This window comes from Callithrix jacchus, chromosome 3 (assembly GCF_049354715.1).
Source record: "Callithrix jacchus isolate 240 chromosome 3, calJac240_pri, whole genome shotgun sequence".
NCBI classification, from domain to species: domain Eukaryota; kingdom Metazoa; phylum Chordata; class Mammalia; order Primates; family Cebidae; genus Callithrix; species Callithrix jacchus.
In genome coordinates, this window is record NC_133504.1 from 65273497 (window position 1) to 65417675 (window position 144179).

At 33.3% G+C, this 144179-nt stretch overlaps 1 long non-coding RNA gene across 1 annotated transcript; it reads right to left on the bottom strand.

The window, feature by feature from the left end:
- Nucleotides 1-33415: 33415 nt before the first annotated feature.
- LOC108590912 (uncharacterized) lies at nucleotides 33416-117239 on the bottom strand. Its single transcript, XR_001910637.4, has 3 exons — nucleotides 117113-117239; nucleotides 101431-101578; nucleotides 33416-33721 (listed from the first exon to the last, which is right to left on the bottom strand). It is a non-coding gene; the product is annotated as an uncharacterized LOC108590912 (long non-coding RNA).
- Nucleotides 117240-144179: the final 26940 nt, after the last annotated feature.

Genomic DNA, 144179 nt, shown 5'->3' on the forward strand with positions numbered 1-144179 from the left:
TCTCTTTTCATCCATTCTTTTTTTTCCTCTTTCCAATCAACTTTATTTTTGATATTTTATTATTTCATTCTTTAGAGATGGGATCTCACAGCGTTGCCTAGGCTGGTCCTGAACTGGACTCAAACAATCCCCCTGCCTCAGCCTGCTGAGGAGTTGGGATTATAGGCTCAAGCCAACATGCCCAACCAACTTTGATTTTTTGGGGAGTTTCATTTGTTTTCTGAGAAGGAGTTTTGTTCTTCTTGCCCAGGCTGCAGTGCAATGGTGCCATCTCGGTTCACTGAAACCTCCGTCTTCCAGTTGCAAGTGATTCTCCTGCCTCAGCCTCCCAAGTAGCTGGGATTACAGGCATGTGCCACCACACCTGGCTAATTTTGTGTATTTTTTAGTAGAAGCGGGGTTTCACTATGTTGGCCAGGCTGGTCTTGAACTTCTGACCTCATGATCTGCCCACTCCAGCCTCGCAAAGTGCTGAGATTACATCATTGTTTTTGTAAAAGACCCTTTATAGCCATTATTTTTTATTTAAAGTATTGTCTCTCCTAGGATGTAAGTTTCTATAGACCAAAATTTTGTTACTTAATTGTAATTAGCCTTATTTTAAGGCTGCTTTACAGATTTTTTTGTCTTTGTCTTTGTTTTCCTGGTGAAGTTAAAGGTTAGTTATGTATGAATGTTTAACTTTATCCTCTATATCTGGTAATTTTTCTTCAGCATTTTATTTTATTTATTCTTACTGCACTTGGTTAATTTTTTAGTAGTTCTCTGTTACTTCTAGCAGGTAATTTCTAAATCTACCATTGTCATATTTGTATTTTCCTGTGTGCATCTTTGAGCGTGTATTTCATTCTTTAACTTCTGTCGGATAATTCTATTATTTAAATTAATTTGCTTGTCTACTGATTTGTTTCTGGATATTTTGTTATCCTTAGCAATACCCTTCTCTGTGGATGTATGTCTCCCTCTCCGTCTCTCTCTAAACACATGCTTACAAACTCTCTCTCTCTCATGCACACTATATTGCATCCAAATGATTTACCAAAATAATTGACTTTATTTTTAATGCATACCTACAAATTACTTTTATATTCACTTAGTCTCACTTATGTTTGAGAAAAGTGAGGCTCACAGGTAATAATTGACTTGGCCAAGTTTATACACCCAATTAGTGTAAGTATGGTTTAAGAATACCTTGTTTTCTACTATGGAGATATGTTCTTCCAGAAGCTCTGTTTTTGCAAGCATTACTTATACTGGATCATCTTAAATCAAGGTGCAAATATGAGTATATGAACAACTAAGATTTGGTCCCAGTCCTCAAGTATGCCCAAGGTGTGGTTCTTGTTTTCTCCTTCATTAGAGTATGTTAACCTTATGATGCTGGCTTAGAATAGCAGAATTTTCTGGCCAGACTCTATATTTTGTTAGCCATCGGCTTTGATTTCTGTCTTTTTCATCTCAGCATTTTATCTGAACAAAAGAATTGCAATCAACTTGGCTTGCAAGTTAAAAAAAAAATTAACTTGTAAGGAAAAGTTCCCCAAATTCAGTGATATTTTTACTCCTTAAGCTCCAATCTTCTTTAACTCTGACCATGTTTTTCCGGTAATGCTGTTCTGCTTCTTCTTTTGGCTTCCACTGAATTGGGTAATTCCAATTTTTCCACTTCCCAATATACATAAATCACTTAAAATATATCAATATCACTATATTCTCTATAATGCACAAATAATTTATACTATTTAAATACAAATACCTTGTCCTATTTTATAGGTTTTTGAATGTCATTTAAGAAAATACAACTAAGACATGTTACATTTAACTAAGTTTATTTGACCTAGAAAAAGGTTTGAGAACTATACACTATCCTAGAACAGAGATTGGTCAGAGTGACTCCACTTTCAGAGTGAAGAGATGTATTGTTAACCAGAACATAGAAAATTATATTCAGAGTTTCCCCGATCGGTGCAGTTCAGTATTTGCCTTATTTGGGCATAGTTTGGCACCATCAGCCTGGAATTGACTAAGGGTTTGGCTGCTGTGATTGATTGAGGCTCAGTTGTTTGGATACAAGGCTATACATCTATGTTAGCTTACAACTTGTTTATACATCAAGCTAAGGTACAGCCACTAAGTATGGATGCCACTTTGGGTGAAACAATTATGCAAGTACAAAGGACACTTTGAGCCAAACTTAACTCAACTTAACAATGTTTTTCTAACATGTTTTATTTTATTGTATTTGTTTGCTTCAATATAGCAAATGCTTCTTTAGACTTACCCACGTTTGTATATATATTACTGATTTGCCTCCATTGGTCATGACTTCTACTTCCTAATTTGTGCCAGAATCGACTAGTAGACCTTATACAAAAATCATGGTTTTTGGCTTATTTCAAACACTCAGGTATGTCTGTACTCTTAGTTCATCTATTTATCATTGCTTCTACAGTCTTCTCATGCTTTAAAAAATGTGAGATTTTATGATTGATCCAGTTTTTTCTTGTCATTTTAATGGGAGTATTTGTCGTATACAACTACTCCATTTATCCCAGAAGTGGAAGCAAACCATTATAATTCCATTATCTTTGTTTCCACTCTTCTCTCTTTTTAGAATTTTTTTTTTAGATATTCCTTGAATAGTTTTATTTGATCCTCCATGTCTTTCAGCTTATCTTATGTTCTATCTTTTTGTTCATATTCCACATTCTGGGTAATTCTTCATCGTCACTTTGTAATTTTTTGATATCCCTTTTGGTGACTATATGCAGCTCTTTAAAATGGTCCACAAGGCCTAAGGTTTTTATTATCTAGCCCTTAGCAGAAAAAAAAAAATTAGCTCTTGCTCTGGAATGATTCTGCATCTCTTCTGCCAAACTTCAAGTGTATCAATGGCCAGAAAAATAATCTATATGTTAATTTGTTAATTTGATGGTTCATGGTTCAAGGCTGTGCAATTTGTAAGTTTGAAGCCAAACAACACATGATGGATAGCCCTGATGTCACAGATTCTGAGGAGAATATATATTTGTTTGTTCTAACAATTGTTCTAGTATTTACAGGCAAACTTGTTATTTATACTGTGTTGGTTAATAAGTATTTTTCTTTACACTTTCATTCTAGGTTCCACTATGTATCATCTTTTCAACGATGAGTTTTAATAAAATTCAAATTTATAAATTGCTGGGTCCATCTTTCTTCCCATCCAGAAAAGTCAGAGCAAGTGGTCTTGCTGATTTTAAGTGTTGTCTGTGTTTCTGGCATTGGTAATTTTCTTTGTTTTTCTGTAGTTTTTAGCTATAAACATATAATGAAATCTCCAAAATTCTTAACTGTTAGCCTGTATTATTAAAATTTTTCCGGTAACTCACTTACCAGATTTATGATCTAAATCTGATCCTAAAATCTAAGTTTTGCTTTCTCAAATATAAAAGCTATTTGCTAATAAGCATTAGAAAAATACTTCAAAGAACATTTTGATAAATATGATTATACAGTACTCACTGCAGTAAATCATTGTTGAATAATCAAAGGAGTTTCATTTGTATATATACCATAAGCTGAAAGCCAATAATGCTGACTTTTGATAAAATAGATTGGAAATAGTATCTTGTGCAAATAATCAGATTCAAGAATAATTACCCCTGCAATTAGTAAAATTTAATGAGAAGGTAGGTTTTTCATTTACATGTGATCAAATAACTTTTTTTTGCAATATTTTTGCCTTTTGAATTCTTTAATAAAATACATCAGAAATAGTGTCTTGTACAAACAATCTGATGCAACAGTAAGTACCCCTCTAGGAAAACTCAGTGAGAGGGTAGGATTGTCATTTACATGTGGTCAGATAACCTTTTTTATTACAATACTTTTTGCCTTTTTAATTCTTTATTGTTTTCATTTAAGAAGTGTGGGAAATATGAAACAAACCATATTCTCAATCATGTTAAAAAAATTTGTAATATGTATTTTTTTCAAAGTCCAGTGGGTAAGAACTTAATTTTATTGGCTTTTGAAATAATGATTTCCTAACATGTTTTCTTAGTATGTTTCCTCTAGACAAGAGAAAACTCTGTAATTATAAGATTCTTAATTTACCCTGGTAATTTCATAAGAAAAATTACTTAGAGCAATCATTTATACAGATAATCATAGCTCTTTATTTAAACCACAAAAAAACCAAAAGAAAGCAGAGAAGTTTATGCATAAAACATAAAGAAAAATTCAGTCATTTAGTGAAAATAAAATCAGTGTTAAAATACTTCTTTTGACACAGTCAATTAAAATCTTTCTATTTTTGCTAAATAACCATTAATTATATTTTAAGTTTGACTCTTGACACAGCAATGGAATTTGAAGTGAACACACTATTTTAAAAAATAAATGATATATTTAGAGTGTTAACATTTAGAAAATGCTAGTTTTATGAAATTCACAATGTGTTTTAGAATTATAAATGCTAAACTAAATGAATGTAAGATTATATTTAATAGAATAAAAACAGAAAAATATTTTAAGTCTTGAAGACCCAAGGCAGGGTTTTGTTATAAGCATTCCTCTTTTTTTTTTTTTTTTTTTTGAGATGGAGTTTCACTCTTGTTGCCAAGGCTGTAGTGCAATGGCGCAATCTCGGCTCACCGCAACATCTGCCTCCTGGGTTCAGGCAATTCTCCTGCCTCAGCCTCCTGAGTAGCTGGGATTACAGGCACGTGCCACCATGCCCAGCTAATTTTTTTTATTTTTAGTAGAGATGGGGTTTCACCATGTTGACCAGGATGGTCTCGATCTCTTGACCTCATGATCCACCTGCCTTGGCCTCCCAAAGTGATGGGATTACAGGCGTGAGCCACCGCACCCAGCTAGCATTCCTCTTTCAATCAACATTACAGCTATTGTAACTTAAAACCACTTCAACTAATTTGGTCTAATCCATGGCTCTGAACCATGGCTTCCTAGTAGAATCACATGACAATTTTTTAAGTAGTACACATTTCTTTTTTTTTTTTTTTTAAAAAGGTGAAATAAAGATGTTTTCAATGTATATGAAAGCTGAAAGAATTCATTACCAAATGGGTGGGCATTCAGGTATCCTATTTGATATTTGTTTGGGCCTAGATGATTTAGTTATAGATGGATGGACCTTAGTGAACCAATGAGAATCTCTGAGGAATATGGAATTTGGACCAAGAGAGTCATATTAATATGTGACATCTGGGCCTGCATAGGCCATGGGTATTGAACAGTGGAGGTGGTTGTGAGCAGAGAAAGCAGAATGAATTGAGACAAAAAGGTGAGAAATAGACACTCAAACCAATTGCCTTTGGTTTCTGTGGTCTTCCATTTGCCAGTTTTAGTTTTTCCTGAGACTAACTTGCAGCCCTGCATTTGGGCTTTGCGAGAAATCATTTCATCTTTATAATATTTTTTAATTTTAATTTCATTTATTTATTTATTTTTATTCTTCACAATATGAATGGAAGCACTGGTTTGTATATATTTACTTCTTTTTTTTTTTTTTTGAAAGAAGAAAACAGAAAGAGAAAGGGGGAGAGAGAACAGGAGTCTTGCTCTATTGCCCAGGCTGGAATGCAATCTAAAAATAGTTATTAAAAACCTCTTTTATTCTGATAATTGTGCTTAACAGCGGAGACAGGAAGGAATAAGGGAAGAAAATAACAAACAGCCAACCAATATTTCATTTAAATATGTGAAATGCTATGCAAATGCTGAAGAGTGATTCACTTCCACTTATGTGGTCACTTTCAAAATAGGTGTAATGTGATACTGAGAAAAATGTATGTTCTGTGGACCTGGGGTGAAGAATTCTATAAATATTCACTGAGTTTACTCATTTACTCACTGAGGGGTACTCATTTCTTAGCTCCACTAAAGTCCAAGTAAAACAGAACTTCAGTTTTTAGAAAGAGGTGTGGGTAGTTTGAAATGTTCCATATTATTCTAAGATGTGGGTGAGACTAAGAACCAGTAAGCACGCCAGTCAGAATGGCTATTATTAAAAAGTCAAAGAATAACAGCTGCTGGAAAGGTTACAGAAGAAAAGGAACACTATACGCTGTTAATGAGAATGTAAATTAATTCAACCATTGTGGAAAAGAGTGTTGTGATTCCTCAAATACCTAAAAACAGAACTGCCATTTGACTCGGCAATCCCATTAGTGCGTATATACCCAAAGGAATATAAATCATTCTATTACAAAGACACATACACACCTATGTTCATTGCAGCACTATTCACAATAGGAAAGACACGGGATAGACCTAAATGGCCATCAATAATAAAGACTGGATAAATAAAATGTGGAACATATACACCAGCAAATACTATGCAGCCATAAAAAGGAACAAGATCATGTATTTTGAAGGAACATGGATGGAACTGAAGGCCATTATACTTAGCAAACTAATGCAAGAACAGAAAACCGAATGCCACATGCTCTTACTTGTAAGTGGAAGCTGAATGACGACAACACAGGGACACAAAGAAGGGAACAACAGACACTGAGGCTTACAAGAGGGTAGAAGGTGGGAGGAGGAAGAGGATTTGGAAAAATAACAAATGATTACTAGGCTTAATGCCGGAGTAATGATGTAATCTGTAAAACAAACCCCCATGATCCAACTTTGTCTATAGAACAAACCTGCACATGTATCCCTGAAATTAAAGTTTTTTTTAAAAAAAGAGCCAATGAGCCTTGCTAGGATACATTTAGTAAGCACCAACTGCACATATTTAACCTATACAAAATGCCTAAAACATAAAGAGTAAAAGATATGCACAATAGTGACATAAAACAAGAATTCTGACATAGCAGTTGTTTTTATTTGTTTAGAAATAAATACAAAATTTGGAATTATTATACACTCTTATAAGAGAAAACACTATCAGATTAATTTTATGTAAAATACATTGTTGTGATAATTTACACAGTTACACTTGATTTCTAATAATAAATACAACTCTGTTAAGTTGTTTAAAAACAGTCTGTACACTGCTTACAGAGAGTTCAGTATCAATTGTGTGTTTAAATTTTCTATTTACATGATAAAATGCTCTTTTTCCTTAACTTGGAGTAAATAATTTTATGGTGTGATGCAACTGATCTGACATTTTGAAAAAGGGCATGATTTTTAAATGAAATATAGAGGAGTTGTAATTTTAGTTATTCACTGTTGCACAAACCTACTTTTTGGCTTCATTTGCAAAAGATTGTTGGATAACCTTTATCTTTTACCAGTAACTTCTTACTCTGAATCAAATATTTGGCTTTTAAAATTCTTATTTCATTGTCTTCATATTTAAAATATCTTCCATGATACTTCACTTCTAATTTTGTAGTATTTTTACATAAAAAGAGACTAATACTAATATCCCTGATTTTTAAGAGAGGATTTTTATCGTCCTATTAATTTTGGGGGGAAAACAACAATATGGTTTAAAATCCTAAAGTAGAGCTCTAGTAATTCATCTGAAAATAGCTTTATGAATAAACTAGACTGTGGCAACTCTTGAACATAATAAAGGAGGACATCAACAGACCAGAAAATTGATAAATTTTGGAATATATGAAGCATGTTGTATCGAACTGCCAGAGAAAGTCATCATTTTCTGTTACAGAACTTAGGTCACAAAGCCTAATGCCTGCTAATCGGCAAGTAGACCTGTGTCTCTAAGAATGGCTATAAACTTCACAATATCAAAGGAGAAATCACTGCCAGCAAAAGCATTTCTGGGTAGTAGGAAAGACTAAAAGTGAATAATATTAGTCCAGATGTTTTAATAATATTCCTTGCTGGTTGAAATTCATGTTTAACATGATGTAAATTACTTGATAAGCAAATTAAAAACGATGCAACTACAGACTCTAAATAAGATGGCAAGAAAAATGCAAAATAGTGTATTAAAATAAAAATTTTAAGAAACAGCTGCACAGAAGGTAAATTATTTTTCCAGGAGTTTCAACTCTAGTTGCTTTTGATTGTTTGCTTTGCTGTTTTGTTCTTAATAAATGTTTTAGTGATCTCGGGCTGCTATATAAAAATAAGATAGGCCGCTGGCTTAAACAATAGGTATTTATTTCTTTTAGTTCTTGAACCTGGAAAGTTCGAGGAGGGTCATCTTCCGGGCTTTCAAAGGGCTGCCTTTTTCTTGCCTTTACATAGCGAATAGAAAGCATTGGCTTTCTGGTCTCTTCCTGTAAGAGCACTAATCTCATCACAAAGACACCATCCTCCTGAACTCATCTAAACCTAATTACTTGCAAAGGTACCACCTCCAAATACCAATACATTGAGAGTTAAGGCTTCAATATATGAATTTTAGGGAAACAAGATGCAGTCCATAAGAACTACACACACACACACACACACACACACACACACACACACACACATATATATATACACATAATAGTTTGTAATATAACTATATACACTCTATAAATGCAGTGGAATATAGACATACTTCCAACCATTGTGCTTTACTTTACTTGGCTTCACAGATAACATGTTTTTCACAAATTGAAGGTTTGTGACAACCCTGCATCAAGCGACTTTGTCGGCACCACTTTTTCAATAGCATGTGTTCATTTGTATCTCTGTGCTATATCTGGGTAAACCTCACAATATTTCAAACTTTTAAATTATAATTATATTTGCTATGATAGTCTGTGATCAGTGACTTCTGATGTTACTATTATAATTGTTCTGGGCACCATGAACCACATCCATATAAAACAGTGAATTTAATCAATAAACGTGTGTGTTCTGACTGCTCCACCAACTTAGACAATTAGTTTGAGATCTTTTATTTAGACAACGAGATAATTCAAACTATAAATAGGCCAGTCCTGGTGGCTCACGCCCAGAATCCCAGCATTTTGGGAGGCTGAGGTTCAAGACTCACTGGAGACCAGGAGTTCAAGACCAGTCTGGGCAACATAGGGAGACCTTATCTCTACAATTGAAAAAAAAAATAGCTGGGTGTGGGCATGGTAGCACCTGTCTGTATTTCCAGCCACTTGGGAGGCTGAGGCAGGAGGTTTTCTTAAGCCCATTAGTTCAAGGTTATAGTGAGCTATAAAATGAACTATGATGGCACCACTACACTCTAGCCTGGGCCACCGAGTAAGTCCCTATCTCTAACTGGAAGTCCAAAGAGGGATCTACTTCCAAGATAATTAATTTAATGTCTCAATGAATTAATCAAGAATACAATTTTTTTCTCATCTTTCTTTGTAGTCACATTTTATATGGACTTTTTGTTTAAGCAATCTCTTCCTACTGACAGATAATGATTTCAGAAATATCACAAATTATATTCAATGAGAAAAGAAGAGGACTTTTTTTAGAAAACATAACTCTTTTCAGTAGCTCTTGGCAGACATACTTTCAAATTTTCTTGACTAAAGATAGTCATAAAAAAGTCAATCAAAAACAGGTGAATTTAAATTGTCGTGGTTTACCTACACATAACAAGCTTTATCCTAGAGGTAAAAATAGGGTTACTTTCCTGAATTTTAGATATGTGGAAACATTTGGAGTTCTGTCAATAAATGAAAAAGTATGATGGATATAGTGCTTGCCATGGAAAATACCAACGACACATATTCTGAAAACTCTAAGTTCAGTAATATGCCAGGGGTTCCCAAGGCCACTTGAGACCCGATAACTTACTGGAAGAATCTAAGGGAATCAGAAGCTGTTGTACTCAGTGTTACAGTTTATTACAGTGAAAAAGGTACAGATAGAAGTCAGCTAAGAGAAAAGACAAAATGAAGTTCAGGAGAAACCAAGTCCAAGCTCTCAAGTGTCCCCTCCCAGAGCAGTTACATGGGGACATTTTAAATTATTCCAGCAGCATTGTATGAAGTGCAAAGTGTTGCCAACCAGGAACACTCACTGGAGATTAGTTGTCCAAGGTGTCCACTGGGATCAGTCACATACTCATTAGTGCCCATATGACTGACCTCAGTTCCGTGACATTTCAGCACAGCTTTCTTCCTGAACCCAGAGTAAAAACAGGTGTTCCTACAAGTCACATTGATAACATAACCTTGTCTGGTCAAACTGGGACACTATGGCCCAAGATTTCAGGAATACAAGAACACTTTTATCTGGCAGAATACTCCAAGGGCTTAGAGATGAACTCCTGGACGAAGATCCAGTCCTGCAGACTCTCGTTGGAATGTACAGTATTTGAGCAACTCAGGCCAGTCAAGTTAACCCTTTTCAGCCATTCCTAAATACTATTTAAGAAATGTAAATAACAATGAGATAGTTTAGTAAACTGTTGTATTGAAATATACAAATAGTATATAGCTAAATTAATTTTAACAAAGTGATTATACATATTTCACAGTCAGATTACCTTAAATTACTATCTGCTCCATCTGCAAGTAACTATTATTCTGATAGCTGATAACACAGATTTTTTTTTTACCTGTTTTTCAACTTTTATAATAGAATTAAACAACATATATTCTGTTCTGGATGGCTTCTCTTACTCAAAAATGTGTTTGGGAGAGTCATCCAAGATCTCTTAAGAATACCATTTATTCTTCTTGTTGGATAATACTCCATATATATTTGGAATATACATATATATCCATATATATGTATTACCTCACTGAGGATATATATTTACATTTCAAGAGTGAATGAGACTCAGTAGGTACATCACAGAAGTTACAAAGCTGGAGACTCCAGTATTATCTTTCCCTGTGAGAGATTTATTTTTATCCAGATGGCTAGAGTAAGAGCTGAGTATATATATACATATATGCTATGATGTGTTTATCTATTTTACTCTTGGTGGATAACTGCAAAATTTCCAATTTGAAGCCATTATGAACAATTCTTTAATAAACAATTTTGTACATTTGCTGAATATGTTTATGTGTTCCTGTGGGATTACAGTAGCAGAATTATCAGGTCATAGGGTATGCATATACTTAATTTTAACAGACAAGGTCAAATACTTTTCAAATTCATTTTAACAATTATAGTCAACCAGCATTGTTTTAGAGCCCTGACTGCCGGGTCATTTGGGATTAGTTTGTCTTTCTCTTATTGATTTTAATGGGTAATGTTGGGCTGTGAATAAAGTTATTTAGGTACAGTAAGAAATTCCTGAACAAGTTTTATTCAAATTTTGGCTCTGTGCTAAGAACTAGCTCTGGAAATGAATTCACAGAAAGAACATAGTTGGAACCATCCTGAGGGATTTAGCTCACTAGGGATATATATTTACATTTCAAGACAGAATGAGACTCAGGAGGTACATCTCAGAAGTTACAAAGCTAGAGACTCTAGTGTTATCTTTCCCTTGGAGAGATTTGTTTTTAACCAAATTATTAGAGTAAGAACTCAGAATTTTTTCCATTTTGTGACTATGGAGACACACTCAGAAGGAGGTCAGAGCAACTGGGTCACTATTACACAAAAATGACCAGGTTCTTTTTTCCAGAGTTCTTTGCCTATAGCAGATCCCCTTACATGTAGGACATCTGGTTCTCACCACATCATCATCGCGGTAAGAATTAGTGGAAAGGAGAGTTAGGTTAAGGGTAGCTATTTCTTTCCCTTTTCCACAGCCTCTGCTACCAAGTACTGCAAGATATGTGTCTCACAACATTCTCTGCCTCTGCACCTTTGTGCTATGACACTGGAAGAATCTATGGTGTGAGTGGTAGAAATACTCTGAACTGCTAGAAACAACTTCATTTCACATGGAAGTGGCTTTAAATCAAACACATTAACCTCAATGAACAGAAATTAATATGTCTTTATTCAACTTCCCCCTAGCTGAATACTAAAAGTCCTGTAGGCTGAACCTACATTACCTGATAGGGAGATAAACTACTAAAGACAAACGGGAGTCAAAATAGGTGTGGCCCTTATTATTTTTAATTAAAACATCTTGCATAGCAAATTTTGCAAAAATCATATGACCTCGAGAAAGACCCATACAAATGAAAGTTCTTAAAGATTTAGCTTTCTTAGCTTTAAAATAAACTTGCTACTGGATTTTCCCATTACACTGATTTCATTAAAAAATGAAATAATCATATATTTCATTATATAATTATAGTAAATTGATCTCAACATTTTTCTTAGCAATATATACCAACATTGTTTCCAATATTGTTTGCGATTACAAATGATGTCATAGTTGAAATCCTTATATCTGTACTCGCACGTGTGTGTGTGTGTGTGTGTGTGTACTTTGTGTATAACACTGATTTTATTTATTTGTATGGGTGTGGAAGAGGACATGCTGAGGCATAAAATAGAAGCACAACAAATTATGCAAGACATCGACAAATAGCAGCGTTTGCAAGTTTATGTTCCCTTAAAATCTTTGCCATTTGTCAGTTTATCAAAATCCTGTGTTCCTTAACATTTAGCAATTTAATGGTTATTCTAAATCTCAATGATTTTACCTGATACCTGGATTTTAAAAATTTGTTTATACAGATTCTTGCTTACCCTAAGTGACTTTGAAGAAATAACAGTATGCAAAAGATATGTTTGCTCTTTTTCATTGAAACTACCTTAAACTGTTTTCCAGAAGAAAAAATAACAAAGTAGAAACCAGTAAAGGTCTTTTGCTTGGTGATTACATATATTGAATACCTGCGTAGGTTAAATAAATTGAGAGAAGGAAACATCCAAAATTGTACCTAGATTATATCATGACATTATGTATATATGTAAAGAAGTTAATTTTTACAATCTCAACATAGAGAAAAATGTTATTTTAAATGAATAAAAAGTAAAATAATATAAAACAATTTTGGTTCATATTAAATTTAGAAGTAAATATCTTAGACATCCCTGAAAATCTTTGGTGAAATGTCCAGATTATGATAACTTGGCTTTCATAAACTAGAAAGAAATGGATAATACCACACAAATTTTTAGCATTGTAGGGATAATTTCATGGGCTGTAGGGTCAACACAGTTGCTTTAAATAATGGCTCTGAAAATTTAATTAATTCATTTTTGTTAGGAAAATAAATTTATTTCTAGACACAGGATATTTTACAATTGAATCACGTTTCAAAAAAAAGAATCTGTTTTCAATCAGCAAATATCATATTAAGAAAATGTTTCAAAAAGTACTTTAAAAACTTTAATTTGAAATATGTGCAACTGATCCACAAAGTAGCTAATTTTTATTTTTATCAAGCTCATGAGTAGGTTAGTCAGCCCTGACACAGTTTTGCAGAAAAATCAGTGTTTTAGTTTCTTCCTCTGTAAAATATCTATGTGGTAAATGATTGAGCAAATATATAAGTTTAAGCAGTTTGATCCTAGGGCTTGTTATCTTTAATAATATGAAATACTGAGGAGTACTTTATCAAGAATCTATCACATATTATGATCTTATTTAAGATTAACTATGGTTGTAATCATAATAGAGTATTTTGAAAATTCTTTTGAAAACTCTAAATGTTCTAACAAATTATAAATTGAACATTGAGAAAAGATGGAGTTATCTCTGATCTTTAAGACAGCAAAATTAGGTCTTGAAATTGAAATGAGCATAATACTCATATATTGATTTTATGTTGATGTTTTATAATCACATTTGATTAGGAAAAGGAAATTGATGTAAAGATTCTCCACATCTTCTCAGTTATCCTACTTCATTTTCTAAGGGAGTTACATGACATACTTTTATTTTATTTTTTGTTATATAGCAGTAGCCTTTCCTTGATTTCTTGGATTATTTCTGCTCTCTTCTGCTATCCCTACCCATCAGTTCTCAGAGCTCAGATAAACAGTTTTTAACAATCTAATGTGTGTATTTGGCAATTTCCTCACATACTTATGACTTTATATTCATAGCCACATGTAAGGGGATCAAATAGTTTGTACTTTGTAGTATCTCAGTGTATACACATTTTCTTTACATCACTTTATCATTCATCAATAACTCAATGAAAATTCCTTTAAGAGAATATGAATAGCGTTAGTTGGTTTTTTAATGTCTGCCTAACATTTCATGTTGACAAATTATCATCATTATAAGTAGAAGAATTTTACTAACAATATGTCATTAACATTCTAAAATATTTTTGTATAATCAGACTTTGGTGGAAACAAACTATGGGACAAACTGGTTCCAAGGTTTCTTGGTGGGGGGTAGTGAAAAAGAAATGAGGAAATTTATGTTTTTTTGAATTTATCTCCTTATTGAGAAGGGATAAGTAGAGAAATTGGCTAACTTGCTAAACAAGAGAGTGTATCTTCATTTCAAATAGTACTTGAAAATTATGCATCTAATCATGAGGGCAAAAAATTGAACATATATCTTAATAAAGAAAAAAAGGATAGATCTTCCAAAATAACAAGGATGTAGTCAAATGAATAAAAAAAGTATCAAGTCAGCAGCAATAAAGTAACAATATTACAAAAGTAATGCTAAATAGTTGTCAGATGAAAGGATATATTTAACAACATATTCTGTTAAATAGATGACATACATAATATTTATTCATTACATAGATGACTTTTTTAAAATTATACTTCAAGTTCTGGGACACATGGGCAGAATTTGCAGGTTTGTTATATATGCCATGGTAGTTTGCTGCACCCATCAACCCATCATCCACATTAGGTATTTCTCCTAATGCTATCCCTCCCCTAGACCCCTGCCTCCTCACAGGTTACAATGTGTGATGTTCCCCTCCCTGTATCCACGTGTTCTCATTGTTCAACTCCCACTTATGTGTGAGAACATTTGGTGTTTGGTGTCCTGTTCTTGTGTTAGTTTGCTGAGAATGATGGTTTTCTGTTTCATCCATGTCCCCGAAAAAGACATGAACTCATTTTTTTTATGGCTGCATAGTATTCCATGCTGTATATGTGACACATTTTCTTTATCCAGTCTATCACTGATGGGCATTTCGGTTGGTTCTAAGTCCTTGCTATTGTAAACAGTGCCACAATAAACATATGGGTGCATGTATCTTTATAGTAGAATTATTTATAATCCTCTGGGTATATACACAGTAATGAGATTGCTGGGTCAAATGATATTTCTAGTTCTAGATCCTTGAGGAATCACTACACTGTCTTCCACAATGGTAGAACTGATTTACATTACCACCAACAGTGTAAAAGTGTTCATATTTTCCATATCCTCTCTAGCATCTGTTGTTTCCTGACTTTTTAATGATTACCATTCTAACTGGTGTGAAATGGTATCTCAATGTGGTTTTGATTTGCATTTCTCTAATGACCAGTGATGATGAGCTTTTCTTCAGATGTTTGTTGTCTGCATAAATGTCTTCTTTTGAGACGAAGTCTCGCCCTGTCCCCCAGTCTGGAAAGCAATGGCATGATCTCCGCTCACTGCAGCCTCCACCTCCTGGTTTCAAACAATTCTCCTGTCGCAGCCTTCCAAGTAGCTGGTACTACAGGCACCCACCACCATACCCAACTAAATTTTGTATTTGTAGCAGAGACAGGATTTCACCATTTTGGCCAGGCTGTTCTTGAACTCCTGACTTTGTGATCCACCCACCTTGGCCTCCCAAAGTACTGTGATTACAGGCATGAGCCACCACACCTGGCCACATTGATGCCTTAACATTCACCTGATAAAGTTAGGAGCTTCAAGAAAAATTAGCAGAGGAAAATAACAGGTAGTTACGATTTAGGGTAAACTAAACTGTTCTAAGGAATACGGAATAAAAATTCCATGTCTTAAAAAACAATTTTCCCCTCTCCTTCTTTCTCAATTAATATCTCATAAGAGTATTCAGGTCAGAGAAATAATTACTCTTTACCCATTCAGAGGCTTATAGCAGTTCTACTAACTTCAGCATTTGGCAACCAAAATTACTCTAAGAATCATCAACCAAATTAGACAGGTAAGAGAACAAGAAAAAAGTGCTTGCGTAAGGATTTAAGACTAAGGCTCAAGGACAATAAATACACTATTTGCTAAAATTAAGCCACATGGACACACCAAGCAAGGGAGCAAGGGAGCAAGGGAAGTGGATAGGCACAGGCAGTCCACAGAAGGATAAATCAAAGTGATGAACTTGCATTAAAAAAAAAATCTGTTAAGATTCATGGGTGGTAAAGAAAATACAAATTAAAATAACACAGGAGTGTCACCAGAAAAACCATCAAATAGGCAACATTTAAAGATAATTATAGGACTTATTGTTTCTAGTGTTCGCTCATATATTTCTGGTGAAGAATAATTTATTATAGCCATTTAAAACAATCTGATGATTTATATTGCAATTAATTGTACTTATGCCATGTGACCAAACAATGTAATTCCTAAGCTTTTTGCCTGTATGACTAAAATCCTGTGCACAACAGTGGTTATTACATTCTTTAGCCCAGTCACTTGTTCCCTTAGAACCTAAATGTTCACAGGGAGAAGAGTTCTTATTGACTTGTAGAATCTCAGTACTATTTATCTTGAAATTGCAGTAAGATTTAGGTAAGAGTTTATTTGAGATTATCGCACTATGATAGTCTTTAGCTTTTCAATTGGAATCAAATTTTAGTTTAGAACAGCAAAGTTTGCTCCTGATTTCGTAAAGTAAAAATACTAATTGTGATTCTATATCTAAATATTTGCACATCTACAATTGTCTTTCACCTATAATCAGAATACATGATAACTCTTTCTTTAAAAAAAAAAAGAGGAAAAATCTATTTAGAAAATGAAAAATCTAGGCTAAAATGGTGATTTGAGTAATTCAAATGGATATAGATTTATAAAATGTAAATTCTCAATTTTGAGAAAAAAAATCAAGTGAATCAAATATACCATCTTTTTCTTTTGTCAACAGATGTATGCTGACTTAATTGATGCTTAATTTATTTTTTAATACATAATTTTTAATATTGTATAATTATAACAAGAAACACAAAATGAAATTTCTGTATATTCATGAAAAATACTAAAATTATAAAATAATTTAAATCTATAGATTTAGCTTCTCATTCATGTGATTTAAAATTTTATGTCATTTTATTTCATTTCTTAATTGTGCTATAATTAACTGTGAGTAAAATAAAGTGTTTTAACATTTTGATATAGTTTTGCAATATGTGATTAGAACACAAGGAAAAATGCAAACATATAAAGAATGCAAAAATAATATTTGAAAAATACAATTGTTTTTAAGTTATTGAACTTTCAAAAGTTATTGATGAAATATTCAGATGCATTTTAGATTATTGTAAAATATTATTTAAATTACATTTAATTAAAAATGATATACATTACTGTCTTTAAAAAAAAGATAATGCCAGTATCAAGAAAAGCAAAACTGAAAAGTTGAAAATCTTTTAATATTCAAGAAGCAATCCTGTCCTTTCTACTGATTAAGGGCCCTCACTGCAATAAAGTTAAATATGCTCACATAATAAAGGTGTATCTTAACAATTTAAGTGAAGAAATAAGATCTGTAATCAATTTCATTTTCATTTGGGAAACAGTAAGTTTTTTCAAATGCAGACTATAAGCATAGAAGCAAATTTATTAACTTGGCAGTATTATATAAGAAAGCAAAATTTTTTAAAATAGTGAAAGTTTGTAAAATGGTAAAATAGATTTTCTAGTCCTATAATTAATTTATTATCAGAATAGCTTCAAGCTCTATACAGATTCACTCTATAAATAGTATTGGTTAAAAATCAGGTGGTTTTCTGTATTTTGTTTGTTAAATGTTTTAAACTATCACTGTTAAATGTACATAAGCAAAGTAGTTAAAGAAAAGCCTTTGAAGTAATTAAGTAAATTCAATTATATATATATATATATATATATACACACACAAACACAGACACACACACACAACACACACAAGTATACGTCCCAAACAACCACTAGAGGAATAAGAAATTTATAACCAGGCCAGGCACAGTGGCTCACGCCTGTAATCCCAGCACTCTAGGAGGCTGAGGTGGTAGGATCACTTGAGGTCAGGAGTGAGACCAACTTGGCCAACAATGGTGAAACTCCATCTCTACTAAAAATACAAAAATTAATTGCCTCAGCTACTTGGGAGGCTGAGGCAGGAGAATTGCTTGAACCCAGGAGGTGGAGGTTGCAGTGAGTGGAGATAGGGCCACTACACTATAGAGTGGGTAGCACAGCAAGACTCCGCCCCCTCAAAAAAAGTTATAACCAAAAACCCCACTAATTCTGTATGTCAGCATTTATTAAAATAAGAATAAGACAAAACTACAGATATCTTAAAATAAACACATGAGTATTGAATGTGTACTAAATCTTCTTTTTGTTTATCTATTTCTCTTTACAGAAATGCCCATGAATCGCATTTGCAGGCTGGACCACCAAGGGCTTCTCTAAAATGGCAAAGAAAATAATGTTTGATTTCAAATTGGCAATACTAGTAGCTATATCAAAAAGTCACCTTTGAGAGAATTTTCAGCAAATAATATACTTTATCAAACTTGTTTTTAAGAAATAGATATTTCAGAAAATATGGTACTGCCTATGATCGCTGCCAAATCACTCCATATACATAATGGGTGTTCAGCACTTTCTATTTTATAAAGTACTTTCAAATATATCAATTCAGTTAGCTAGTATCCAAATCCTTGATGTAATCACTGTCATACAGTGTACAAGCAAATTGTGTGTAATGAATGACACTGGAGTTGGAGTGGAAGACAGGCGTCAGGAAAATGGTGGGGGTATCATTTCGAATATAGGCCATTGTGGGAGAGGCTCCTTCAGGCAGACCCCTCTCCCTAAGTATTTCTGTGAGGAATAGAGTGAAATGGTTTTGTGGAGTAGATTCCAGGGCTTGCGCATTTTTAAATCAAGTAACAGCACTTGAATTAAAGCTTTATGCTAACTACAAACCTATAAATTTTTCTCATGACATATTTGAATATATTCTTTTTTAAAAAAGAAAAACAAATGTAGTCATATAAATGTTCAGGTCCTGAAGCAAATATATTTCACTTATAGGTAGTCTCTTCCCTATTGTATGTGAGTGCCAAAACATTTTACAAAATGTAAAGAAGTAAACATATATACAACATAGCTTTTTAAAATGAGGTAGAATGTTCTGAAATATAATTAGATGACAAATTATTTCTGGTACCCATTTCCTAGCACTTATGTTTTTCACCCACTCATAAAACAAGTAGGTTATACTGAGTCACCAAATTAAACATTCAAATTATTCTACATCTCCAGAAGTAGCCCATAATTAAAAGGAATTTCATATTGAAATAACTGGAACTAATTTGCTTATTCATTAAATTGTGTCCAAGTGTAGTCTCTGAATTATATCAATTAGAGAATGAGAAGGCATACTTAAAAAGAGCTGAATTAACAGTGCAAATAAAGTAACCACTGTGGATAGTTTTGAAAATTCTAATGTTAATTTTCTGTTTGTCAATGCAGTGGAAATACATCAGTAGCATAGTAATAAAAAATACAATTATTTCTTTTTATAGCATCTTTGATAAGTATAAAATTAACAGTTTTATTATTTAAAAAAACTGAAAAATTCCTACCTCAATAGAATCACAAGTAACTTCACCAATTACAACAATGATTGTGGTCTTGATGTATTTTCTTATCATTTGATTACAATATCTTAGGTGAGTATTAAAATTTAGCCTGACATTTCTTTATAATTTATAATTTATTTAAAATATATTATATGATTAAATATCTATTTAAAATTAAGCTTCTTAAAAATAAAACAATTGATCTTTTCTATCCTCTAATCCCAAATTTGCTTCTAACTTTTGCCTCTTATATATGGGGGTTCAAATATATCTTGTTTTCATAGAACATTTTTGATGTATAATTTATATAGTTTATAGTTTAGAACAGCTTCAGGAATAGTTTATATAATAGTTTTCTCACTAATCAGCCTGTTTTCTCTTTTGCTATGCTATAGGCTATTTTCACAAATCAGTCAAAAGTGTTACTGCTAAATCTTTAAAGAGGCTATAGCTCTTCTGTTTAAAACCCTTCATTGCCTGCCAATTAAATAAAAAAAAATTCTTATCATTTTCTAAGAAGCTTTATGTGACCATCTCCCCACGGGGTCTGATCTCATCTCCTCTGCTCTATCATACTGGCACTCTTAGTGGAACATCGTGGTGTATTCACACCCCAAGGCCACATTTGCTATTTCTGCTCCCTGAAAATGTGTTCTCTCAATTATGCTCTTGGCTCATTCTCTCATAACCATTCATTGTATTCAAATGATACCACCCAGTGAGGCTTTCAGCAACCATCTTGTTCAGTATCCAACAGCTCTTGTGCTCAGAACTCTCTATTCCCCTTCTTTGCCACATTTTTTCTAATAGAACTTAAACCATCTGGCAAACAACACATTATACTTTGTGGTATTAATAATTGTTTTTCTCCCAATACTGGAACAACAGCTCTATGAAATCAAGACATTCTGAATATTATTTTCACTGCTTTTTCCCCAGTTCCTAGAAATGGGCCTAGAACATACATAGTAGATGCCCAATAATTTGTTGTGGAACAAATGGAAATTGATCCCCAATAATATTTTATAATGAATAAGCTTATGTTTTATGAATGAGCCATTACTTATTTAGCCATCTCCATAAATGTGCATACTTTTGTAAACAATAATATTATTTTTGTCAAAACAATTATTTGTGAACATACATATATATATGTATTTTATGGCAATGATATACATAGATACATATATGACCTTCTGTAATATTTATAGGTGCTTTTGTTTTGTTTGCATTATGTAACATATATGATTTTATAGCTAGTATTCTGGATGTCCATGAAACATCAATCAAAAAGGAACTAATATTAATAAATAGCTGGCCTCTTTAAGTGGTAGTCAAAATATTCTTTCCTCATTATATACTCTAGAGATTTCTGATGGGCCTTTATGAAATGTAATAGTGGTTGCAGTCCTAATGATTTTTACTACATCATTTTACAATTTATAATGTTTGAAATTCAAGGCTAATGTTTGTATGTTGAATAATTATGGCCTTCATATGTAAGCTATGTTTGAAACTAAAACTTACAGAACTTCAAAGTGCTTATATTTATGTGTTGGTATGATAAACAATGCATATGAATAAAAAGATATCATTATTTTTACTATTCATTAAAAATATGAATAGAACTGGTTTTGATCTGTATTTTTTGCTATGATAAACCTTAGCCATGACAATAACCTGATACTGAGTCGTGTGTGTTATCCTTTGTATGACTCACCTGAAACAGGAAAATGAGTCTAGAACCGTCTAAACAGTTGGCATCACAAGTGAGATACTAGCTTGGATGCATTTTATTATAAAAGTATTATAATTACATTCAAGAATTTGTTAACCTTTTATCTCACTAAACAAATTTCAATACTCCCTATAAATAAAAAATTCAGGCATTTAAAATATTATTTGTAAATTAGTAATTTTTTGTTGTTTTAATTACACATGTCAACCCCATTATGGAATGATATCAGCATCCCCTTTGCAAGAAGATATTTTTAAATTTTACACATACATTTTAAGAGTTTGATAAAACCCTACACATCTGTGATTTTTCTCTTTTTTGTAATTAGTAATTTTCTAATTATAGGAAAATTACTTTCTAGACTGTGAGTCTGTCACTTATAAAAGTACGTATTATAACCTGATAAATATGTGTATTATAACCTGATAAAAGTGTGCATTATTATTATATTTGGATGATAAATTAAAGTTCTGAAATATTTAGAAGCATTGTTATGAACTCATTAAAATTACCAGAATCACTTTATAAAAATAAGATTTAATATTTTCGTATACATAAAAAATGAGTAACATCAATTGTTTTATACTTTTGATTTTAAAAACTTTCTATGTGTTTTTTGCATTTGTGTAACCTTAGTAAGATTGCTAAACCCATTTCCTCATGAATTAATAGAATAGAATGAGACAATCTCTAAGGATCCTTTTAACTCTAAGATTATATGATTCTAATTAATGGCACAGTAGATATTCTACAGGGAAATTAAGTTGGACCCATACCTGAAGTTACTTTTCAATTGAATTAATACTTAGGGAGTTGAGAAACTAGAAACAAGGAAGGCAAAACAGTATTTTATAACAGATCATAATAAATTTGCTAATGTTACAAAGAGGTCATTGGAAAGAGCTTGTTCTTCTTCTTATTGTTATTTTAATAGGACTTTCCCACTTTTACTTACTAACAGTTTTGAACACATTTATCCATTTCCTTTTTCGAACATTACTTAAATTAAAGGTCTCTAATTTTCTCCAGATGGAGTTTCAACACTCATAAGCACTTACATTGGAAGACAATATGGTATCTATTATCAAGCTTAAGTTGAAAAAGAATGAAACTGTGAAAAAAATTACCAAATAACTGAAGAGTTATTTATCTTTGGTAGGCTTCAATAAGTTTAACTTTGAAAAGAATTCAGTGAGAGAAATTTTAAAAATCCATGAAATTGACATCAATCAAGGATAATTTTTCTCCAATATATTATTTTCTACCAGGGAAATATAATGCAATAATCACATGTTAAATATACATCTTTTTAAATGATTCTGTGGTGATACATATTACTTTTATTTTTATTTTTACTGTTATCGAATGCCTGTATACACCTTTCCAATTTACAGTAACAAACTTTTTTTTAATATTGGGAGTTGGAAATGATCTGGTAATTTCCTTGTGCTAGAGACCACTAATTGTCCATAGAATGCTTTCTTTCATTTTTTTTTTTTAGTAATAGAATCCTAAGTACATGTGTCCACAAACAGGAGATTACATTTTATAACCTCAAATCAGTGATTAATTTTGATCAAGTATAATATGAATTACATTATGAACACAAATTTAAGTTAATCTCCATAACGACAAAGTTGACTGTTTTACATCTCTTGTCACACATTTTCCTTGGCTGAAACGCAGAAGTATTGCTGAACTACCCTCAGCCATGAGAATGAAACACTAATACAGGATTATGAAGAGAAACGATGCAAATCACCCGGGACCCAGGGTGAACTCATGAAAAAGACCATCCTTACCAACTCTCTTGATTGTTGGAGAGGAATACAAATAGAAATACAAGAAGATTATCACTAGTTTATCAACCTTTGTATTCTTCAAAAGATAAAGAGATATCACATAACCAAATTCCAAGTATGATTAATCGTGATTTTTCTAAAATTTTCCACCTTTTCAGTTTTTTCTACTAATTTGTAATAAATGATCAAAATACATTTTTAACATGATAATTCTTCAAACTTGCCTCTTATGCCAAGCAGTATGGATGATTGGGGCGTTTACAAAAGCAATAAAATTGTTTTGAAGAACAAAAATGGAGTGAAAAATGTTCCCAGCTTCTCTTATACAATATTGTTTTTATATCAAAAATGGCTAAATAACCTTAGAAAAAATTGCATATACATTATTTTTCTAAAAGTTATAGTAATCTGGGAAGAAGCTTAAAGTAATCTATCCTTTCATATAATTGTCATTAACTAGGATATTAATTATTCTTAAAAAGATGCATAAAATTTTTCCAAGGTATGTGCATCTGCAGACAATTTCAAGGGACTATTGTCAAGAACTGTGGAGGATCTGAGCCTACATGTTAGCCTGCTTCAGTTTTATGGATGCTGGCAGAAGACACAAAACTCTTTGGTTAGAGACTGAAAGACTTGAGTTGCACGAGCTTCATGTTTACCTTGGTTTCTATTTTTCCTCAAGTTTACTGGAGATGATGCCAAGGAGTTAAAGTTGATGCTACACACAGTTTGTGTCACAAATGAAGAACTCCAAGTGCAGGCAAATTAAATATTTAATAAATGATTAAATATTTAATACATCAGACACCTGTCTGATGTTTTCTGTGGAGGGAAACATTATCTTCGTTTTACTTGAAAGTGAGGAAATCTGTTCTCTCATCCATAAACACTATCTTGATTTCCCAAGGCTATCCACTAAATAGAGATCTTTAAAAAGAAAACTTGTAGGAAATGGGAAGCTGGTGCCTCTCTATTTGTAAGATCAACAGAAATACATGAGACCAAGTAAAAATTGTCTTCTCAATAAATGTGCTTCCATATTTTTAGCTTGGTCTTTCCTAAACATGAAATCTCAGGAAGTACCTGTCCCCAAGATTCATGCCATTTCTTTTTTCCAAATTGCTTTATCACAATCACCTTATTTTTCACATTACCAAACAAAACACTTCTCTAAACTATCAAAATTTTTAGTGGTATTACAGTTTCTAAGGTACTAAAAAGAAACTCACAGGTGAAACATATTTATAAATTGTTGACAAAATAATATTGAATACATATTTTCTCCTTTTCCCTGTCAGTAGTAACTTTTTCTGTGCTTGATTAATTTATATCATGTATTTAGTAGCCAAATTTATTCTGAACATACAGTATGGCAGTCTGTGTTCTGAGCATTGATATGTACAGATTATTCACTCCTCATAAGAACACTGAAAGGTAATTGCCACTTATTAACTCCTTCTTAAGATGAGTTAGCTAGGGACAGATATCCATGATTTGCTCAAGACTTCAAAGCTTGTCTGAGGCAGAGCAGAGATGAGAATTAAATTAGCTAGCCACCATTTCTTGGAATTTAAACACATCGTTATGCCACGTGTTAGTATATGTAATTAACGGCACGCAGATCACATAATTATGTTATTTAAATTATATTGGACAGAAATAAAAATCTTTATTATGGTTGACCCTTGAGCAACATGAGCTTGAGTTGTGTGCATCCCCTTATATATATTTTTTTAGTTAAAAAAATCAGCGTCTGCAATGAAATGTGGATCAAAATACAGTATTCATGGGGTGAAAATCCCACAGATATGGAGGCCTGACTTTTTGTATACTGGGGTTCCACAGCGTTACTTGAGTATGTGCTGATTTTGGTATCCTCTGGGTCCTGGGACCAATGGGACCACTGTATTTTTCTTTAAAATGGCAAAAGTAGAGAATATATGCAGATATATTCTGAGAAACATCTTTTAGGTATACGCTTTTCTATTTTAATTCCTCTTTTTAAACACACACACACACACACACACACACACACACACACACACACACCTTAGAACTTACAATATATTGATACAAAAATGTGGCCACTGTTTATGTAGGAAAAGTTTATACACTCTTCCGGAGGGTAGGAAATGAGACTATAGTGCACATGGGATAAGATAATTCCTCTCAGAGATAAGAATAAGGTCTTAATCAGAGGATTTCTGTCACTCAGTGTAGGATGTTTCATCATGTCTTTCTGAAATGATTTGCAAATAGGAACAAATGACTGTGGTGATAGAGAAATATTTATTGCTGCCACCTTGTTCCCATTTCACCATTGCATATTTATACACAGGATGCATATTTAGTCTTTTAAGTTTAGATTTTACTAAGCAGTGAAGACATAATCTGGACTTCATTGGGAGAATTATGAGTGGCCAGAGATACTAAATTTTGAGTTGGATGCCAGACCTTGAAAGAACTCTACATTTTTCATTTGAGAAGAGAAGTCAGTGTGTTTTATAATAGGAAGAAGATTAAGGCAGATACTTTGGCATCAGAAGGACTGGCCTTGACAGAGATTGGTGAGATGATGACATTATTTCCTTTTTGGACCATACAGAAATGCTGTATTTTTCAGCCTCAAATGCAGTTAGGATGAAACTATTTAACTGGTAAATGATATGTAGGCAGAAGTTATATTTGCCACTTTTGGACTGAGCTATATGATACCTCAGGCAATGTTTCTCATACTCCTCTTTACACTAAATGCAGAGGATTCAGTGAAAACCTTTACGGAATTTCAGAAAGTTAATCTTCATTGAACTATGATATGAATGAGAAAGAAAAAAATAATTGTGTTGTCACTGATATTTGCAGTTTGATTCAGAAACTAATATTAATTATCCTGATATAGTGAGATCCTAGGATGATTCTGCAGTGACTACTTTTACAGTGAAAGCAACCATAATAATATGTATGGATACATATAAGGTGATAACCATTAGGATTGCTTACATTTTTTTTTTGGCTTCGTCATACACATGGTAGGATATAGCTCACTGCCCTGTTGAACTCAATTATAGAATGTGATTTCCTTTGGCTTATTGAAATGTTAGTAGACTAAAGTGTCTATTTCTTTCTAGAGGTGAAAATTCAGAGTGTGCCTAAAAACATTCTCTTTTCCTTGACTACAGTAACTTTCAACGTTCAGGAGTGGCTGCTTTGCCCCTAGATCACAGTATAAAGGTGACAAGGACCCAGGAGTAGACTCATAAGCAACACCATGGACAGGTGAAATGAGGAATTTGTATGAATGAATTGATTTTAGACTACTGACCTTTAGAGATTGTTTTTTTTTGCTCACCTTGGTTTTCTGATGTAGTTCAGTTACTACAAGGAAATAGTATCTGCTGTGAGGTGTTAATGTCTATTACTGGCCAATGATTGACAAGGCCAAAAGTTCTAGGCATGGCAGTTGTCTGAGAGTTGAGAACCAATATATTTTCTTGGCAGCTCTCCTGCTAATGGTGAACTTGAAGCTACGTTGATTCTGCCATAGGACCAGCTTAAGCCAATCTCATTTCTTCCACGAGCGCACTCTTTATGTATTCAGTTACAGACCTCAGGTGTGTCTGACATGAAACAAACACATGCAGGCATCATGAGGGTAATCAACTGATTGTTTCAATGTGACTGTTTTTTGTATGTCTTGAGAGTATCAGTCTGGAAAAATAGGCTTTTAACTTCGTTAATAATTTCAGCAAGTTAATTTAAAGGGAATTTCCACATAAAAGTCTGGATCAGGCCGGGCGCGGTGGCTCAAGCCTGTAATCCCAGCACTTTGGGAGGCCGAGGCGGGTGGATCACGAGGTAAACAGATCGAGACCATTCTGGTCAACATGGTGAAAGCCCGTCTCTACTAAAAATTACAAAAAATTAGCTGGGCATGGTGGCGCGTGCCTGTAATCCCAGCTACTCAGGAGGCTGAGGCAGGAGAATTGCCTGAACCCAGGGGGCGGAGGTTGCGGTGAGCCGAGATCGCGCCATTGCACTCCAGCCTGGGTAACAAGAGCGAAACTCCGTCTCAAAAAAAAAAAAAAAAAAAAGTCTGGATCAAATTTTTCTATGAAAAGTAATTGCCAATTAGAAAAGTTTCCTAAACAATTAAAGCTAGAAAAAATATTGTGTAAAGATCCTATTCACTTATTACACAACATAGAGTATATTTTATGGGTGTTACCTTCTATTTTGACCATTAGATAAAAGTTCTCTTCACTCTTCTTTGGCAGTGTTTCATCTAAAAATTTTGGCTTAGATATGACCCACCATTCCCTTTTGGAAACAAAAAATGACAAAAGTAATACAATCCAAACCTGCTTTATATTCCATGTGCAGTTATGTTATATTTTTCTGTAATTATTTGTCATCTGTGCCTCAAATCCCTTTAACTAAAATGCTTTGCACTTCACCATAAACAAACTTGTGCAAACAAACAGGACACAGAAGGTATATAAAACTCCCATAATCGAGTTACTAAGTTTAGTAACAAATAAACCTCAATGTGCCATTAAATAGGTAATAATGCTGAAAATTCTACATTTTAGGTTCTTTATGATTTAGAGTTCTTTACCTGTATTTGCTAAACCATTGCAAGTGCAATATTTTTTGCTAATAAGACCAAATAACAATGTTCAGGGTAAATGCTTACAGTGTAAATGATGCTTTCACCCATTTCATTCAGAATTATAAGATTAATTATATAACAGATATTTTTATAAGAATGTTCATAGTAAAAACTATTTTTATTTGCTTTAATGAAAACATAATTTATTAAATGAATACATGGATTTATCTTCTCCATCACCATTTCTGGGCACATTTTCATGACTACTACTTTCTTCACCATGATCTTTCCTAACCATCCATTATATCTAAAATAAATCATCAGTAAATGTAAATAATGTGCTATACCAGAGCTATCTCACATGAGCTAGATGATGTGAAGCATAATTAACAATAAACAGACTCTATCTTTAAATTATATAAAGCCACAGCATTTAAATTATAACTACACTAGAGAGCAGTAACCTATTTTCCTATTAATTATATCCCATAAAAGCAATATACCTTCACTAATTAATTATACTTGAAGTAATAACTATGGCTTAATTAAATGACTATTCCTAATAATGAAACCTTAAATAATTTGAATCTTCTGTCTAGAGGCAGTAACAATTATTGTCATTGGAAAGGAATTAAAACATGGCCGCACCAAGCAAATCTGATTCATGACTGACTTTGAACCTGAGATTCCTTAGGGCAGTAGCTCTCAAACCTTTCTGTGAAGGGCCAACTATTAAGTATTTTAGAAGGTATGAGCCGGGTGATCTCTGTCACAAGTACTCATATGTGCCATTGTAGTACTTAAGTAGCCATAGACAATAGATAAAAGGATGTCACTTTATTCTAATAAAACTTTGTTTACTAAAGTCAATCAGTGGCCTGATTAGCTCTGTGGTTTGTAGTTTGATGGCCTCTTACATAGAACCAAATTATTGAACTCATCTCTACGATGTTTCTGGATTTTCTAGTACTATATTCTAGGTTTCTATCTTTCTCTTCCATCCACCTTAATGGTTAAGTTTTACATACCCTTATCATATATAATATAATGTTACGTTAATCTGTATTTAACAAAAATCTTTGTCTATTTTGTAATTTAGCATTTTTGAGCCATTAAGCCTTAAATTACAGTAGAGCTATAGACATTATGTAAAGGTATATTACTTTGTTGTATATGTTCATAAAAGATAATAGTGACCACATTGAAACTACACAATACAATCCACCCAAAAGCAATTAAAGCAGAGATTGTATACATATGTAACCAAGTACAAGTTGTGTCCTTTAAGTGAGCCCCTATGTCATTATTTTTCCTTTGTGGTGGAAATTCTAGAAATAGATAGTACATAAATTTTATAGCTTCTTATCGGATATATGGAGACCTTTTTATCAAGTATCATATGCCTCTTTCATTTGTGATTTACTAACTATAATATTCCATTTATGTAATTGAGAATTCCTTGTTCTGTCTTTTCTATTTCATTTGCTTCAGTCTCAGTCAATCATTTTCAGTCAAATTAATATTTATTAATGGGAAAGAAGTACAAATCAATGTAGAAAGCATTGTGAAAAAAATGGTGTGAAAGTATGCATCAAAAAGTCATATTGCAACTTTTATTCAGTATCCCATCCAAGCTTTTCTCCTGCAGGACTTCCACGGTTGCCATTGTCAAATTTTCTTCCTTCTGCCTCACTTTCATTTATCTTCTCGATCATTGCTATTGTAATATAAATGTGCTTTTATATATCACATTAAAAAATAAAAATTCTCTTCAGTCTACATGTCTCACAAATATAGAACTACTTATTTTTCTTCTTCAGACCAAACTTTCTCAAAAAATATTCAGAAAATTACAATGTGTAAAAGATACCTCTAGAGATATCAGGTATTAACCCTAGTACCTGTAAATATTACCTTTTATGGCAAAGAGAATTGCAGATGTGATTAAATAAAGAATTTTGTGAGAGAAGATAATCATGGATTATCCTGGTGAGCTCTAACTGCAATCATAAGTGTCCTTATAAGAGTATTGGAGAGGGAGATTTGACACAGAATCTAAGTTATGTGATCATGGAAGTGGAGAAAGAATTGAGAATGATATATTGCTATCTTTGAAGATAGAGGAATGGGCCATAAGCCAAGAAATGTATTTCTAGAAGCTGCATTTGTGGAATAATTTCTAGAATTATTCTCCCCTGAGTTCTCTGAAAAACTCTGGGTGCTGTTCACACCTTGGTTTTGGCCCACTGATACTGATTATGAATTTCTGGTCTTCAGAACTATAAGAGAAAATGTTTGTGTTGCTTTAAGCTACCCAGTTTATGGCAATTATTACAGCAACATAGGAAATAACAGAGAATTTTTTTCTTGTTCCCAGGTTTAAGAGCAGGTCTTTTAACATACCCACATTATTATGTCATAAGATATTGTTTATTGGATTTCAAAAGATATATATTATATCAAGTTAATGAAGTGCCTTTAAATTCTAGTTTAATAAGAGCATATATATAAAATAAATTGCTGATGAATTTTATCAATTCATTCTTTGTACCAATATCTGTTAGGATACAGATCTTATGTATCTGCATCTACTGAAATGATGTGATTTTTTTCTCATTGACTCTGTGAATGTGATGAAATAATATACTTTTTAATTGAATCTCAATGATAACTGAATTAATCATTATTTTGATTAATGAATGACATACTTTCATCTTATGCCTATTCATGGTCATCTTTTATATGTAAGTAATAAATAACTTACAGTGTTGGAAGCAACCTGCATAGAACACCCTGAATAAAACCTAAAATCTGAACAATGTCCATATTTAATGTAGTTTCTCACTCCCATCTCACCCTCTATAATTACCTGTTTGAACCACAACCTCTTTCTTCTCTAAATCACTAGCTGAAATTTAAACTCAACACTCCAACCTCCCATTTATTGTTTTCTGCTAGGCTTCTTGAAGTCTCACCTTTTGTATGTGTATTTTGATACTGGCCACACTTAAAGGACATTTGTATGGAGATATTTAGGCTCTCTCTTTGTGGTTACCTCCTTCTTGGAAATTTGTCTCATGAGCCCCATACGGGCTCAATACTCCAAATTCTAATCTCTGTCACCTCAACACTAAAACTTCACTTTCTGTTCATGCTTTCTTTCTTCACGTCATCTGAGTGAATATAATTTATAGTGTATAATTATTTATTTTTAATAATTTCTCTCAAGCTCTGTATAGATTGGTTGTTCTCCAGTACCTTCCAATAGTTGTCAAACATATTTTGCATAGTTTTTATAGTCAACTTCACGTGTGAGTTTGTTCACTCTATGGCATTTTATTGTGGCCTGAACCTGAAATCCTCTAATATATATTGATATGAATGGTTATTATAGTTCATGTTGCATTTCTTGTATTTCAAATTAGTTTTTAGATGTTCTATTTCTCCCCAATTCTGGAATGAAGAATCCATTTGTTTCTTTCTAACCTAGTTTCTTATCCATAATGCTAATGGGAGTATTGTTTTGATGATCATCAAGTTGATAACTTCTTCAAAACAGTATTCATTATAGATTTCTTTTAAAATATACCAACCCTTTTTTTTCTTGCCACCTCAGCTATTTATTCTCAACTCAATTTCAACAATATACACATATTTTTGAATATGTATATTATAATATGGCCAGTATCAAAGATACACATACAAAAGATGAGACTTCAAGAAGCCTAGACATCATCATCATTATCTCTCTTCTATATCTGGATAATAGTCTCTGACTTTGTCTCCTTGAATTTATTCTTTTCCCCTAAATTGATTATTCAAAGAGTAATGTCATAGAGAACCAGAGCCAGAGGGTAATTAAAACAGCAAAGAAAGATTTTATTCAGAAATTATTGCAACACAGAAAAAGAGACTTTAGTATAGAAATGAGCTCAATTCCAATACAAGCACAAAAGGAAATGTATAGCAAAAGAGTTGTGTAAGGGGGTCAGTGGATTAAATATAATACTAAGAGGAAACATCAAAAGTAGGGGAAATCTTACTAAACCAAATTAACAGGATTCTTGCTGAAGGCAGGTCAAGGGTGATCAGATATCAAGAGTGGGAGATTCTATGTAGACTTAGCAGGATTCCTGTTAAAAGTGAGCTATGGAGACTAGGCAAGGACATACAGGGGCCTACGTGGAGATCTAGTTGAGAGGAGAGCTCAAAAATCTGACTGCAGTTTGATCAATGAACAAGTCTTTGTCAGAATATGTGGAGATTTTTATAAATTTCTGAAAGTGAGGCTTATTTACACTCTTCAAGGACTTGCAAATTAATAAGCTATGTTAAAATCTCCAGGTTTAATGTCTGCCTTCTTTCAATTTATTTCTGCTTTATGAAAATTATAACTTGGTCCATGTTATTAACATCTATTTTATTTATAATGTAGAATGAAGCATGAAGCCTTCTGTAGAATAAATTTTCCTTCCTTATCCTGTTATATTTATTTTGTTCTAAATTTTATGTTGTCTCATAGCAGAATTCTGACAACTATTTCAGGATCTTGCTATCATACAAGATCTATCTTTGATCTTTTTTTACATTAAATCATTCTGAATTGCTTCATTTAGTATGTTTCTTGCATAGAGAATAGATTGGATTCTGCTCCATTAGCCGATTTAAAAATTTAATGGTGAATTAAGTCCATTTGTGTTTTTGATATACCGATTATTCTAGTGTTAAGTGCTGTTATATAATTTTTTGCTATTTAAATGATTTATATAAAATCTTGCCCTGTAGTTACACTTTTATTTGAAAGGGATGATATAATCATTTGGTATAACATATAAATGTTTCTGTATTTATTCTTATTATTATCTTACAATAATATTATAATAAAATACACTAGTCTTTTAGTGTATTTTAATATTGTCTTTTGTTTTCTTCAATTAGTAATAATCTCTAGTAAACTCTTTCTTCTCTCTTTTGACTTAGCATTTGCTTTTATTTGATTTTTTTAATGAAAGTTAGATATTTCTGAGATATTCATTAAGATTCTTCTACTTTCTTTATCTTCTCCTTTTTTCTGTTTGTTGTTGAGTTGCATTATCATGTTTAACATATCTAACAGCATCATATTTTGTCACTTTAATCCCCATTACTTGTTCTTAATTATAAAATTAAACATATTTAACGCTTATCCAGAAGCTTCACCTGATGTTTGTCTTATTGTCAGTAAATAGGACATTTCTAAAAAAAAGATCATAAGAACAATGTTTTCAAAAATAATAAATGTTTATGATGTTCTTCATTCCTTAGATGTGATGCATAGTACAGATAAATAGAATCTCATCTGGCTACTGTGTTTGCTCTTTCATAATCATTAAAACGTTTCTTTATTATCATCCTCTATAAAATGTTGCTGTCAAGAAATCTATTATCAACATGAACTTCTTATCCTTTTATTTACATACTCAAATAATTTATATTATTTTTAATTATTGTTCTCAGAAATAACAATTACATGAGTATTACAATTTCTTGCCTAAGTTATGCATTTAGAAAATTTTTAGATATTTTTAATCTCTCAATTTCTGTTTTCTACTCTTATTTTTAAACTCTGTATCTCTTACTATATTTTGTACTATTCCTATTTGATTTTATGTACCTTCAAATTAATTTTTTTTCTGAAGCTTATTTACTAAAAATTATCTTTATTGTCTCTGATTATCTGATTATCTAGTTAATTTTTATTTTGTTCTGATTATTTTTCTTCAGGTTAATGTCTTTTTCTTTTGGAGGTAAGTATTATTGATGATTTCTTGTTGTAGTTTAGTGATAGTAAGATTTTCCAATACTTCCTTTAATCTCAATTTTATCTTTGCCATTAACCCCACAAGGTACTGGTCCCATGCTGGCAAGGATTAGGACAATTACTCTTGTATTCTTGGTTTTACGCTGATTATTTGTCACCTGGTTTAGTTGATGATGTCGCCCGTGGGTTTTTTCCATTACTTCTTCTACCTCCTCTGCCTGGTGTTTGGTGGAGATCCAGACATAAATGAAAGAAAACAAGTTATATATATAGATAGACAGACAGACAGATAAGATAGATAAATAGATACGTATTTGCATATATACTTAACCATAGTTTGCTGCTGACAGTCTCTCCAATTTATCTTATTTAATTTTCTCATAGTCAGCAAGCTATACTGTGTAATGATAAAATAATCCAACTGTCAGGCACTACTAAGCAAAATATAGTATAACTAATATCTCAATATACTTGGCCCTATATATTACATGAAAATAAATGAGTAAAACACTTTGGGTTGGTCCCTGTTTTGGTAATACGTTATTTATTAAATAATGTGATAAAAATTAAGTAAAGTAGGTTTTTTTTCTCAGAGAAGATATTTATTTCTAATGAAGTAGCAAAATAAATGTGTATAGATTGAATTAATTTATCTCCCTTTAGGTTTAAATAAGAAATAGACACTTTTTTTTTGGCTTATTCCTATTTCTCCTGGCTTATTTATATTCTAATTCCTCTGGTTTATACAATTATTCACTTTGATTGTTTCATATATCTTATCTTTTCTGGTAGCCTAAAAGCAAAACTATTTTCATGATCTAATCAGCATTTGTGGTACTTTCTTATTATCGTACTTGCTTAGCACAAACTTGATGCTGATTCTACTCTTCATTCTTCAGGACAAAACAAGTGGACAAAAATATCTGGGAATTGGCTCTAAGACATGGTTAAATGACACCAAAATGGGCCTTGTGCTCTTAATCTATAAAATGGGAATGATAGAAATAGCAAGTCTGTAATCACTGCTATATGAAAATCATGAGTTTTATGAGTGCTTCTTGGAATACCTAGTGTAGAAAACATATTGGTGTGTTTATCTTTGAATACTTAAAACAATTTTGACAATAAGAGGTATATATTTATTAGTTATCATAGTATGTATAACTGTAAATAGTTTATGTGTATTAGTTATTACAATATACATATTATACATATACACGTATTATAACAAATTCATATAAATAGTAGTTTATATGTATTAGTAATTATAAGAAGCCTAGTATAATAAGAATAGAAACATAAAGAAACTAAGAGTTCTATAATACACATAGTAATTAATAAATGTGAAAATACTATTTTTAGTATTTTATACTATTTGTATATGTATTCATTGCTATATAATTCTTAGTTTATATAAATACCTTTATTCTGTATATTTTAAATTACATATTTAGTAGCCTAATATGTTTCTGGTTTGCGGAAAACAAGGAAAATTATCTTCCTTCAATGATTATAAGTGTGCATTTCTTCATCCAGAGAGGCTGAAAGGCAAGATCTTAACACGATATTTTATGGAAAATTATTTCTTCAAAATATTCCTACAACAGAATAATTTTTCTCTCTCATTATATATTTAATATAAAATTGTTTGAACAACAGTATTAAATTATCAGTTCAAGTTCTCAGGTGTAACAAGATACACATTTCTTTCTTAGACAATAAAATACAAATATACAGTAAAACATTTATTAAAATGAAAGTTTTGTGATATTTAGACATTGATATCTCAGCTTTTCACTAGCATATTATTTAAAGAAAAGCATTCACTTTTTCACAAGTTATTTCCTTGTTCCTGAAAATGACAAAATTCTGTTTCTCACTATTTCCGTCTAAAAATTTGAACAGGTTACTTTTTTCTGCAAAATGCTACAAAACACAATACACAATAATGTTGTTATAGTTACTATATGTTAGTATAAAAATTTGATTAATTTTCTTAATAATTGTGTGCTTATTTTTCATACCTATTTATGCTATAATTCTAAAGTTAAGAGCTGACTACTCTCTTGATAATGGAGAAAACTTTCAACACACAAAAACAAAATTTTTATTGTCCTTTAAATAGGTTCTCAGAAGAGGATTAGAAAAAGGCAACACATCAAAAAGTTAAGAGACAGAAACAGCTTTTTTGTTGCCGGTAAATTTTATGAGACCTTAAGTTATTCAACTGGCAAGTCTCATGCCTTTGAGCATCTCAGTGAAGACTGTCAGAAATCATCAAAATTCAGCACAACAGAGTAAAAGCTAATAGCCTTTTTGTTATACCAAAACTAAAAGGATTGGTAAGACTCAAAATGAATGCTATTACTGAAAATCTTCTTTTATCTAATTCTTTGTGCAGTGAGTGAAAATTGAACAAATACATACCCTTTTCATGGTGTTAAAATGAATTCCGACACTATTAAACAAATATTCTGTGGTCTTAAGACCTCCTCAATACTTTCATCACAAGTAGTATTATTAGAATATCCTATGTGACTCAATCCATAATATTCTGGCTATCATAATTTGATTATTTTCTGTGAAACAAAAATAAGCCACTCTATTTTTAAAAAACCACTGTACTATGATGAAGAAGGAATTTTTGAGTGGTTACTATATTAGAGAATTTTGTAGTGCAATCATCCTTTGACAATTTCTAACATAATTAGTATTTATCTTTTTCTAGAAGTTCTTAAGCAACAAAAGCAATAAATAGAAAATACAGGGCATCAAAGATATAAAATATATTCATATATCTCAAGAAATGCAAGCAATAAAAGGGCTGTGGTATAATCTATATTTTTTGTTTGTTGACAACTAATGCAAAATTCCAAACAATAATGAAGCAACTACAGATTTGAGGGAAATAGTACATTAGAAAGTGTAGCCAAGTGAGCCTTATTAGAAAAAAGTTTTCTCCTTTGGAATTATGTTACATTTTAAGTAATCATTATGATATTCAACCATAAATTTATACATTTGTTTATTTATTTAACATATATTTTTTGATTACTAAATATAGCACAGGCACTATTACAGGTGCTTGTGCTAATTAACAACCAGTTTGCTAGAATGTGAGAAGTTCCATAGAAAATACTTCTTGGGCTCTATACTCACTACCTGGGTGATGGATTCAGTCATACTCCAAACCCGAGCATTATGCAATATGCCCCCATAACAAACCCTCACATATACCCTCATATCTACAATAAAAGTGGAAATTTAAAAAAAACAAATAAAAAGCAAACACTTAATCATACTGAATATATCACCTAAAACAAAACTAAGTGATTTTATTTTAGAAAAATAATTTAGAAATAAGGGAAGAGTGGAGATTAGAATAAAACTTATGGTGTTCAGTCAGAATCAAAAGCACCAGTATGCACTTAAGTTTACTTTTTTCCTGTTAGATAGAAAAGGAAAAGAATATGTAGTTATATGAAGAAACATAGATGCACATGTTTATGTATGAATGTGTGTATATTTGTTTTAACCACTGAGACCTAGAAGCAATGACATTTTAATAGCAATCAGCACATCTGGCATTCAAACCTTCGATTCACTCTTTTCTTCTTTAAAAGGAAACAGATCTTTGGATCAAGGCCTGATTTTAGGTACATGGGGCAGAAAGAACAAGATGAGTCTGAGACATCTGTTGCGGTTAAGAAATAAAGGAGGCTTCAACTAATGATGAACACATGCCAAAAAACATAGGCGCTAACTAGAAGTGGCTCTCAGTGACCCAAACTGAGATAAATTGATCAAGAACATAAATAATGATGGCAATAGATTATTAAGATCACAAATACAAGTGCATAATTGGATAAGTAAGAAAGGGGGGACAAAGGAAAGCTTTTCCACACAGTAGACTTCTAATCAATAAATAGAGAAAGAATAGTGGAAATAGAATCTCATTACTTGGCAAGTACCATATAATTGTCTCGGACAAGTCTGCTAAAATTAGAATATACAATTATGAGAAACAAGATATTTACATAATCTCCAAATATCTCCCCCAAAATACTGATTTTAAAAAGAGTAAAGTTAAAGTGGAGAAATCTGGCAGACAATATCTCATTCCAGTGATCAGAGCTAACGTCAACAATATTAGGACATGATCTTATTATGTGCCTCCTGATATGATGCACTGAGAAGGGCAACCTCTGTATTGTGATATTCTTGTCAAAATATATTGTATGCATTTAACCATGAGGAAATAGTAGAAAAATAAATACTTCAGAATAATATACAAAAAAAAAAAAGTATCAAGGGCGTGAAAGACAAAAGAAAAACTGAATTTTCTTAGAATAGAGAAAACTAGAGAAATGTAGGAACTAAATGCAATACGTGATCCTAATTTAAAGGTCATTAGTGTAACCATGAATAAAATATGTAAATAAGGTCTGTAGGTTAGTAACTAATTCCATATCAATTTCCTAATGTTAGTCACTGTACTCTTAGGTACAGTGTTAAGAAGCTGGATAAAGAATATATAGGAATTCTTGGAATTTTTTTCTATAAGCTTGAAGGTAGCTCAGAATGAAACTTTTAAAATAAAATGAATAAAAAAGAAAAACAATAGTATTAATCTTCCGAAATATGAAATTCCTGGTCCTTCCCTGAGGACTTTTATATTAGTACTTATGAGGAAATGTGTTCTCTTTCTGGGTCCACAAGGGGTATAGTTTTAAGGGCAAGAACTTCCCAGTACCATGCCCCCCTCCCATCTCTCTCTATCCAGGAGATGTAACAGTCTGTGTTTTAATTTTCGCAGGCTTGGGAAGAATAAAATAGTCAATCACTCCAGCGGAAGTTCAAAGGAACTCTTTTCATTGGCCAGAGAACTTGGAGAAGGTAGGAGTTCCTTCCAGGTTGAATGTCCTTTTCTTCCACACCCCTTCAGACTCCATGGTTTGGATTCCCTTTCACACAGTCTCTCTCTCTCTCTCTCTCTCTCTCTCTCTCTCTCTCTCTCTCTCTCTCTCTCTCTCTCTCTCTCTCTCTCTGTCTCATGTGGAAGTTCTCTCTCTTCTTCTCCTTTATTTCTCTTTCTCTACCTAAATAAATTCACTTTCTGCACAAACTCTGTTTGGGGTTCAGTATTTACTGTGGGAGCACACCTGGTCCCCTCTCCCATTCTTGAGAGAGCAGGAAACTAAGAACCTTGGAGAAACGTCCTCTCACGGGAGCCGAGGGCACCCCTGAACCTCTGAACCCTAACATTTAGATATAAAATAAATGTAAACAATTAAGCAAAGAAAAATAGTTATGAAAGTTATCGCTATTTCTGGATAAATTATGTTCTACAATAGCACATAACTGGTGGTAGCTTGGAGTCATAGAAGACCTCTGTTAGAAAATGAAATGTAAAGTGATAACTTAAATATGGAGAGGAATCAAGGAATCATTTGATTGACAAGCCAAACCATGAAGCTTACAAGACAAGATGTTACCTTATGCAAAACCCTGACATGGGGAAAACTGTTTCAAGAATGGAAAGCACCCTGCCTCATTAAGAGTGAGGGGCTTGAATAGTGCCTCTGGATGTAGACAGCAGAGCAGAGCTTTAGTATCCTGGAGATTTGTAGCTGTACTCCACAAGTAACTCAAAGATTTAAGACAGAGGAGGGAAAGAACTTTAGTTACATTACAAAACAGAAAATTAAGAAAGAAAAAACGGATAGAAAAGTAAAAGTAACATATTATTATTATTATATTGGTTTACTATTGGTTTATATCTAATTCGTTTTCCTGTGATTTCTTATACATATATATCTCTGCCTCTTAAACCAAGAATAATTTTCATAGGAACAAGAATAAACGCAAGGAAGCCAATGAGAAAACGATTAAAGTGAAGGGACAAGAAGGTAGAAATTTTGTTCAAAATAATAAAAGATATATTAAGATATATGCAAGTTTGAAGAAAAGAGCTACGGATAGATAGGGTTTGGGCATTTTAGAAGATAAAAATCAGTGGGAACACCAGGTGAAGTAAACAAACAAACATACACAATCTGGGAAGCAGAGAAAATAACAAAATTCTACTCAAAACTGTATGGATTTCAGTTGTGTATAAAACAATCCACATTAGATATTAAGTAAGTGGATGACTATGCAAAGCCATTACTGAGAGAAGATACCAGAATTGGAAATATTCTGAGGAGACGTTACCATGCAAATGGCCTTTAAACCCACGAAAATGCTTGAGAACTCTCGGGGAAAGCGTGAGTAAGTAGAGATAAAAGAAAATACTCAGCTAAGGTGGGTTGAAGACAGTGATTGGAAATATTGAGGGAGACTTTCTATTATTGTTCGTTTGATTTCTTTCAAAGAAAGAATACAAAGTAAGGTAATAACTGAAGGGCAATGGTAGGTCGATGTAAACTTTTAACAAAAAGGGATTTATTCATTAATAATGAGAATGATAAAACTAGATTGAGAGGGAGAGCTACGGGACAGAATTTTGATAGAAGAAAGTTCTGATATGGAATGGAGGGAAAAAATAGTATTTCATGTAGACAAGCTGTAAAACTTCTATTGATGCTCTTCTTTTCTGATTAATTCTATTTACTTAATATTGGGAGATCCCATCAATTTAGCATAAGACGTGGTAATTTGTAGATGGTTATTGTTATGAATCTGGTGGGAGTGATTGCATTGGGAAACTAAAATAGAATGATTGGCACTGTTGAGTATAGTTCTAAGATTTGTAATTAATTGAAATCATCCTGTTAGTTACAACATGGATGAGCCTGGAGGACATTATGTTAAATGAAATAAGACAGGCACAGAGAGTGAAAAAGCACATGTTCTAACTTATATTTGGAAGCTAAAAAAAAGGGGGGGGTTATAAAAGCAAGTAGAATTGTGGTTATCAGAGGCTAGAAAGGGTGGGGATAAGAAGAGGATAAAAAGAGTTTGGTAAACAAAGTTAACTTTGTTAGAAAGTTAGAGCTAGATGTGTGGAATAGCTCTAGTGTTCTGTAGCACTGTAGGGTGAATTAGGTTAACAATAATTTGGTGAATATTTTAGAAAACCTACCAGACAGAATTTTAAATATCCACAACACAAGGAAATGACAAATGTACAAGGTGATGAATATGCTAATTGCCCTGATTTGGTTATTTCACATTGTATACATGTATCAAAATATCACTCTGTATCCCATAAGTATGTATAATTATGTTAACTAAAAAAAAGAAAAATAGGATTCAAAATATAATCAATGTTCAACAAATTCTTGTTTAATAAAGACAAAGCAGCTATTGAAAATGACTTGTAGGTCTGAATTTAAATTAAAATAATGTAGCTTAATTATGTCATTTTTTCCCCAAACTTGTTAAGCTTTTTGGATGCTAGCCCATAAAAAACAAAAAATTGGAATCATATTGTTTACTCCAATAACCTAGTCTAAATCACGCTTCTAGAGAGAAGTGGTAAAGACCTATATTGTTATTATTTTAGATACTTATCCCCTGAAGGAAATATTAGGGAAAAAGAAACCTGGGCCACAATGAAAATGAGAGTAGTTTAAATAGGAAAAGGAAGAATCAAAGAGGTTATTGAAAATGCCATGTACTAAGCATAATTTAAACAGAAGAAAACATATATATTTTCACCTAGGATTAGTAATTCAAGACAATTGTATTGCAATTTTATTGGATCCTGGGTTCTATAAAATGCTAAGTAAAAAAAGAAGAAAAAGACTTGATATATTACTTGACAAAAATTTTAATAAAAACGTATCTAGTAAGTACCTAGAAATATATAAATAATAACAGCTTTATCCAATAAGTATTGAGTGACTATTGTATATCTTATCTCATTTATCTTCACATTATTTTTGTTGGATACATATTACTAATTTGATGTGTAACTTACAATAAGGTAATGTCACTAAAAGAAATTAGATAGCCTGATTAAGATTTTACATTCATTCTTTAAGTGACAAATATGTAGTGAGAACACAATTTCTCTTGTTATATCAAACTACCTACTAAACAACAATAGAAGTTTGGTTGTTTAATTGCATATACTTTATCTTAATTCCCAAAATATATTGACATGGAGGGGTAATTTTTGTTGGTATTTGATGTGGTTAGAATTAAGAATTTAAAACTTATTGGTATAAACGTATACCTAATTTAAATCATTTAAGCTATCTGTTAGGCTAGCTAATACGCGCTTGAATGTATTACTTTTGAGAAATTATGTGTCTCCCCACATCCTCCTCATTCCACTTCACAAATTATGTTTCTTTTTAATTTATGAAGATAAATGTAATGCTCCATTATAATACTGTTTTTCTGGTACAAAGTTGACATAGACAATGCTAAAATACATGTGATGCCATTTACAGTAGCAATTCAAATTAAAAGAGAAAAGTGTCTTCAAGTAAACCATCTTCAAGTAAGCATTTGCCATTTATTTCTTCTAGCAAATATTTCTATGTATCCTAAAAATTAAAGGGGATACACATTGAGTAAGACTTTAGAATACTCAGAATATTGTAATAGAATAATATATCTTTCATATGTTTTCCTGCCATTTCAGTATCTAGGAATTGTCCTAATCCTTAAAAGAGATCATTAGCTAGCCACTAAAGCCATTTTCTCAGAAGAAAAGCTGTTAAAACTGACAGCTACATTTTTTAACACTACACATACGGACAACTCCGAGTTTTAGTACATTGGATTTGTAATCTCTCTGTTATTTAGAAGAGGTGCTGTACAGGTGAAGGTCTCATTATGTTAACCTTTCTTAGTATATCAGCTAATTTATTCTTGTATCATTTCTAGAGAAAGGAAAACAGCAAGACATCATCAGAGAATAAAAAAAGGAATGATAAAAATGAGTTAAATCATTTAAAATAGCAGTTTATTTTTCAGAAAAGAATTTTAAGCCTTTAAATATTTATAAAGAACAATGGAAACTTTTGAACAACAGTCATGAAAATATAAAATACAGATCTGATAAAAATTCCTCTGCCCATTTTATCAAATATGTTTAGATTGGAAATAAATGGGGAGTTTGTTTCATAGCTCTCCTGGGCTGGAGGTAAAAAAAGTTTCTATTCCTTAGGAAATGGAATAAAATAAATTGGTTACAATGAAGCATTGAAATTCATTCATCCATAGCATTCTAAAACAGGAATTAGCTTAGAAAGGTTATCAAAAGACCAAAATTATCTGAGTTTGGTGGAGATAAAAAAGCAAGACAAAATATATTTTTTCAAGTAGTGTTCAAATGGGTAAAGTACAGAAAGAGAAAAATGGTTGCATTTCTATGCATTGAAAATTCTTATTTGATTTTCTTTTTAGCTCGTTGTTTCAAATGGCCCACTTAAATTTACTGACTCTATACCAGATAAATTAATCTCACTCTTCACACTGCTATTCCTCCAGTTTCTTGCCTCAATTTATTCCAGAATGACATTCTACCTTTATTCAATAAGTACTCAAAGGGATGTGTTATGTGCATGGCATTCAGCTAACCATTAATTGGACAAGACAAACTAATTAAAGGATATCTTTCCTGCTTTCTTAAAGTTTGCAGTTTAATTATCTTGATATTTCAAGCCTCCATTCTCTTACATTTTCACCAATTTTTCATATTTTTTGAGTCTCTGAAAAGTTTTGATACTAAATTCCATTATTTTTATATTAGCTAACCTCTCATCAGCTTTCTAACTCAATTTATCTCATGGATATTGACTTGCAACCATGTTTTCCACTCTGAAAACAACTAAGAAGTATACAACCATTCTTACATTTGAATAAATAAAATTTTAGTCTAAATGATAAAAGGAGTCTATATAGGTAAATTCATTATAAGTTAGGAAGAACTAGTGGAATGAAAAGTTTGAAAAATGGCATAGTACATGACTATGAAAGAACACAGAGTTAAAACTTATCCAGAAGATTCAGTAAATATATATGGCTTCCTTAATATCCAAATAATTTTAGAAATTCCCCTCCAATTTCCATATTTCCATGGCATTCTATTATCATCTTTATTTTATTTTCTTTTATATTTTGTTTTACTTTCCCTTCTTGTTGAAGTATTTCCTAGAAACAGAAATCTTCATAATGTTTATGACTGATTTAACATCAAAGTTATCATATAATATGAGCTAGACTATGTTATCTAGCAATTTATCAATTGCAGAAATTTCAACCAATTATAATTTAGAAAAAGTAAGTTGGAGGAATAACAAAACTAATATTCAGATACATGCAGCTTAATACATGTTTGTGTAACTATTTTAACTTATTCAAAAATTATAGTTGCATATATCAATGATCGTAGTCACTGTAATCATCACTATAATTCACAGGGGTAAGCAAATTATTTCTATAAAGGCCAAGATAGCAAATATTTTAGGAGCGTGTGTGTGTGTAAACTTTTGAAAGTTGTTTTGAATAAGTAGTAAAATTATTATGACTCACAATGTCAGTAAATTATTTATTTCTATAAATGGCAAGACAGTAAATACTTTGGCTTTGGGAACCTTATAGAAGTCTCTGTCACAACTACTAAACCCTGTTGTAACAGGAAAGTACACAATATGCAAACGAATGGACGTGGTAACAATATTATACTTTATTCTTGGACACAAATGTTAAATTTTGCTAACTTTATCTTATGAACTATTATTCTTCTGTTGATATTTTTCTATTGTTCAAAAAATTTAAAAACATTCTTAGCTTGAAAGTTGTACAAAAACAGGCAATAGGACAGATTCAGTCTATGGGCCACAGTGTGCTAACCCCTGTGATTCAACTATAAATATTTCAGTATATATCTGCTAATAGCAAGAGCAATGTCCTACATATACACAAGAAAATTATCACAAGTGGCAGTTAACAACATTTTAATCATGCATATAGTACAGAAATGTAATACCTTCAAAAAAATTCAAATGATTTCCAGTAAATCTATTGTGTATTGGTTCATCCCCAGAAGACCATTTCATTCAGTGTGGTTTACATATTTTCAGACATTTTCCAAAGCAATCATGTAAGTTTATTTTTAAAATGTATTTTTACATATATTACTGATAAATCATTTAAAAGTAAATGTGTAAATGATAGTTCTGCAATTCATTCACTCTCCTTAATAAGAAACATGATGGGGACAAAGAAGGCAGATTTTTTGGTAAACATACAACTGTCTAACCTCTTGGCAAACAAACTAATACGTTTACAGGAAGAAATATCTTACCTACAGAATGCTTTTAGCAGAATGTATGTGTTGTGGTTTTTTTTTCTAGGATTGTTTATAATAAAACTTAAATCTCTTTGACTCATGGGGCATAGTGTCCTGGATCATCTAAAGACAAAATGAGATATCTCATGATCTAAATATCTACTCCGTGTAAGTGAGATGACTACACATCTTATTCAGAATCATCACTTATTATTCTTGGTCAAAGTACATCGGATGTGGGAGGAAAGAACCAAAGGATTCTCACAGTGCTATTTGACCTTACCTTGACCACCTGTACCTCACAATAACTTTATCCTTAAAATTATTAGTTAGGTTTGCATAAGATCTCTGATGCATGTGAATATGATTTGATAATTGAATAATCTGTGTAGTGTTATCCACAATAAGGTATTTTTATTTTTCAATTTAATATTCATTGGAAATAGTGATTCAGCACACATTAATCTTTATTATTCCTTTAACTCTTAGATATGTCATATTTAGCCATTTTCTATTGGTGGATATTCAATCTACTTAATGAGATTTTTGACTATTTTTATAAAGCTATAATAGACATCCCATGGCATTTTATATGTAGATGTGTTAGTATTTGTCTAAGACAGATCATGAGTTAAGGAAATGTGCTTATAAGTTATTCACATTGAAAAATTTAATAGATATCATAAATTTTCATCTAAAGTGGTATTAAATTATAGATGTCAATTTGATATTATTAAACTTTTAATTCTTTTGCTAAAATAATGGATTGAAAGTATAATTTTATGAAATTTTATGTACCACAGAAAGAAGTATAAACTGATACGACTGATTTGAAAAAAAAAAAAGTTAGTCTGTAATTAAATAAGTGTCCACATATCTTTGTTCCTAAAATTAACTGGATAGTTATATGCTATACATAAATTTAAGCATATATTCTTGAGAGCCTATGTTGAAGAATATTCATATTGACTTTGCTCCTAAGGACCCAAATGCTAAAATAACACAAATGTATATAAAGAATAAAATAGAAAATTCTCATCTATATAAAATAATCCAATACTATAGAGCAGAGAAAATAAATAAAGTACAACTGCTTGCAACAACAGTACTGTCATTTATAAACATATGTCAAACAAAAAGAGTATGGAACAAAATAATACAAAAAAGAGTATTTTATATTAATTATCAAAGCAGGCCAAAAAGCTAAGGTATGTTGTTCAGAGATGCATACATGGTATACTTTTTGAAGCACAGCAAAAAATTATACATAAAACTTAGGGTGAGATGGGCTTCTTTTAGGAAGGGACACTTGGGAGAGGCTGGGGCACTGAAATACTCTAATTCCTAGCCTAGTTTAGTTTACTTGGGTTAGCTTTAAACCTTGAATATATTTTTAAACCTTGAATATATTTGGGCTTCACAAATGTGTTTCATTCATGCTTTTGCATCTCAAAATTAAAGTTTCTATTAAGTTTAATTTGTTTTACTTGATTATTGAAAAATTTTAATTTAAAATTTTTAATTAAATTAGTTTAAATAAATAAGTACGGTCTTTAGTACTACTCTTTTAATTCTTCCAGTAAGTACTTATTCATACATTTTTCTCAGTTTCCTATTGAGATATTTTACTCTTCTAAATTATTTATAGATTTTCATTACATAGTTTACATATTGTCTCCTAGTTAGTAAGAAAAAAATGTAGTAAAACTAGTTTGCTTGGAGAGAAGACTTTAAATTTAAGGTAGCCAAATTAATCTTTTTTTTTCCCCAAGGGTATTGATTTTTGTGTCTTGCTTATAAAGGCAAAAAGGAGTCATACATTAGGTAAATATATTGAGAACGGGAACTTGAAATCAGAAAGGGCAGTGATCAGTTGGAAATATGTGAATACATATCGCCTAATGGCCATGTCCTCTCTCTGACCAAAATAATGCTCTGTTTGCAAATGTGGCAAATTTTGGGCCATAGCAGCATGAAGTTTCTTCTCCACTAAAGGACTGCTCAGTAATAACAGTCTAGCAGAAACTCACCTTGAAAAAAAATATAGAAAAAGTGAAAAAAGAAGGAAAGGAAGAAAATCAACAATCATTCAGAAAAGCATCATCATTGTTAAGCAAAAAAGGTAAGATTTAAAGTAAGATAAAACAAATGGAAGATCTGTAAAATATCAGACAAAAGACAGTAGAAAGCAATAAGAAGAGGTCTTCCAAATAAGTGGAATTAATATTTTCAGGGCAATAGCAGAATTTACTGCATCCACTAAAAATAAAACAGGAAAACTAAAGATGAGATCATTTAAATTATGATGTATATATCATCTCTCAATAAATAATGACAAATTGCATATATAGTAACAAAAAGGCTGACATATTTTTAAGCATATACTTGCTTGCTAAAACAAATGAAGTCAAACAAACAATAAAAATACACTTTTTGAAGACTGACTTATACTTGAATCTCCAGCTCTATTTCTCTCTTTTCCACTATACTTTCTGATCTTCTTAGTAAGAATTTCAACAAGAGGCTTCCTTTTCCTCTGACTGCTGAGTGAATTCAATGAGTTAACGTGAGTGATTTGTATTCTCAGGAAAGCAGAGAGCTATTTCAGGGTATTTTTAACACTGGCTTCAAACCAGTGACTGGCTACGTCCTTTAAGCTTAGGTTGTTGCTCTTCTCATGATGAGTCTACTTTATCCTAAAGTTAGTAAACTTGTTCTGCCACTGGCCATTTCACACAAGGGGTAATAAAAATCACTCTAAGGAAAGGTTACTGCAGTCTTCTGTGTTCTTTCTCATCCTTCAACAGCTTGCAAAGAGTCTCCAAACTCACCCTGCATTATCCTTATTAAACTGCTCTATCAGTTTATTTATATGACCAAAACAAATACATGAATCTCCTAGTTAGGGAAATTGATAGACTAAGAGTATTTTTCTTTACATGTTCAAAGCTAGAAGTTAGGTAATTTCTAATAATGTGAAGCAGCTGAACTGACAGTATGGGTTAGAGCTGTGCTGTGGAACTGCAGCTATTTGAAAGTACAGTTTGATTTTTATGACAGTTTGTTCTCTGCTGTCTGGAAGATTTACATTTTCCTTTCTTCTATAGAAGATCGGAGTATGATTGATTCAACAATAAAAATAACTTTAGATTGTTTAAAGTGAGGATGCTCTAAATGATAATATTTGTGAAGGCCTCTATTTTGATATTTTCACTTAAGATCAGTGATTTAGAAATCAGGTGAAAATCTTGTTACCATCTGAATGCACACATTGATATTAATAAAATGATAAGTATTTTAGATGATCATCCAAGTTAGATTTTCACAGAATGCCTAGGATCTTGGAGTAACTAGATTTTGTCAATTCCTGACTCCCTTTATCATATTCAAATTTGTAAAGAAAGTAGAGAAGAGTAAATGTGTGTAGTTGTCTTCCTCCTGGAAGTAGGCACAAACTGCATGGAAAATCAACCAAAAAATGACAACAAAAATATGGTAATAATTTATGTAAAAATTAAATTCTTAGACTTTGGCAAAACTAGAAAACTATCTAGAATTGTGAATGAAGTAACAACCCCAAATAAAGATGTGTTTCTAATTCTCATATTTCTGGCCCATGGGGAAAACTGAGTATGTTAGATGGAAGAAAGAGTGTTCAACATATAGCATCCTCTTCCACATCTAAGTTTGAATCTATTAAAATTAAAACAAGGAAAATAGCAGAGTAGCGAGAAACGAACACATTTAATCTGACATAGGGAATACAGATGAGTTTGATTTATATTCTCGGCAATTGAGTTTCCTAATACTGAATTCCAGAATAAGTGCAGAAGTGAAGAATGTGTGCTTTCTGTGAGTGATTCCTAAATAGAAAGAACAGAGGCATTTGCTTTTAACAGGGACTTTAGTTGGGATTCATAAAATTAATTTTTGTATTCTACTCTCCCCATCAACAAATTGTTAGGGGCAGCATGTCCATGCTTTAAATGTTTATTCAAATTGCATTGTATTTGAAACTCAACAACATTGATATAGATTTAATCCTCTCAGTTATGTATATCAACTTTGCAAAATTTAATTTTATTTTTTATTGGCATAAGTTTATTTCCATAGTCTTAAAAAAAAACCCTCCTGTATTCTTTATTCATCTGACTTTTTAAATGTTTAAAAGATGACTGTGTCTTACCTTCATGTGATTGGGGCACCTTATGTTAAACTTTTGAGTTATTCTTTCTGCAGACTTTAGGTAGACAGAGTTTCACTAGATGAGGTTAATTGTTTAAAACTGTGAAATGCACAGATATAAAGTATACAATTCAATAACTTTGGACAAATATAAACACCCATATAATCAATATTGATTCAAGCTACAGGCATTTTCCTTACCTCAAAAGTTTCTTCTTGCCTTTTCCACTTAAATTTCATTCACACATCAAATATTTAATCCATTCTTATTTCTATAACCATGGATGAGTTTTGACTCTTCTGGAATGTCATATAAATGGAACTTGATGCAATTTTTTTCATTTTGTTCAACATAGTAAGAATATCTAGATATTCAACTTTTAAATTTTATTCAATATAATATTTTATAGAGGCTCAAACATTTTGTTACACATTGTCCATAGCTGATTTGTTGTTGTCACTGTTAATTCTGAGTACTGTAGTTTTCATCGTATGAACATATATAATTTGTGTATCCATTTCTTTGTTAAAGGATGTTAGGGTTGTTTCAAGATTTAGATTTTTAGAAATAAAACTGTTCTAATCAGTTTTGAGTAAATCTTTATTAGGGCATAGGTTGTTACTTCTTTTATATACGTAACTGAGAAAAAATTTACTAGATCAAAGAAAAACATATTTTAAACTTTATGAGAAAATAATTAAATATTTTCTGGAGTGTTTCTCCCATTTTACACTCTTGGGAAACAAAACATTTCTAGTTGCTACATACCTATAATTTTGATATTGTTAATATTTTAACATTTCTTTAAAAAATTTCTAGTGAATGTGCAATGGCTGTCATTGTCATTTACACTTGCATATTCCTAATGAATAATGATGGTCAGTGCCTATTCATGGGACATTGTGTATCTTCCTTTGTAATATATTCAAGACTCATGTTTATCTGGAGACAGGCTGTTAGACTTTTATTACTGAGTAATATTACTTATTAAGATCTTCTAAGTACATATCGTATGTATGTGTTAAAAATAATTCCTCTGATTCTGTGGCCTGACTTTTAACTTTTTTCAATGCTTTCTCTCAATAAGTAGAAAATCTTATTTTGAGAATCCCTCTTCATATAATTTTTTCTTTATGGCTACATTTTCTGTTTGTTTTGTTTAAAGTATTTTTGCCTCCCTAAAGATCAAAAATTGTTCTCTTATAAGTGTTATAGTATTAGTTTTCATATTTATTTTACAAGCATCTCAAATTGGATTCATTACAAATTTGTAAGTGATATAGGATAAAAATTGAAGTTAGGCTAAGCATGATGACTCACACTTGTAACCATAGTGCATTAAGAAGCCAAGGAAGGAAGATTCCTTGAGCCCCGGAGTTCAAGGCTGCAGTGAGCTATGATTGCACCACTGCACTCCAGCCTAGGCAACAGAGAAAGAACCTGGCTCAAAAAAGTTAGAAATTAAAAAATTTATTTGATTTTCCTAAATTTATCTAGTTGTTTCAGATTTGTTGTAAAAATATTTATTTTCTGATTATCTTTTGTCTTTATGGAAAATCAATTTATTATCTATATTAAATGTAACCATATTTATGAATGGTCCATTATTTTTTGAACTTGCAGCTTTAAAAATGTTGAAATAATATAATGTTACTTCTTTGATTATATTCTTTTTCAAGAGTTTTACGTTACCTATATTTCTTTGTATTTTTGCATATTTATATGCATCTTAATAGCACATTGTGTTTTATTTTGCAATAAAATCTGCTGTGATTTTCATTGGAGTTGAAATACATTTGTAGATTAATATAAGGTAGATGGATATCTTGATATAAATAGCATAGCAATAAGAACATGTATAGATCTACTTGTTCTATTCTTTCTTAAAATTTCTCAATAGTACTTTTTAGTTTCTAGATAGAACTACATATATTTTCTTGCCTTTATTCCTAAAAATTATGTTTGTGATTATTCTATTGTGGATATAATTTATGATTATGTTTTAATGATTCATTATTAGTATGCAACAACATATTCTACAGGTTAAGAACCCACTTACCTGAAATGCTTGTTGAGTTAATGCAAAAACAGCAAATCAAATACCACATTTTCACATATAAGTGGGAGCTATACATTGGATACACAAAAACACAAAGATGGAAACCATAAACACTGGAGATTCCAAAAGGGACGAGAGAGGGAGGCAGCCAAGTGTTGAAACACTACCTATTGGGTCTTATGTTCACTACATGGGCAATGAGATCATTAGAAGTCCAATACACAGCATCACACAATCGACCCAGGTGACAAATGTGCAGATGCACCCTCAGTCTTTTCCCTGTTGCTATCGTTATTACTGCTTAAAATCTGTTCTTACTACTTTAGTGTCCTCCTTCATTTATTTTTCATAGGAGAGACCCTTCTGTCTTGCTTACTTACATATTTCCAATGTTTGCACAGTTTTTGTGCATAGTGTCTGCTTAATAGGTATTTGTTAAAAAAACTAAATGAACACATACAGTGAGATAAGAAATGCTTGGGACCAGAGGTGTTTCTGATTTCAAATTAATTTCAGATTTTGGCATATTTACATTATACTTACAAATTCAGCATTGCTAATCCAAAAATCCAAAATCTGCAAGGCTTCAGTGAACATTTCCTTTGAGCATCATGTCAGCTTTTAGAACACTTCGGATTTCAAATTTCTGGATGAGGACCACTCATCATGAACTTTTATATATTAAGCCTTGTTTGCCATAAGTTTATTATATATATTATTAAGTTCTAGTAGTTTTTGAAATGTATTCCTTAGTTTTTTTCTTTTTTATAAACAACCGTCTTATTTTCAAATAAAGACAATTTAGTTTTTCCTATTCAATCATTATGTCCTTTATTTATTTTTCTACTTTTTATAATGGTTAGTGCTTACAGTAATGTGTGGAAGAGTAGTAGTGAGATGAACATTATTTTTTTCCGGATTTTGCGTGGAATTTTTCAATATTGCACCTTTAAATGGTATCCTGGCTAAAGATTTTTGTAGGTTATAAAAATAATACCTAATAATAATGGAGAGAAGTTATATTTATTCAGATATATACTTTTTATAGCAAGGGAGTCAGTTATTATCACATGTGTTTTTCAGAGACTCAAAGTAAGGCAGAAGAATAGGAAGACTATATACTTGGAAAACGAAAGCTTTCGGATATGCTCTGCTTGAAGGATAGATGAGGAAGCTGAAGGTGAACTAAATAAATATGGGGAAGTGGAACATCTGATGTGATTGGTTATAAAGCATATTTAAGTTTCTCTGATGGGTCCTGAGTTGGCAGCGGGGGCAAAAATAGGGAACCTAACAATCGTTAACTAAGTCATGTTCATTTGAGGCTGGTTGATGCAGAGAGTGTGGTTTGGCTTCCCAGGCTCATTGCTACAAAGATGTGGATCAAAGTTCTATTCTTATATGTGGTCTGGCTGCCCCTCCCCCATTTTGTCATTAACTAGTTTGTGAGGCATTGACCAAGGCAATTCAGGGAAGTTGAGAGATTCAAATCTTCAGTACTTGGAGACCGTTCAGTTGCCTCTATTTTCAATTACATTATAAGATGTTCTTGACCTTTTTGCAGTTTTATAGCAATGGTAATCTTCTGGTGAGAGGGCAGCTATAAAAAGGAAGTTAAGTCTGAGTTGGATGCAATGGACCAGCATCATAACTGCTATGACAAAAACATGAACAATGAATAATTCCTGTAAAATACTTCAGAAGAAAAACCGCAATTGTCCAACTCAAGTCAAGAGAATAAATCTTACAGGTCCTGACCATAAGCTATAGAGAACCAAGTAATTTATTCTATAAGGCACTACATAGCTTATTCTATGTTGCTGTATTTATCGTGGTTATTGCTTTGGTTTTGCTTTGATGTCTTGGGACCTTAGGGATTTCAAGATAGAGTGTCCTCCCAGAGTTAGCTAATTCTAGAAGTACTAAATAACTTGCCCATAAGAATGTTATTTATATGCAAATCAACAAATCCAGAATCCAGAATCCACAGTCTCACTTGACTCTTTTTATACTGCTCCAGTGGTATGGGACATTATCCCTCTGCTTTCATCACCTCAGAGTCAGGTGCTGAAACACTAGGGACTAAATAACACCAAAATGACTCACACTACCCTGTTTTAAATCTGCTCAGTTGCTTACCATGTCTCACACAATCCTTTTAAGGAAAACCATATTAAGGGCTCTGACTCATGCTTTAGTCTCGCTCCTTCTGCCTTCACTGACTCTGGTACTTCCCCATATGGTCCCCATGTATGACATGCTGTGTTTCCTGTTTCTAGGGCTTTATGTATATAAGAATATCTTTTTTCATGACAGTCATTTATGTATCTGCACATCTCCCCATAATTAAATGGAGACAAAATGAAATCTAGAGCAATGAAACTGTGTAGTTGGTTTGTTTTTTAAATTACTTTCAACTTTTATTATAGGTTAATGCAAGACTAACATGAGTAAATTGTGTGATGCTGAAGCTTGGAGTCCCAGTGATCCTACCACCCAGGCAGTAAACACAGTACCCAGCAGGTACCTTCCTCCCCAGTCTAGTGGTCCCCAATGTCTACTGTTCCCATCTTTACATGTGTATTCAAGGTTTAGCTCCCACCTATAAGTGAGAAGATGTGGTATCTGGCTATCTCTACCTGTGGTAAGTCACTTAGGATAATGGCCTCCAGCTCCATTCATGTTGCTACAAAAAACATGATTTTTTAAATAACTGCATTGTATTCCATGATGTATATGTATCATGGATTTTTTTACCCAATTTACTATTGATGGACACCTAGGCTAATTCCATTTCTTTGCTATTGTGAATAGTGTTGCAATAAACATAGGGGTGCATGAGTCCTTTAGATGAAATAAATTATTTTCCCTTGGGTATATATACCCAATAGTGGGATTGCTGGGTCAAATGATACTTCTATTTTAAGATTTTGAAGAATCTCCACACTGCTCTCTACAGTGCTGTAGATTAGCATTCCCATCTACAACGTATAAGCATTCCCATTTCTCCAAAGACTTGCCAATATTTGTTGTTTCTTTGTAATTTTTAATAACTACCATTCTGACTTGTGTAAGATGGTATTTCATTGTGGTTTTTTTTGCATTTGCATTTATCTGAGCATTATGTTTAGCAATTTTTAATTTTTTTTTGTCTGCTTGTATGTCACCTTTTGAGAAGTGTCTGTTCATGTCCTTTGCCCATTTCCTTAGTTGGATTTTCTGGGTCTTTTGCCTGTAGATTTGTTTAAGATCCTTATAGATGCTGAATATTAGACCTCTATCAGAAGCATAGCTTGCAAATATTTTCTCCCATTTTGTAGGTTGTCTGTTTACTCTGTTGATAGTTTCTTTTGGTATACAGAATCTTTTTAGTTTAATTAAGACCCGCCTGTCAATTTTTGTTTTTGTTACAAGTGTTTTTGGGGACTCAGCCATCCATTGGCCAAAGCCTATGTCAAAAAGGGTACTTCCTAGATTTTCTTCTAATATTATTATAGTTTTAGGTATTAGATGTAATTCTTAAATCTATCTTGAGTTAATTTTTATATATGTTGAGAGGTAGGGGTCCAATTTTCATCTTTCTTATATGGCTAGCCAGTTACCCTAGAACCATTTGTTGAATAGGGAATTCTTTTTACATTGCTTGTTTTTGTCAGCTTTTTCAAAGTCACATAGTTGTAGGTGTGCAAGTTTAGCTCTGAGTCCTCTATTCTCTTCCACTGGTCTGTTTTTGTACCAGTACCATGCTGTTTTGATTGCTATAGCCTTACAGTACAGTTTGAAGTCTGGCAATGTGATACCTCTGGCTTTTCTTTTTGCTTAGGATTGCTTTGGCTTTCAGTCTCTTTTGTGGTTCCAAATGAATTTTAAAATAGGTTCTTTTTTCTAATTATTTAAAAAATGACATTGGTATTTTGATAGAAATAGCATTGAATCTTTAAATTTCTTTACGTAGTATGGCCATTTTAACAATACTGATTCTTCCAACCCATGAGCATGGATATTTATTTTCTCATTTATGTGTCATCTCTTATTTCTTCCAACAGTGTTTTGTCCTTCTCCTTATAGAGATCTTTGACTTCCATGATTGGATGAACTCCTAGGTATTTCATTTCCTTTGTGGCTATGGTAAATTGTATTGTGTTCTTGATTTGGTTATCAGCTACAATAATTTTGGTGCATAAAAATGCTACTTATTTTTGTACAATGCTTTTGCATCTTGAAACTTTACTGAATTCACTTATCAGTTCAAGGAAACTTCTGATGAAGACTTTAGCACTTTCTATGTGTAGAATCATAGCATTGGCACAGAGAGAGTAATTTATTTTCTGATTTGGATGCCTTTTCTTTGTTTCTCCTGCCTGTTTCTTCTCACTAGCACTTTCAGTGCTTTGGTGAATAGAAGTGATAAAAGTTGCCATTCTTGTCTTGTCTTAGTCCTGAAGGGATGTGGTTCCATCTTTTGCTTGTTTAGTATGATGGTGACTGTGTGTTTGTCATAGATGGCTCTTATTATTTTGAGGTATGTTTCTTTAATGCCTAATCTGCTGAGGCTTTTTATCATGAAAAAATGTTGGATTTTATTGAAGGCTTGTTCTGTATGTATTGAGATGATCATATGTTTTTTTGTTTTTGTTTTTGATTCTGTTTATGTGGTGAATCACATTTACCAATTTGCATAAGTTAAATCAATTTTATACTCCAGAAATAAACCCTACTTAATTATAGTGAATAAACTTTTTAATGTGCTGCTATATTTGGTTTAACAACTTTTGCATCTACTTTCATCAGAGATATTGACCTAAAGTTTTCTTTTCTCTTTTTCCATGGTCTATGTCAGATTTGGTAACAGGGTAATGCTGGCTTTGTTGTATGATTTAGAGAAAAGTTGCTCCTTCTTGATTTTTTGGAGAAGTTTCAGTAGGATTGGTATCAGCTTTCCTTTGTACATCTGATATAACTCAGCTGTAAATGCACCTGTTCCAGGACTTTTCTGGAGGGGTTAGTAGGTTTTTATTACTGATTCAATTTTCAAACATTGCATTAGTCTGTGCAAGTTTTCACTTTCTTCCTGATTCAATCTTTGGAGACTGTGTATTTCCAGGAATTTATTCATTTCCTCTAGATTTGTAAGCAGAGAGGTGCTCATAATAGTCTCTGCAGATCCTTTGTATTTTCATGGGATCAATTGTAATGTAATCTTTGTTTTTTGATTATACTTCTTTGGATTTCCCTTTTTTCTTTTTTTTAATCTAGCTAATGATCTATCAATCTTGTTTATTGAAACAACTCTTGGCTTCATCGATCTTTTGTATGGACTTTTATATATCAATTTATTTCAATTCTTCTCTGATTTCAGTTATTTCTTTTCTTGTACTAGTTTGGGGTTGGATCTTTTTTGTTTGTTTGTTTGTTTTTTCTAATTCCTGTAGTTGCTGTGTTAGGTCATTAATTTGAGAACTTTTTGTCCCCTGATGAATGCATTTAGCATGATAAATTGTCCAACACTGCTTTAGCTGTATCACAAAACAGTGTATTATTTGAGTCATCATAGCTATAACAGTTAAGTCCAATAGACTAAAGTCATGAAAGAGTAATTATTTCTGAGGTACTTCTTCCATGTTCCATATATGTTTTTTCCGTTTGAAGTGACCCATTCATATAATGTTCATGGCCTGCTTTTCCCATCCACTTACTTTGCCCTAGCAAAAGTGGAATGAGGCACCCCTTCAGAGAAGTTAAATAAAAATTTGTGGAGGCATAACCCAAAATCATTATTACCTCTGCCTCTCTGAGGCTCAGAGAAAGCTTACACTCTACTCTCCTGGAAACATGTGCATTGCTTCTGAAAGGAGTTCTGTTCTAGTTCAATGTTGTTTCTGTCTGAGTGGGTTCATCTACGTAAGACTGAGATTCAAGTTTAGGAAGCTGACTCATGTATATATATAAACTACATTCGGCAAGATCTGCTTTAGTCATGTTAAACTTATTTTGCTTTCTTCCCTTCTTGAAGAAACCTGTACTATAAGAACTCTAAACTTATGATTTCATAATCTGTTCTCTTAACTTTAAAAGTACTTTAGGAACAAATATGCATAAACATTAATCAGTTTCTCTATACAAAATTGTTTTTATCTTGTTACAATTAAATGCAATAATTTCTTAGTATTCAATTTTTATAAAATATTTATCAATTATCTCTTTGTCTATAAACTTTAGGAAAATATATGGAATGTTGTTTCACATATTTTGAAAATGGTTCTTTCTCAATAGTGAGAATTTGGATAATTACATTTAGTTTCATTTTAATTACTTATACTTTTTATTGCTTTCTTCCTAGTCTGCTCAAACTGCCATAACAAAATATAGTAAACTTGGTGGCTTAAACAATAAAAATGTTTTCCTCATGGTTTGGAGGCTAAGTAGTTCATGATCAGCATACCAGCATGGTCAGTATCTGTGGAAGGTATTCTTGGTTGTCAGACAGATAACTTTTTGCTTTGTTCCCACAGGTGAGAGAGAGAGGCAAACATGCACAGAGACAGAAACAAAGGAAGTGTACAAGAAAGTGATATTTTGTGTCTTTTATAATAAGTCCACTAATTCCATCATGAAGGCTTTTTATCCTCATGGTTTCATCTAAACCTTTTGACCTTCAAAAGGCCCACATCTCCAAAAACCATAATACTGGGGATTAAGGGTTCAAAATATAAACTGAGTGTTGGGGCACACAAACATTTAGTTCATATTACTTCCATTTTAAATTAATGAGAATCCACTCAAAATAAAAAATAGGGTCATTATTATTGATTTGTAGAAAAAGAAATTGGGGAAAAAAAAGTTTATCACTGATTTACTATTTGAAGAGTCACATGTTGTAGAAAGTCATTGTTAACAACTTCACCTTAAAAATAATTTGCCAATTCTAAAGCAAAGAAAATCCCAGTAATCTATAGTCTCATGCCATTAAGCTTACATAAAAATTGTTATTCTATGAAATATATACACCATCTTACAATATATTATGGGGAATTCCTGGGATTACTAGAATTACCAAAAGAGCAAAGTTAGTGGACATAAGATAGAACAAAAAGTCATTTTTTTATAATTAACAGGAATACTTAAGAAATACAATCTCAAAAGTAAACTTTAGTACTACTAAGGCATGATTGTTTATAATAAAAAGGCAATGCATTTTATTCTCACTCTATACAAGTGATCAAGAATATAAATGTGAAACACAAAACTTTAAAAATTTAAAAACAGTTTACCCTCAATCTTAGAGTATGAAACACATTTTCAAAATAGCACAAAAACTAACTGGAGTGAGATGATTTGTAAGTTTGGTCCCACTCATATCAAGAGTATCTATTCCTTCTAAATCACCATTGGTGAAGTGAAAATCATCATAAACAGCATGGCAATATTTGCAAGCATATAGATACCTATTAAAATTCATGAAATAATTAATTTCTCTTAAGATTAAAAAACACAAAAATTAAAATAGGAAAATACATAAACAGACATTTTAAATAATAAAAAGTTAAAATATAAGAAATGGTACCAAAGCTTCTTATTGATTCAAATTAAAGCTATAACACAACAAGATATGATTTCCTTTTTCTTTTTTTTGAGACAGAGTCTTGCTCTGTTGCTCAAGAGTTCAGTGGCATGATCTCAGCTCATTTTAACCACCACGTCTTGGATTTAAGTGATTCTCCTGCCTCAGTCTCCCAAGTAGCTGGGATTACAGGCATGTGTTACCATACACAGCTAATTTTGGTAGTTTTGGTTGAGACAGCATTTCCCCATGTTGGCCAGGCTGGTCTTGAACTCCTGACCTCAGGTGGTCTGCCCGTCTTTGCCTTGCAAAGTGCTGGGATTACAGGAACGAGCCACTGCGACTAGCCAAAAATATATTTTCATACACATCACATTATACATACTTAGACTGAATTTATTTTTGTGTGAGTTTGGATGCAGGGCAATTCAAACTTTTATATACTACTTATTGGCATACGAATTAATGTGATTACATTATATAACAACTTAACATTATCTAATGATATTGAGCATGTGCAAACCCTGTGACTCAAGAATTCCATTTCCATATCTTAGCTCACGTGTTTCAGGTGACAAGTACACAATAAACACAGTAGCACTGTTAATTAAAAAAGAATCACAACAGCATTGACAATTTAAGACAACTGAAGAAAGTAATGTTCACAAGCAGAAAATAAAGTGTGATCTATTCATTCTTTGGAATAGTGACACACATATCAGACTGGATTATTCCAAAAACAGTACTTAGAAAGAAAAAAATAGCAAATTAAATTAAAAAGGTCCAACAGGATGAGAAGATTTGCTTTATTAGATATCAAAACTTTATAACATACAACAACTCAGGCACATCTTGTTCTGGAAGATGGATAGTATGCTGGAATCACATTGCTTCAGCCTCTTGTCTCTCTTGCTACCTCTCCCCTGAACTCCTTATGAGGATGGGCTTATCAAATACAAACTAACCAATTCCCAACAACATCCTCTATAGGGCTCTCACACTCCAGGCCACTGTGCTTTTGTCCTAGTCAATCTAGGGCCAAAAACCAGACAATTATGGTCAGCTCTTGTGCTGCAGAGCCCACTAAAATTATTCAAGTGAGTCAGTCTTAAGCTTGTTTACCCTGCTTGGTTTCTTCCTGCAAACACCACAATCTTGGTTCTTGTTCCCGAATTCTTCCCTCTCCCTCTGTGTCCTGATGAACCTGGGTTCTACCCTGTAGTCTCCCGGGGTGAGGCATGTTTCCTTCTCTTGGAAACCATGAGTAGCTTTTCAAAGGCAATTGTCTTCTGATCTATTGGCCTTACTGTAGCTTAGCCTTCCTATTAATACACTGTCCATTAAAAAATATTTAATATAGGTAAAAAATAAGAAGAGATATTCTAAAAATAATGATAAAGCATAATCGCACACAAAGAGTATGTGAAAAAGAATGAGGCAAATACAAATAGAATGATGTGGCTAGTGTGTGTGTTTGGTGGGAAAACAAAGAGGGAAATGAAGATGGGTTTGTGGTTAGAAAATTACAGTAAAGTTGAGAAATACGGTGTTAAGTTCTAACTATTGAATCTATAAAATCTAAAAAGATCAATAATAAAGTACCTACTAAGAGTAATAACTAAGTCTGCTTTTGCTTTTTACAATTAAAATAGAAGCAGAAATATTGTGGCATTATTTTCATTGTTTAACATTTTGGGGCTCCTTTTGAGTTTTGTTTTTGGAATTTTTTTACTTAGGTTATTTTTTCTTTTGGAATATTCTAGACTACCTCTTGTATAAATGTGAAAATGTAATTTTACTTCATTTGATGGATATTTTAATGTGCCCCAGTTATTAATAAATTTATTCAAGATTAAGTACTATATTTTTATCTTCTTAAAAAAATTTAATTTATTTCTATGCAATGATTGACCTTGAAAATACAAAAGAATGCACAGTATGAACATAATATTCATACTGAATCTAATTGTTTAACTGTTGTTTAATTCATTTAATCATTTGTCTTTCAAGGGAAACATATTGAATAACTAGGTAAAAATTTATCAGCAGTCATTGTGTTTATTTGGCAATTTTATATGCAGGATAGCACATTGTACACTTAAGGAGAGACATTTCCCAATTAAGATGGCTATTAATTCAAATTCTATATTATTTTAAACAATAAAAGTAGATAAAATAATCTCAAAAGCTAGCAGAAGACAAGAAATAACTAAGATCAGAGCAGCACTGAAGGAGATAGAGATACAAAATCCCTTCAAAAAAATCAATAAATCCAGGAGCTTGTTTTTTGAAACAATCAACAAAATAGACAGACTGCTAGCCAGATTAATAAAAAGGAAAACAGAGAATAATCAAATAGATGCAATAAAAAATGATAAAGGAGATATCACCACTAATTCCACAGAAATACAAACTACAATGAAAGATTACTACAAACAACTCTATGCACATAAACCAGTAAACGTGGAAGAAATGGATAAATTCCTGGTCACTTGCATCTTCCCACGCCTAAACCAGGAAGAAGTTGAAACCTTGAATAGACCAAAAACAAGGGCTGAAGTTGAGGCAGCAATTAATAGCCTACCAACCAAAAGAACAGTTTGTGTCCAGATGGGTTCACAGCTGAATTCTACCAGATGTACAAAGAGGAGCTAGTACCATTCCTTCTGAAACTATTCCAAACAATCCAAAAAGAGGGAATCCTTCCCAAATCATTTTATGAGACCAACATCATCCTGATACCAAAACCCGGCAGAGACTCAGCAAAAAAAAAAAACAACTTCAGGCCAATATCTATGATGAACATAGATGCAAAAATATTCAATAAAATACTGGCAAACTGATTGCAAAACTACATCAAAAAGCTTATCCATCATGACCAAGTAGGCTTCATTCTAGAGATGCAAGGCTTCAAAATATGCAAGTCTATAAACATAATCCACCACATAAATGGAACCAAAGACAAAAACCACATGATTATCTTAATAGATACAGAGAAGGCCTTTGACAAAATTCAACAGCCCTTTCGGCTAAAAGCTCTCAATAAACAAGGTATAGAAGGAACATATCTCAAAAAAATAAAAGCTATTTATGGCAAACCTACAGCCAATATCATACTGAATGGGCAAAAACTAGAAGCATTCCATTTGAAATCAGGCACTAGACAAGGATGCCCTCTCTCACCACTCCTATTCAGTATAGTATTGGAAGCTAGCCAGAGCTTAGGCAAGAAAAGAAAAGAGTATTCAATTAGGAAAAGAGGAAATAAAATTTTCTCTATTTGCAGATGACATGACTGTATATTTAGAAGATCCTATCATCTCATCCCAAAATCTCCTGGAACTGATAGGCAACTTCAGCAAAGGCTCAGGATACAAAATCAATGTGCAGAAATCACAAGCATTTCTATACACCAATAACAAACTAACAGCGAGCCCAATAATGAGCGAATTCCCATTCACAATTGCTACAAAGAGAAAAAAATACCTAGGAATACAACTAAAAAGGATGTAAAAGATCTCTTCAAGGAGAACTACAAACCACTGCTCAATGAAATAAGAGAGGACATGAACAGATGGAGAAACATTCCATGTTCAAGGTTAGGAAGAATTAATATTGTGAAAATGGCCATACTGACCAAAGTAATTTATAGATTCAATGCTATCCCCATAAAGCTACCAATGACTTTCTTCACAGAACTGGAAAAAAAACACCTTAATCTTCACATGCAACTGAAAGAGAGCCCACATAGCCAAAACAATCCTAAGCAAAAAGAACAAAGCTGGAGGCATCATACTACCTGACTTCAAACTATACTACAAGGCAACAGTAATCAAAACAGCATGGTACAGCAATAAAACAGTAATGAAAACAGCATGGTACTGGTACCAAAACAGAGATATAGACCAATGCAACAGAAAAGAGGCCCTGTATGCAATGCCGCACATCTACAACCATCTGATCTTTGACAAACCTGACAGCAAGAGGTGGGGAAAGGATTCCCTGTTTAATAAATGGTGTTGGGAAAACTGGCTAGCAGTGTGCAGAAAACAGAAATTGGACTCATTCCTGACACCTTACATTATGGATTAAAGACTATATGGATTAGGAAACATAAGACCTAATACCATAAAACTCTAGAAGAAAACCTAGGCAAAATCATTCAGGACATAGGCATAGGCAAGGACTTCATGACTAAAACACTAAAAACTTTGGCAATAAGAGCCAAAATAGATGAATGACATCTAGACTCCAGAGCTTCTGCACAGCAGAAACAGTCATTAAGGTGAACTGGCAACCAACAGAATGGGAAAAAATTTTTGCAATCTACCCATCTGATAAAGGGCTAATATCCAGAATCTACAAAGAACTGAAACAGATTTACAAGAACAAAACAAACAAACCCATCCAAAAGCGGGCAAAGGATATGAACAGACACTTTTCAAAAGAAGACATTTATTAGGCCAACAAATACATGAAAAAATGCTCATCATCACTGAGTATTAGAGAAAATGCAAATCAAAACCACATTGAGATGCCATCTCACGCCAGTTAGAATGGTGATCATTAAAAAATCTGGAGACAGCAGATGCTGGAGAGGATGTGGAGATATAGGAACACTTTTACACTGTTGGTGGGAGCGTAAACTAGTTCAATCATTCTGGAAGACAGTGTGGCGATTCCTCAAGGACCTAGAAATAGAAATTCCATTTGACTCAGCAATTATGGAAACCATAATTCTCAGCAAACTGACCAAGAACAGATAATCAAACACTACATGTCCTCACTCATATGTAGGTGTTGAAAAATGAGAACACATGGTCACAGAGAAGGGAGCATCACACACTGGGATCTGTTGTAGGGGGGAAGGGAGGGAGTGTGGGGGTGGAGAGGTCGGGGAGGTATAACATAGGGAGAAATGTCCGACGTAGGTGATGGGGGAATGGAGGCAGCAACCTGCAAACCACATTGCCTTGTGTGTACCTATGCAACAATCCTGCATGATCTGCACAGGTATCCCAGAAGCAAAAGCACAATTTAAAAAAAATTCAGAATGTGTATTTCGATAATAAGAGAAATTTGAATTTGCCAATAGTTGCTTTCTCATTTGATTTTTAAAAAGAAAAAAGTCCCTATCTTTGAATAGACTTTATTAAATCTGATGAACTTTTGTAAATTCTGTTTAAATTGTTACTGCTTTGATTGGTTATACAACTGACTTTTAAAACAATTTAGACATTAACATATTGGTGATGGGGGAATGGATACAGCAAATCACATTGCCATGTATATACCTGTGCAACAATTCTGCATGATCTACACATGGACCCCAGAACCTAAAGTGCAATAAAAAAAAAAATATATATATAACATATTTATATTTATACACATATATCTATAAAACATATATATACATATATAACATATTATACATATATTTCAGGATATTTTATAACATTAATTCATTTTTCTATGTAACTATACTTGTATCTAGGTCTATGTCTATATCTGTGTTGATATCCGTATTTTATCTAGACAGAGTATCTACAGGAACAAGTAGGTGAAAGTTTGGTCCTAATCCAAGGATTTTCAGTTACTGATGAACACAGTTTTCTCAGGAGGCTTCATATCTCGCTTTCTCTCCACTGGAAATTTCTACTGTTATTCAAATAGTTCTACAATTTGCCTTCAGAAGATGTGTCAATAAGATTAAAATGTCAACATTTCATAAACTGAAATTGTTATTCTAACTTTCTGTATATATAACTTTTATTAAGATAAATGACTATAAAATATATTCCACATAGATATGGTCATTGCTTTTATTTGAAAACTTGAAAGAAGTGAAATAATAGGAGTAATATGGTTTACAATAGATGTGTAAAAACGAAGAATGTATATCTATCATCTATATTTAAATATCAACTTCTGTGTGTTATAATTAAATGAATTTGGATTCTTGTTTATCTCAATTATGTCATAGTAAATGATAGAAAATAGATATGTTTTTCCAAAAGGTCATTCTATAAACATAATATTGAGTAAGTTTGAAAATTAAAAGTAAAAATTAAGTATTTATACTTTAACTTGGAGAAGAGCTGACAAAAGCCTATTATAAATGCAAAGTAAAAAGAAGTGTTTTCTCAACTGATTGCCTCAAGAACTGTTTATCAAACTTAGCGCCACATAATCAGAAGAACATATGTATATTTGTCCTAGAAATTAAGGTTAAAATGTACATATTTAATGACATTGGGAGATAAGGAAAGTAGATAATAATCTACTAAAATAGTTTCCTGAATGAGTATCAGCTAAAATCATGACGTTTGTATGCAGATCAAAATTCTAATCAAAGGATTAATAAAAAGTAATAATTTTTTGCTATACTCTGTTAGTTGATTAATTGGCAAATTGTACCACAACTGCCTATGCTATTATAACCATAATTCACATGGGAACTGCACTGTATGTAGTTTGAGAGGTAGAGAAGTAATATTGTAAAAAGAGAAGAAAGGTAACAAATAGTTAACTGTGAGATAACGTGTATAATGGAATTTTAAAATGTAATTAAATTTAGAAGTAAAATAAATGCTGATATAGATAAATTTGATAAGAAACATAGACCAACTTTCAGCAGTATAGAATTATTGTAAAATCTGCAAATGGATACCATAATTTTAAAACATTAATTAGAAGACTGAGTGTGCTTTCCCCCGTGCCCTATTAGTATTAAATTCCTCATTAGCTCCCTTTTAATATGTATATGCCAGTTTAATAATTTCAAAACCTCTAGAGTTTTTTTATTTCTAAGTTATTTTGATCATTCTAAATGATAAGCAGAGAGAATCAGTCATTCCCAGTTATTGCTTCTTTTTTTCAAATAAGGTTTGTATCCGGACACACATATATTTTCCTGAGGTCTTCTTGGGGCAGATTTGACTCTATATCCCCTCAACGTGAACAATAAAATTAAAAAGGTATCAACTAACATTCATATGATTTACCGTGATTTTCCAAAGCACAACCAGCCTGTGTGCCTGTACTTGAGTCAAGAGCCTCAGCACACCATGGACTGAAGTTCATTTTAAGTCCAGGGCTTCTCCAAGCTGTGCAGCCTTATTTGGAATCTTACTATGAGATTTCTGCTTAACTTAATAAGGTTGTCTTAACTAGACTGTTTGGACACTTTTCCTCAGAGTTCTTGAGCTCATTGTGCAGATTTTTCCACTTTTCATCTTCTCTTAGATCAGCATAAACAAAATCAAAGTTTATTGTTACATCTTAATTCTAGTATGGAAGGTGTCTGTCTTCTCTACATTTGCATAAAAAGAGGACATTTGGGGAAGACATAAAAACAAGCAAAAGACAAAACATGAAAGCTAAGTTAAAAAAATGATATAAATCCACAAAAAAAGTTTTCTCATAACTGCTTTTAATAATCCCCTTTTGCTATTATTGTCTCTCCTAATAAGCACCATAGCTAGACAACTGCTGACCATTTTCAGTATTGTATATTACTTGGTATATTCAAAAATTTTACTTAAATAGAATCATTTAAGGCGCACTATTTTTTTGACTGACATTTTTACTTTACAGCAAAATTCTTTTAAAATCATTCATGTTGTTGCATGTGTCAGTAGTTCAATCTTTTTATTGCTGAGCAGAATTTTGCTGTACGGGTATAGCACCACCTACTTGTTAATGAGTCATGTCCAGGTTTTAGCTATTACAGAGAAAATGCCTATGAACATTTATACACAATTTCTTTTTCAGTTTTTGAGTTGAAGTATCTAGACAACAAATGGCTAGATTAAGTGATAAGTGGTAAGTGTAGGTTTACCTTATTAAGAAACTGTCAATCTATTTTTCCAGAATGGTTGTCAATCAAAATTATATTAAAGTTTCAGTTCCTCCATTTTGTTGCCTATACCTGGTAGGGTCAATTTTTTTTTTTACTTTGGGCATTGTAATAATTCTTTGTGGGTTTTAATGCTTTAATGACTACTGATGTTGAAGTCTTTTCATATACTTATTTGTCATCCATGTCTTCTCTCGTGATATGTTTTTCAATCTTTTGCCTTTTTGAAAATTGGATGATTTGTTTTATTTTTTATTTTTGACAGCTTTTATATATTCTTTATGAAAGAAATTAATTAATGTGTTGGGGCACCTTACAACCACCCCTAGGCTCAAAGATTAACTGTAATGATTCGCAGCTCTTAGAAAATCTGTTACATTCACAATTACAGTTTATCGTAATTAAAAGATACAGATTAAAATCAACAAAGGGAAAAAAGCCCATGGGGAGGACTTTAGAAGATAGCAGGTACAAGCTTTCAGGTGTTCCCTCCCAGTGGAATCCCACAAGAACACACTTAATTCTCCCAGCAACAATATTGGACAGCACATTGAGGTGATGTCAATCAGAGAGGCGCATTTAAGTTTTAGTCTCCAGGGATTTTACTGAGCATCAGTCACATAGGTTGGTGCCTGTGTGAGTGATTTAAGCTACTCATACTCCAGCATCTTTCAAAGCAAACATGGATATTCACTATAAATTATATTGTTAGAATAAACTTATGTGGTCAAATAAGCAGAGCATGGTCCAAATCCTCAGACACTCAAAACTGGTTGTTTACTGTACTCTAGAGCCAAAGATGTATAGAAACACTGTTACCAGGCAGAATACTTTAAGGACTCAGAGGTATCTTCCAAAAGCCAACCAAGTGCCAGTTCTAAAGACAAACTATTTTTTTTTTTTTAAGAATGTGCAGGATTTAAGGAAATTAGTCCTGATGAGTTAAATCTTTCTTGGTTAATATGATGTATGCTTTTCAAATGTTTTTTTAGTCTCTGGCTTTTTTAAAAAATTATTTTAAAATGTCCTTTTCCACTAATATTCAACATAATATTGGAAGCTCTGTCCAGGGTAATGAAGTGAAAGAAAGAAATAAAGCATATTCAAATAAGTCAAATTGTCTCTGTTTGCAGATGACACGACTGTATATTTAGAAAACCCCATCATCTCAGCCTAAAATCTCCTTAAGCTGATAGGCAACTTCAGCAAAGTCTCAGGATACAAAATCAATGTGCAAAAATCACAAGCATTCTTACACACCAATAATAGAGAACCAAATCATGAGTGAACTCCCATTCACATTTGCTACAAAGAGAATAAAATACCTACGAATACAATTTACAAAGATATGAAGGACATCTTCAATGTGAACAATAAACCACTTCCCAAAAAGTAAGAGAGGACACAAACAAATGGAAAAACATTCCATGGTCATGCATAGGATGACTCAACATTGAAACAATGGCCACACTGCCCAAAGTAATTTATAGATTCAAGGCTATCCCCATCAAGCTACCAATGACTTTCTTTGTAGAATTAGAAAAAATTGCTTTAAATTTCATATGGAACCAAAAGAGCTCATATAGCCAAGGCAATCCTCAGCAAAAGAACAAAGCTGGAGGCATCACGTTACCTGACTTCAAACTGTACTACAAAGCTACAGTAACCCAAAACAGCAGGGTACTGGTACCGAAACAGACACATAGATCAACGGAAAAGAACAGAGGACTCAGAAATAATGCCACATATCTACAACCATCTGATCTTTTACAAATCTGACAAAAACAAACAATGGGGAAAGGATTTCTTATTTAATAAATGATGTTGAGAAAACTGGCTAGCCATGTGCAGAGAACTAAAACTGGATACCTTCCTCATACCTTATATAAAAATTAATTCAAGAAGGATTAAAGACTTAAATGTATGACCTAAAACCATGAAAATGCTAGAAAAAAATCTAGGCAATACCATTGAGGATATAATCATGGGCAAAGATCATAGACAGAACACCAAAAGCAATGGTAACAAAAGCCAAAATAGATAAGTGGGATCTAATTAAACTAAAGAGCTTCTGCACAGCAAAAGAAAGTATCATCAGAGTGAACATGCAACCTACAGAATGGGAGAACATTTTTGCAATCTACTCATCTGACAAAGGGCTAATACACAGAATCTACAAGGAATTAAACAAATTTACTAGAAAAAGCAAACAACCTCATCAAAAAGTGGGCAATGTATATGAGCAAACACTTCTCAAAAGAAGGCATTTATGTGGACAAAAAACACGAAAAAAAGCTCATCATCACTGGTCATTAGAGAAATGCAAATCAAAACCTCAATGATTTACTATCTCATGACCATTAGAATGGTGATCATTAAAAAGTCACGAAGTGCAACAGATGCTGGAGAGAATATGAAGAAATAGGACTAATATATGCAATTATAAAATTGGAAAATATTACAATGGGAAAAATAAATGTAGAAATTGAAATCACAAAAATCTTTAAGGAATTTGGAGATCATTTGGAGAAATGCTTTATCATCTTAAGATTATTTTATTCTAATCATGCACCAGTGATAGTATTTTAAGAAAAAGTTTTTCTGTTCAAATGAAAAAGCATTTGAATGGAAAGATTGGTGTAGACACATGGTGTAGCTATAAACCAAAAACTGGCAAAGTTTACTGGTGATGCTTGTTGATGTATTTATTTGTTGTTTTCAGAAGGAAAGAACAATAACAGACAGATAACTACAAATTAAAACAGAAATTGTACATACCTAACCTCCTCATTATTAGGCAGGTGAGGATGGTGTGCGCAAAAAAGTAGCGAGCCATTGAAAGGACTATTTAAAGGGTTACATTTTCCAGACACGTCAGGAGTTCAAGTTTTTATTAAGAATACAAAAAGAGCTTGCTAATCAGAGCATAATCATTCAAAATCTATCAAGATGTGAGATAAAGAATAGGTGATTGATTCTGTTGGAAAAGCAGAATCATACAATGATGAAAGTCTGATAATACCTCTGTGACTTGAAAGTGACAGAGATAAACAGGAACATGAGGCATAAGTTTTAGTTCTGATAGTCTCTTTGAGGAGGAGGAATAATGGCACAATTGTCATTTCTTGAATATTTCCCCTAGTATTTTTAGTGATTTCACAGATTATTCTAATGCCTTAACAGATGACCATTCTGGAATATCACTCAAAACCATGTTCTTGTGAGGATTTGGCTTAATGAAAAGTCCTGTAATACTTGGACACATGGAAAGCTGTCCAGTATTATATAAAACAAAATTGTTATAGTTGGAAGTTATTATTATAGGTATTTTCCTCATCTTTTTGCAGTATTTATAAATTTTTTCTTAATGAAATATATTAATTTCTCAGTAATTTTAAATAAAATTGTATTACATTTAAAAAATTAATAGAGAACTGTTGAAAAAAAGGGATGCATATTATGCTCAACTTATTAATATATTTCACATTATTTACAGATTTTATCTACTGCATTGAAATTTGCTAGAATGCTGCATATGTACAACTTAACGTAATCATTTCCTAACTATAATCTTTGGAGCCAACCAACTTACAACAAAATTAACTCGAATTTTGTATCTTTTAATTGTTTCTACTTCTAGGTTAATTATGGCTTGAAAAAAGTGTCAGAAATCTTTGAAAATCACTGGCTTGTTGGAAAGAATGTTCTAATAAAAGATGAGTCTTATCTCCATGTTACTTTAAATATTAGTTTAATTCCAAATTATGTTCTAGTTTTCCTATCTTTAAAATATGTCCATGAAACATTTCACTTCTCTTATAGAAATTAATGTTCTTTTAGGTTTGAAATTTATCAGGGAACTCTTATGTATGCTTTTTAAATAAGTAACACTCTGGATTACTTTCTAAAATGGAAAGTAACCCTAAAGTAAAAATGTAGTATCAATATTCCGTTTTTCTGGCTTAAATTAATTTTTTTCTCAAAATCTTATTATTCTCTTTTCCAGCCACCTAACTTGCCAGAAGGAAAGAAGGCCAATGAGAAGAAGGTGGTCCTGATGCTTGCTGTCTTGAAAAGGCAGGAGACCATGAAAGTGGTAAACCCTCATTTGAGAAATGTGGAACTGGACAGGACATTTTGGCCTTGGACAGGACATCCAGCACAAAAGTGACCTCACTTGCTTTCTCAAGTGGCACCACTATTCTAGGTTGCAGCAGCAGAAAGCCACCCTCTCTAAGCAGCTGAAAGTGCCTTCTGTGATTAAGCAGTGTGCACCAAGGCCTTGGACCACCAAAGAGCTAAATGGGGGAAGCTGGCTGGCAAGTGCAAACCATAGACAAAGCAAGAGAAGCAGCAGCAACTGTTGGCCTGGGCTGAAAAGAAAGCAGAGAGGACATCCCACTAAAAGACCACCCGTCCTTCTAACAGGGGTTAACACTGTCACCATCTTAGTGGGGAAAAAGAAAGCTCAGCTGGTGGTGACTGCACAGAACATGAATTGGTTGTTTTCCTGCCTGCCCAGTGTTGTAAAATGGCGTTCCTTACTGCATTATTTAGTGGAAAGCAAGCTTGGGACATTTAGCCTTTTTCTAAAAAAACAAAAAGAAGAAGAAAGAAACTCTTTAAAATTTTATTTTCAAACTTCTAAGTATTAGGTTATAATCTCTTCAGTACATTAAAATCTCGGGTGGTAGGAAAATATAGGACTCATATATGACCTTCTAAGTGATTTTCAGGGCCCAGTGCAAAACAAAATGAAGGTTGTGCCTTGTTCAAAATGTTAAGCATTTCAAGATGGCAACAGAGCATTAAGCCAAGTATGAGGTCATTATGTGCATGGGTGCTTGTGTGACCACATGGGTCACAAGAACATGAAGCTGGTCCTAAGTGTATATCCAGATAGGTAAATCTTACAGATTTTTAAAACTTAATAAAAGAGAAACTACATTTCATATGTGACCTCTACTTATTTTTAAATTATCTATTACAGTGAGCAAAAGAAAATTTAGAAACATTAATAAATGAGCATTTTTGAACATGTAAATAATATTTTCTTGCTGTGTTAGCAGGACAGGAAATTACCTCTGATCTACCTCTGCTTGGACAAACCAGTGATGTGATTTGCAAATAGGTTGTAACTTTACCCAAAACACAGTACAGTAAACAAATGTAGTGACTCTCAGAAAATTTGACCTAAATAAGAATTTGTAAAAGAGAAAAGCATTGTTTTTGTGGCTAAACTTTATGACTGTTGCTTTTTAAGTCACATGTATATTTACCTGACCAATTTGTTTTATTCTCTATTTTGAGTTATCAGATGAAATTATTTTGGAATAAATTAATGTGTTGTCTGTTCTGAATAAACGTGCATGTTACAAATGCAAACACATGTATGCATTATACAACTATGCAGCTTCAAGAACTGACTTATTTCTATTAGCTTTTTATTCACTTTTAAAAATTAGGCTACTGATGCATATTAGAATTTAATTACACCAATTAGTACTGCCACATCAGACATATGATGTGCCTTCAATTAAGAAGTACCTAATGGGTATTAGTACAATTTAGCTTCATAATTAAACTTCTAAGAACAGCACAAATTAAACATTATGATTACAAAACATTAAAAATCTACTGGTGAAATTAAAGCTGAATATTTTAGCTGCTTCTTTTGAACTGATTTTAAAAAGGAAACCAGGATTATATAAAATGCAATGTTATTGTTGAAGCACTCTTAATTTAAAAACAGAAATTAAGCACACATGCACGTAACTATGTGCATATGTAATAATTAAATATTTAATAAAATATCCAACCTAACACTTACATCATCTAATAAGCATTAAAGGTTATTTTGGAGTTTCACTTTTTTTTTCATAGAAATATTTCATATATGTGGTCACCACTCCCAACTCTTGCTTCAGTGAGCGTGGATGACAGGCAGCCCGAGCTACTGCCTTTCTGGTTGTGTACTGTCTTTGCACTCAGGCCATATTTTTGCAGGCTGTTCCTGGCCAATGACTGAACATGCTGGAAGTGTTGATGAAGGTCATTTTTAAGATTGGTGGTAATCTTCCAACAGAAGACTTTGGACTGGGGACTCCTATTGTCTCAGCCAACTGTGCTTCAGACTGTGACTCTTGCATTCCAATCCTTCTTCCTTAACATCAGGAAGGAAGGCTGGCATCACTGTTTGAAGACTCCCTACACTTAGATGTGCTTTCTTTGCTTAATCTTTACCTAGCATTCCTCTTATAATCTTTTGAGTCACTTATAATCACATAGTATCAGCTTTTCAGAAAACCCGACCTGATAAACTATCCTATTTGAAATACAGACAAATATGCATTTAACAATTTTTGACATTATTTGCACATTGATTATTAAATAGTATCTGAAGAGAGGTACCTTTAAAAACTAAAAAACCTTCCTATAGGGGTTTTCTTCAAAAGACATAGATTCTTTTAAAAAAGATGACAACTATAGCAACTTCTGTCTCTCCTGTTATATCCACTAGAGTGATTTGCTTTCTCTGTCTTTCTTAAAGTGATTGGTTAAAATCTTTTAACACTTAGCAATTTTTTCCTAGTTTTGCAGATACAGCCTCTGAGATGGTTTATGGGTAAGGCAAATAGAGGATGCTCTTCACTGAGAGAGTGCTTTTATTTCTCTTTTTCGCTTGTTCTATTTTTTAAAGTAAAATGCCATTAACATCTTGTCAGGCTTTCATTTTCTTGTTTGAGAATTCCACTTGTAAATAAACAATAGCTATAACCTGTTCATGTGTTTAAAAAATACAGCCTATTGGCTGGGCGCAGTGGCTCATTCCTATAATTCCAGCACTCCTCCAAGGCAGGAGGCAGGTGGATCACAAGATCAGGAGTTCAAGACCAGCCTGGCCAACATAGTGAAACCCCGTCTCTACTAAAAATACAAAAATTAGCCAGGCATGATGGCACACTCCTGCAGTCCTAGCTACTCGGGAGGCAGAGGAGGAGAATTGCTTGAAACCAGAAGGCAGATATTGCAGTGAGCCGAGATTGTGCCACTGCACTCCAGCCTGAGTGGAAGAGCAAAACTTGGTTAAAAAAAAAATTACAGCCTATTGAATGAGCAGCCACACACAAGAAATTCTGTTCTTCCCACAGTCCATCATATTCAATTTATCCATATTCGGCTTCTCACTTCTATATGTAAAAACACTAGATTTATCATTCCACTTTATATATATATTTTAACCTTTCCTACAATACTCAAAGTTCCGTAAAGGAGCAAGGGATAAAGCTTAATAATAAATTCAACAGGGACATAAGTGGGGAGAACAAGATCCAAACACAGGTTCTCTTGATGTAAAGATGGACCTTTAACCACATGCTATCTATCTATTAAGAAAATAGAGGGCTCTAAACACAAAATCAAGAGTATAGTGGCCTCTGTGTGGCTGATAAAAGTGAAAGATAAATGCAAAACTATTGATACTGTTCTTATGCTTAAATTGGGTTGTGTGTTTACATGTGTTCATTATGTTAATATGCCTTATAGGATAGACATTTTAATCAAATATAAAATGATATAAATAAAATACACTGAGATAACACATTGAAACCAAAAACAAAAATAGGATTGAATACTGGCAGGATCTTTGTCAGGCCTGGCCTTTCACTATGTAAATAGATTTCTTTTAGTTCAAGACATCACAGAGCTCACACATTTTTAGGCAAAGAAAAAAAAATTCAATGTAATAATTTTATGTTCATAAGCAAAAGTCTACTGAGGTGAATTCATAATACCCCATAATAGCAAAAAAAAATGCGTTCAGAAGTCCTAAATGTATAAACAATAAAAATAGTTAAGCACATAGAATTTATTTACGTTTAAAAGCATCATGTTCATTAGACTTATATAATTCTTGTAGCATCTAATACATCCTAGATAATTCTTATTCCCATTAATCATTGCTAAGCACATTGAAATTTCACATTAATAATAATATTATTTTGTAACCTTCATTTGTATTAGAACTGTTAGTTTTAACTGATGAAGATGTAAAATAAAAATAAACATTCAGGTAAATAATTATTTTCTGGAAGGATCCAACCTCTAAGCTAGCAATATGCATTGATCATTTCTTTTTAAAGTTATGCTATTATAAGTGTATAAGCAATTCAGATTATAGATCCTTGGTTATGATGCATATCATATTTGCATAAGCTTAATATATTTTAAAGGTAACCAAAAATATGTAATACATAATTAAAAATATAAATAAACACATTACTCAATGTAACTATTTCTTAAATATTCATTTCATTTAATATAACTCTTTGCTGCCATAAATGAACTCCCATGAGCTTCTAGAGAGACTTGTTTTATTAATATTATAAAGTCTCTGGCTCTGACCAATTATAGAAAACTATAGAGAATGTTATAGAAAATGTAAGAAAAAACAAGAGTTTTTTTTTATTTTTTTGTAATTTGATTTTATTATGTTTTCATACCCACAGTAAATCAATAAATTAACATACAACCATCATCCATATTTAACAATTATCATTATTTTGTTGTTCCTGCTTAAGGTATCCCTGCTCTCTTCTTGCCAAATTATTTTAAAAATATATCTCAGAGTGCAATTTTATACCTACATACCTAATAACACCTCTCTAGAAAATGCAGCTATTTAGTAATACATTTTTATAAGGTTAATTTATTTTTCTTCAGAATATCAATTCAAATATGTTTTGTTACTAACAAACCACATCTAGCATATGTTTTACTACATATTTAAGAACACAATTTGGAAAAAAAAAAAGTCTGACATAGAGTCCATGCTCAATTTGCCTCCTGAACTAATCTACTAAAAGGAAAAAAAAATCACACCAATACTTAGGACTCTTCCTGAAGTTATCTTATGATATTTTTACATTTTGAAATCTGTAAAGTGTGCTATTATTGGTTTCAAGTACATGTTTCCTAACTCATTTCAATCTCTTCTATAATCAAGTGCAAGAGAAAATATAAAATAGACCCTATGATTGTAGAAATAGAAGTGGAAAAAAACTAGTCTAGATTTCATAAAAGCAGACATATAAAAACCTTAAAATGATAAAGGCCATAATCAATTAACTGAAATTAAAATTATCCCTTTGAGTTATTTTTGAGAATTCTTCTAATTTTAATTTTTTTGATATAGCAATTAGCACAATGAGTGCCTTCTAAAAGCAGAGTCTGAAGTGAATATATATAAATGGTAACATAAGCCTACAAAATAAACAAGAATAAACAAATTACTATTCAATTAAAAATACAGGGATATTTGGGAGGGCATAACAAGTAAGGCAGTGCATATAAGCTGAGATAAATACATTGCTGTTACATGAGTGGGAGTTACAGAAATAAATGAAAGATGAGAGATTAGGACATAGAGTACCTAGGGTGCCGGTTCATATAAAACTTTATATTAAAGGAATTTGAGCTTTTGGCTGGAACAACAGAAGCTATTGGGAGATTAAAAGGGATTGATATGAAGGAGGTAAAGTAGAAGTCTATAGTACTAATCTAAGTGATATGTAAATGGAAGTCAAAGCTGTTTAGTGGAGTAGGTTGAATCAAAATTGATGACTAAGTAGGTGGTATGTAAAGGAAAGGAAAAGTTTATGATTGTGTCTCGGGTATCTGGCATGGGCACTATGCTAAGGATGATATACAGTTACGTTCAGGCTTAGTGTAGGAGTAGTGGCCCCTGATATGGAGCAAAGTCATGCAATTCACTTTCAAGTGGCCCCTGACATTCATGAAGATTTTAAGAGTCATTTGTTACTATATTCCATCTTGTCTAATACTAAGTTGTTAGAAAAAATGAAATACAATTGTAACAAGCTAAAATAAGTGGTATTGTCTTAATAATGAGAAAGTAGAGCATGAGGAAACTTAAGATCATAGGTGATGAAAACTGTTTCCTCCAGTTCCACACCCAAGAAGGGCTGCTTGCTGCAGTGGCTTAGGTCTATAAACCCAGCACTGTGGGAGGACAAGGTGGGCGGAACACCTGAGTTCGAGAGTTTGAGACCAGCTAGACCAACATGGAGAAACCCCGTCTCTACTAAAAACACAAAATTAACCAGGCATGGTTGTGCATGCCTGTAATCCCAGCTACTCAGGAAGCTGAGGCAGGAGAATTGCTTGAACCCGGGAGGCACAGGCTGCAGTGAGCCAAGATCATGCCATTGCACTCCAGTCTGGGCAACAAAAGTGAAACTCCATTTCAAAAATAAATAAATAAATAAATAAATAGTCTATGTGATCTTCCCAGAAAACAAAGGCAGAGTTTAACCATGTAACTTCTCCGACTATTAGTATATGGTTCCTTCAAACTGACCAGTAGTCTTTCAGAATTACTAGTGATCAGTGGTTCCTATGTATTATATCGTATATTTTACCTTTCTAAATGGGCTGTGTGCATTGCATATCTTATCTTTTAAATAACTTTAAGAAGCTAGTATTATTATTAGCTCGATTTCGCCGGTGAGAATATTGAGATGCAGAGATTCAGAGTAGGTAGCATTTGCTATGACTCTAATTTGAGTTTACTTGTGTCTTATTATAATATTAGATTATTATGTACCTTTGTACTGTAATGAGTATCATTCTAAATATATAGCAGACTGTATACAACTGTGATTACTGATGACAGGGAGAAATTGAGACAATATCCACATTTCCTTGCTTCTGCCTTTCATCTTTCTACATGTGTCTCCTATTGTTTGAGCCTATCTGGAAGCCAGCTTTCAGAAAATCTGAGATACATTCTCCACAATGTTCATCCCTGCTGTCTTATAAACTGAGCAGGGCAGATTGAGGAATGGATTTCAGGAAAAATAGACCCATCATCATCATCACAACATTCAGGTAGATGTGTAAAAAATGTAATTGAATTTTTGAGTGTGGAATTCAGGATAGAGAAATGGCATGAAAATATAAATTTGGGAGTCATTAGCATTTACATTTCATGTAAAGCCACGAGATTGGATGAGATAACCAAAGGCAGAAGTGCAAAAAAACATAAAGGGGAATGGGGAATAAAATACTGAGACCTGGGCATTCCAACGTTGAGTCTTAGAAATAGAAGAAAACACAAAGAAAGAAGAGAAGACAAAGAATATGAAACCAGGTCAAATGGAGATGTTATCATGAGAATAACCTACTTCAAATGCTGCTGATAAATCCAGTAAGGTGAGAAAAATAACTGGAAGATGACAAAGTGGAGGACAGGTTTAATTTGAGAACAGAAGGGCAAAAATCTGTATGGAAGTGATTTAAGAGAAAATGTAAGGAGCAAATGACATAGTGAGTGTAAATTATTATTTTGAAGAGTTTGGTGAAAAAGGGATCAAATTCCTTGATAGCATCTGACAGTGAAAATGGGGAAAATGAAGAATACTAGTTGCTTATTTGTTTTTATTTTCTAATATGAGAGAAATAATATTTGTATGATCATGAAATGACTCAATAGTGAGGAAAAATTGATTTTGTGTAAGTTAGGTAAGTTTTGAACAGTATTGTGGATAGCCTGTGTAATCAGAAAGAGTTGATGAACAAGCAAAGGTGTAAGCTTGAGGTAGTTGTATACACATTTCATTTCTGGCAGTGGTTTTCTTTAAGGAGAGATTTCACTCTGCAAGGAGCTATTTGGCAATCTTTGCAGACTTTTTTTGTTGTCACAAATTGTGAACGGAGTTACTACTAGCATCAAATGGGAGAGGCTAAGGATGTTGCTAAACATCCTGCAATATACAAGACAACCTTTCCAAAACCCCATCCCAAACATAGTATTATGTGGCTCAGTTTGTCATTAGTACTAGAGAAAAAACCATGGTCTATTAATATGTAGGATGAGTACTGTGTAAGTTTAGATACTGGCATTCAGTATATGCAGTAGTGGGAGTCTGCATACCTTTCCTCTTGATTGTTATTCATCTATTTATTTATTTACTGACACAGGAAACGAGGTCATCAGCTGACATTGAGATTGAAGAAAAATATGTGAGGGGTGTGAAATGAGAAAAGAATCTATAAGTTAATCTTAACATGTGAGGAAGAAGGCGATGGCTAATGGAATAAAAATGGAATTGCCTGAATTAAAGGCACATTTGCTTTTCAAGGTTGTGGTTTTAAAGAGATAACAATCATCACAATTCAGTCATGTGTTTTTCTCCAACTGCAGTTAGTTGTATAAAACCAATTCCAGAATTGATGGAGACATGTATGAAACTAAGGCTACAGTTTTGCTGATTTAGTCATGTTTAATGGCTGAAAATTTATTTGATGACCAAGGGTGGTACAAAATGTTTAAAAGACTGAATATGTGAGATAATGAAGCACATTTATAAAACAGCAAATGGGTTTTTGTAAAGGTGGATTATTGGATGTATCTTGAAGAATAAATAACAAACGTGAATCAAATATTTATGAAATTGGCAGAGTAAATAATTAAATCAAGTTTTAATGATCAGATTGTCATTTTGTGGTTATTATAATTATACTATAGTGAAGAAAAGTTTGAAGAAGTTATAAAAAAGGAAACTATTGTTTTAAATTAATGCACTGGTCTAGCAGCTGTGATTTCAGGAAGATGATTTCATAACTGTAGCAGTAACAATAGAAACATTGAGGACAAGAATATTGAGAGCAAGAATTAGAGAGAAATTTACTGGGTGAAATCAAGTAGGTTTTTAGATTCATTGTGTTTATGTTTAAGAAGGAATATGTGATTTCTAGTCCATATATAATGATGCAAATTTAGCACATAAGAAATATGGATAGAAAAATATATTCTACCTTAAATACATTGCTAGATGAGGTGAGGGAGTTCTGTAGAATAGATTCAAGAATGGTGTGGAAAGGGATGGTGCCTCCTGATCAGTTTTCTCCCTGATGGGGGCAGGTGTTGGGAATACTCCTGGGAAGTAAAGAAGACAGGTGTTCTGGTTTAATTTTTCTGTAAACATATTAATGCAAGTCTCTTGGAAAATAAAGTAAATCACTTTTGATAGCAAAAGAATCATTCTTCATAAAATGTTCTTAGCAGACCATCCAGGGTTGTCTAAAATTGCTTATGAAAAATAAAGCAGAAATCAATAAATGTAGGGTCATGATTCCCAAGAAAATGTCATGTTAGCTGTGTTGCTATGTAAGTCAAAAGGAGATGGTTTGTAACTGAGAATACACCAGAATAAGTAAAGCAACTGCACATTTTACTTAGAAGTCAAATCTAGAAACTCAGACCAGAGCACATTCAATGAAGATGAAAGTATCCAGATCTCTCCCCACTTAACCCATAATTCATTATTTTATCTTCAAAATTATTCAGAAAGCATGATAACAGAGTAAAATCTTCAGTGATTCTGATTTGCCAATTCAATGCTTTTCGTGGGTTCAGATTGTCACTGTGAGCAGGATTATCTTTTAGACCCACACATCATAATGGCTAATGTTTTCTTTTTCTCCTTTAAAAATGAGATAATGAAAAAAATATGAGAATTTTTTTTCAGAATAGTTGTCTATCCATTTTCAGTATGAAATATTGGAAGCTCTGAGGCAGGTTATTGAAGGGAAGTCTTACCATTGAAATCTGGGGGACATAGACTACAATGTGGGAGCACAGGTCAAAGAGAGAAGAACACGGACAAAGAGAAATTGGCTGAAAACCCCATTGACTGACTCTTGCTAGCATATCTGTAAGAGCTGATCGTTTTATAGTGGAAGAGATGATAGTGGAAGAAAAACATGCAAGATTACATTTTCGTCACTGGAAAATCTTCTTATCCCTCTCTGGCTTCTTGGAGAAATTTCATGTATCCTTAGAAATGACCCAAAATATTGATTATTTGAAAACTATTGACGTTAACTGGAGGACAAGGTCGGGTGATGAGTGAAAACTACATTTTATTGAAGAACAGAATATTCACTAATGGAAGACTGGTAAATTAACATCGGCATGGATTCTTCAAATTAATAATGGAGGACATGTTGCAATTCTATTATTATCTGATGTAAAAGACTATTCATATTCATGACTAATCATTAAGTGGCTGTAAACTTTTGAGAAAACACTTCCAAATATTGTGACAGCATATCTGCTGCATTTATTAAGGTGAGATCTGTCAGGCCTATGCTGAGAAGTGTAATTGCTACAGCTCCTCCCCAAATCGCCAATCGGATTCTCTTTTTCACACGATGGGAATAATACAAGTTTAAATGTCGACAGGCTTTGTATTTTTCAGAGAGAAAAAAAATCTTAGTTAATGCTATTAACATAAATAATAAGAGACACAGTGAATGGGATAAGCTAATGCTTCTCTGTCTTACAAGACTTACATAACCTTGAGGGATATATATATATATATTTAGAGAACAGTGACAAACATACAAGTTTAGTTATTATACATGGGATTACAGGGAGAAAAAACATTTATATCATGTGCACAACAGGGAGAAATTAAAAATAAGAAGAGAAAATAGGCACCTCACTTGAATTAATTTACTTTTGAAGAAAAGATAAATAGGGTTTAAAAAGTAAGCCTTGATAGTATTTTTAATAAGAAAGTAAAAGCACACATTATCAACTTTTGAATGGGAGGAGTATTGTAGCTCTCACCCATCTCTTAAAAGAATCATAGAAAATTTGCTTTATTTATTATGGCTGAAGGGGTTCAAATCCAATTATGAGGATGGTGATATAGAACAGAATATACTTAGACAGGGGGCTGAATTTACTGCCTTAATTAAAGCCATAGAATCTGAAAACAAGTGAATAAAAAACTGGTATCTGTTCACTCCAGCCCCATTCATGGATATAAGGCTATATGTAGTAATTTGGACCAAGTTCCCTGGGGTAGTATTCAAAGTTTCTTAACATTATTATGATGTAGAGCAGAATTTACAGTAGCCCATATGGAAGATAGGAAAGAGCCTCATACATGCTCTAAGTGAAACCTGCAGTGCATGGAGAGAACATCAGGGAGGAAACCAAGGTAGGAGGAAGTTACAGGTTGGAATGTGTGGTTGGAGAGAATATTACCTGCTTTTGCTACCTTTACATAAATGCCAAATTACAATGGGTATCAAATATGAATGGGACATTGCCATCTTTGTCTTTTCCACAGAAAATGGTGACTAAGCTCACTCTTCACCAAATTTTAATTAGTCATGCCAAATGGGAGCCTTTGGAATGGCTCAAGTTCTCCCAAGTTCTCCACAGCACTAAACATTAAGCAATGCAGAATTCCAAGGGGGCAATAAGAGACTACTGTCGTAATTAAGAAAATGGTTCAGAAGGAAGTTCCTCTCCCCACATTAACTTCCTTTTAGTAGTTTGAACTTGTCAGTATGTAGATAGTCCCTGGATATTAACAGTAGTGTATCAAGGTGGTTCATTTGCATGCTTTAGCTGTGGCTGATATGATGAAAAATGTACAGAAAATAGACAAGAGGCTCTGATATGTTATCAAGGTTAACTACATAATTCATAGAGCTGAGTATAAAGTGAAAATGCATGGGTGCTTACTCAAAAACTTTTTAAGAATTTCAAGATAGCTACAACAGAGCATTAAAACAATCTCAGGGGCATCCTAAGATCTTTTTTTCTTTTTTTAATTTCAAGTAGGCACAATTTTAAATTTTGCAGAAGAGAAACAAGTATATGTTTACTGTCTTATGGATTTTTAAAAATTCATTATCACATTGCTGCAATCCGGTCAAGAAGAATAACCTAAATGATAGAGGTCATATACAAGTTTCATGCTTCAATGATAGTTTTCTTCTCAGAGAAAAAATCAGGAGAGAAATTAAGGACCATAGTCACCCATATTACAAATAGAGGCTGCCTGATAAAGCCAACTCGAATTTAAGGCACAGCCCAATGTGCAAAATTCCTGGAAATTAGTGAGATCAACTTAGGACATTCCTTAAACTGTGAGAAGTAATTCATCTTTCATAGGACCTGCCAATAAGCAGTAAACTTAGACACGGTCAAGACTGTTCTCCTAACAATCTTGTTTACCCATATTCACAAAGTAACTGGAAAGAATTCAGAAAGTGAACACGGCATTGTAGTCGTTTCCTAGGGCTGCTGGAACAAATTACCACAAACTAGGTAGCGTAAAACAACAGAAATTTATGATTTCACAGTTCTGGAGGCTGTAAGTCTGAAGCCAAGGAGTCAGTAGGGTCACACTTCCTCCAAGAGCCACAGAAAAAAATCTTTTCTCACCGCTTCCTAGGTCTTACTCTCTCCTACAAATTTTTGGAGCTTTTTTATTTATAGATTTATTATTCCAATTTCTGCTTTCACTCTCTTCTCTGTGTGCCTTCTCTTATAAAAACACCTCCAGTCAGTGGATTTAGGACCCTCCTTAATCTGGTAGGAGCTCGTCCTAATTATATGTGCAGATTTCTAAAGAAGGTCACCTTCTGAAATTCTGAATGAATAATTTTAGAAGAGCACTAATTAACTCACTACAGGTACTGAGCAGTAATAAGCATTAAAAGTACTGTGGTAGGTGGTAGCACAGGCAACAACATTTGGCCTTTATGATCCCATCCAACTGGTCCGATGATATTAGAGCATACTCAAACTAGAACCCCTTAGGAAAAGTTAAATGGGACCACCAATTTAGACTCCTCAGGATTTTGACTCAAAATCTGCCTGCGGCAGCTGCTTATTATAATCCATTTGAAAGACACACGCTGTTGCACTGAATGACACAGCCAATGTCAACAGGAAGGACCAGCTACATAACTTTTGTAATCCAGTGAAAAATGAAAAGCAAGGACCCTTACTAAAAAATTATTAAGCGTTCATTTAGTGAAATCAATGCATCCTGAGACTAATATGAGAAGTAAGTCACAAAAAACACTGTGCCTTACTAGGATCAGGAGGTAGTAAAGAGAGAGTGCAGGAGAGTGCAATAACATAACTTTTTATCCTTCCCACCAGTAATACTTTTATTTGGCCTCTCATGGTGGTCCCAAACTCAGTTTTAAATGAAAGAGAAAGTTTATACAATACCCAAGACATGATATATTTGTGTCATTTAATTTGTGTCTTTTCTGAAAGGTAATTTGTGGTGGATCAAAACTTCCTCCTATGTAACCAAATTAGGGCTAACAGTGAATGTAGCTACATTATCAAGCAGAAGAGACACTTCTGAAGTCCTTTGTCTATCACACATAACGTTTGTTTATATAACACAAACTCCAATGACACAAGTATACCTATGTAACAAACCTGCACATGTACCGCCTGAACTTGAAACTTAAACAAACAAACAAATAAAGACACCTTATTTGTGCTAGTAAGGTTCTAGTTATTGGTTGTGTAGGCAAACATTATGTGTGATGAGTTATACAGCTCGATATTGGGAGGAAGTGTTTGGAAACAGGGTAAAATCATAGCAGATGGGAAAGGTGTTTATAAGTAGATTACATTACCATGGAGGGAAATCATTACAATATTTTCATGCAAAAAGCTCAGAGTGAGGATATCATACTTTTCGGCTTACTGCAGAAAAGGGAAATTGGACTCCTAACGATTTGGATGTTCTACCTGTATAATTTGAATAAAACAAATGACAAAGTGCCCTGTGACGACTCAGCTTCTGGGTAGTTGACTACAGTTATCACTCAGTTCCTAGGTTTTGTTTACTATTCTAGATTTTTTTTTTTCCAGAGAAACAACCAATTAATTGTACAGAGCAGAGGATGCTGTATGATAGAATTTCTGCACCCTATACGGCCATAAATCAAAATGATACATTGCTACAACAGCTCCCTGGTTATGATAGAAAGCAGATAGTGGCTGCCTGTCTGGTATGTCACAGGTTGATCTGATCTGTTGCTTTGAGCATATCAGTGAATGCAAATTGAATTAATTTAAAGAATATAAAAATAAAACCTAGAAAGCCTCAGAGAAGGTGAATTTAGGTTTGATTTAATGGTTTAAAATTATAGATAACTCCCTCAAGAAGAACATAGAGGACATTTAAGGGAACCCCATGGCACAGCCCAATAAAATGGTATCTGGTGCTAGAATATACTTAATTGAGAATTTCATGAAGCACATTATTTGGAAGTATAGACAATGCTTTCAAACAATACACATTTAATTAACATATAATATGAACAACATGAGTAGAAAATTAAGCACTGCTCCCTTTGCCAGACATTTTGAAATTATGACAGGTTTTGGTCATGCAGTATTAAATCTAATTGAAGTAGTGTTTCAGGAGGCCGATCAGTATGATAAAAACGACTTGCTGCTTCAAATAGGGACACTAGAGGAAGTTGTTTTTCGAGGACTTGGTTGTAGTTGGAAATCAGTTTGATTTGAGGCAATGCTTGAACTGAAGACATTGAATAAATCATGACTTCCATTCTTATTAACAACACTAGGATTAACTTTGTATCTTCAGTCAGGAAGGACTATTGGATATATTAATCACTATGGAATATTATGTCTTTAATGTTGAGCTAAAGAATACACAAAGAAACAAGCTCAAGGAGTAAAATTACAGAAAAAACATGTTTAGTCTAAGTCAGGGCTAGGTTGCACTGAACACTGGGAGCTTTGATATTATTCTCTGAGATCCCAGGTAATATGGATAAAAGAGAAGTTTATCTCCCATGTGTGGAATTCGTAGAAAGTGGATGGATAAAGAACAATCCTCTGACATCTGTGGGCCACAGGGTGTGGATGGGCTCTTTTACATAATGATCCCTGAAAATTAGTGTTTGTACCAACCTGGAATATGCCTGAAATACAGTTCATAGAAACAAATTTTTTCAGAAAATTTGATTTGAGAAGAAAAAATATGTATTCAATTAAATACTTCCACAGGACCATGGAAAATGATGCAAATAATTGAGGTTGATGGAGGAAAAAAGTAATTGAATTTGTGAATGAACATCAAGAGACCTGTAAAAGAAGATGTTAATGAGTAACATGCTTTGTGGAGGGAATTCCTATCTATATTGGATGGTTCAAATCAAGGTCAGAGTATTAGTTGGCTTAAGTGAAACATTGCAGAAAATGTTGGAAGCCAATAATGATAATACACTACTAATATTTGGTACTAAGATGTTGACTAAGGACAGAGAGTAGATTGAGAAGGAAAGTGTCTTTGATTCTTTCTGATGACTGAGAGGCCCTCCCAGGACCCAATAAGGCAGGAAGCCCAGTTTGCTTGTATAAACATACTAATGACAACTCCTGACATTAGTTTGAATGTTTTTTGCTAGCAGGAGAGTAATTATCTATCACAGAAATGCTTTCAGCAGAATGTAATTTGTTGTTTAGAATTGCTTATGGTTAACAAAGCAAAAGTCTGTGGATTTATGGCACTCCCTGGAAAATATCATATATACCACATATGTAACTATCGGCATAAAATTAAGACATTTATAATTGAGACAGGGATCTCCCTGTAAATAAAGTACCTCACTAGGAGTCTCATCTATTTGCCTAGGCAAGGAATTATCTAATGACAGAACCAAAGATCTGAAGAATCAGATTAAGGGATCTAAATAATTTTCTGATTTGCTTATGCCTAATGATTATCTCAGTTCATGAAATTACTAGTAGAGCTTTATATTTTGTAAGATCTTAGATTCTTATAAGTCTAATGTCCCAATCCAATCAGTTTTTCCTGTCTCAAGGAATCATGTCCATATAATGGAATTCATCCAGAACTCTGAAAAGTTTTAATATTCTGGGGTTAGGGTAGATGAGGAGTCTCCATATGATTTATAAACATGTAAGGAGAAATAGTGAATTAAATTGTTTTAAAATTAAAAGACAAACAGAAATTCAAAATGTAAGTTATAACAATCAGGTTAAACAACAACAACAAAAATAAAAGCACCTATCAGTAATCGTGGTTGAGTAGAAGAGCTAAAAGAGAGTTGTCAGTGGTAAAGGAATAAATATTATCTCATAAGATAGAGTGATTGTATTCGTTCATTTTAATACTGCTGATAAAGATATACTCATGACTGTGCAATTTACAAAAGAAAGCTTATTGGACTCACAGCTCCACATGGCTGGGGAGTCCTCACAATAATATCAAGGAGGAGCAAGTCACATCTTATGTGGATGGCAGCAGGAAAAAAGGGCTTGTGCAGAGAAATTCCCATTTTCAATACCATCAGATCTCATAAGACCCATTCACAATTATGAGAACTGCATGAGAAAGACACATCCCGATAATTCAGTCTTCTCCCACCAGGTCCCTCCCACAACATGTAGTAATTACAGGAGCTACAAGATGAAACTTGGGTGGGGACACAGAGCCAAACCATATCATTTCCCCTTCCAAATCTCATATCTTCATACTTCAAAATGAGTCATGCCTTCCCAATAGTCCCCCAAAGTGTCAACTTATTTCATCATTAACTCAAAGTCCAAAGTCTTATGTGAGACAAGGCAAGTTGCTTCCACCTATGAACGTATAAAATCAAAATCAAGTTAGTTACTTCCTAGATACAATCTTCCTCCTGGCTGCCTTCATGGGCTGGCATTGAGTGTCTGCAGCTTTTCTAGGCATACAGTGCAAGCTGTCAGTGGATCTACCCTTCCGGGGTATGGAAGATAGTGGCCCTCTTGTTATAACTCCACTAGGTAGTACCCCAGTAGGAATTCTGTGTGGCGGCTCCCTCCCCACATTTCGCTTCTGCACTGCCCTAGTAGAGGTTCTCCATGAGGACCCCACCCATACAGCAAACTTCTGTCTGGGCATCCAAGCATTTCCATACATCTGAAATCTAGGCAGAGGTTCCCAAACCTCAATTCTCAACTTCTGTGCACTTGGAGGCTCAACACCATGTGGAAGCTGCTAAGATTTGGGACTTGCACCCTCCGAAGCCATAGCCTGAGCTCTCTGTTGTCCCCTTTCAGCCACAGCTAGAGTTGCTGTGATGTAGGGCACCAACTCCCTAGGCTGTACACAGCACAGAAACCCTGGCCCGAACCCACAAAACCAATTTTTCCTCCTAGGCCTCTGTGCATTGATGCAAGAGACTGCAGTGAAGACCTGTGACACGCACTGGAGACATTTTCCCCATTACCTTGTGCAAATTTCTACAGTCACTTTGGATTTCTCCCCAGAAAATGGGATTTTCTTTTCTGTGGCATTGTCAGGCTGCAAATTTTCCAAACTTATATGCTCTGCTTCTCTTATATAACTGAATGCCTTTATTAGCACCCAAGTCATATTTTAAATGCTTTCCTGCTTAGTGATGTCTTCTAACAGATACATTAAATCATCTCTCTCAAATTCAAAGTTCCACAAATCTTTAGGCTGGGGCAAAATGCCACTGGTGTCTTTGCTAAAACATAGCAAAATTCACCTTTACTCCAGTTTCCAACACATTCCTTATCACCATCTAAGACCACCTCAACCTGGATTTTATTGTTCATGTCACTATCAGCATTTTGTTCAAAGCCATTCAACAAGTCTCTATGAAGTTCCAAACTTTCCCACATTTTCCTGTCTTCTTCTGAGCCCTCCAAACTGTTCCAGTCTCTTCCTGTTACCCAGTTACATTGTCAATTCCACACTTTCAGGTATCTTTATAGCAGCCCCCATTCTACTGGTAACAATTTACTGTATTGTTATAAGTTTATTTTCTGTATTAGTTCATTTTCATATGGTTGATAAAGACATACCCACAACTGGGGAATTTACAAAGGAAAGTGGTTTGTTGGACTTACAATTCCACATGGCTTGAGAGATCTCATAATCATGGTGGAAGGCAAGAAGGAGCAAGTTACATGTTACATGGATGGCAGCAGGCAAAAAAAGAGCTTGTGCAGAGAAACTCCTGCTTTTAACACCATCAGACATTATGAGATCCATTCACTATCACAAGAACAGCATGGGAAAACCCACCCTCATGTTTCAATCATCCCCCATTGGGTCCCTCCCATAACACATGAAAATCATGGGAGCTACAGGATGAGATTTCGGTAAGGACACAGAGCCAAACCGTGTTAGTGATTATTTAAGAATCTTTGGAGAAGCCTAACTGTTCAAGGAAGGAGTGTGATGGCAAAGAATACTAGCTACATAGAATTATATGGCATGAGCTTGAGTGGATCCATATTTTGTGGGATCTATAGCACATTCAATTTTGAGGTCAGAATTTGGGGCTCTTTGTTTTTTGTTTGTTTTCTTGAGATGGAGTTATTCTCTTGTTGCCTCGGCTGGAGCGCAATGGCACCATCTCAGATCACCACAACCTCTGCCTCCCAAATTCAAATGATTCTCCTGCCTCAGTCTCCTGAGTAACTGGGATTAGAGGCATATGCCACCATATCTGGCATTTTTAGTAGAGATGGGGTTTCTCCATGTTGGTCAGGCTGGTATCAAACTCCTGACCTCAGATGATCTACCTGTCTCAGCCTCCCAAGGTGCTGGGATTATAGGAGTGAGCCCAGCCCAAGGGTTTGGGGCTGTTTTTTTTTTACTTTAGGTTCTGGGCTACATATGAAGATCACGCAGGAGTGTTGTATAGGTACATACATGGCAAGGTGGTTTTCTGCTTCCATCCCCCCATCACCTATACCTGGCATTTCTCCCCATGTTATTCCTCCCCACCCTCCCCAACCCCCCGTCCCTCCCCTACCCACCCCCTAAAAGACCCCAGTGTGATATGTTCCTCTGGTTTGGGACTCTTTAAGCAAGAACACAAAACTACAAACTCAAAAGTGGAAACTAAAATGCAAATGAGATGGCGGGAAATGTAAGCCACATTAACTTAGGACAAGAGAACAAAAGCTGGTAAACATTTTCTATAAAGGGCGCCATAGTAGATACTTTAGGCTTGTGGGCCATATTGTTGGTTTTGTGAATTTGCAACTTTGCCTTTATAGTGCTTAAGTAGCTGCAGGCAATATGTAAAGAAATGCCTGTGGCTGAGTTTCTATAAAATTTTATTTATAAAAACCTATAGCAGCCTGGCTTCAGCTCATTGGCTTTAATTTGCCTACCTGAGGCTAAATAAATCTGCCTCTATTCATAGGTAAGATTCTGCTTGTGTTTTGACTTTGAGAGGTGTTCAAGGAAGGTAAGTAAAATTAAAATACATAGGAGATGTATTCCTAGGTATTTTATTCTCTTTGTAGCAGTTGTGAATGGCAGTTCATTCTCGATTTGGCTCTCTTTAAGTCTGTTATTGGTGTATAGGAATGCTTGTGATTTCTGCACATTGATTTTATATCCTGAGACTTTGCTGAAGTTACTTATCAGTTTCAGGAGATTTGGGGCTGAGACGATGGGGTCTTCTAGATGTACAATCATGTTGTCTGCAAATAGAGACAATTTGGCTTCCTTCTTTCCTAATTGAATACCCTTTATTTCGTTTTCTTGCCTGATTGCTCTGGCTAGAGCTTCCATTACTATGTTGAATAGGAGTGGTGAGAGAGGGTATCCTTGTCTAGTGCCAGATTTCAAAGGGAATCCTTCCAGTTTTTGCCCATTAAGTATGATATTGGCTGTTGGTTTGTCATAAATAGCTTTTATTATTTTGAGATACATTCCATCAATACCAAGTTTATTGAGGGTTTTTAGCATAAAACATTCTGTTGAATTTTGTCAAAGGCCTTCTCTGCATCAGTTGATATAATAATGTGTTTTTTGTCTTTTGTTCTGTTTATATGGTGAATTACATTTATAGACTTGCGTATGCTGAACCAGCCTTGCATCCCCAGGATGAATCCTGCTTGATCATGGTGGATAAGCTTTTTGACGTGCTGTTGCAATCGGCTTGCCAGTATTTTGTTGAAGATTTTTGCATCTATGTTCATCATCAAAACAGCATGGTACTGGTACCAAAACAGAGATATAGACCAATGAAACAGAACAGAGGCATCAGAGGCAACACAACATATCTACAACCATACAATCTCAGATAAACCTGACAAAAACAAGCAATGGGGAAAGGATTCCCTGTTTAATAAATGGTGTTGAGAAAACTGGCTAGCCATGTGCAGAAAGCAGAAACTGGACCCCTTCCTGACACCTTACACTAAAATTAACTACAGATGGATTAAAGACTTAAATATAAGAACTAACACCATAAAAACCCTAGAAGAAAATCTAGGCAAAACCATTCAGGACATAGGCATAGTCAAGGACTTCATGACCAGAACACCAAAAGCATTGGCAAAAACCAAAATAGACAAATGGGACCTAATCAAACTCCACAGCTTCTGCACGGCAAAAGAAACCATTATTAGAGTGAATCGGCAACCAACAGAATGGGAAAAATTTTTGCAATTTACCCATCTGACAAAGAGCTGATATCCAGAATTTACAAAGAGCAAAAACAGATTTACAAGAAAAAACAAACAAGCCCATTCAAAAGTGGACAAAGGATATGAACAGACACTTTACAAAAGAAGACATGCATGAGGCCAACAAACATATGAAAAAATGCTCATCATCACTGGTCATTAGAGAAATGCAAATCAAAACTACATTGAGATACCATCTCACGCCAGTTAGAATGGCGATCATTAAAAAATCTGGAGACAACAGATGCTGGAGAGGATGTGGAGAAATAGGAACACTTTTACACTGTTGGTGGGAGCATAAACTAGTTCAACCATTGTGGAAGACAGTGTGACAATTCCTCAAGGACCTAGAAATAGAAATTCCATTTGACCCAGCAATTCCATTACTGGGTATATATCCAAAGGATTATAAATCGTTCTACTATAAGGACACATGCACACAAATGTTCACTGTGGCACTGTTTACAATAACAAATACCTGGAACCAACCCAAATGCCCATCAATGATAGACTGGACTGGGGAAATGTGGCACATATATGCCATGGAATAATATGCAGCCATCAAAAATGATGAGTTCATGTCCTTTGTAGGGACATGGATGAACCTGGAAATTATCATTCTCAGCAAACTGACACAAGAGCAGAAAATCAAACACCACATGTTCTTACTCATAGGCGGGTGCTGAACAATGACAACACGTGGACACAGGGAGGGAAGCACTAAACACTGGGGTCTGTTGGGAGGAAATAGGTGAGGGACAGCAGGAGGTGGGAGTTGGGGAGACATAGCATGGGGAGAAATGCCAGATATAGGTGAAGGAGAGGAAGGCAGCAAATCACACTGCCATGTGTGTACCTATGCAACAATCTTGCATGTTCTTCACATGTACTCCAAAACCCAAAATGCAATTAAAAAAAGAAAAAAAATACGTAGGAGAAGAAAGTGTAAATGAAAAATTCCTGGTTATCATATTTTTATGAACATGAATGAAGAGAGGTTCTCTTATCTTGTGAGATGAAAAGAAAAAGGCTAAGAACAGATACAAGTCAAAGCTAGCAACTATAAAGTATAAGAATTAACATTATTCTGGGAAATAGAAGACAAAGTACTTCTGCTAAGAATGGAAAGACCAAATATGGACTGGAGTATTTGAAAACTTGGTAAATATTTGGAGTATCTGTTATGAGGAAAAAAGAAAGAAGAGAAACAGATCAAAAAGTCAAATAATTTGAAGTGATTATATGGAAAAATGATCTGCACACATAGTTTGTGTCATTAACAAAAGCATCTGACCAAGAGAGCACACTCTGTATTCTGGGTCAAAAGTTATAATTTCATTGTTAGGATTCAGTGATTATTGGTAATTCATTCAAAACTGGCATCTTGACCTACATAATGCTATACTTCTTGTTATTCAGAAATGTTGAAGTTTCTATGAATGAGATTTTTGTTATTTGACATATAATTTATTTCAATCGATGTGTTTATCTTACCCAGATTACGTAGAAATTAACCCATTTTAACTTTGTCTGTTCTACATATGTGTTTTAGTAACAAAAAATTCAGGAGTGTATGCAAATGCAACATGAACAGATGATAAAATAGAGTATATTTGCATAAATATTAAGACTTTTTAAAATGCTATAATAAATATTATCAAAAATATAATTGGTCTTAAACTGTTTTAAAAATGCCAATATAAGTCATTTTTTGGTAGGACCAAAACCATAATCATGTGAAAAATAAACATTTCTTTAAGTTATGTAGAGACTAATTTCCCTGCAAGGATATTTCCCTGCAAATTAATTGGGAGAATTTCATAGTGTCTTATAATTAAGCTGCCTTTGAATATGCCTGAACATTCATGCAAACATCTGTGGATATTTGTCTCCACATGTTTCAGCACGATGAGGTGATTTGAATTCAGCAAAAATTTTAATGGCTTAAGTTGAAACAGGAATTATCCTAAGGGAATCTGTTAGAAATACATTAAGGAAGAGACCAGCTATATAACTATATCTATTTCTTTCATGATTTGGTGTAGTAAGTAATTGTTCAAAGCCAAACACTTTATGAAGATAAATGATTGATATAATGAATGACCTGAAGTTGTCCAAGAACACATGAAAATAGAAATGCTTTGTCCTGAAGAATGTCTCAATATAGTTATAATTTGAATGTAAATATTGTAGCTGAAAATATTCTAAAAATCACAAGAAGCTGCATTTAAACTGTGCTGTGGCATCCATTCAAAACATTTGAAACCATTTGTTTTCTGAATTGCACCCAACATAAAGCTTTCTCACACAGAACAAAACAGAAGTGAGCATCAGTCACACTTCCAACATGCATACATTTTTTTCTAAAGGAACAGCTGTTACTTGATGAAAAGTCGATGAAAGATGCCCAGCATTTGTTTTTGAAGAGTTATCGCCCAAACAAGAATTGTTTGGAAGCAGATGCTAAAATCAAGAGTGGTCTGTTTATTTCAGTTGAGAGTGTTATAAAAATGTTAATAAGGTATTTTTATGTCTATTACCCGGATATATTTGACTCTTTAATGTGCTTTTTGTTATAATTGGTTGTTGTTTCTATATGCTGGCATTATTAGCATTAGATCACTGAAGAGTAAATAAAATGAGCAAGAATACTCTCTTGTCACCATATTACTGAGCTGGAGTGGAGATAGGAGAATGCATAGGAGAAGAATGTGTAAATTAAAAATACGTGGTTACCATATATTTATGAACATGGATGAAGAGAGGTCTTCTTATCTTGTGAGATGGAAAGAAAAAAGGCTAATAACAGATACAAATCAAAGCTAGCAACTATAAAATATGAGAATTAACATTATTCTGGGAAATAGAAGACAAAGTACTTCTGCTAAGAATGGAAAGACCAAATATGGACTGGAGTATTTGAAAACTTGATGGATATTTGAGTATCTGTTGTGGGGGAAAAAAAGAAGAGAGAAGAGAAACAGATCAAAAAGTCAAATAATTTGAAGTGATTATATGGAAAAGTGATCTGCACACACAATTTGTGTCATTAACAAAAGCATCTGACCAAGAGAGCACACTCTATGTTCTGGGTCAAAACTTATAATTTAAATTTAATTGTTATGATTCAGTGCTTATTTCTAATTCATACAAAACTGGTGTCTTGACTTACATAATGCTATACTTCTTGTTATTCAGAAATGTTGAACTTTCTATGCATGAGATTTTTGTTATTTGACATATGTTTTATTTCATTCAATGTGTTTATCTTACCCAGATTACATAGAAATTAACCCATTTTAACTTTGTTCTATATATATGTTTTAGTAACAAGAAATTCAGGAGTGTATGCAAATGCAACATGAAATAAACAGATAATAAAATAGAGTATATTTACATAGTTAGACTTTTTAAATATTATAGTAAAGACTATCAAAAATATAATTGGTTTTAAACTGTTTTAAAAATGCTAATATAAGTCATTTTTAATCTTGGACCAAAACCATAATCATGTGAAAAATAAACATTTCTTTAAGTTTTGTAAAAGACTAATTGTAGAATATTGCCCTGCAAATTAATTGCATGGTTTTACAGATGAATTACAATGAATGGTTTTACAGGTGAATTACGGTGAAAACTTTGAAATACTAAAAGATCTCTTCTGTGTTGAAAAATAACCTACTAATTATTGACTTAATAATTATCAACTCAACCAGGGAACTACACTACCTAAAATGTGGTTCATTTTACCACTCTTAGACATCTGAAGGAGACCATGATTCTCCAGTACTTGAATACACTGCTACCCATGTGATGCCTGCCCCCATCAATTCTAACAAGTTTCAGTCATTCAGTATTTGATACGTAATTTTTAAAATTACATAAGTAATACCTTCTCCTTACAGAGAATTGAAATTTTTCAGAAACAGTTAAAGCCTAATTTGAATATTGCCCAAATCCTGTCTCTTCTTCAGAGATAACCAGTGTTTCCAATTTGGTGTGTATTTTCCCCAAATATTTACAAACATATGCATATTAACCTATTCTAGACAAAAGCATTTGCTTTGTGAGCCTGCTTTAACTCAAATATATAGCTCAGTTTAAAACTTCTCTTTTTCTATTTAACAATATACCTTAGAAGTCATGCCATGATATTAATATTAAGATGAATAATAATGAAATTAATAATACTAGTCAAGTGGTTGCTTATTGTGTAGTGGGTACTTGGTGTGATACATGGATTATCTAATGTAATCATCATGACAACCTAATAAACTGGCAATGCTATTATCTCCATTTTACAGAAGAGGAAAAAAAGATTTGTAAGAACTTTGCTCAGGGGTGTTACAGGAAAAGCAAATGATTCAAATTCAGATACTCTGCTTTCAGAGATTGTATTCTTAACTATTATGCCACAATACAAGCATTGTAGTCTGCATGATAGTTCAACTATTTTTATTTGCATTTATATACAGATGAATATTTAGAGTATTTAAATTACAAGACAATACTGCAATTGACATTCTTGCATAATGTTCTACCATTTATTTTCAAAAGTGGAAAGGCAGAAATATATTTTTAATTTTTTACAGAATTTAGGCTATATAACAACTGTACTCCAAAGGAGCTCCTGCTTATACATTTATACCAGCATAGTTTGAGCCTACCCCCTTCCCTATACCCTCATATTTTTTGCCTCCTGTTCTATTAAGTCAAGTCTCTCCACCATCTAGCTTAAATGTCACTTTTTCCAAAAAATCTTCCCTGATCTCCCACAACTGAAAACATCATCTTCCTACTTTAGTTTCTTACAGTATTTTATCTACACTTCTCTTAAAACACCACTTCCTACCTTGCATAATTGTTATTTTTGTGTCATCTAATCAGTCCTTTAATTTCCTTTGGGGAATAATTTATGCTGATTAATGCTTATGACACATCCACATTTTTTGGACAAAATTCTTCAATGAAGATTGATAATTAAAATTAATAAAAAATTAAAATAATTAAAAATTTAATTAACCTAGCTTTTAATTTTTTAAATTATCATGTAGGCCACCTACTGAGATACACAATTTTTGGTGAAAGTCTTACTTTGAAATAAGTACAAGGAAAGTAGAAAAGAAATCTATTATTCTAAGATGCTTAGATTAGAAAGTTGTCTGTTCCATATAACAAGATTTATTCTCTCTATATATCCTAAGATAGATTCATCATCTCTCTTAAAGTTTTCCTAATTTTTGTCACTCAGAAAAAAACCCCAATTCCTGTCTTTCATTAAATTTTAATTAATGAATAATCAGTTGATTTTAAAATTCTTGAAAAATTCATATTGAAAGCAAACATTTTTATTATTAAAACTAATAATTATTAAGTGCCCATATAAGTCCATATGTTTGGGTCCCTGGGATATCAGTGCATTTATATTTAGTAGCACCAAAGTTTTTATAATCTGTAAAGTATTACTACCCAGGAATAGCTATTGAACAATCAAGAACAGGTAGTTGATTAACTTGAAAGACAATTATCCTATATAGTGTTTTTTTTTTTTTTTTGAGATGGAGTTTCGCTCTTGTTACCCAGGCTGGAGTGCAATGGCGTGATCTCAGCTCACTGCAACCTCCACCTCCTGGGGTCAGGCAATTCTCCTGCCTCAGCCTCCCGAGTAGCTGGGATTACAGGCACACGCCACCGTGCCCAGCTAATTTTTTGTATTTTTAGTAGAGACAGGGTTTCACCATGTTGACCAGGATGGTCTCTATCTGTTGACCTCGTGATCTACCCACCTCGGCCTCCCAAAGTCCTATATAGTGTTTCTTGATGACACTAATTTCTTGAGATAGAATGAAAGGAAAAAATGATACACACGTAAATAAATTTTGGAATATTATGTGCTTTAGCTTTCCCTTGAATGTTTACAAAAATATTTGCATATTAACAGTTACAGAATAAAGTAACCTTTTTAGCTACATTTAAACTAATGCTAGAGTTCAAATATATTTCCTCCAAATTCGTGTTAAAATTTAATCCTCAAAGTGATGATGAGATAGGTAGGACCTTTGGAGGCAAGTCATGATGGCTCTACACTCACGAATAAGATTAACGTCCTAATACATGAAGCTTCAGCGAGCTTCCTGGCTCTTCCATTCCTTCTGCTATCTGAGAACATGTCCTTTGTCCATTTTTCCGCCTTTGCCTTTCTTAACGTGATTATGTCATCCAAAATGACATCTATGAAACAGGCCCTCATAATCTTGAACTTCCCAACTCCTAGAACTTTCAGAAATAAATGTCTGTAATTAATAAATTACCCAGCCTGTGGTATTTATTATAAGACCAGGAACAGACTAAAATAACAAATGCTTTCCCACAGCCCTGACTACTTTCAAAATATATAAGACGTGTCCATAAAATTTCTTATGGCAATTATGATACAGATATTTTTCAGAAAGTGGCATGCATATATGTGAATGTTTCTTAGAGGAGTTGAAAAAAACAAAACACCTGCTTGGCAATGTTTATTGCTCATAGAATCAGGGCTGTTCACTTTGGAAAATATCTTAGGGCTTGTTGCCTTATTCATTGTTTTTCTGTCATTGCAATCAGCTATATCCGTGTAGCTTTTGCATCTGGTGATCAGCGGCTTTGGAAGCCCATGAATCTGAAATCACATCCCAGTTGTATTCCTGACTAGTTGTATAGAATCATTTTTAAACTTATTATTTTCAGCTTACTCATTTATTAAGTACAGATATTAATATTGAAACTGGAGTAGATTAAATGGCATACTAAATAGAAATAAGCTTGTAAAGTAATTGTTACATAGGAAAACACTCAATAAATCAATGCTGTTATCATTACCATTAATATTTCCTAAACGTGAAGATTACCTTCAGAGGAAATACACTAGAAAGAAAAAACATGAGTTTTACAGAGGTTTTTCAGCAAAAGTTGATTGGTTTTACACACACACGCACATATGTACACATATCTATATATAAATTTGTATATTATACTTACACACACATATTTATTTCTACTTAAAATGTAAAAAGTAACTTAGTCATGTGTGCCCAATTTTCTGATGCACTATAAAATGGAAATATCTTGGCAGACACTATCAAAAGGCTATGCAAAAGTAAACTTCTCTTGCTTAGTTTTTTATTTGGAAAGTAACGTATCCATGTTTCTTGGCATGATGTGAATTTTGTGACACTGAAGTGGATATCATAAGATAGGTTCCCAAGAAAGCCTTTAAAAAACCACAAACTCGGCCTACATGACTTTGGGCTTCTGACCTTTGCCCTTTACTGCTTCAGCTTTTCCTATTTTTCTTGCCTGCAGTGTGGGCAATCATGTCTCAGGGTGCTACAGGCATCATGCTATCTTATATGATGTCTCTTTCTAAGGAAATGCTATTAATGTCCCTGCATGTGTGCAACAAATCTTCAGTGTCACTGTGTGGCTGCTCTTCTGATCCTGGCCTGGCTTGTACTCTTTCTTTTGTAGGAGTAAATAAACGCCTTGCATGTGAAGACTACTTTTAAATTGCACTATGTACTCCTTATAGCTAAATCTTATCTACCTGAAACCCCTATTGATACTTATGTCATATATTTAGTTTGGAGACCAGATTAAATGTAGAGTTCCATCAATTACACAATCAATATTTTTGAGTGACCAGTGTGGGCAATGTGATATTTAAGCAACTGATATAATGTGACAAACTGAAGATATGACTTGAAATGTTTGTAACTTATATGACAATAAATGGAGAGAGATGAAAATTTGGTAAACATTTGTAAACAGTTAAGCACAGATTTTAATCTTTCTGTACATATTGTAAGTATGGCAGAAAGGACTCTAAGCTAAGCAGTAGAGGAAGAGAAGGTGATTATAAAAAGGTTGGCTAATAAATATTATCTAACAAGTGATGTTTGAATGCAGAGATACTTGAAACTATAAGACACAATATTGTAAAAATTTTGTTTTTTAAGTTAATAGTGCAATTTATCTAATGTGTAAATAAAAATGCTGGTTGCCGAAGGAGAAGTAAAAAAGCAGATTTGTTTGAGTATGGGGAAGGAGAAGGGGATTGGAGAGAGGTTGAAGAACTAAGCATATGTCAGTTTACATAGAGTTTATGTAACAAAGAAGAGATTTTCGGTAAATCAAGTTATATTGCTGCATAATAAACCACCCCAAACTTAGTGGTATAAAGTAGTAAACTTGTATTATGTTCACAGATTCTGTGGGTAAGGAAATCTGGAAGGGCACAATGGGTATGCCCCCTTTCTGCGCCTCAATGATGAGGTCTCAGATGGAAAGATTTACATGTCTGGATGCAACTCAAATAGCTGAGGGCTAGGACAGCTGGGACTGGAGTGTCCAATTCCAAAATTGCTTTTTTATGCTCATTTCTGGCACCTGACCTTGTGTATTTGAAACTAGGAATGAACTGGGATTGTCAACCAGAACTCCTATTCATGCTCTTTTCTCATAGCTTGGGATTCTCCCAGCCTGGCAATCCTGGGGACCTCCTGAGATTGAGTATTCTGGAAAAAGATTTAGGCCAGGTCTCAAAAGTTACATAGCATTGCGTTTTTTTTCTACTTTCTTGGTCAAAGAAGTTAAAAGTCCTCCCAGATTCAAAGTCAGATATCCCAGGTCCCCACATCTCAATAAAATGATGGTTGAAGAATTCAGGAGATATTTTATAACCATTAAATTATAGCAAGTGAAAAAAAGTGATTTTTATGGCATTTAGTTTGTCCCAAAATGTTAGCTTTTTATTCTCCTCCATGTACTGACACTCATAATCTTCCTGATTTTTCTCCATTAAACTCCATCTTTCAGTGACAATTCTGATACATTATTTTATACTAAATTGTAAACTAGAATTAATTTTTGAAGTACTGCCACTTGCAAAAGGATGTATATTTAATTCACAGAGTTATAAATCTAGATAATAATGTATATTTTAGGATTTTCTATCAGAATATTTTTAATTAAAAAATGTTAATTTTAAATGTATTTAAATCATCATTTTTAAAGCATTTATTTAGTTAAGACTGTCAGTTCATGTACTTTCCTCTAAATTAAAATCACAGATATTATTTGTAGAATTTTAAGCAGCAAAGGATGTGTAGTATTTGTATTATGACATGATTTCTTATGTTACAATAGTTTTTTTTTTTAAAAGTCAATAAAGTTAAAAAATGTTCCTAAATACAGCTTATTTTAAGAATCAATTCTATTGTATGTCACCTCAATTATCCATACGATGTATTATTTTAATCTCCTTTCCTCTAAGCATTCCTGTTCCAGTTAATCTAACACAATGTTCTCAAAGATACGACAAATTACAATTCTGTTAAAAAACCTTCAAAGACTTTTCACTGAACTGAACAGAATTGGAAAACATGATTATTTCAGTCAAGTATTGGTACATAACAAAACACCCCAATCATCTATTCTTCCTCCTCTTAAAGTCAATGTATTATTAAAATGTTCAACTTCCATTTATGAAATACTTCACACATGCCAAAAAACTGAAAAATAATTGATACAGCAACATAACCAGAAATAAGATTATAAGAAATGCTATAAGAGATAACTACATCCTAAAATTGGTTAGCATCCCCATGTATATTTCTCTTTTTTTTTTAACTATATATATATGTATAGAATATTTATATACGGCATATGGTAGTGTTTGTTTCTTCAAAACTAAATAAGATGCTATTTTTTTCTCTGTATTATTTCAACATATGCTTTATAATCTGACTCTATTTTTGAAATCCATTCCGGCTGATACTTGGGTATCTGTTTTTGTTTAATTTCTATATGGGATTTTATTATATAAATAACATAAAACCATCAATTTTCATATCAGGAAATATTTGGCATTTTTCCACTTATCGTTGTAAATGCTAAAAACAAAGCTGCAACAAATATTTATGGTCTCCTTGTTCATACAGTACAGGCATAGAGCAGGGGAGTTTTACAAGTTTGGGCAGTTTCTTCCTTATATTGTCAAGTAGCTTTCCAAAGTCGTACTGTGAAATTATCTTCCCACTAAGCAATTGTTAGAGCTCCTGCTTTCTAATAGCTTCACAAAAGAGGAAAATTTCTCAGTATTAAGTGGTAAAGTAAAAATGATAAATGTTAATGTTTTACAAATTCAATTTTACTGAATAAAATATATTTTATAATTTCTTTAAAAGTGACATGTCTTTCATATTTGAAATGAATGCGATGTTAGAATACAATTTACAATTTTTTTATATATTCACCAAATGTATCACTGTTATTTTTTGAATAGCTATTCATTTTTCTGGGTGATGTGACATTCATATGTAGAATATCAAAAGTCTTGCCTTTATTTTTGACTTCCCTCCTATCGTCCAGTGACCAAGTTGTTCATCTCTGGGTCAATGCCCCACTACCATAATGACTATAATTTATAATAAATTCTTGTTGAGTATCTGCTCAGTGACAGTATATGAGTTGGCCAGATCTGTTACAGAAAATTATCACAAACTTTAAAGCTTAAAGCAACAGGAGTATATGCTTTTACAGTTCTGTAGGGCAAAAATCTGAAATCAAAGTATAGGTAGGCCCACGTTCCCTCTCAAGTTTCTATGGGTGGATCCTACTTCACCTCTTTCAGCTGCTGGTGCTCAAGGCATTCTTTGTCTTGTAGCTGCATAACTGCAAGCTCTGCTTCCATCTTCAAATAGTCTTATTTACAGATTTAGGGTGTACTAGGATAATCCAGTATGATTTCATCTCAAGATCCTTATTAATATCTGCAAAAAAAATAGGTCACATCTACATTTCAGGGGGTTAGCAAGTGGAAAGATATGTGAATATTTATCATATTGGGGAGACACATTGAATCTACTAGAGACAAACATCTACATTTAGGGTACTAAAGACAAAAATCCTTGCCCTTATAAAGATTACAGTCAGATATAAGATGACACAAAAGAAATAACATATAGAAAGGTGTTGAAAAGTTAAAGTAAGGAGAGATACACAGTACTCGTGGTAGACTACACTTTTAATTAATGTAATAAAGTGAGTTTGTTTAAATAGGATTGTAATGAACACATCAAAAGGCTGAGGGGAAAAAAAAAAAACACTTTTTTTTTACATCCCAAATTACTTCTGATCGAATATTTTTACTGGGATTTGTTTCTGGGAGAGACTAAGAGAGTGCAGAACTTTGGATAAATTCTGAAGGTAGAACAAGCAGCAAGACCCATTGAAAGGGTGGACGTGAAATGTATGAAAAAGATAAGAAACAGGATTGACTCTAAGATTTTTGGTCTGAGACAAATTGTGCTATGTGAAAATGTGCATTTCAAAGTTGAGATGTTTATTAGCTTCTCAAGAAAAGATATAAGAAGTTGGATGTAAGAGCCTGACATTTAGAAGACAGTAAGAGGTAGAGGTCTTATTACAAATTTGCAAGGTCTTAGCATAAACATAATATTGTAAACTTTGGCTCTGTGAGAAGTCATCAAGCGAGTGGGGGTGGGCACAGAAGTGTTCCAAAGAGTAAGAGATAGCATACAAAGACATAAGAAGGAAGCCAAGAGGACATGTGCTCTGGAAGACAAAGGAAAAAATGTTTGTTTGTTTGTTTGTTTGTTTGTGTTAAAGAAAAAGAGACTACTGATAAATAAAATGAGAATAGAAAATTATCTTTTGTATTTTGCAACATGAAAATAATTAGTGCTTTAAAAAAAAAAAGTTTAAATTAACTGGCCTATACTTTTTAGTATTTTAATTGTAACTCATATCTTGCTTTGTAACCCAGGCTGGTCTGGATTCCTGGCCTCACATTTGTTAATGGTTAATGCTTATTTAGATTTATCCTTACATCTATCAGGTTTACAGCTGCCACTTGCTTCTCACACTTGACTTTCTTATTGTTTTCTCTTTTTTCTTTCTTCATTGTTCAATAAATCCGTAAGTGTGCTTTCTTAAAACTTTTGGTAGCTGGAAAAATTTATATTAAAAAATTTAAAAAAAAAACAAAAAACTTTTGTTGACCTGAAAAGTCTCACTGCTGTTTATAGGATTTTATCTTGAATTGTATCTTTTCCATTTGGAACCTTGTATGCCATTGCACTATTGTATTAGTTTTTCAGTGAACTAGCTTCTTTTAAAAATATTTACCACATCAGTGTTTTTTCTAGTTTGGGTTTATTTTTATTGATTCTATGCAGAAATTGTCAAATTCCTGATTCTGAGAAATTTTTAAATGACATATAAAATTTCCAGATATTGCCTCAATACTATCTTAATTGCACCCAGATTGTCTAATATAATAACTTTTTGGCCACCTAGCTATATATTGATATTTATTTCTCTATTACATATATTTATTACATTAATTTTAATCATTCATATCTCAAAAGTTTTTAAAATTCAATTACTATGTTTTTATTTTTGGATATTCTTTACTAAATCTGCTCTTCATTTCTTTTTAAATGTCTTTACCAGTTATATATGTTTATTGCATATTATTAATTTTATAATTTTTTTCAAATTACTCATCTATTTTTACACATCCTTTTGATTCTGCTGTTTTATATCTGCTGATTCTTATTGATGCTATACTATTTTAATTTTTTTGAGACAGAGTCTCACTTTGTTATCCAGGCTGGAGTACAATTGGTGCAATATTGGCTCACTGCAACCTCTGTCTCATGGGTTCAAGTAATTCTCCAGTCTCAGCGTTCCAAATAGCTGGGATTACAGGGGCCCACCACTAATTTTTTGTAGTTTTAGTAAAGATGAGGTTTTCCCATGTTGGCCAGGCTGGTCTTGAACTCCTGACCTCAGGTGATCCACCTGCCTTGGCCTCCCAAAGTGCTGGGATTATGGGTGTGAGCCACCGCGCTTGGCATGTATATTATTTTTCATTGTACATTTTGTAATTTTTGTTTGTGAATGAAGAAATAGCTATGTATATTCATTGCCACCAAAGCATTTATGATCCAATTGAAGGGTAAATACAAATACAATGAAGTTTCTTTGTATAGCAATTACACAAATTAAACTGCATAAGCTTGCCAAGAAAAGCAAGAAGGAAGAAAGAAAGGAAAGAAGAAAGGACGAAAAACAAATAGCAAAATAGAGCAATATTTAAATGTGGTTGTGATTCAGCCTACCATTATGTTTAATGATATAGTGCCTGTTTGGTAAAGAAAAGAGAAGAATTAACTGAATAGGAGGGGTAAGTAATGAAAAAACAAAACAAAACAAAATAAAATTTTGAATGATAATTAATGTGAATAGCAAAATTATGTACAAAAGACATTTTATTTGAAGAGTAATTTAGGAGATTTTTACAAATATATTGATTATATTCAAGCTCCTATACTTAAATGCTACACAATGATAAGTAAAGATACCAAATTTAGTAAAGGGATTTTTGTAACATTATTTTTTTTCCTATAGAGATACAAATATATTTCCTTAGTAGAACAGATAACCTCACAGATTTATGACCCTGTTATATATCAATTTATATTTATTTATCTAATCAAGCAATCTTAATGTTATTTTGTCAAACTGCTTCTAAATTTTCCAGTTTATCAGATTTGTTTGTATCATTTAAGACATCTATTTGTTCTTTATTAATTAAGGTTAACATCTTTAAAATCTAATTATTTTAGTCTTGGCGAAGTGGCTCACACTTGTAATCCCAGCACTTTGGGAGTCTGAGGCAGGTGGATCAAGAGGTCAGGAGTTCGAGACCAGTCTGTCCAATATGGTAAAACCGCATTTCTACAAAAAATAAATAAATAAACGGGATGGTGGTGTCTGCCTTTAGTCCCAGCTATGTGGAAGGCTGAGGTAAGAAAATCACTTGAATCCGGGAGCCGGAGGTTGCAGTGAGATGAAATCTTGCCACTGCACTCCAGCCTGGGCAAAAAAAAACTATTCATTTTATATTTGCCTGAGAGCTATGATTTTAAGCTTCCAAAAATTATACTTTAATAGAAATCAGGGACTAGTTACCTTTAATCTGCTGGAGGTACACATATTTAAGAGTCTGAAGTTAATGTCTAGAGGTAACTTTCTACTTAACATCAAAAGGTATTCAACATTTGCTGTGGCTCTCAAATACTAAGAATGGAAAACACAACTGGGAAATTGTCCCTAGCACTCTATTCTTTATTCAGGATTGATATATAGGTTTTGAATAAAGGATTAATAAATATTTGTCTTGTGAAATTGAAATAATCACTGATGTCTCCATACTGTTTCCAGCTTTATTCTCTGTTGTTTCCTCTTTAGATAAGCTAGATAACCCCTTCAATGTGATTCTTCTTATGTAAAACCTCATATATTCTCAAAATTATTATGTATGCATTCATCTAACTGTACGTCTACAGTACTGTAAAAAAATGAGATTGTAATAAGTGGAAATGCATGTATAAGTATAGACAAATTTTTAGGTAAATCAGATGTGTTAGAGGTAATTGATCTACTGATTGTTTTCTCTTGAGTTCTTTCGTATACTAGGTGCAGTGGTCGTTGCAATGAGGAATTTTTTTAATGGAAATTTGAAATAAAGTACAGAAATTCCTAATTAAAAACTATCTTTTAAGTGGATCTCTGAATTCTATAAAAGTGTTTATTTTATCTTAGTTATTTAGCCATTAGACTTCCAATCACTAGGAAAGTAAGAGCAATTTACAAGGTTTCTATCTCTATGCTCCTACTTGCTCACATGTTCTCGTCCACCTAAGGAACTATCTTAATAGATGCTACTAATTCACATAATTTAATTAATTGAATAGCAAATACCTTCTCATTTTATTTAACATTTTTAACATTCACAAAAGATATAGCTATTTTATAATGATTAATAATACTGATAATACTGATAAAACTCAATTGTTAGCATGTACAGTTTTAGGCTATATATTTTTTCCAAACAAGAAAAAAAGAATTATTTTTAGACTCAACTTGAAATTTTTTAACAACATATGTTTCAGAAAAAGTAAACTGTCACAGAACAAGAAGCATTATAGGAAGTAAAAATTGTTTTGATATTAAAAATACTATAAATAAAAGAGCTCATACAATAATTAATGTTCATATACTAATACCAAATATTAGATGCCTTGAGTGACTAAATTAAGTTGATCCTAAATATTACATTTATTATTTGAAATATTTCATGCAAACCTCAACAGATATATTTGCCAACTTATATATGGGAGAATTTAAAAAGATCGTGATGTTTTTAAAAATAGCTTTTAGAGAAATAACAAAGTGATTTTATGTCTGGAAGTGAAGACCCTTGGAGGAATATTTCTCATGGACTGTCAAAATATATACCCAAACCATAAGTGGATGTCTGAGTAATAATTCATTTACTTTTATTTGATTTGTCAGGTTTTATTTTTCAAAACTAGAGTCAGAATCATGTCTTTTAGCTGGATTTGTTTCTATTATTTATTAACATATCCAAGGAACATGTAGAGTGGTTTGGCAGAATATAATCATATTATCAAATAATTATTAGTTTAGTCTCTTTCATAAACCTAATCAAATGAAAATATATAAAAATATAATTAAGTGTTAATTTTCATTAAAATTTCCAAATTTATGAAATAAATCCAGCAACAAAGAGAGAGACTCTGTCTCAAAACAACAAAAACAATAAAAAGTAGATACAATATTAGAGCAGTGTTGTAATGAAAACCTTAGAATGGGCTATAGCATAAAAAAAAAAAATAAAGACCTCCAGGATAATTTTTTCCAAAATGACAGATTAGAGTCACTGTTAACCATGAGTCTCCTACTTGGAAAGACAGAATTGTGTGTAGAGATTCATGCTGTGATTTTTTTTTCCAAGAAGCAACATAGAAACTTAACAGGAAAACTGGAAGAGAGCACAGACTTTTTGAAAGAAGCATCAGGTTGCTGCCTACATCATGAGCCAGGAGGAAAACTTTCAAGACCCCAGAGTGTCAGATGGGGATAACTGCCTCGATGACATATACTCCTAGTACCAAGCAATCCAGGCCACAGGGGAAGGCCTTAATCTCACCCAGTGCTGGAGCTGATTTAGTGAGCAGTGGGGCACATATGAGAAGCAGCAGCACTGGGACAGACTTAGTATGCATTCCCAGCAGGACAGATAAAAGTCATCTCTGATCCTCCCAGGGGACCTCACAGAAGTCAGCCAGGTAAATCAGGTGATGGTCACAGGTTGAGAGAAGTTTCCAACTCGTGTTAGTGGTATAATCTCAAGTGGAGACAAACTCCCTTGGCCAGAACCATGGAGGAGATGGGAAATATGCTGCAGCGATAGGTGTTAAGAGCTAGGAGCCCTTGCTTCATGGGCCTACTAGCAGAGGCGTGGCCTGGAAGCCATTGTTGCTGTCTCCTCTGAGAAGTCTTTTGGTTTTGGGCAGTTTTGAGTTCTGAGTGTTGACTGCTTGGAATCTAGCTGCTGCTAATGGGATACTGCAGGTGCAACACATGCTTTGCTAAGTGTGTGGGAGCTGGGTGGGGCTAACTGCTGCCTGCTACTCCCTACTCCTCATACAGAGGCTTCTCTGCAGCAGAGGCCACGGTGTTACTCCCTGGAACATTACTCCCGCAGCCAGAGGACCACTCTCTGATCCCCACTTGGGACACTGCTTTTGCCTACACATGGTGGACAAAAGAGAGCCAGAGGGTGGACTTGTCTGACCCAGCCCCAGTTTGGCTTTGTCCCTCCATCTGCCTTGGTAGCTCAACACAAAGAACAGAAAATTTTGAGAGCTCTATGGCCCTGCCCATTGCCAGGGTCATCAGATTACCTCCCTTGGGTAACAGAAGGCAAACACAAATTCCACTGCTACCAGCTGGTGCTCTTTTGCAAGTGCCACCTAATGGCTGGAGGCTTACTGACACAATCCATTTCAGCATCTGCAGGCACAATAACAGTGCACAAGAAAGAGAAAGCTTGTGTGTGACCTAAGCTATTACCTTTGCCTATATAACCCTGGCCAACTAAGAGGTCCTGAGTCTGTCCAGGTGACCAGTTCATTACTAATACAGGTGATAATTGCAGAAAATCAACACATTAAGGCTATACATCTCATATAGTCTATGTCATTCTCCTGTCACCCCCATCGGAGCTGTTGTTGCCACTTGCTGAGTCTTGAGAACAGGTCACATCCCTGGGCCCCTTGCAGACATTCCCCAGCACCAGCCTGGAGTGAGCAGCCTTATTAGGTGGCTAGAGCTAGAGAAGGAGCAGCATTTATAGTAGTCTGTGCCTCAGGGACACCTACTCTTAGGGTGAGGGGGAATGCACATCATTGGAGCACCCCATGGAAAAAAGAATCCAGATGGCAGGTCTTGAGTCCAGAACTTCCCATCTGTGGAAAGTTTCAGCAGAGGCACAGGTATGGCGCTGGACTTGGGAAAATTTGCAGAAGGGTCTTGAAGAAAATGACAGTCTCTCCCTCATTCACCACTGCAGACACTGCTGGTGCTTCTCTTATGCGAACCTAGCATGGGTGAACCTGTCGACAGCTTTTCTGGAACACTTCAAGTTAACTGAGATCCTATGGGAGGACTGCCCTCCAGGTTCAGGTTTGCATAAGACATAGAATTTTAATTTCTCTCTACATGGAACATCAGAATTCCTGCAAATAAAAAAAAAAAGCAGTGGGGCTGCTGATCTCAATAGCCAGAACACTACTTAGGAGTGTAACTTGCTTTCCTGGTGTACTGGCAAGGCAGCTAAAGTGGCTCTCTCCCTTTTCTGTAAAAAGACCTCAGTACATTTCTCTAAGTGCTTCTACAGATGTTTCTGTCAAGGCTTTGCCTTCTCCCCATCATTGGGTCTTGCATTTACCAACCTGCTGGTTTTCACTGATGGACGTCTTCCCTACTGGCCTGAAATCTGAATTATTCAACTAGGTAAACGAAATACTGGGAGAAAAAAAATAAGCAAAAAAGTGCATACCACTTGAGAACTAGATAAGCTTCATAATGCCTCTGTCATTCCTACCCCACTGGAGATAGTAAACCTCCACACACACACACACACACACACACACACACACACACTGAGCATAATGTTACCACAACCAGCATCTGAGAAAGCCAACATGCAAAGACTCTAAATAACCAGGGAACTTATACAGAGTCTTCACTCCTGAAAGCACCCAGAGTTAAAATAAATTACAATAAACTATAAGCATTAGAGTCATATTCTCAAGGTGAAAACAAAATAAAAAATCTGTCAAATCAAAAAACAATCTCAAAAATAATTAGAAGAAATAGTCTACCCAAATGAGAAGAAACCAGAAAAATAATTCTGGCCATAGGACAAAATAGAGTTCTAAAACACCTCAAATAGATTACACTAAGTCCCCAGCAATAGATTCCAACCAAGATGAAATCGTTGAAATCCCAGAAAAAGAACTCAAAGAAATAAATTTTCTATAAAGGAAAACCTATCAGACTAATAGACTTCTCTGCAGACACCTTACAGGCTGGAAGTTCACTCTGTCTTTAGGCTTATCTTTAATGTTTTTAGACAAAATAACATTTAGTCAAAAATTTTGTGTTCAGCAAAACTGAGTATCATAAATGAAAGAGAAATAATGTCTTTTTCAGACAAGCATATGCTGAGGGAATCTGTCACTACAAGAGCAGTCCGACAAGAAATACTACAAGGGGTTCTAAATCTTGAAACAAAATTTTGAGCTGCATCAGAATAGACATCTTGAAAGTGTAAAACATATAGGGCCTGTAAAGCAATAAGGAAGTTAAAAAAAAAAAAAACTAAAATTTATTGGTCATAATCAACACACTGACCAGAGCACTACTTCACATCTTGTAATTGGCATTGACTGTAAATGGTTTGTGTACTCCACTTAAAAGATGCAGAATGGCAGAGTTGATTAAAAAAAATTACAAACCAAATAGCTGCTACCTTCAAGAGACTCAACTAACATATAAGGATCCTTACAGACTCAAGGTAAGGGGGTGGATAAAGATATTCCATCCAAATGGAAACCAAAAGCAAGCAGAAATAGTGATTTTTATATCGGATAAAGTAGACTTTAAAGCAACAATCGTAAAAAAAGACAAAGAAAGTCATGATATAATGATAATGAATTCAACAAAACAATAATTTTACATATATATGCACAAAACACTGGGCTCCTATATTTATAAAACAATTACTACTAGACCTAAGAAAAAGGGAAGACAGTAACGCAATAATAGTGAGGAACTTTAACACTTCACAGACAGCACTAGACAGATCACTGAAGTAGGAAATCAACAATAAAACCACTAGACTTAAGTTGCACTCTAGAAGAAATGAATCTAACAGATATATACAGAAAAAAAACCTGCAGAATTCACGCTCTTCTTATCAACACATAGAACAGCCTCCAAGATAGACCATAGGATAGGCCACAAAACAGATCTCACTTAGTTTTAAAAAGTCAAAATTATATCAAATATCTTCTCCGGTCACAGTGGAATAAAACTAGAAATAAACTCCAAAAGGAACCCTCAAAACTGTATAATTTCTGGGAAATTAAACCATCTGCTTCTTAATGACTATAGGGTTGACAATAAAATGAAGAAAGAAATTTTAAAAATTCTTTAAATGAATGATTGTAATGACACGAGTTATCAAAGCCTCTGGGATATAGCAAAAGCAATGATAAAAGGGAAGTTTCTAGCAGTGAACACCTATGTAAAAACTTCTGAAAGATTATAAATTGACAACATAATGTCATATCTCAAGAAACTACAGAAACATTAACAAATCAAACTTAAAACTAGGATAAGAAAACAAATAAAATTAAAGCAGAACTAAGTAAAATTGAAATAAACAAAAATATAAAAGATTCGTGAAGCAAAAAGTTTACTATTTGAAAATAGAAATAAAATAGAACATTAGCTAGAACAATCAAGAAAACAGAAGATCAAATTAGCTCAATTAGAAATGAATATTGAAATATTTCAACCAATATCACAGAAATATAAAAGATTATTTGAGACTAATATGAACCTTCTATGCACATAGAAATAAAAGTAAAGGAAATAGATTCCAGGAAACATGCAAACCTACCAGATTAAACCAGGAAGAACTAGGTAACCTGACAGACCAATAACAAGCAGTGATATTGATTAAGTAAGAAAAAAAATCGCCAAAAAAAAAAAAAAAGCTAGACAGACTCAAGGCCAAATTGTATCAGATATTCAAAGAATAATTGATAACAAGCCTACTGAAACTATTCCAAAAGACTGGTAACAAGGGAATCTCCCTAAACTCATTATATGAAGACAATATTACCCTGATTCCAAAATCAGGAAAGGACATATCAAAAAAAATAAAACTACAGATGAATATCGCTAATAAAGACAGATGCAAAAAATTTTCAAGAAATACTGACAAATAAAATCCAAAAGCACATCAAAAAGCCAAACCACTATAATGAAATGAGTTGTATCCCACAGATGCCAGGATGGCTCAACACACACAAGGCAATAAATGTGATGCATTTTTATAAACAGAATTTAAAACAAACAAACAAAAATCCATGTATGATTATCTCAATAGATGCAGGAAAACATTCAATAAAATCTAGCATTGCTTTATGATAAAATCCCTCAACAAACTAGCTATAGTAATCAAAACAGCATGGTACTGGTATAAAGGTAGATACATAAAGCAATGGAAAGGAATAGAGAAACCAGAAATAAATCCAAATATATGCAACCAACTGATCTTACAGAAAACATTCAAAAACATGAATAGAAAAAGACATCCTATTTAATAAATGATACTGGGAAAACAGGATAGCCACATATAGAAGAATAAAACTATATCCCTCTTTCTCATTACCCACAAAAATTAGAAGATGGATAAAACTTAAATATTAAGACCCCAAATCATAAAAATTCTAGAAGAAAAACTAAGAAAGACAAATCTGGACATATATTTAAGCCAAAATTTATGACCAAGACTCCAAAAGCAAATGCAACAAAAATAAAAAGGACTTACGTAAGTAAATTAAAAATTTTACAACTAAAGAACTAATCATCAGAGTAAACAGACAATTTGGAGAATGCAAGAAAAAATTTATAAAATATGCATCCATCAAATAATTAACATCCAGAATCAACAAGGAAAATAAATCAGCAAAAAAGTGAAAAAAAAAAGAAATAGACATTTTTCAAAAGAACATACACAAATGACCAACAAACATAAAACATTCTCAACATCACTAATCATCAGATAAATGCAAATTAAAACCACAATGAGATACCATCTTTTCCCAGCCAGAATGGCCAATATTAAAAATTCAAATAAGCAATAGATTTTGTCATGGATGTGGTGAAAAGAGCATGCTTATACATGGCTGGTAGGAATGTAAATCAGTACATCCTTTATGTAAAAGAGTAAGAAAATTTTTGAAAGAACTAAAAGTAGATCTACCAATCAGTCTATCAATCCCACTATTGGTTATCTACTCAAAGGAAAAAAAGTCATTATATCAAAAATGCACCTGCATGTGTCTGTTTCTTGCAGTAAAATTCACAATTACAAAGATATAGAACCAGCCTAAATGCCCATCAATCAATGAGTGGATAAAAAATCGTGATAAATATACAGCATGACTACTACTCAGTCCTAAAAGGAATGGAATAATGTCATTTGCAGCAACTCCAACTGAAGCTGGAGGCAATTATTGTAAGTGAAGTAATTCAGGAATGGAAAACCAAATACCATAAGTTCTCACTTTCAAAAGGTAGCTAAGCCATGAGTATGCATACAGAGTGGTATAATGGACAAAAACTGGGAGAGTAGAAGTTGGTGAGGGATTCAACACTACATACTGGGTACGATTTACATTACTTGGGTGACAAGTGCACCAAAATCTCAGACTTCACCACTTTGTCACCAAAAACCGTTTGTTCTCCAAAAGCTATTGTTTTATACATATATATAACAATATATATATATAATATGTAACAATATATGTATATATAACTATATATAATATATATATAACTATATATAAAATATATATAATATCACATATGTCTATGTATAGCCATAGACATCCAGGATAATTTTTTTTTAAATCCCTGGAAAACCATATGACTTACAAGAACTTAAAATTATTAAAAATATGTTATTATTTAATTATCCATCTCCCCTGGTAGTATGCTATGAAAATAATAATGAGGAGATATTAAAGGTCCGTGGGATTTTCATGGATTCTGCCAAAAGCACTAGCTTCTTGAGACGCTTCACACACTGAGAAAATTAGATCTGTATCCCTTTGTCTAGTTAATTTCTCTGATTTGAAAGGATAGAAAATCTTTTACCTCACTACGAGGGTCAAATTTTTAAAATCCTTAAATTACTAGGCTCCTAGGTTAAGCCCTAGGGTAAGAGGGAGACTAGATTTTGGTATTCATATGTCAAAAGATATGATGTTTCAGAATCTGGAGTCAGCTATAGGTAATAAAAACTTTGACACACAGAGTTATTTGGCTCCTGGAGAGATTTTACAACATTCCAAAAGGTTGGAGTATAGACATTGTCTTTTTAGAAGGACAAAAAATCAGCTGTTTTCATCTTATTATAAGTAGAAAAACAAAGACAAGGAAACAAAAACCATTTTTCTTCATGTCTGGCTTTTAGAGAGTCTGGCGTCTCACTAGGATGATTGACCTGGATCTCTTTATGTTGTCCAAAGATAAGAACTAGGGAAAGGAGCAGCCAACACACATTATGAAGAAATCAATTTCTGACTGAGAACACTGTGTGGACATTTGAAATAAAATTAATAAACTTGAGCCCAGGAGTTTGAGGCTGCCATGAGCTATGATGGCATCACTGCACTCTAGCCTGGTAACTAAGTGAGAACCAGTTTCAAAATAAATAAATAGTAAGAGGAAAAGGATGAGTATTAAAATCCCAAAAACAGTTTCTCAAATGTTGAATATGTGAGTGGGTGAATACATATGAAAAATAGATAAAGACATCAGGAAGAAGTTAGCCGCCATTGAAAACCATATACAAATCAAATTTCAAATAATTAAATATGTAGAATATTAGCTTGATTACAACAATAAAAAATAATGTTCTCTATCAGAGAAAATTAAGAAAAAGCAATTTAAACTCAAACTGTTATGGGAAAAAATGTTACCGGAGGAGTAAAACTGGAGCAAGATTCCTTGGTTCCCACACTAGGAATGGAAACCTGGCCACAGAAGTAAGAGCACAAAAGCCTAACCACCAGACCACCAGGGAAGTGGAAACTACAGCTGGCACTTAAGTTCTTTGCCTTCTAACCCCAAAGAATGAAGAATGGAGAAAGGTGCCCCAGAGGTGTGGTGAGTTTACAGCTGAAATAAAGCTTGTGGACCCAAAGAGTAGGCAAGTGCAGTTTCTTAGGCAGAGTAACAGGACAGCTCCCATGCTGTCATGGGAGGGGATCCAGAAAGAGGACACCGTCCAGGAGGGAGCAGCTGTAGTTTTTGCCTTTGAGTTATTCCCCGCCCCCATTCATGTTCTCATCCAATGAGAGAAGTTCCTTTAAACTCCCTCTGAATTGTTTGATCTTTGACTCCGACACCAGATTGGCTACTTGTTTTATAACCCTGAGTCACACAACCCCCTCCTCCAAGAGCAAGCACAGAAAATTCAGAGACAAAGGGCCCTACCTGACTTGTCAGTGCAGGAAGGTGGAAGAAAGAGCTCTACCTGGTCCTTGGGCAGAGGGAAACTGAACAAAGAGCCCTAGCAGGCCTGACCCTGGAAGACTGGAGATTCTGAGCAGTCCCTCTAAAATAGTCCCACAGAGGGATTACTGTTTAGCAGAGCCTAGAAAGGAGGTCATAGAGAATTAATTCCAGTACATCTCACATGAATAGCCATGTAAAAAAACTGGAGTCAATGTAAAATATTATTTGGTGGTGTGAATAAATAATGAAGTAAATATTCATAAATTATTGAAATAATTTGAAATTATTACCGAATAATTAAAATAATTAAATAAAATTTTCATGAAAAATTACTTATCTTGAGGAAGACAATCTTCATTTTACCACAATTTCATTATTTTTTTTATATTGGCAAGAGAAGAAATATTTTGAAAAACATTAATAAAGTTTACTTAAACAGAGTATGATCCCCTTTCAGATGGAAAACACAAGATAGGGGATGGAGCAAGTCTACCTTCCTTAAAAAAGTAGCTGAAGTCATCAGAGCTTGTTTGTGTCATACTTCAGACCTATACTGAAAATAATAAATGAAACATAATTATGGATTCACTGGATATATTTACACTAAGTATACTGGCTAGAAAGATCTCCTTATGTAGTTTCTTCTTCCTGAATGATCTTGAAAAATATAATTTCAGGTCTAGATATTAAAATAAAAGTGCATCCTTGAAACAAATTATTTAGCTCTTACTTTTTGTAAACACTCTAATTGCTAAACTTACCAGGATCATGATCTACTTTACAAAGACAAGTTAAATTCTCAGTTCTCCAGATCACAATGTATAGGTGCTAAGTCACCATAATTTTTTCCCACTTGTCTCATTTCTGCCTTTCCTGGAGGTTCCTACCTTCTGCAACAAGCTTTTAATTTTTAAAATATTTACCTAATATTAGTTGATTTATAATGAATTATTTTGGATGAGAGTGACAGTTGAATACTTGTTGAATATAACTTACAGGCTTGGAATACTTTGGTAGCTACTTCATTTTCTCTGTCCATTTCTGAAAAAATTTAGCCAGCTTGCTTTAGGCAGACAGTTAAGGAAGGGGTCCCCCAGAGAAGCTCCTCCCTGCACCACAAGTGTTTATACCAGATGTTTTGTACAGATAAGGGTATTTGCTCTAGGGGCTTGCCTTAACAGGCCCTCAGTGGAAAATTTTGTTTCTTAACACATGAGCAGTAAGGGACATAAATCAATATGGAATGTCTCAGATTAAGGATCTGCATGCACTCTGGAAGGATGCAATGGAGCCACCAGGAATTCATGTCTTATACAAATAGGGAACTCAGCCTCATCAGCTTGTATGAAAATAATGCTTTTATATTCAACCATGAAGAAACAACCAGGAACCAATTTTCAGGATTTCTATCTTTTCTGAGAGCTTTCCTTTAAGTTAATAAATTCTATTCAATTCAGAACAATGTGATTTCCATTCATTCTTAGTAACACATCCCCTATCCCGACTGCCAATGGCCAGAGGTGCACATGTAAGACAAATGGGTGAGTGACGGCTCCCAATCTCTCTCCCCTCCTAGCTGGGGCACATAGCCCGAGGGCCCCACACAGCTGGCTGCTGGCTGGCAGCATTTCCTGCTCACCATTCCTTCTCACCAGGTACCTACAGTGTCTTTTCTCCCCTGGCTGAGGCTGGAAGGAGGAGACAGAATTTAAAACTTTCTCTCCCTGTGTGAGGAACTCATTTACGTAAGAAAAAAAGCTTTCTCCCACAGGCATCTTCCCCATCCTGCATTTAAGCTGTTTTATTATTATTATTATTTTTCCTCCATTCTGTAAGGAGTTAACTTTTATGAGAGAGGTGTTTTTTTCCTTTTGGAAGACATCTTATTAGGCCAGTACCCCAATTCACAAGATACCCTTTTCTATCCCTTGTTTAAGGAACACCCAGCTCCAACGCTTTTTATGTTAGCATGACTAATTTCTGCTGATGAGGCCCCCTTCCATTTCATGAATAGAGGTCATTCTAGTATCCATGCCATAAATGAAGTCTAGGGAACTTGAAGTTTATTGACAATGGGGGGACAAGCAGCTCATGGGTAATGGTGGATAACCCCCACCCTGTAGGCCCCCTGTTAACATGGGTAAAAGCTGCATTGGCACTCATGGGTCATACCCTACCAAAGTCACCAGGACTCAGGGATATAACTACTGAAGAAAGAAAGAGGACACTTTTCTTCTCTCCCTAATGTACCCGAGGTATTTATTAAGAAGAAAGGAAACTAGGGATGCCTTGATCCCCTCTTTTAGGCGGGTAATCAATCATCTACAGCCTGTATTTCTCTTGAATGCCTCCTGAATTACTAGGACACCTTTGAAAAAAACACCTCCTTTCTCCTTTTTCTTCTTCTGTCCTCTCTTTGTGAGTGGGTATTTGTGTCTCTGTACCATAGGACACTCCCCTCCATGCATCCCTTAAACTAGGAAGAGTTAATTTCCCCAAATCTTAAACTGCTTGGCTTAAAACTGAGCTTGAAAAAAAGGCAACCCAGAAGCCTGGTATTTCAGCAAAAGGGCAAAAGTTCTTACCAGTCAGACTTCTGGCCTCCCTCTCCCTGTGCAAACCAGTTGAATGAATAATAAAATCACTGTTTATATTCTCTGTGAAGTTCTGATAAATGGGAGAAAAAGAAAAAAGATTTATGAGGCTAGTCTCAAGCTGTAACCAATGTAGTGTGCTTTGCATGTCTTTCTGTATTGTTCTGTCATAAAGGGGAGTACCTTAGAATAGAATGTGGACCTAGGACCCCATAAGTTTGCTGTTCAAGCCAGCCTGGCAAACTTATCAGTAGCAAACCTTGCTGCAGTTCTCCATCTTGTTTTATGTCCTTGGGAGCTTGACCTTGTAACCATGTGATAGTACTTTCTTTTGGCCTCTGTCATTTTACAATGGTGGCCTAGGTCTAATCCTGGCTTAGGGAATTAGTATATTTTGGTTAGCATCTGTGTGACTTTTATATTTGCTGATTTTCTTCCCCTCTGTGAACAACATCTAGCTTTTCTTCGTAAATCTTTTTTTCTCTGAAACACCTTTAAAGAGCCTAGATTTTGTAAAAACTTCTTAATCCCTCTTGGAAAATAACTTGTAAACTTACAGTTAAGTCATAACCTTAGTTGAGGCTTGTTGGTTTCACCTGTTCATTATTTTTAATGAAGTTCAATCGCCAAAAATATTGTCTGCTTGGCATTGCTGAAGTTGAGTAATAAGAGATTTAAAAGGATTTTCTTAAAGTGTGTGAAGCTGAATTAAAAGTGGTATATCATGAAATATACCATGTTATAGGTATATTTCAAAGGGCTTTATGTTTTTCTCTTTGTGGATCTTGTTTTTCTGGAAAAAGGTTTTTTTCTCTGTTAAATAGACTTTTTTTTTTTCATTTCTTCTTGCCATTTGGTGCATGCATGAGAGGATTTAAGACAACTTCTGAAAGCCTAGGACTCCTGGGGAAAAACTGAGAAGGTGCTATGGACCCCATTTTGGGAAAAGAAAACAAACAAACAAACAAACAAACAAACAAAAAAAGCTCTGTTTTCCTCATGAAACCCAGGAAATAAAAGTAGATAGATCACTCTCAAAATTTGTCTCTGTCTTCCAGCTATGCCTATTTATTAGGCCCTCGAAACTGTATGCTATCCTAGCCCTGCTCTTAAAGGTCTTCACCCAGAGGCCAATAATCCAGTCAGAAGATTGGCAAATGAAAAATATTACAATTACTGAATTTTCATTTGTTCATCCATGTAATTTTATATTTGTCATGGGGGTAATGTGTGTGTATATATATATATATGAAAAAAATATATATATAGTGTGTATATATATACATGTATATAAATATATGAAAAAATATATATTTATATAATATATATATGAAAAAATATATATATTATATAATATATATAAAAATAAACAGACTAAATATTTTTTGAAGAAAAATAAAAGCTGTAATATCTTTAAGTTTACATGGCTAATCTTTAATAAATAAAGGCAGTTTTAAGGATAATTGGTAAAATATAAATTTCTTTAATATGTAAATGTGTGGCCTGAATCACGTAGGTTATTAACTGATTCTTTGGCTTGTAAGAACTATTTGATATGGTTTGGCTCTGTGTCCCCACTCAAATCTCATCTTGTAGCTCCCAGAATTCCCATATGTTGTGGGAGAGAACCAGTGGGAGATGACTGAATCATGAGTATGTCTTTTTATGCTGTTCTTGTGATAGTCATGGGTCTCATGAGACCTGATGGGTTTAAAAATGGGAGTCTCTCCACACAAGTTCTCTTTTTTTTGTCTGCCAACATCCACTTAAGATGTGATTTGCACCCCCTTGCCTTCCACCCAGATTGTGAGGTCTCTCAAGCCATGTGGAACTGTAAGTCCAGTTAAACCTCTTTCTTTTCTAAATTGCTCAGCCTAGGGATTGTCTTTATCAGCAGCATGAAAACAGACTAATACACTATTGGATTTGCCTGCTTCACAACTGGTAAGGCCTGGGGACATATGGAATTAACCACACCCTTAACTATGCAAGAAGAAGTCAGACTTTATCTGCACCTTGTACATAATTAAAACAACTTACCAGATTTTATATTAAAGTTGAAAATTGCTAAGTGTTATCCTAATAACATATAATCCAGACTATGAAAATAAATTTACATGTAAGGTATGTAAAATAAGTAAAATATGTTTTTAGTAAAAGATTATAAGAATGCAGAGAAATGTAAATTTTTATCTTGGGTTAAAGGATTATTTTATATTAGATAGGTTAAAGCTGAAGGTTTAAACACATGGTGAAAGGTATGTAAATATTAATCTTGCAAAAGAAATCGTGTGAACATACTAACTTCAAAAAAGTATTTTGTTTTTTGTAAATTGAGCATTAAAATAAAATCATGACGAGGTTTTCTAAAGGCAATAATATGCTCTTCAACACAAATTTGCAAAGGGTTATAAAAGGTTTAAAAGAAATCTCACCTAATGGTCAAACTGGATAAGATTAGATAAAGTTATAAGGTGTCATTTTGAAAAATTGGGGTTGACATCAATAAATGCAAGGGCAAAATTTAGCTTTTTCTTTAACAAGATTTTCTTTCTTTTTTTTTCCATGTAAAATTAATGACAGATTGGAAAGCTAAGTTTTTCCTCTTATTGTGTATACCTTTTTGCCTTTTTTCAAAAATTTTGAATCATCATTTTGGCTAAAATAAATGACTTATTGCAAACTGCAATTTTATTTTATAATATCAAGTGCTTTGAATCCCTACCATATTTAACAGGCTTTCCAAAATCAAACTCAGTTTCAAAATTGTCTTCCCTGTCCCCTAGTTTTGGATGCTACAGAAGGTCCCTGGAGCATCCAAAAGAGAAGTAACAGAGTTACTTGAAGTGTTTAGTTAGATGGGATTTCCAAAATGATGTTTAATATGCTTTAGGTTACATTTTAGTGAATAATATTAATGTATGCTTCAAAATTTTGAGATTTCTAAAATCCTAATGTCTGAGTATATGCGATCAACCACAATTAAGGTTTTTATGTCAAGTTATTGTAAACTCAAGAAATAACTAAACTTTTTGTTGGCTGTGTTCTTGATAGTAACTACTCTGGACATTTTATCATTCACAGACTAGTGACTTGTTTTGATCCTATTCAAAAGATGACTTATATTTAGCTATAGGACTTTGACAGGTGCTCTCAAATTCAAGATTCTGATGACTTTGAAGATTATGACATTGAAAAAAAGAAAAGCATACAGGACTCATGAAGAACTGAAATGTTCATGAATATCAAGCAGAACAAGATAACATAATAAAGTAACAGAAAACTGAAGTATTCTTTTTAACCTTTTTGCTTAAAGCTTTGCTGATCCTTGTTTTGTTTTTCTTTTTTCTGAGTCAAGAATACTTATTTTAAGCTATTTACAGACTTTAATAATTCAGTTATGTGTATGCCTGTGCACAAAATTTGAAGGATGTTTGTTTCTCTCTGTGTTGCTTTCCCAGAATTTGAAAACTATTGGTGAGAATTTTAAATTTATAGCCATATAGTTATTTGCATAAGTGCCATAAGGATTTATTTTCTTTTACAACAGGACACAGTTGAAGAAACCAGTGTTTTTACCAAGGCTTTGACTGAAAGGGCATACTTTTCTTTAAGTAATCAAGCTTGACTTGCTGAGCCAATAAAAGTCCCTTGGGAAAATTAACTTCATATCTTGTCAACACAGTCCCTCTACAAGGTTCCTAACCTGTGGTGGGTAAAGCACGTCACTTTTTAACAGGCCCAGGAGCCTGTTTAAAATAGTATTCTTGGGACAATAAGAGAGGACTTTATCAAACTCTTAGGTATTTAATGGTACAAACCCATGGCTGGGCTTGAACTTAAAAGGTCTTATCTGAAATTCCTTGTGGAGCAGAGTGACATCAAAGCCAATTTAAAATACTATGAGAAAAATAATTATTCTTTCTGTATGTTATGTAGATAACCCAAGTATAAGACTAAAGTTTACTGGTTATTAAATTATAATCTCAGTAGTCATTTTTAAGTTTTTGCCTACATTTTAGAATATTATGCTTTTTTCTGTAAACCAACCATCAATGTCTGACTGGAGCTCAAAAGAACCAAAGAGATGAGTAATGTAAAAAAATCTGGATCAATATTTTCATCCTGAACAATTATCCTGCAAATCCTGCCAGATGATAGGAGTAAATAGGTTCCCATAACCCAGGGGTTTTTTTGTTTGGGAAAATAAGACCAAGGGAGCTAACCAAACCAAGCCCCATGAATGCAAATCTTAGCAGGCAAAACTATAGCCGTAAGTTATCTGGTTGTATTGGCAGCCATGGGACTTTTTTTTTCTGTCTTTATTCCTTTGCTTCATTTTGAATATGTCTTCTAATAACTTGAATTGTTTCTTCTCACTTAGAGGCCATTCAATTTCAAATGGTGATGCAAAAAGAACCATGCATGAACATGCCTTTCTTTTGGGGACCCTTAAACTGACCTCAGGAGGAGCCTTAACTGCCACTTTCCCAAAACAGCACCCCCTGTCAGCAGGAAGCAGTTAAGAGCAGTTGTTGTCCACTTTCCCCACTAGCAGTTGGGGTCTCCCCTTCCTCCCACCACTCCTGAAGGGAGGAATGAAAGGAGTTAGCCAACTTGCTTTAGGCAGACAGTAAGGGAAAGGTTCCCCCGGAGAACCTCCTACCCACTCACAAGTGTTTATACCAAATGTTTTGTGCAGATAAGGGTACTTGCTAAGAAACTTGCCTAAACATACCCACGGTGGAAAATTTTGCTCCTTAACATATGTACAGTAAGGGAAATAAATCAGTATGGAGCAGCTCAGACTAAGGGCCCCCATGCGCACTGGAAAAATGGGCTGGAGCAACCAGGAGTTCACATCACATACAACCAGGGATTCACAGCCCTATCAGCTTATATAAAAATGCCCTTGTATTCAACTGTAAAAGGGACAACCAAGAACTTGCCTTCAAGACCCCTCTCTTTGCTGAGAGCTTTCCTTTCACTAAATAAATTCTACTCCACTCAGTCTTTGAGTGTCCATGTGCCTACTTCTTCAGAATACAGGCATAGCTGGGCTAAAGAGCAAAAAATCCTGCATCATATGTCAAACTCAACCTTAAGTATTTGTAAGTATTTGTCCTACTAGTTTTCTTAACATTTTGCAACACTTTAAAATTGCTTCAAGGTCTTTTCAAAATTTGTTTTTGGTAATTCCGCTAATTTATGCCATTTAAAACATCCTGGCTGAAAGATTTCAAATAAATTTTATAACATCTATTTTCATTTTTCACTCATTTTTTTCATATGAATCCAGTGTTTAATACAAATTTAAAGTAACCATCATTAAAGTAAATTAAAATGGAGGCCAGGCCTGAAGCGTTTCTGATCAGACAAAAGCAGTTAGGCATCATAGGTAATCTAAACCTTGTTTGATCTACAGATATAAGGGAAACTTGAGCTATTCTTAAAATTTCTGTATGAAGGAAAAACAGAGCTTAAGTTCAACCAATCAGAAGTAGCCTACAAACATAATCATATAACTGAAGACTTTCCAATGGGGTAGAACCAATAAGGTACAACGTTGGTACCAAATAAGGTACAAATAACCACAACTATAACAAGCCAAATATTATCTTTACTTTTCTTCCACACCTGTCCTCTGAAAGCCTCCTGCTGTGTTCTCTCAGTGGAGCTCTTAAGGCACTTTTATGGTTTGGAGTTGCCTGAGTCATGAATCATTGTTTAAATAACATATTTCAAATTTTATCATGTCTTAGTTTATCTTCTAACACAGTGGTCCCCAACCCTCAGTAATGAGCTGTGGCCTGTTATACAGCAGGCCTGATCATACAGCAGCAGGTGAATGGCAGGTGAGCAAACATTACTATCTGAGCTCTGCCTCCTGTCAGATTAGCCACAGCATTAGATTCTCACAGGAATGTGAACCCTGTTGTGAACTAAGTGTGCAAGGAATCTAGGTTGTGCACACCTCAAGAGAATCTAATGTTGGATGATCCAAGGTGGAATAGTTTCATCCCTATGTTCATCAGAGTTCTCCAGAACAATGGAACTTATAGGATATATGTATATATGAAAAGGAGTTTATTACAAGAATTGACTCACATCATCACAACGCGAAGCCCCATGATAGGCTGTCTGCAAGTTGAAAGGCAAGGAAGCCAAAAAAGCTTACTTCAAGTACAAAAGCCTCAAAATAGGGAAGCTGGCAGTGGCCAAAGGCCTTCAATATGTGGCCAAAGGCCTGAAAGCCCCCAACGAACCACTGGTGTAAGTTTAAGTGTGCAAGTACCAAAGAATCTGGAGTCTGATGTCCAAAGGCAGGAAGTATCCTGCACAAAAGAATGATGAAAGCCAGAAGACTCATTAAGCCAGCTTATCCCACCTTCTTCCACCAGCTTTGTTCTAGCCAAGCTGGCAGTAGACTGGATGGTGGCCACCCACATTGAAAATTGGTCTTCCTCTCCCAGTCCACCGAATCAAATGTTAATCTCCTTTGACAACACCCTCAGAGACACATCCAGAAACTGTTCTTTACAAACTATCTAGACATCCTTCAATCCAATCAAGTTGACACCTAATATTAACCATTACAATCCTGAAACCATCCCCTGCTCCCCTGTCTGTGGAAATACAGTCTTCCACAAAACCAGTCTCTGATGCCTAAAAGGCTGTGAACTACATACAACTCAATGAAATTAGAAGTAGTGTCTGATTCAACTAATGTCTGTTAAATGATTCTCTCTATGGATCCAAGTATTATGGGCAACCTTGGACAATCACATTCATGAGATTTCTGTTACTCTGTCTGTGCATTGGATTTAAAGGAAGGAATAGAATATCATCATTAGGCACAAAATACTTCCATTATTCATTAGCATTGAGATTTTTAGCAAATATTTAGGAGTACTGGAGGATGAGGGAAAGATGACACTATTTGTTCTTGTAGTGGAATACTAATTTTTAATGACTATGATGAAATCAGTAGGAAAGTCATTGAAAAAATCCAGGCATTTTAAGATGGCTGAAGAGTAAGTATTCCATATCTATATCAATTGGAAACTATTTTTGCTATTTGCTTTTGAAAGAATGTAATAACGTTAGCAAATGAACAAGGCAATTCTTAGATTAATTATATAATTATTTGCTGTATTTTAAAATATATTAATCTCTTATCATTATATGTAATTCATGGGGAATTATGTTAAACAATACATAAAATATCAATTAATATGCTTCAGGACATTACTCATAGCATAATTAAAAACTAACTTTCTTCCATATTTCAACAACTTTAATATCCATTCAACATTACTCTGTATTAGAAATCTATTGGTAAATTGCTTGAAAAAACAAGGCTAAAAGCATTTTTTTTGAGGTGGATTTTCACACATGTTGCCCAGGCTGGAGTGCAATGGTGCAATCTCAGTTCATTGCAACCTCCACCTCCCAGGTCCAAGCAATTCTCCTTCCTCAGCCTCCCTGGTAGCTGGGAATATAGGCATGTGCCATGAAGCCTGGCTAATTTTTGTACTTTTAGTAGAGACAGGTTTTACCATGTTGGCCAGGCTGGCTTCAACTCCTGACCTCAGGTGATCCCCCCACCTCAGCCTCCCAAAGTGCTGGGATAACAGCTGTGAGCCACCACACCTGGCTAACAATTTTAAATTAAGTGCACAAAATTTTCTCTTTTCCTTTTGAAATAACTAATATTTTATTTTATTCATTTAGTATCTTTAATTGTTTATAATTTCAACTGAGATGTTTGGAGAAAAATATATTTTAAAAATAATTTATAAAAATAATAACTGTTAGAATGCCAGTCCAGTCAAAAAATGTTAGAAATATATAAGCAAAACTCAAAAGTAATTATTACTGGCTGCCTAACCATCTTCCATACTTAGCTTCTACTAATGCTCCCCAGAATTGACTGCTTTATCATTTTTCTTGACTTTTGATACATTTACTGAAATATCATTCATCCTCACTTAGTCCTTATTGTTTGTACTTTGGCATCGTATCAACCCTATTTTGTCACTTGAAGACAAAGTAATACTACTTTTTCACTTTTATTCTCACTTCATTTAAGAAGTAATCATTTCCCCAATAGTGAAATGGTTCAAGATGTTTATTTGATGTATTGTTCAAATGGGTTCAGGTTTGCGACTGTCTCAAACACATGAGGGTTTGTCCCTACATAAGTAGGGACATCCTTCAGTTAAAACACAAAGTTGTATTTTAATCTTTATTTTTTTAAAAGATTTTTTCTCAATGTCACATAAACATTAAATTATTTTTTACCTCTCTCTTTACTTATTTAAGCAATATATTATTGAATTTTTCCATTATTAAAAATATTTTCATCATATGTGTAAAAATAATGTAATCTTAATTTTTCCAAAATGGCAGCTGACTTCTCTTAAAGGTAATGGGAATTTTAGTATGTTATTTGCAAATCAGCCTACAGCATTCTACTCATATATAAAATGTTGCATGCTAATTTTTGAAATATTTGTAAATTAAATATAACATTTTTATTTCATGAGAAAGGAGACTCAGAGATTTTTGTGCAGGAGAAGAGCAGTTTTAAAAATAGGTAGTTTGCAATTGGTCAGATTATTTTTAAAATTCTAAAATGAGAACAAGTCAATAGGATTTTCTTGATTAAATCTAGTGATCTTATTATTTATTTATTAATTGATATGCCATAATTGTACATATTTCATTGGGCACAATTTGATACCTGGATACCTGTCTATGTTGTATAATTATCCACTCAGAGTACTTAGTAAATCTATTGTCTTATGAATTTATCATTTCTTTGTGGTAAGAATATTCAAGGACGTCTCTTCAAGCTATTTTGTAATACACAATATTTCACTGTTAACCATAGTTGCTTTACATGCAATAGAACACAAAAATTTATTTCTCTTATCTAGTTGTAATTTTACACCATCAATCAAAATTTCACCATCATTTTTTTCTTCCTCCTGTCTTCAGTCTCTGGTAACATTTTTCTACTCTTTGCTTCTATAATATTAACTTTTTTTTATTTTTCCATTTTTTTTTTGACTCCCCATATGAGTGAGATCATGAAGTACTTGTCTTTCTGTGTCTGGCTTATTTCACTTACCACGATGTCCTCTAGTTTCATCCATATTGTCATAAATGGCAGGATTTTATTATTTTTTATGTCTTAAGAGTACTTCATTGTGTGTAGATAGTGCATTTTCTTTATAGATTATCTGTTGCCAAACACTTAGGTTTATTCTGTATCTTGTCTATTATAAATAGTGCTACAATAAAAATGATTGGGTGAATTGCAATTATCTTTGAAAACATGGAACAGTACTGTAGGGACAGACCATGAATCTAAGCCCATTACTTAGACTGAATAAAATTGTAGGAGGAAGTGGCTACTTGATGTATGTAATGAAAGGGATTCTTACTTGACAGGTATTATTTGGAGATGAAAAAATAAACAGAGAGAGAAAAAGTTGGAGAGGGGAAACTGCCACAGGAGGTTAAGCAACTTGCCTTAAAGGAATTGAGATTGGTAAGTGTGCAAAGACAGAAACTGGTGATGAAAGAGTGAGATTGGAATTAGGAATTAATTTATAACAATAATGTTGCAGGTTGGGACCTGGTTATGAGGCTAAGCTGATGCTCACTCTTCAGAGCTATAACTCTGACCAGTGCCACATTAACAGATTTGGAAAACATGAGATTAACTATGAAGGTACAGAAAATAAAGAGGTTAAAATTATTTCTATATTTGAGATCTAGTTATTAATAATATAGTATATACACATACAAATTATATATATACTTTATATATATATATATATATATATACACATACACACAATTTTATATAGAGGTATATATGGGAAAAGCTATGGTAAATAGAAAACATTAGCTGGGCATGGTGGCTACACCTATAATCCCAGCTCTTTGGGAGGTGGAGGCAGGAGAATACTTGAGCCCAGTAGTCTGAGACTAGCCTGGGAAACATGGCAAGACCATGTCTCTACAAAAAATAAAGAAAAGTAGCAGGGCATGGTGGCACACACCAGTCATCAAAGCTATTCTGGAGCCTGAGGTGGTAGGATCACTTGAATTCAGGAGGTCAAGGCCGTAGTGAGCTGTGTTCAAGTTTCAAGTCACTGCACTTGAGCCTGGGTGAGAGTATATAGTCCCTGTCTTAAAAGAAAAAAAGAAAGAAAGAAAGAAAAAGAAAACTATATTGAGTAGAAGAGAACAAGAGAGTCTTATGAATTTAAAAACATATATGAATAAAGAATGATCCAATTATTGTATACCAGGACTGGAAAAATAAATTTTATGAGTCCACAAAACAGTTTTCAACAGTTTTCAAATGATAGACCATATAATATGGGAGTTGGGGACATGCTTACAGCAGTCTTAGAAAGGCTGAAAGAGCAAAAAGGGGCTGCTACTCCAGGAGAGACGATGAGGAAATGAAGGAAGCCACTTCCATCCCTAAATGTGAAAAATGAACAGGGAAAGGTGGTGCATTCTGGGTCCCATCATTCCAGATTGACCATTGGCCTTACTTGAGTGCAGCTGCTGTCAGGCGGAAACTCTGGACTCTGAACTCTCAGTAAAGCTTCTGAAGACACTGCTGTTGCTATTGCAGCTGTCAGCACCACTGATTCAGCTTAGAAGCAGCCCAGATTATCACACTGGCACTGTTGGTTGTGTCTTTTGAACCAGATTGAAATTAATATCTATGGTATGTTTCAATTTCTATAAAGTTCAAAGTCAATCAAATCTCATTTATAAAGGTTGACGTAAGAACAGTGTTTGCCTATAGTAATGACTAGGAGGGTTCACAGTAAAGACTCCTGGATTCTAGTAATATTCAATTCATAATCATGTAGGTTGTGATGACATTAGTATTTACATCCTAAAAATGTTTAATACTGTATGCTTAAGATATGTGTCTTTCATCTGTTCATATTATATTTCATATTTCAATTAATGAATTAGTTAAAAAAATTTCAGTTCAGGATACAATACTGGAGAATAATCCAAAATATTAATTTATTCCTAAAATTTTAAAAATATTAGAATAAATACAGAGCATATTGTTAAAACAATATGACAAACCTAAATGTAAAAAAAATTGTAAATTGATTTAGAAATTTCAAAAAGGCATTTTATGTGTCTTTTCAACTGTCAATTTTACATAAAAGTTGAAAAAAACCTGAAATCAGTAAATGTGGAAGTATATGTGAAGCAAAATTGCTGAATATAAAACCTTTTTGAGGTATCTAGAAAATATTTAGCAGTGTGCCACAGTTTAGAAGCATTTTAAAAATGCATTTTAGTGGTACATAAAAAATTAATTAATGAGGGATTCTATAAAAACAAGAAGAGCAGCTTGAAATAATTCACATATTTTTCATGTAAAACTTTTCGAAGTTCAGTGATGTCATGATAGTTCTGCAGTGCTAATGTGTTTTGTTGCTTTTATATGCCTAGACTCTTCTCCATCTCTTGATAAACAACACAGCTGAAAACAGGCTATGAATTTTAAACAGTGGTAAGAGGGGTAAAAGGTCACACACATTCCTTTTAGATGCTGCATATATTACTTCTGTTAACATGTCATCATCCAAAAATTAGTTACATTGTCTCATCAAAGTGTGAGGAGGCTGGTAAACGTACTTTAGTTGGCTAAATACCTTGCAAGATATAGGAATGCATATTGAGAAGACAAAGAATGGAAGTGAGGGTTACCTGTTATTTTGACTCCCAAGTATTGGAGAACATTCCCAAAGAAAAAGAAATATTATACCTAGTTCCCACCTGATTAATTATTTCAGAATCTCTTTCATAATGTTTGCTTAATGGATGTGCTTCTAGCTGAGGCTGCAGACAGTCTCATATTCCATAGACTAACTATCTAGGGTAATTCAGACTTATAACCTAAGTTTATATTACAAATTTCCTAACTTATTTTCCTTTCCTGGAGTTTATCCTCATTGCCCTACCCCCCAGCTTGTTTACTAATAAAGTATAGCCTAAAATAGAAACAGTATTCTTTCTATATTCTTGAATCTCCATTGAAATAAACATCATTTTTAGAATTATTTATGAATAGAAATAAATTAAAAAGAAGCGTCTTTCTTTTATATGGACAATGGCACAGTTCTAATTTGTCTTGAAAACAGTTTTAAGCACAAGTAATTACCCTGAATATATAAACAAACCATTTATAAGTAGGTCAATAGGAAAACCTTTCACCAGTTTTCTAATGTTATATTGTTTTTAGATCTTATGAAGGAATGGAACATGTTTTAAAAGATGAGAGAAATATTATCTATTCTTCGGATACATATAGTAATATGTATATCTAATATAGTGGTATTTATTCTTCTAATACATGTTACCTCTCTTATCTTCCAAAGCATGTCCATTATTTCATAAGATCTAGATAATAAAGAGAAATAATGATTTAGAACTGTAAACAGAAATCGCCTACTGGTTAGACAAGTTAAAAATGTGCTGAATGAAAATTAGCCAATAATAACAGATTCAATCATTTTTTTTAACAGCTAGTTTATACCTGGATATACCTTACTATATCCTATTTTTAGATATGGCATTTGAAAACTTCCAAGAACGTAGTGATAATTTTAATTGAGTTATTGTGGTTAATATTTATTTTTTAAAATTCTGAAGTTTTTTAAAAAAATTCAATATGCTATGGTGTATTAACAAGATTGATTGGAATAATAAATTTTTTAAAATATACTGGGTGGGTGATGTGTTTTTCTGCTGAAAAAGAAGACTATTCATCAACTTAAATTACATTAGGTTAAGAAACAATGAAAATTGTGGGATTCCCTTAATGGTTTTCTTACTCTTGAGTTCTAAAATATTTATCAATCTCAAATATATTTTACATTATGTTGAACAATGACTATTAATAGTTTCTGCTGAAAGAAAATTATCTATATTTTTGTGCATCATCATTTCAGAATTTGGCTTACAAAAATAAAAATATCAATATCTGTCCTGAAAATATACCAATGTTTTTCAATTTTTAGTCAATAAAGATGTTTCATTGATTTTCTGTTATGTGCCTAAAATTGTGCATGATAATATTATGCAAGATATTGTGGAAATGCTTAAAGTAGTATGTTTGACCACTGCCTAACAGAGTAGTACATAATTAGAGAAGCAAACCAAATTTATAAGCAACAATGAGAGTATGCTACAGGTAAGTTTTATTATTATAAATATATATAATGTTGGGGTCGGTGGCTCACGCCTGTAATCCCAGCACTTTGGGAGGCCGAGGTGGGTGGATCACGAGGTCAACAGATCGAGACCATCCTGATCAACATGGTGAAACCCCGTCTCTACTAAAAATACAAAAAATTAGCTGGGCATGGTGGCATGTGCCTGTAATCCCAGCTACTAAGGAGGCTGAGGTAGGCGAATTGCCTGAACCCAGGAGGCGGAGGTTGTGGTGAGCCGAGATCGTGCCATTGCACTCCAGCCTAGGTAACAAGAGCGAAACTTCGTCTCAAAAAAATAATAATAATAAATAAAATAAATATATATATAACACAGATAATAAAATCTTTATGAAATAATCTATGAGAGGTAAAATGGGTAGAAGAATTCTCTGCCAGGAGAATTCAAAGGCAGTAAAAAATTAAAAAACCAAAATATTGAGAACTATTTTGAGGAAAGTGTTACCAGAATTTAATAATATATTTAATAGAAACATAAGATTAAAAATGCAAGCATAAATTACAAGTTGCTTACATTCAAAAATAAGTCATTAAAGGTACAGTATTTAAGCAAATTTTTGATCTATGAAGCATATAAATATGGATAAGGCATAGTTCTTTATGCTAGAAATAGAGAATATTTTTGTAGAGAAATAAAATTTAAGGTATGTAATATTAGGGAAAAGAAAATGCTTCATAGATGTCAATAAACCTTGTTCCTTCTAATTATTTTTACTATGTTTTCATTTCCTGTAATAACTGGAGAAATAGTAATGTTGGAGCAATTAAGCCTCCAACTCTTAAAGCAAAAAAAGTTATTGCTTGTTTAGATAATAGGAATGCTATTTGTGTTTTCCTGCAGGGTGATTCAAAGATTCATTGTTTTCCCATCTGTGGTTTTGCCATCCTCTATACATAGCTCTTGGGAGATTTCTGTGGATTGTTTTAATGTCAGCCAACCAGGTAGAATAAAAAGAGTATTAAAAGTTATCAATTGTAGGTCTATGTGACCCTGCAAGAAGGCTACATCACTACTATACACTTTCCACAGCTTAGAATCTAAGTTTCTACACCAAGATATAGGCAAGTACAGCAAATATTGTCCAAATTTACAGGAAAAGAGAATTCTGTGTTCATCTTACAATTACTACTAAAATCCCCAACATTGAACTTAAATGACTCACCAGTTGTTCATTAGGAACATACGCTATTGGTTGGCTACCAGAATACATTATCTTACCTTTTCTTTCTAACATTGAACATATTCAATATATCCAAGGCTTCCAAAGCTTCAGTACTTCTTAAAGTTTACTGCCTCATATTCAGATTCAGGTATGATGTGATTACTCTAAATATAGAGAGATTCCTTGCCAATGATAAGAACAAAAATAATATGACCCTAATTCAGTATAAAGGCAAATCAGGGCAAATTACCTTAAAAGTTTTTAAAATAAATGCAAGAAAACATGTTTTTCTTGGTGTCTGTTTCTTGGTGCTCTGGGTAGAGCTGTAACTGAACATGATGCTCCTAAACTTCTGCAGACATTTTTGCAGCAGTGTTAAGGGTAAAGGTGAAACAATAGCAACGGAAGCTAAAAAAAAAAAAAAAACCCAGAAAATACATAAGCAAGATGAGACCTCTTTTACCTCTTAATTGACATTCATATTAAATAATGAATTTACCTTATGTTTGAAAGAATTTGAAATAGTATTTGGCAGTCAAGAAGTTACTCCTCCCATATTTTCATTCAAGAGAAATTTCCATGAGGTGGGTTGTTGGTGGACTACCTCCAACTCACCCACTTCAGAGCTACTACAGTGTTAATGCATGTTGAAGAAAAGAGTCAAACTCTGTAAAATATATCAAGAGATTTATTCTGAGGAAAATATGAGTGACCTTGTCCTGTCACACAGCCCAGGAGGTCCTGGGAACATGTGCCCAAGGTTGTTGGGTTACAGCTTGGATTTCTAAATATGAGGGAGGTACATTCTAGAAAGGCGAGACCACTCAAAGCAGGTGGGGGTAGGGTGGGTAAGGGCCTCCAGGTTAAAAGTGAATTTGAAGATTTTCTGATTGACATTCGGCAATTGGTTAAAAGAGTTTATCTAAAGACCTGGAATCAATAGACGGGAGTGTCTGGGTTAAGATAAGGGATTTTAGAGACTCAGGTTCTTATGCAGATGAAGCTTTCCCGTAGCAGGCTTCAGAGGGAAGAGATTGTAAACATTTCTTATCAGACATAAAAAGGTGCCAGACTCAGTTAATTTAGTCTTGGATCAAGAAAAAGACCCGGAAAGAGAGGAGGATTCTCTACAAAATGTAGAAAATTCTCTACAAAATGGCCCCTTTGTAGGGCCATTTCAAAGTATATCAAAGAAATGTATTTTTGGGTAAAATACTTTGATTTCTTTCAGGGCCTGCTGTCATGTTAATATCTTATTGCTACAAAGAGTCTGTTCTGTCAGTCTTTAGTTCTATGCTTTAATGTTAATGCTGGTAAGCTGTGAATGAATTCCAAAAGGATGAAGGTAAATAATGAGGCATGTTCAGCCACCCATTTCCATCATGGCCTGGATTAGTGTTTCAGGTTTACTTTAAAATGCCCTTGACCAAGACAAGAGGCACATTTAGTTGGTTGAGGGGCACTGAATTTTATTTTTGGTTTACATGCAGATGCCATGCTCTCCTCAGGTTACTCCCCGACAATGCTGAGCAAGGTGGATTTTATAGGCCTTTTCATTCTTGTTCAACATGGACTCTTCTAAAGGGCAATGTCACTCTGGAGCTCTTTCAGTCTGGCTGAGAATTTCTCAGATCTACACTCTTTTCTGAGGCTTCTCCTTTCCAACTGTCTTTCATGCTCTTTCTTCTTTTGAGGTGCCAGGCTTGCATAATGATCTGGAGGCTCTTACAGCCTCCTTTTGCTCTATCTTCTCTTTATTCTTCAAAGGCATTTTCTCTGGTTAACCTCTTATATGTGTAATTCGATCTTGGTATCTGATTCTTGAGAAACTTAAACTGGCATATAATTGTACTTACTTTCAATAAAACTTCTTTGCTGATACATCATTCATCAATTCACTAAATATAGTGTGTTTTGTATGGGGAAACAATGATGTCTAGGTATCTATAGCTATATAGTCTGACATGTGCTATAATAAGAATATGGAAAAAGTACTATTAGTTCACAAAGGTGGAAATTTAGGAGGTTAGATACATTTAAAGTAAAATTCGATTAAAAAGTAAGATAATATGGGGTGTTTATAACACATATTGGTAAAATACAATGACTTACCAAATCCTGTTAAATGAAATTAAATATGGCCTGAAAATAACTCCATACTTCTATATTTCATCTGTGGATGAACTGAAATCCAGCTTAATAGGTGCACAAGACTAAAAGCTAACTTAGCAGTGTGCGCCTAGAACAATCGCTGAATCTCGGCCAATCCCAGCAGCCATACTTCTACTGGTCATATACCGCTGAGTGTTCAAATAAGGCAAATTCCAAGCTGTAACCAATCCAGCTGTTTCTGTACCTCACTTCTGATTTCTATACTTCACTTTGCTTTTTACTGTTTATAAGCTTGTTCTGATCATGTAGGGGCTGCCCAATTCATGATCATTCATTACTCAATTAAACTCCTTTAAAGTTCATTCTGCTGAAAGTTTTTTTTTTTTCTTACAGTCCTTACTATAATGACCCACACAAGTCAGTGTCTAATACAGTGCTTCTGTCTTTCTTTTGTGGTTGTCTTTAGTTATACTATTGCTGATTCAGCTTTGTACAAAATGTCAGAGCAAAGCAACTATGAACAATGTAGAGATCTGCAAGGATTCCCACACAGGTGAAATTTGCAAGGTGAAAGAGGTAATTTTTGGACGGGCGCGGTGGCTCAAGCCTGTAATCCCAGCACTTTGGGAGGCCGAGGCGGGTGGATCACGAGGTCAACAGATCGAGACCATCCTGGTCAACATGGTGAAACCCCGTCTCTACTAAAAATTACAAAAAATTAGCTGGGCACGGTGGCGCATGCCTGTAATCCCAGCTACTCAGGAGGCTGAGGCAGGAGAATTGCCTGAACCCAGAGGGCGGAGGTGGCGGTGAGCCGAGATCGCGCCATTACACTCCAGCCTGGGTAACACAAGAGCGAAACTCCGTCTCAAAAAAAAAAAAAGAAAGAGGTAATTTTTAAGGCAAAGAGATAAGTGTGTACCAAACACCAATGCCCTTGTATACCAAAAGCTAAAGATTCTACAGTTTGCCATTGATAAGAATGTACCTCTCTCTTTTTTTTTTTGCAACGGAGTTTCGGTCTTGTTACCCAGGCTGGAGTGCAATGGCGCGATCTCGGCTCACCGAAACCTCTGCCTCCTGGGTTCAGGCAATTCTCCTGCCTCAGCCTCCTTAGTAGCTGGGGTTACAGGCATGCGCCAGCATGCCCAGCTAATTTTTTTTTTTGTATTTTTAGTAGAGACGGGGTTTCACCATGTTGACCAAGATGGTCTCCATCTCTTGACCTCGTGATCCACCTGCCTCGGCCTCCCAAAGTGCTGGGATTACAGGCATGAGCCACCGCGCCAGGCCAAGAATGTACCTTTCATGACAGCAAGGACCTCATACATTGTCTTATTATGTATCCCTAAAATCTATCATAATGCTGAATAAGGAGAAGAAGAAGTAATTTTGAGGAATTAAAAATTTATTTGTAGAAGTTCAGTCTTATCTTTGGGAAAAATCTCTCCTCCTTATTTGTAAATCATTAAATTGTTTGGAAGGGGGAAAAAAAACTGAAGGGAATACTCCACATAGAAAGTTGTTTCAGAAATTATGCAAATTTATTCTAATAACTAAGAAATTGTAAATATGTGTTAGAAAAGTTAGTTAAAGAAGCATTTCAGATTTAAACTAAGGTGCAAATGGCTTAGAGAAAAGCATAAATAAAAGCATATTGTATATGTGAAATGGTTTGATTTGAATTAGTTATAGAATATCAAATGAGAAAGATACAGTAAGGAATTGAATATATGAAAATATGGACAGAATTCCAGAGAACCTACTTGTAGCTTTTGATAGCAGAATTATTAGTCAACTGAAAAGATATTAAGACCTACAAGAATAAGTAGATAATTTCTATTCTGTATTTTATAAATGAAAGAAAACCAGGAAAAGAACTGCTTGAATTTTCATTACTAGCATGTTTCCTACAGACATAAACATAGTGAGTAGTGAGTATATTCAGATATAAGGTAATAAAGAATCATAATAAATCCTAACATCCAATCAGGAAGAATGTTGTAACTATATATATTCATTAAATTGTTCACAAACTGCCAACTTTTAGCATATAATATGGTTTCCTTTAGCTTGTTAAAGAGAATGGACTCATGACTAAACCATAAAACATCCAATGAAGCACAACTAAATCAATTCGACTCTGAAAAAAATGACTAGTCATCATCTCTTTATTCTTATTGAAAGAATAACTTACAAGTAAAAACATTCAATTTTTGGAAACAGCTTTATATTTACTGAAGTTATGCATATAATGTCAGTTGCATTTCAAAATAAAATGGCTGCTTTAAAAGTGATGCAAAATTACCCATTTATACATTCTCTGAATTAAGCAGGGTTAATTGAAAAGTGGTTATGAAGGCATGACTGCAAGCTACAAATTGGGGCCGTTATCAGAAATGTGCTCTAGCTGAGATGTTTTATGTTCAGATTTCTTGACATAAAGATTTATAGAGAAGCATTACCTCTTCCCAAGAACTCAGGAAGGATCCTGTTTTGGAAGGAAAAACCACCTCAAGTATGTTTTGTTGAATCAAGAGGACTTTATTTTAAGAAAACTACCGATGATTTTCTTTCTGAAAAGATGACTATTCTGACATCTAAGAAAAACCAAATACTTGATACTTAATATAATTTGCAACTTGACATAAAACTACTCAGTTTAGTTTGTCATTAGATAATCATTCCTAACTTGTTGCACTTTAAAAAAACTAAAAGAAAAGAAAAAAGAAGAAGAAGAAAAGAAAAAACAACACTGGAAACTGACTAGGTAACAATTTATGAAATCAAGGATTAATTTAACCAATTACAGCATTAATAAAACTAAACAAATAAAATATATTTTAAAAATCAAGAAGATAGTAGGAAAACAGCTCCCTGAGGACCCCTGGAACAGTAATTAGGCTGGCACTCTGTGCTTGTTGCACATTAACCATTTTCTTTAATGTTTGTATGAAACAACATCAACTTATCTTTGAGCAATTTATCTTTAATTTTCTAAAGCAATGTAAATAGCTGCCATGTAACAATCACCAAGACAGGATCCATTCTAGCTCACAAACTATTCTCATACTTTTATGAAAAAACAGTCCACTTCAGGATAATGTGTTGCTCCTGATTTCTATATCTCTTTAGCTTCTTTAAATAAGAAGCATTCCATAGTCCTTCCTCAACCTTCATAGCATACTAAACATTTTTAGAAGGTGTTATTCCAATGGATCCTTTTCTTAGAATGTCCCCCAATTTTGATTCATCTGGTGTTTTCTCATAGTGTGATGTAAAGACATACGTTATTAGCAATAAGATCATCAACATGATGCTGTGCCCTTCTTATCATATTTCTTCAGGTGGTATATAAGATCATTTTTTTCCATTAGTGGTAATTTTAATTTTGATCATTTGAAAGGTAATGCCTTCCAGGTTTCTCTATTGCAAAGATATTCCTCATTTTCATTATAATGATATAAAATGGCATAAAATGATATTATATACATATGTGTATATAGACTATATATTATATATCTGTAGATACACATAATTAAGTAATCTAAAATTAAGTGTTTTGTGGGGAGATACTTTGAGACTGTGAAAATATCCCATTTTTTTCCCAGCATTTACCTGCTAAGTTTAGTATCAAGACTCAGTCAAACACAACATGGAGACTGTCAAATGGCGATTTTTTAACATGCAGTATCACCCCTTTTCCTTTTCTTGGTTGGGACACTGTGGGAAAATAATAATGTTTTCTTCTTCTATTTATTCATGAATTAATACATTTATCTCATGTGGACCCATGGATTCCTACTTCATTCAGTGGTCCGAAGATCTTTTCCTACACTTATTTTATTGCTTCAATTTTTCTAATTTTGCTCATGGGAACTATTCAAGTTTCTCAGCTCTTTTAACATTTCTTTCTTATCATTTGAGCACTCCCTTATTTTCTATTTTTTTAAAATCTCTGATTATGAATGGTCATTGCAAATCTATCAAAATATTATAGATTTCTGTATGCTATTCTTATATCCTGTGATCTAGCAAAATACACAATTTTACTAGCTTTTTTGCAAATATCTTTTTTTATTTACTGCGCAGAGTATGATAATATCTGTGAAGAAGATAACTTTCTTTCTAAATTGTATGTATTGTTACTTCTCTCATTGCATTGCTAAGACAGTAGCATAAGCTTTAAAATAATTGATCAGAGCAAGCATCCTTGTCTTTTTCTAGGTATCAGGGCAAACATTTAGTCATCTTAATGTTATTGCAAATTTAAGGTACATAGTATAAATCTTACAACACCCAAAAGGACAAAATAAGCAAAAACATATGATTCAGAATCTATTAGTTGAAATAAAATTCAAACATAAACACTTAACCCAAAATAAAGCATCAATAGTGGAAAACAGTAATAAAGAACAGATTAAATTTATGGAAAATAAACTTTATGATAATAGATTTAAGGCCAAAATATAGATAACAATGTTAAATATAAGTAGTCTAAAAATACTATTTAAAGTAAGAATTTTAAGACTAAATTTAAAAAGTAATGTTAAATCATATACTCTCCACAAAGATCTTTTAATATAAAGATTGGTCAGAAAAATACATGTTGAAGATATCTGTACTTGGCCATGACAGAATAAGAGTAACTAAACTAAACCCTTTATGAACTGAACAAACAAAACACAAACACACAAATAAAATCTAAGTGTAAACAATTTATAATCAAGTCAACAGTAATTTTTCAACCACTGACAAAAGAAATCTCAGGATGCTGATCCCTGATAAAAGAAAAAATAAAATCTGACTTATGCCAAGCATTCTCTCACAGTTTCCAGAAGACATAGTGAAAGGATAACCCAAGGAAAGTATTACTGTCTCTGTATATTGAGAAATCAGATTGGAGCTTAGAATGGAAAATTTAGCTAGAATTGCAGAGCTAAATAGAAGAGAGAGAGAATTTGCACAGAGATGTTTATATGGTATGGCTGTGTCCCCACACAAATCTCATCTTGAATTCTCATGTGTTGTGGGAGACAACCAGTGGGAGGTAATTGAATCATGGGGGCAGGTCTTTCTGATGCCATTCTCATGACAGTAAATAAATCTTATGAGATCTTATGGTTATATAAGGGGGAGTTTCCCTGCACAAGCTCCCTCTTTGCCTGCAGCCATCCATGTGAAATGTGACTTGCTCTTTCTTGCCATCTGCCATGATTGTGAGACTTCCCAAGCCACATGAAACTGTAAGTCCATTAAACCTCTTTATTTTATATATTGCCCAGTCTCAGGTATGTCTTTATCATCAGCATGAAAACGAACAAATACAGATGGGTGAGAGAAAGCTCTGGAGACCTGCCTAGGAAACTATTTAGTCCTTTATTGAATACTAGCCTGTGAATACATGAAAGAAAATAACTGAAGCCTTGGGTAAAATGCCAACATAAATGGTTTGAAGAACAATTGTCAAAGGTCAGAAAGTTCTGCAAGTATTCTTGTTCCCACCAGTTAAAGCAGAAGACAGGGTAATACATGGCTGTAAGGTAGAAACTTCAGAATAATCCTGCTTTTATGAGGGAGCTCACTCATTCTTAAACCTAAAGCAACTATGCATCTTCTCTTAGAAAAATTTATAGCAATCTCTAAAAGCATCAAACTGATTCCAAGTAATTTAACTGTGTTCAAGAGCAAAATACAAAAATATACAAAAGGAATCCAACAAAATCTTATAATATAGAATTCACAATATCTGGTTTTCAGTTAAGAAATAATTCCCAGGCATAAAAAGAAGTAGAAAAATGTGACTTGAACCTGGTAAATATTAATAGATAGAAATAAACTCATAAATAATAAGCATAATAATAATAATTAGTGTTCAAACATATTAATTCAGGTGTTATAAATATGCTTTACTTTTTCAAATAAGATGGAAAATATGTATTAAAAGAAAATAAAAATAGAACAAATAAAAACAAACAAGCAGACTTCTAAAGCAGAAAAAAAATAAGTATATTAGATTAAAAATGTGTGAGTAAAATTAACAGCAATTTAACTATTGTAGAAAAAAGTACCAGTGATCTTGATAATGTGACTATATAAACTATCCAAAACAGAAAACATGGAAACATCTGAAAGGTGACCATACTGTGTTGGACAATGTTAAGCACCATAATACGAGAAGAGATGGAGTCCCAGAAGAAGAGTGAGTGGATGTATGTGTGGGAGTATGTTGTGGGGAAGAACAAAAGCAAAAATTTGAAGAAATTATTGTCAAAATGTGATTAGCACCACAAATAAGGACAAAAATGGCAAGATAAACTATTGTCTAATTTTTAAAAATCAGTGATAAATAGAAAATTCTTAAAAGGCATCAGAGATGAAAAAATAATCTACATTAAAGGAAACATACAGACAATTTTTCTTCAGAAACTATGGAAGTCCTGAGACAATGGAGCAATAATAAATAAGTAAATAATAAAAAACAACTTAGTCTACATTTTTATAACAATTAAAAATTTTTAACACTAAAATAAATTAAGACTCATTTTTTTTTTGTAGAAAATTAAAAATAGATTTGGAACTAAGGTAAAGCATATGGCATGACTAGGGTACAAACTTAAATTGCTACTCAGTTTCAGGGTTACATATTTGAGATTTAAAGTGCAAGACTTGTGTGACCCGAGAGGATGCCTCATTAAGTTTTGCACCAGAGGTAATTTGCTCATCTCACCTTAGTCTCAGCACTGAACAAAATCTAAAGAACTTAATTGCCAGCAATCCTCCATTGTAATTTATAAGAAAGGTTCCTAAGACAGAAGTAAAATGTTATGGGATGTATATCTGCATCTATGAAAAAAATGGCAATTTATTATAATGTATATCAAGTGACATGCTATTATTTGAAAGTTGACTGTGATGAGTTAAATATTTATATTTTAAACCTTAAAGCAGTCACCTAAAAAATTAGTAAATCAATAGCAGAAATGAAATGATAAAGTATATATTTAGCTAATCTACAAAATGTAAAAAAAAGATAAATAATTGAACAAGGAACAAATGAATAATTGAATAAGATAGAGAACATAGAAAGAAGATATATTTAAAACTAAGCTTATTCATAATCATGTTACATGTAAGTCATCAATGAAAAATCAGAACTCTAATTTTGTCTACTAAAATTATGATGTAAATATAAATACAGAGATGTCTGTGAATTTATAGAAAACTAGAGTTGCTATATTAATGTCAAACAAAACATTTCAGAACAAAACATATTACCCGAAATAGAAAATATACTCACTGATTATAAAGGGGTCAATTTATTAAGATAACTAAAAAATATTAATACAAAGAAGTGATACATGTTGAGGTGATAAATATCAGAATTATGATGATTTGATAATAGCACACTGTATGCTTGTATGCACATGTACCCCATACATATGTGAAACAATTACCTATCTATAGTTAAATATTAAAAAAATAAGAAATTAAATATATGTAATAGTGTCATATGTTTATAGGAGAAAAGAAAAAAGAATCTAATCCATTCCCAAAGCAAATTAAACCCAAACTAAACAGAATGCTGTTGTCTGAATGTTTGTGTCTCCCTGGATTTCCTAGGTAGAAATCCTAACTCCCAAGTTTATGGTATTAGGAGATAGGGCCTTTTGGCAGGTGCTTAGATCTAAGGGTAGAGGTCTGTGGCTCTTTTATAAGGGTACTACAGTGGTACTACATTAAGGATAGTAAATGAGTAGTATTCTTGTAAAAGAGACCCCAGAGAGCTACCTTGCTCTTTCCATTATGTGAGCATGCAGAGAGAAGAAACCATCTATGAACCAGGAAATAGGGGTGCCACCAGACATCAAATCTTTGAGTACCTTGATTTTGGACCTCTAAGCCTCCAGAACAGTGCGAAGTAAATTTACACGTTATTATAAATTTATATTACAAATTATAAAATTATGTTGTTTATAAACCAGAACATAAATGTATTTTTCTATAGCAGTCCAAATGTACTAAGATATAGAAAAATAACAAAATACATGTAAGTACACAAATCAATAAAAATTGAAGGAACACCAAAATGGAATATCAATAAAATATAAAGCTAATTCATTAAAACATGAAAATATTCTAGCTATATTCATCAATAAAAAAGAGAAAAAATGCCAAATGCTGAAGCTGGTAATGAAAGGAAGAATGCCACTAATTCCACTATAGGTAAGAAAATGATAGTAAGTACATAATGTTAAATTTAAATGCAAATACATTTTAAAAGCTGGGTAAATTGACACGTTACTTGAGAGAAAAGAGATTACAAAATTCACCTGGATCTATTAATAATTAATAACAAAATTCACCTGCATCTATTAATAATTAAATATTAATAACCATGAATAACCCTGCATCTATTAATACATTAAATTCATAATTTGAAACTCGCACAAAAAATAATTCCAGGTCAAGAAGGTTTCACTCTACTACTCTCACAATGTTTAAAGAATAAATAATATCAATTCCATACAAACTCTTTCAGAAATGGGAGAGGAAGCAACTCTAACAGTAAATTGTATGAGGTACCAATTACCCTTAAAGAAAAAAAGATAGGTATTGATTAATAGAAAACTACAGATTTATATTTTGATTTAAAAAAATTGTATAGGATTATTTTATTCAAAGTAGAAAAGCATTTGATGAGCTTTTACACATGTTTGTAATAAAGACTTAACAGCAAAGTAGGCAAGTAAAACAAATTATTTCAAAGGTAATAAACACATATAAGAAACATATAGTTAATATAGTGAAACAGCAAATGTTTCTTCCTCCTGTAAGAAAGAATGCAAAAATACTATGAACCACTTTATTCAATAGTTAGAAAACTGCAATACAGTGCTGAAAGTCAGTAAGGCAGATCTAAATAAATGGAGAAATAAACTATATTCAATTATTTGCATGCTTTATAGTGTTGAAAAGATAGTCCTACTGAACTGATTTTAGATTAATTGCAAAATCAGTCAAAATCTCACTAAGCTTTTTACACAAATAGCAAATGCTATTTTCAAAATTACTACATAATGTCATAAAATATTATAAATTAATATTGAAAATATTTTGCATGAAAGTTCAAATCTCTAGAGCCTTGTAAGATAAGAGGATGGCAGAATTTTCATGGTTTAAACACTAAGCATATAAAAACTGGAAGACTTCTATTAATATCAGATTAAATGGGCCTCAAAACAAGAAATATTTTTAGCAAGGATAAAGATCAACATAATTGGTTCAATTCAGGAGAGTCTGATAATGCACAATGTTTATTCACACATTATCAAAAAATGCTGCATTCAAAATACTCAAGCTAAAAATTTACTGAACTGAAAAGAAAAATATACAAATCCACAATATATTTAAAGATTTAAAAACTACTTTCTGGTATTATTAAATAAATAAATAAGTAATGTAAAGAGAATATCAACAAATTTCATGACATTACAACCCAACAAGTTCCAGGACATCTATAAAATACTATACTCATCGCCAGCACAAACTTATTTTATTTTAAGTGCACTAGCATTCACCACATCTTAAGCAATTAAAAATAAGGTTTCAACAAATTTAGCAGAATTAGATCACGGAGAGTATGTTCTCTGACCCAACAGAATTAAATTCGAAATAAGAAACAAAACCGAAACTAAAATGAAATCTCCAAATATTTAGACATAATAAACTTCTAACAACTTCTTGTAGCAAATAGTAAATCAAAATATAAATTAGAAAGTATTTTGGTCTTGATAAAAGTAAAAACACTACAACATCTGGATTCCTTGAAAGAAATACAAAACTTCATGTATTCATATCAGAAAAAAGGAGAAATATCTAAAATTAATGACACAAATGTCTACCTAAAAAAGTGAAAAGAAAACCAAGTTAAACAAAAAGAAGTAGAAAGTAAAATATAGAATAAAAACACTAAAATTTAACAAAGACATAACAGAAATACAAAAGGAAATGATAAAATTTAAAACTGGGGCCGGGCGCGGTGGCTCAAGCCTGTAATCCCAGCACTTTGGGAGGCCGAGGAGGGTGGATCACAAGGTCAACAGATCAAGACCATCCTGGTCAACACGGTGAAACCCCGTCACTACTAAAAACACAAAAAATTAGCTGGGCATGGTGGCGTATACCTGTAATCCCAGCTACTTAGGAGGCTGAGGCAGGAGAATTGCCTGAACCCAGGAGGCGGAGGTTGCGGTGAGCCGAGACCACGTTATTGCACTCCAGCCTGGGTAACGAGCGAAATGAAACTCCATCTCAAAAAAAAAAAAAAAAATTTTTTTTTTAAACTGATTCTTTGCTAAAAGAAATAAAATGAATTAAATTCTAGTTAGTCTGAGAAAGATACAAAGACAGAAATCTGTCAGTAACCTCTTTTAACCTCTTTTAGGAAATAAAGTGGGCAAGGGTGGAAAGATGGTAGGTATGGTA